The sequence below is a fragment of the Pan troglodytes genome, chromosome 10 (genome assembly GCF_028858775.2).
Source record: "Pan troglodytes isolate AG18354 chromosome 10, NHGRI_mPanTro3-v2.0_pri, whole genome shotgun sequence".
Lineage (NCBI taxonomy): Eukaryota > Metazoa > Chordata > Mammalia > Primates > Hominidae > Pan > Pan troglodytes.
Genome location: NC_072408.2, coordinates 10,981,033 through 11,125,211, shown reverse-complemented (window position 1 = coordinate 11,125,211; position 144,179 = coordinate 10,981,033). Strand labels below are relative to the sequence as shown.

Genomic DNA, 144,179 nt, shown 5'->3' with positions numbered 1-144,179 from the left:
TCGTTTAAAATCACGCTTAAGATACTCACAAAAGCAACTTCTCTAGGCCGCTTTGAAGGTCCTGGGACATTTCTGATCTAAAGAGGTGTTTTGTGGTTTTTTGTTTTTTGTTTTCCTATCTAGATAAAAGATAATCTGTTAGTCAATGCAGCTGGCACTTTTTATTCATTCGTTTCCCATCAATCTCTGTCTTTCTGAAATAGACACAGATCTTTATTTGGTGTGTCAGTGTGTGGGAGAATGGCATGCAGACACAGGATAACAGGCACAGAGACAGTGCCTGGTCTATGTTCATGTGCTGTCCTCTGTTCAGTTGTCTCTCCTGTTCAACTGTCTCTGTGAACTAACAATATGTAGAACACCCTCTAAGTAAATGGTGGTGGTGGTCGCGAGGAGAAGAGAAAGCAGAGAAAGACCAAGCGATGTAGAGCAAGAGACATTAAAGATAAAGAGAGGAAGAGACAGGGAGAATGGCAGGAAGTAGAGGAATGAGTGGGGCCATTTTCCACTGCTCTTAGCCAGCAGTTTCTGGGCTTTCAGTCTGCGTGTGGACAAGACATGTCCGTGTCTCTGAGAATGGACCTACCTGGTTTCCTGGGTCTGTTCCTATTTGGGGCCTTAGGGTTATGAGGGAGGAGTGGAAGGAAAAGGCGATGGCAGCTTTAGTTTCAATGGGTGCAGAGCTGGGATGGTGGAGGGAGGCTAATATCACTGCCCGCCTGGCACTGGGCACTTTTCTTACTCTACCAAGGGTCAGGAAGGGAAATTGGTGGGACTTGTACAGACTGGCTGAAATGTTTGTGGGCTGAAGTGATTGTTAGATTTCAACAGATTTCAACTTTAAGATGTTAGCCTATTTGAAATTTCTTTGCCTACAAAGATGAATTTCTTAGCACTCTTCCAGGAAAAACAAAGCTGTTACAATGAAAAATTTCTCTTTTATCCTGTGGAAGAATTCTTTATGAATACCTCCCTGTATATCATAGTACCTTATGTTTATTTAAGTTATTTTCACAGCTGCAATGTCGTCTGGTTCTGTAAGGAAGTTAAAGGTATACTTGTATCTCTCTTTCTAGCCCTAGGACATAGGTATGCTTCCTTCTTTCTGATGAGAAGAATTATGTAATTGGTCATCTCTTATTACTTTGGTTACCAGGAAGCTCAGAACCAAATTTGTAGCACAAACATCACTTATTCTATTTGTTCCTTGTGTTGATTTTTCCCTGGGTCTCTTTTTCATTTGTTTCAAAGTATACATTGCCATTCTATTCTGAGTTTAATAAGAAATTAATTGCATTCATTTAACAAATATTTATTTGTTACCGAAACACCAGGGGTTTGGTCTAGGTCCTGCTGCTTACCGCACAGAAAGCCAATGACCGAGACGATTATCGCCAAGGAAGAAGGCTTTCGTCAGGTGCTGCAGCCAAGGAGATGGGAGCTCAGTCTCAAATCCATCTCTCTGACCAATTAAAATTAGGGGTTTTTATAGCAGGGAAGAAATGTAACAATGTGTCAGAAAACAAGAATTAGGAAGGGGTAAGGAAACAAAATGGGGGACCTGGTGTCTCATTGTCTTGATGTAGTTCTTTGATCTGGTGAGTTTTAGTTCTTTGATACTTTGAGAGGCCTGGGGGTCCTTTCCTGAGGAAGGAACTCAGATAAAACAAATGCAAGTTTCAAGCTTTAAGATCAGAAGGGTCCATTTTTATGTTTATCCAAAAGAACTGTCTGTGGGGCTGCTAGGTTGGTTTCATACTGATTCCCTCATTCTCTATTCTTCTCGGTTTTATTTATCTCCACATCCCTCAATACCATCTAAGTTATATCTCTTATTTATTATTTATTGTATACCCTCTCACTTCCTACCACTGTCAATAGAAATTAAGCTCCAGGGAGGCTGGGTGCGGTGGCTCACACCTGTAATCCCAGCACTTTGGGAGGCCGAGGTGGGTGGATCACAGGGTCAGGAGATTGAGACTAGCCTGGCAACATGGTGAAACCCCGTCTCTACTAAAAATACAAAATTTAGCCAGGCATGGTGGTGGGCGCCTGTAGTCCCAGCTACTCAGGAGGCTGAGGCAGGGAAATCGCTTGAACCCGGGAGGTAGAGGTTGCAGTGAGCTGAGATTGCACCACTGCACTACAGCCTGGGTAACAGAGTGAGGCTCTGTCTCAAAAGAAAGAAAGAAAGAAATTAATTTAGCTCCGTGAAGGTAAGGACTCCACTGCACTCCAGCCTGGGTGACAGAGCAAGGCTCTGTCTCAAAAGGAAGGAAGGAGGGAGGGAGGGAGGGAGGGAAGGAAGGAAGGAAGGAAGGAAGGAAGGAAGGAAGGAAGGAAGGAAGGAAGGAAATGTAGCTCCGTGAAGGCAAGGACTTTTTCTCTTTTTTGTTCCATACTGTATTTCCAGAGTCTAGAGCAGAGCCTAGCATACTGCATGCAAAATACCTGTCGAGTGAAAGAATTACCTATTGTATGTCAAGTTCTGTGCTAAAAGATGGGAATCAGAGATGCAACCTGTGCAGTCTCACAGGGCCTCAAACTCAGTCCCCTCACTTAGCTTCACGCGCTGCTGTCACTATCATGAAATTCTTAATATGTTTTGAACAAGGAGCCCCACACTTCCATTTTGCACTGGGCTCAACAAATTCTGTGGCCAGTCCTAATGGAAACAGGGTTATTACTTTCAAGGAGGTTTTGATCTACTTGGAAAGGAATTATTAAAAAAGATACACATCCAGCCGCTCGTGCCTGTAATCCTAGCACTTTGGGAGGCCAAGGCAGGCGGATCAGTTGAGGTCAGGAGTTCGAGACCACCCTGGCCAATGTGACAAAACACTGTCTCTACTAATACAAAAATTAGCTGGGTGTGGTGGCAGGCGCCTGTAGTCCCAGCTACTCAAGGAGACTGAAGCACGAGAATCACTTGAACCTGGGAAGCAGAAGTTGAAGTGAACTAAGTTTGTGCCATGGCTCTCCAGCTTGGACGACAGAGTGAAACTGTGTCTCAAAAAGAAAAAATGTATCTATTTACCCTAAATATTTATTTTAACACAAACGATATATATGTATGTATTTATATCTACATATCTACATGAATCTTTTGATGCAGAGCCAATGCCTTTTTCTTTGTCATCTTTCTTGTTTAAACCACACCCTTAACGCATCATCTGTGATTTCCTGTTTTCATTTCTTTAAAGTGGAGAGAGAAGTTGAAGACACACTTGAAAAGTAATCTGACTGCAGAATTCTCCTTTAGTTTTATAATCCACTGCACAGTCTTTCGCAATTGTCTTACCCATTCCTAAATAAGTGGCAAGTTCTGATGCCTCACCTTTGTCGAGTCTGTCCAAATTATTCAATTTAGTTCTCATACAAATGAATACCATTTGCATTCACATTTCATTGGCTTACGTAATATTTAATTCTATTATGTAAGTTACAAAGATGTGTACAACTTTCAAGTTGATGGAAACAAATGCAAATGACTCTTGATAAACCAAAACTGAACAAGAAAGAAGCAGAAATATTCAGACATATTAAAGAGTGGCCTCCCAGCCACCAGCAATCAAGATAAGGCGGACATCAATCAGTATGCCTCACAGAGAGGTGGAAAATGCTGATGAATCTGGGAAGTTGCTTAAGTATAGATTGGTTAAGAGATGTTTTATGGTAATTAATGGTATGAGAGCAGATAACAGGAAGATTGAGCTAGGTCAAGGAAATCACAGAAGGCTTTCCTGAGGAAGTAATGGCTGAGATAAACTCCAAAAAATATAAAAGGTAGAAGTTTCCTGGGGGAAAGAAGAGGAGTATTCTAGGCTATAGGAATAACATGTACAAAGGGCCCGTGGAAGGGTGGAGACACGGCATATTCAGAGACCTAAAAGAAGGTGAGAATAACTGGAACTACAGGATGAGAAGAATCATGGGGCATGATGAGCTAGGGGAGTCAGGAGGGAAAACCTGACAGGCCTTGTGGGCCTGCTAAAGATTTTGAGTTTTATGATGGGAGCAAGGAAAGCTACTGTCTTAGTTCATTTTGTGTTGCTGTCGCAGAATACCCAATACAGGGTAATTTATAAAGAAAAGAGATTTATTTGGCTCATGGTTCTGCAGGATGGGAAGTTCAAGATTAGGCATCTGGTGAGGGCCTCAGGCTCTTTCAATTCATGGTGGACAGCAGAAGGGGAGCCAGCAAAGAAATCACATGGTGAGAGAGGAAGCAAGAGAGTGAAACCGAGGAAAATAGATTCGTTTTAACAACCTGCTGTCTTGGGAACTAATCGGCCTTGCCAGAGTGAGAATTTACTCACTACCATGAGAATGGCACCAAACCATTTATGAAAGATCCACCTCCATAGCCCCAAACACCTCCCACTAAGCCCCACCTCTCAACACTGTCACACCGGGGCTCAAATTTCAACATGATAGTTGATGGAGACAAACTCAAACTCAAGGGTGTTTGAATATCCAAACCATGGCAGCTACTAAAGATTTTGAGTAGGAGTATGACATTATCAGATTTGTGATTTCTAAAGAACACTCTGGCTACAATGTGGAGAACAGATTACAAGGGAACAAGGTGAATTTGGAAGAGCAGCCATGGTCCAGGTAAGAGATGCTGTTAGCTGGACAAGGGTTGTGAGGATAGAAATGAAGAGGATACTTAGAACTTGGTGATAGATTCAATCCTGCGAAAAGAGATGGTTAATCAAGAATGACATCTAGATTTCTGGCTTGTAAAACTGGGTGGATGATGTCACTGTTGATTGAAATAGGAAACACTGGAAAATAACTATGTTTTAGGAGGAAAAGTCCTGAGGTTTTGGAAATTTCAAGTTCTAAGTGCTCTTGAACATGTAAGTGGAAGAGTCAGGTTGGATTTAATTATGTAGGTATGGCAAAAGGAGAAAAGGTATTGACTAAAGATAAAAATTTACAAACTGTCTTTAAATGATAGAAACAGAAGTAAGGATTAGATTACCTACAATGAGAATCCAGAATGAGAAGATAATTTCTTAACCGAGTCTGATATTTAATTGATGGATAGAGGAAAAAGAGGCTGTAAATGGGAGAGGGAAGTAGCAGGCAAAAAGGTTGGAAGAGAACTAGGAGGCATTGGGTGGTGAGAGTCATGGAAATAGAGCATTCCAAGAAGGAAAGTCTCCCAAGAGTTTAAGTAAAATAAGGGCTGTAAATATCCTTTGGAATTAGCAACATGGAAGTTACTCATGACTTCAGTGAACGCTATTTCCTGGAGTGATGCAATGGTAGTCAAACTGGAGTGGGTTGATTAGAGAGTGGGGGAAAAAGGAGATGGAGCTCTGCAGATCCTTTCCCAGAGGAAAAAGGAAATAGATCTATTCTCTCTCTCTCTAATATATGTGCACTTCCTTATCTCTCCAGAAAGGACTTTCTGTATGACTTTCAGCAAGATATGTAATTTCTCTGAACCTCTTTTCTTAACAATAAAATAGGGATTTGTGAGTACACGAGTATACAGACACAAATATGGAGATATATGTCTCCATATGTGAACATATATATCTCTATCTGCCTATTATCTATCTGCATATATATGTATGTGTATGTGTGTATACACACACACAAATCCCTATCTTATTGTTGAGAAAATAAGTTCAGAAAAATTATATGATTTGCTGAAAGTCATTTTTAAAACCTGTAGCCAGGCGATGACTATAGACCAGTCTTTCTGACTTGTCACAGGCAGCTCAGTACGGGGAAAAAGGGGTTGAATTAAAGAGCTCTGGAAAATCACTCAGCTCCTCTGAGCCTTGGTTTCTTCAGCTTTGCCTCACTTGTTGTGAAAATTGCAGGAGATAACCATGTAAAGAACCTGACACTAGTAGCATTCAGGGAATGTTAGTTTCCACGTCCTCCTTCCCTCCTAACTTCCTTCTCTCCTTTTCCCCTTAATCCAAGAAGAGAGGAATAAAATGAAAGGAGAGAGAGGATATAGATATTGATTTTGAGAAAGGCTATGAGGGGAAAATCAGGCTAAAATCAGTTGGAGAGACGTAGGTTAGGTGAAACAAACAGCGTATTGGCTATCAGGGAACTGAGTGAATAGAATGGTGCATCAAGGAGAACTAGAAACTCTTTCCCTGGAAGTCTTTCAACTAAGGCAATCATTCCTTTTAGGGTACTTCAAGCCATTTGTTCAGTGCCATTGTCTCTGGCTTTCAGAGGGGGTGATACATTAACAAGTCTGAGAACTTTGTAAGCAATTCTGAAATAAACTCTTCATTAGCATTTCAGAGGAACATCTAAATGCCACCACTAAAGTGCAGGCTTCCATGGCCTCCTCAAAGCACATTGGGCAGATTCTTGTAATGCCAGGTCATTAAGCTGAGTTTCCAAGGGTGACTGAGTGGGAATGAGGCCGCTCCCAACCATGTGCCCCACCTCTTCATTCTGTCAGGAGGAGAGTGCAGAAAATGCAGGTTATCCCAAGCACCAATGCCCAGTTGGCCTCTGCCTCAGCCCAAAGATGTTAAACCAATTTAGATGGCTAGAGTTGGCAAGGGCATTAACTTTTTCCAAGCTATTTTTCAGGCATCCTGTTATTTCTCTAGGAGCCCAGTTAAAGAAGAGAACAGTTTCTTATCAGCCTGAACCAGCATATGTGTAGATTCATCTAAAGGTTGGGACTGGGGTGAGGGTGGAGGGTGAACGACTCTCAGATACTGCCCAACACAAGGGGCATAAAATTTGCAATTCTGTAGATTACATGTGGGTTCTTCTACGCAGTTGAGTTTTGTGGGCTTTTTTGTTTGTTTGTTTGTTTCCCATGAACCAGCCCCAGAAGTTGCAAATGCCATTCTACATGCTTGAAGAAACTATTTCCAAATAATTCATTCAGCATCACGGTGCTGGCCAGTAGGTCTATGTCCTGCTACTATAGTTAGGGGAGGGTGTATGTGTGTATGTTGGGGGGCACAGATCTGGAAGAAAAATAAAGCCAACTGGATATAGTCAGAATAAATTTGAGAGTGGAAGAGTTGTATGGCTGATCACACTCAGCTTGTGGAAAAGGTTAAATAAATAACCTTGAGATCTGAATAAAACAGAGGAAGCTCAAACCTCCCATCGTTTCAGGGGGGTTTCTACAATTCATGGACTTAGGTGTCTTCCAGGGTCCCCGTCTTCAAATAGCTGTTTTCTCTCTACCCTACACAAACACTTAGGTTAAAAGCATGTAATCCTTTTTTCCCCCAAAGATTGAATACTCAACCATAGCATCTCTTTCCTTGGTGAGTTTTAGGCATCATCAAGTTTTCTTGGTGATGTTTTAGGTTCAACATTTGGTTTATAATTTAAATATCACCATCAAAAGGTAATCTAGTGTGCTTACAAGCAGATAATGCTCAGCCTTCTTTTCTCATACAAGATTAGAGTTTAAAAACATCTTAGAGAATGTAGGACAATCTGAGCATCAAAATAAAAAAATACTAAAGGAATATAACCCATTAATAAGTCCACATTAATATAAATAGATAAATACTTTAGGGAGAAGGAATAACACTTTTTTTTGCCATGGAAAGTCAACTAATAAATGTAGAAGAAATGATGAAATTAGAAAATCACCATTTGGCAACCATCATAATAATAATTGGATTAGGCAAGAAACATCAATAGATCATAAAACTTTGAGGCATGCTTTTATATCATCTGAAAGTGTCTTCCCATAAGTCACTTGCTTACAGTGGGGGAAAATGTCACTTTACAGTGGGGAAACCTGGCAGACAACTTCTCAACTGAGCAATCAAAGTTACCATCACCAATAATGAGATATTCCTTGACTGTTGATATGAAGCACTAAGGAGAACATATCATTTCTTGAGGTGTTGCTGACAAAAACGTGTAATCTAAAATCACCAGGAAGTATAAGACAATGCCAACTTAAAGGACATTATACAAAAGAAGTGGGTTGAATTCCAAAAATATCTATGGCATCAAACACAAAGTTGGACTGGGCAACTGTTCCAGATTAAAGGAGACTAAATTAAAGACAGGATAAATTAATGTAATATGAACCTGGATTTTCTTTTGCAATAAAGGACATTATTGGGGCAACTGGTGAAATCTTTATAAACTCTGTAGTTAAGACAGTAGTATTGTTATTGATGCTCATTTCCTAATTTTTTTTTTTCCTTAAGACGAAGTCTCACTCTGTCACCCAGGCTGGAGTGCAGTGACGCGATCTCCGCTCACTGCAAGCTCCACCTCCCGGGTTCACACCATTCTCCTGCCTCAGCCTCCCGAGTAGCTGGGACTACAGGCGCCCGCCATCACTCCTGGCTAATTTTTTGTATTTTTAGTAGAGACGGGGTTTCACTGTGTTAGCCAGGATGGTCTCGATCTCCTGACCTCGTGATCCGCCCGCCTTGGCCTCCCAAAGCGCTGGGATTACAGGCGTGAGCCACCGTGCCCAGCCTCATTTCCTAATTTCTATAATTGTATTATGGTGATATTAGAGAATGCCTTTTTTTGTTTGTTTGTTCTTTGTTTCTTTTTTTTGAGACACGGTTTCGCTCTCGTTGCCCAGGCTGGAGTACAATGGTACAATCTTGGCTCACTGCAACCTCCGCCTCTCAGGTTTAAGTGATTCTCCTGCCTCAGCCTCCTGAGTAGCTGGGATTATAGGCGCCCACCACCATGCCCAGCTAATTTTTTTATTTTTAGTAGAGACGGGATTTTGCCATGTTGGCCAGGCTGGTCTTGAACTCCTGACTTCAGGTGATCCACTTGCCTTGGCCTCCCAAAATGTTGGGATTACAGGCGTGAGCCACTGCGCCTGGCCAAGAATGCCTTGTTTTTAAGAAAGGAAAGACACTCTGAACTGTGTAGGGTTGAAGGAGTGTCATGTTTGGAGTTTGCTCTCACACAGTTCATATACGCACACACAGAGAAAGAAAAGGATAAAGCAAACAGGATGAAAAGTTAACCATGAATTTTTTGTACTAGGTTTTGTTCGTTTGTTTGAGACAGGGTCTTGCTCTGTTGCCCAGGCTGGAGTGCAGTGGCACAATCACAGCTCATTGCAGCCTCAACCTCCTGGGCTCAAGCAATCCTCCTGTCTCAACCACCCAAGTCAGCGGGACTGCAAGTGTGGACCACTACAGCCAGCTAATTTTTGTGTTTTTTGTAGACATGGAGCTTCATCATTTGCCCAAGCTGGTCTTGAACTCCTGGGCTCAAGCCATCCTCTCACCTCAGCCATCCTCTCACCTCGGCCTCCCAAAGTGCTGGGATTATAGGAACCACCATGCCCAGCCAGAAGAACTCTGGCCTGGCAACTTTTTTGTATGTCTGAAATTACATCTTAAAAAAATTTAAAGGAGGTCTTAGAGATCTGCTGTCAAATTTTCTTATTCTATAATACAGATCACTCTTTTTGTTGTTGTTGAGATGGAGTCTCACTCTGTTGCCCAGGCTGAAGTGCAGTGGCGCGATCTCGGCTCACTGCAGACTCCGCCTCCTTGGTTCATGCCATTCTCCTGCCTCAGCCTCCCGAGTAGCTGGGACTACAGGCATCCGCCACCACGCCCAGCTAATTTTTTTGTATTTTTTAGTAGAGACAGGGTTTCTTGCAACTATATTCAAGGATGACAGCTTACAGGAGATTCAGAAAAGAGCTTCAGAAATGATCAAATTAATAGATCATAAAATTTTAGGAGCAAGATAACAAAATTACTTAGTTCAGAGTAGAGAAGATTGAGAAGTCTTTAAGGATATGAATGAACTTATTAACCACCAAGGCACTGCTGCTCCAGAATCCAGTATTGTTTTGAGGTTTCCTCAACAGACATGTAAGCAAGACATTTCTGACCAGAATTGGTGGTCAGATCCTGACCCAGGTTGATAAAGCAACTAAGAGCAAGATGATCGTCTGAATGATTAGTTACATCTTTGCTTAGAAGTAGGTATACAGAGAAACCACTTTTAGAGTGGTGGTTCTCAATTTTCCTGAAACAGGATTTCCCGCAGGATGGACTAATCCCATTCACTGGTTGGAAGAGTACAAAAGGCCTTCCAGCCAGCAAATAGCTGCCCATGATCCTGTCTGCCTGTCTGATACTCCACTCCCTTTAAACTTTTCTCTGGATGGACCTTTGAAGGCTCTGGGGAGATGGGATACACAACAAGTACATTTTGATGGGTAAGGAACAGAGAAGGTTCTGAGTCAGGACAATATTGAGAATGGTGGGCAGGGAAACTGTGGGCATTGGGTGTCCAGTATAATAATAAAGCTAACAGCCATGTCCCAGAAAGAAAGCTGGCAGAACCAAGGAACCACAGATGTGATGGCTTGTCTGTGAATCCTCAGAGCCTGTGGGGCAGAGTCCTTGCTGAGCTGCCACTAAGTCATAATTCCATGGCTCAGTTGACACCAATCAAAGCCACCTTCTTTGTCATTCTTAAGCACTTCTTGTCCTTTTGTGGGCATTTCTTTACAACAGAATCTAAAATAAATCCTTTTCCAGTTTGCAACCAACCATTTTGGTTTCTATCCTTTTATCGCTGCATTTCTATACAAGAAACATTCCTTGTGTGACTGCTAGATGTCAGAACCCATGGTTATGAAGATAAGTAGTGCACTGCTGAGCTGGAGGGACTTCCAGCACTGTGTGGCAAGGCCACACAGTGGAGGTGTGCGCTGGGTGCTATGGAAGCACAAAGATGAAAAATTGACTTTGGCCTTGAAAACTAGGAGAGCATCACAAAGGAGATATTTGAGATGGGTTTTGAAGGATGAGTAAGAATTTGACAGGCAGTGAAGGAAAGAGTGGGGACAAGGATTATTAGGTAGAGGAAATCACATATGCAAAATACAGATGCTCTAAACAACGTTATTTGTTCTAAAACTACTGTCTCAAAGTACTATATCAAAGGCTAATGTAAAAACATAAAGAGAAAAGAATATTTGCTGAGCACTTGCTAAGTACCAGGCACTAAGCTAAGTGCTTTAAGTTTATTAACTCAACTGATGATCACAATGGTCATGTGAGTTTTATTATCACCATTTTACAAAGGAGGAAACTGAGGTACAGGGATGTTCACATATGTGAAGGATTGGTCTAAGGATGGGAAGATGTAGCACAACAGGAGGCTGGAGATTTTAGATTGTGAAGGGCTTTTTGTGTCATGCTAAGGAGTTTGTATCATGTCCCTTGGACCAGTGTTTCTCCAGCTCCGTTCCGGGTAGGGGCCCAGGGGTCCTTTGGAGATGCCTCAGGGGCACCTGCTTGCATCAAGTGGTTGGTGGATCACGCTATGAGCTATTATTATTTTATTTAATGGGTTGCTTATTTGGGAACATTGTACTCCTTTCAAAGGAATGTCAAAAAAGCACTCCTTTTGGCCATGGAGAAGGATTACACAGTTTTAGACAGGAGAATAAAATGATTGTACTTTTTTATGTAGTTCAGTGTGGAACATGGATTAGATGGGGGGACACTGAGGACAGTGAATTTACTTCCTTTTCAAGAAAGAAAATGCCATGGTGTTTAGAACGTAAGAAGCTCCACTTAGATATTTGTCAACGTTTCTTACTGCCTCAAACTTCCAGGTAGCCTTCTAGGACTTTTACAATCTAGGCTTCATAACTTTGATAGATTTAAAAAATACATATGTAAGAGGGTGGATATGCATCTCTGTGTCACTTGGGACTGGGATAATTTGTGTATGTAAGTTGCCCATGAAAACGAGGACTTGTACTTCTTTAAATACAGTGACATTTCTCTTACTCAGACTTACTTACTGTACAACTTCAACAGCCTAGGAACAGGAAGGCTTCAGAGCAGTCAAAATAAACATCATACTACTCATGCACTAAAACTCATGAAGCTTACTCAGGGCCCACTTGTTCTCGGTTTTCTTCTTCAGATTTAGCTCCTTTTGGCTTTTATTATTATTTTTAATTAACACATAATTGTACGTATTTATGGGGTACAGAGTGATATTTTGATACATGTATACAAATGTGTAATGATCAAATCAGGGTAATTAGCATATTCATCACCTCAAACATTTATCATTTCCTTGTGTTGTAGCAAGCTAATTTTTATAGACGTTTGTTTTTTCCTGTGTTAAAGGATTTATGCCTCCACAGAACTGGTTCCTTGACCGAGAGTCAAATCCAGGCTGCAGCAGTACCCATTTATGAGTCCTAGCACAAATTCTTATAAATGATAATGCTTTATAAGCTGCTTTTGCATATATTATCTAACTTTAATCTTCACTCACTGTAATTTTTCAGTACTTCCTTACTTTCTGGCAATACAAGATGTTCCAGATTGATTTTGTAAATTTTCTGACCTAGTCCTAGAATCAGATATTTCTTCAAGGAGTCTGGGTTTTTGTTTGTCTGTTTGTTTGTTTGTTTGTTTTTTAATTGAAGAATGGTGTTAGAAATCAAGATCTGGGTGCTAGGTGTGCTCATTGCTATTGGAGACCCATTGGTTCTATGCCATTTCAGCTGGCATATCAAGGAAATGTATGCGTGTTCACTAACCTGTGGGTGTATAAGTCTATACGTATTTCTATGTGTAAACATCTATGTACGTAAATTCATACTAATGTCTTCAATTCAAAACCATTACCACATGGTTAATTTTAGCCTCCTCCCCTAGCAAACCTGTAATTCCCTAGTCCAGTAGTAACAATCTGGCTACCACCACCTACCATCCATTTACTTAATTGTTCATTTCCAGTATACATGTATGGTAGTGTAGTGTCAGGCTGTGTACTCATATCCCCACGGGAAACAACCTACGAGGGAGAGTTCGGTGTTTATGTATCATTTCTTTTGACTGTAGTCTTACAGATGCTATTCATTTCCAAAATTATTTAGGTCAGCTCTTTTCCCAACTCCCACAGTGAGGTTGTTTTATGTATTTATGATAGAGTTAGATTGCTTCATCACCTTTATCATTCCATTCTGATGTTTCTCAACCTCTTAAATGATTTTTTAAAAATTTGTGTGCATTAAGATTCATTCTTTGTGCTGGAAAGTGCAATGAATTTTGAATTTTGACAAATAGTATCCAATGTTACAGAATCATGCAGAATAGGTTCACTAAAAAATTTCTTGTACTTCACCTATTCAACCCTTCCTCTTGTCTCATGAGCCCTTGTCAGCCACTGATTTTTTTTTTTTTTTTTTTTACTCTGTTGCCCAGGCTAGAGTGCAGTGCCACAATCTCTGCTCATTGCAACCTCTGCCTCCCGGGTTCAGGCAATTCTCTGCCTCAGCCCCCCAGGTAGCTGGGATTACAGGCGTCCGCCACCATGCCCGCCTGATTTTTGTATTTTTAGTGGAGATGTGGTTTCACCATGTTGCCCAGGCTGATCTCGAACTCCTGACCTTGTGATCCACCTGCCTCAGCTTCCCAAAGTTGTGGGATTACACATGTGACCCACTGTGCCCGGCCAGCCACTGATTTTTAAAACCATTGCTATAGTTTTGCCTTTTAAGACTGGCTTCTTTCATTTATCAATATGCATTTAAGGTTCATCCATGTATTTTTGCCACTTTTTGTTCCATTTTTTAAATCACTGATTAGTATTTCACTGCTTGGATGTACCTATTTTGTTTAATCCATTCACTTATTAAAGGACATCTTGGTACTTTCAGTTTTTGGTGGTTATAAATCAAACTGTTGTAAATATTTGTGTGCAACTTTGTGTAGACATAAATTTCAAATCCAGTTGCATAAATACCCAGCAGCACAAATGGTACAGGCACTTTTGAAGACAATTTGGCAGTTTCTTAAACTGCCTTCAAAAGTGCCTGTACCACTTTGCATTTCCGCCACCAATGAATGAAACTTCCTGTTACTCCACATCCTCATCAACAATTTATATTGTCAGATTTGTGGATGTTGCAGATTGAAGCCGGTGTGTGGTGATATCTCATTATTGCTTTCATTTGCAATTTTCTAGCGACAAATGATGTTGAGCATTTTTTCGTATACTTATTTGCCATCTCTATGTCGTCCTTGATGAGGTATCTGTTCAAATTTTCCGTCTATTTTTAATTGAGTAATTGGGTTTTTTTACTGTTGCGTTTAAGAGTTTTTTTTTTTTTTGCATATTTTGAATACAAGTCATTTATCAGTTATGTGTTTTGAAGATATATTCTCCCACTCTGTGGTTTGTCTTGATTCTCTCAAAAGTGTCTTTTTAGAGCAGAACTTTTTTAATCTTAGTAAAGTCCAGCTTATCAATTTTTTTCAAAGGTGATTCTTTTGATCTCGGCTCACTGCAAGCTCCGCCTCCCAGGGTTCACGCCCTTCTCCTGCCTCAGCCTCCCGAGTAGCTGGGACTACAGGCGCCTGCCTCCGCGCCCGGCTAATTTTTATGTATTTTTAGTAGAGACGGGGTTTCACCGTATTAGCCAAGATGGCCTTGATCTCCTGACCTCGTGATCCCCCCGCCTCGGCCTCCCAAAATGCTGGGATTACAGGCGTGAGCCACCGCGCCCAGCCAGCTAGAACTTTTCAACTTGTATGGCTGAAACTCTATACCCATTGGACATCAACTCCCTACCCATTGGACAGTCCCCTCTGCCCACTCTGGGTAATCACCATACTACTTTCTGCTTCTATGAGTTTGACTATTTTAGATACTCATATAAGTGGGATCATGTAAGATTTGTCCTTACATGACAGGCTTATTTCACTTAAAATAATGTCCTTAAGATTCAGACATGTTATAGCATATAATGGGATTTTCTTCTTTTTTAAGACTTAATAATATTCCATTGCATGTACATATCACATTTTGCTTATCTATTCATCCATTGATAGACATTTAGATTGTTCCCACCCCTTGGCTGTTGTGAATTATGCTGCTATGCACATCAGAATGCAAATATCTACTCAAGACTCTGCTTTCAGTTCTTTGTGGTAAATATCTATATGTGAGATCACTAGATCTTATGGTAATTCTATTTGTGATTTTTTTGAGGAAACCTCAGTACTGTTTTCCATAACGGCTACATGATTTTAAATTCTCACCAACGGTGCGCAAGGGTTCCAATATCCTCATCAATCATCATCTCCATATCCTCATCAGTGCTTACTCTTTCCTGGTTTTTTGATCGTAGCCATCCTAATGGATGTGGGTGATATTTCATTGTCGTTTTGATTTGCATTTCCCTTGTCATTAGTGATGTCAAACAACTTTTAATATACCTGTTGACCATTTGTATGTCTTCTTTGGAGAAATGACTATTAAGTCCTCTGCCTATGTTTTTGTTTGTTTGTTTGTTTGTTTGTTTTGAGACGGAGTCTCGCTCTGTCCTCCAGGCTGGAGTGCAGTGGTGCGCTCTCGGCTCACTGCAAGCTCCGCCTCCTGGGTTCACACCATTCTCCCACCTCAGCCTCTCGAGTAGCTGGGACTACAGGCACCCACCACGACGCCCGGCTAATTTTTTTGTGCTTTTAATAGAGATGGGGTTTCACCGTATTAGCCAGGATGGTCTTGATCTCCTGACCTCGTGATCTGCCCCCTTCGGCCTCCCAAAGTGCTGGGATTGCAGGCGTGAGCCACCGCACCCGGCCCTTTGCCTGTGTTTTAATAGGTTGATTATTTTGTTTATTTTTTTCTCTTTTGGGTATAGAGTTGTAGACGTCTTATATTTTTAAAATATTAATCTCTTACTATATATATAATTTGCAAATATTTTATCCTATTCTTTGTGTTCCCTTTTCATTCTGTGATTGTTTTCTTTGCTGACAGGAGTGTTTTGGTTTGCTGTAGTCCCACTTGGCAATTTTTGCTTTTCTTGCCGTGCTTTTGGTTTCCTATTCATTGCCTTTTGTGGTTTTAATTGAGCATTTTACCTGATTCCATTTTATTCTTCTTCTTCGCCCAGTTTCTGATGAGAAGTTGGAGGTAATTCTTATCTTTGTTCCTCTATAGATAAGGTGCATTTTCCTCTGGCCTCTCTCAAGACTTTTTCTTACTTTTGAATTTTCTGCAGTTTCAATACGATATGTCTAAATATAGTTGGTTTTTGTTTTATGGTTTTTTGTTTTTGTATTTATCCTGCTTGTGTTCTCTGAGCTTCTTAGATCTGTGGATCTGTGGTTTAATGTCTGACCAAACACAAATTCGTGGAAATGTTCTGTCATTGTTGCTTCAAATATTTATTCTGTTCATTTCTTTCTTTTACTTCTGATATCCCCATTATATGAATGTTACACCTTTTGTAGTTGTCCCACAATTCGTGGATTTTTCTCTTTTTTTCCCCAGTCTATTTTGTGTGTGTGTTTTCATTTTGAAAGTTTCTATTGACATATTCTCAAGCTCAGGGAATTTTTTCCTTAGCTGTGTCCATTCTACTAATGAACCCATCAAAGACACTTTTTTTTTCAAATCTCTAACTTATTTATTTTATTTATTTATTTTTTTGAGACGGAGTCTCGCTCGGTCACCCAGGCTGGAGTGCAGTGGCGCGATCTTGGCTCACTGCAAGCTCTGCCTCCCGGGTTCACGCCATTCCCCCGCCTCAGCCTCCTGAGTAGCTGGGACTACAGGCGCCCACAACCGTGCCCAGCTAATTTTTTGTATTTTTAGTAGAGACGGGGTTTCACTGTGTTAGCCAGGATGGTCTCGATCTCCTGACCCCGTGATCCACCCTCCTCGGCCTCCCAAAGTGCTGGGATTACAGGCATGAGCCACTGCACCCAGCCATCTCTAGCTAATTTTTTTTTATCACTAGTGTTTTTTAACTCTAACCTTTTTTTGCTTTTTTCTTAGAATTTCCATCTCTGCTTACACTGCTCATCTTTTCCTTACACGCTGTCTACTTGATTTACTAGAGCTCTTACCACATTAATCATGATAGCTGTTTTAAATTCCCAGTTCGATAATTCCAACATCCCTGTTGTATGAGTCTGGTTCTAATGCTTTTTCTGTCTCTTCAAATTGTGATTTTTGCCTTTTAATATGTCTTATAATTTTCTTGATAGCTGGACATACTGGATAGAAGGAACTGCTGTAAATAGGCCGTTAGTGTGTGGTGGCAGGGCATGAGAGGAGAGTAAACATTCTACAGTCCTCTGGAGCAGGTCTCAATCTCTTAGTGAACCTGTGCCCCTGGGCTGTGAACCTCACAAGTGCATCTCAGTCCCCACACCCTGCCCTTGGGTGGGACAGAATGACTCTGGGGGCTGGAGTTTGGTATATTTCCCTTTCCCCAGTTTAGCTAGGTTCTGGTAAAACTCCAACATTTTAGGCTCTTTTAGAACAGTTTCTCTTGAGGGGAGACAGAGTACTCTGGTGTATTTCAGAATGGTTCTTTTCGCTCTTTACCTGCTAGGAATACAAGGGGACTTTCCTCTGATACTCACTGTAAGAACCTGGTGGAGCTCCTGCAGTAAAACTCACAAAAATGTGGTTACCCCTCTATGACTGGGTCTCACCGGAGTGTTTAACTCTCAAACTTGTCCACACTGAGCCTGCAGTAATTTGTCAGTTACAGTTTAGTTTTCCAAGGCGGGCGTTGCTTCCTGCAGTGGTTTCTGTGAGTAGGTTCCAACTCCAGTTAGGTTGTAACTCTCTGTATTCACCTGTCTGTCTCTCCAATTTTGGGGGCAGCAGTTTACCCTGTGATTTCACATGCCTGATAGTTTTAAGGACAATTATTGATTTTTTCAGTTTGTTCATCTTTTTACTTATTAGGACAGAGTGGCAACTTCCAAACCCCTTACATACTGGTCTGGAAACTTGAAGTCTGTAATAACTTTTTCATCAGTCTGGCTCACATCCTCCTTTGTCCTTCAGAGTAGTCCTTAAGCAAGTCATTGCTATTTCTGCCACAGTGTTAGGTAGCAGCTGAAATGTAAGCATCGCATAGCCACAGTCTACGGAGTTCACCAGATCGCGAATCAGCTTTCCTGGAGGAAATTACCTTAGATCAGTGGTAATTCTCAACTGGGGACACTCTGCCCTCTAGGGAACATTTGGAAATGTCTGGAGACATCTTTAGTTGTTACAGCTGAGGAAGGTACAACTGGCGTCTGGCAGGTAGAGGATGCTACTAACCATCTTACACGGCACAGGAAAGCCCTCCACAACCAAGACTTATCCTGTCCAAAATGTCAATAACTCTGAGATTAAAAATCCCTGTCCTAGACAAACCCTGAGGTTTTCTTCTCCTACTCCCACCCCACCCCTCATCTTCACTTCCACCAATGTTGAGCCAACTCAATGCCTTCAGTGCAATTTTACAACTTTGAAATCCAACTTTTCTCTTGATTATTTTTCAGTCTCATCACCATAATCAGCATGCCAACACTTTCCTGAGTGTCTACTGCCCACCAGGAAGCATGCTTGTTACCTCGTTATCTTGCTTCATTCATTCTCATCAAGTATTAATTGAGCCCTTACTAGGTACCAGGTAAACCACTGAGGGAATATGAGGGAAAGGTGGCTGTCCCTGTTTTTATAGATGAGGGAGCTGAAGCTCACAGAGGTTAAGTGAAGTGTCCCAAATCACACAGCTCGTAACTGGCTTGGCCTGCCGGACTTTGAGGTCACAGGTCTTTATAGTATGCCAAGCTAGTGCTGCACATGCTGAGAGAAGCCACCATAACTCTTCTGTCTTCTGGGATTCGTGGGTGCCCAGATGCTCTGTCTAATTGAGGCTAGCACTAAGTGTTTGCCAAAGTTGGGAAAACCAGGGCAGGATTGAGGAGGTGACACCATCAGGGCAGGGAGAGGAACAGAACCCCAATGTTCCAAGTCCCCACCCAGGTGCTCTGCAGGCCTCCCAGAGAGTGTGAATGGGTTTTGATGGGGATAATAGTCTCTCCAAATACACTCACTGCTAGTCTTTCCTATTGAGCAATTCAGCTTTCAAATGCTCGGTACATTAGACCAAAGGATGGGTGTTTTGTCTTCTTTTTTCCCTGCCTTTTTCTTTTTTAGGGAAAGCAATTTGCTCCTTTCTGATTTAGAATGAGATCTGGCAAGTAAGTGCTTGTTCTCCCTCCTTCCCTTGTTCCCCCACTCCCTCCCCACCCTTCAGTTAAAAAAAAAATCTTGGGGGGAGAGAGGGGGAATAAGAACACAGGATCCATGCTAAGCAAAACTATTTGCATAAGCTGTACACTTGGTCCTTAGAGCTTGAGCTGATCTAACCTATGACAAATTCCTCTGTCTCGGCTACCTGCCAGCTGCGTTTTCATCGGGGCTGGCAAGACAACTGAAGTCTACATTCTGTACTAATTAACGACCTTCAGGGGAGAAGACCACCAATTGCAATGCCAGCACACTTCGCTTGTTAAAGGGGACAGGGGGCCTTGTTGGACAAGGCCCAGGCTTTTTTCTTTGGGTGGTGGGCGGGTAAGCAGGCCAGGAAGGGTGAGGGGTGGGCTGGGGGTGGGGGGGTGCCGTAAACAGACCAGAAAGACAAACTCCAAGTTGTAGTAAGAGTTGGGAAGGCATCTGCACATGCCAGAACATTGTAGTGAACCCTGGGCTTCTGCAAGGTAACTCCACAGCAAGCAGAAAGGGGCCTGGGGGAGAGGGGTTCTCTTTTGGGGAAAGGAGTTCTGCTGACCTGAGAGCTGCAGGTGCAGCCCGCACTATCGTGGGTAGCCTTGTTTAAAAACATCAGGGCTGCCTTATCTGGCTGGCTTCGTGGTGGGAAGTGCCCTGGGGCCTGCCAGCCACACCCGCAGCACAGATAGTCATCAGCCTTGGTGGCATCATCTTCATCTGGTGAAAAGATCAGAGATTTGTTGTTACAAGCCACACAAGGAGGAAAAACCTCTGCTCTCCGGGATTCTGCTGATTTCATTTTTCTCTATTCTTGGGGGATGAGAGTAGGGATGGTGAGAGGACACTCTTAAAGAACATTTGGGGCCGGGGAAGAATTCTTCATGATCTCGCCCTGTAACCTGGCCGCTCATCTTGCATTCTGCTGCACGCTGCCCGGCCTTTGGCCATGTTATGTGAACTCCTGGAGCCATCCTTCTTTCTTCTTTACCTGGATGGAGAGGGCCTCCACCTACAACACATTAGGACCTGAAGGGACCCTCAGCTCTCATTTCACCAAGCCTCCTGGATCAAGGACTAACTTCTTAGACACTAACCCCAGGTGGACGGTGACACCATAAGCTTTTAAAGAATGGAAGGGGATGCCCCAGTGTCCTCTTCTTCCTAGTTGCATGTTGCATGATGTTTGGAGCCTCTCTGTGAAAAGGATGTGGGCAAAGTGCTCTTGCTAATGCTCCTTTTTCCAGGACCTCCCGCCCACCTGCTTAGCAGTGCCCTTTTTCCTGAAGAAGAAGCTGAGCTCTCTCTCTTCCATCACCCACTTGCCACCCCAGTCACCAAAGCCTCTCCCTTGAAACGAGTGAGTTCCTTTCTTGCAGGCACATCCATTTGGACCATGAGGAATAAAAGGGGGGCCAACTGTCCTTTCCCCCAGGAGGAGCCTGGAGTAGAAAGATGGGGTGCCCCTCTGCTCACCCCTTGCTCCTGCAGCCCGCCCCCCCCCCAGCCCTGTATCACCAGCCCTATGCTTCATTAAGGGAGCACAATGTGTCCCCGTGGTCGCCTGCCAGCCGGGATGTCCTGTGTGACAGCAGATGCAAAGAGAATGAACAGGCGGCTGAAAAGGCTGGAGACAAAAAGAGCACATTGTCCAGAGCTCTGAAAGGGCTGCCTGAGAGGGGACATATGCATCTGAAAAAAATACCCCAGTGAGTCTCCCCCCCGCCAGCCTCAGCCCGCCCTCACCCAAACCTTCAACTGATACTGCACAATGATGTCTCCAAGCCAGGCAGGGCCAGGCCAGCTCCAGGCTGACAGCAGGCATGGGGCGAGTGAGTGAGTGTGGAGGGAAGGGTCCCAGGCACAGGTTCCCTCAAGGAAAATTCACCACCCCTGTAACCTGTCTGCTCTTGAATCATAGAAGACTGTCATGGAATCGCAGCGTCACCTAATCACAGAAGACTGGAGCTGGGAGCGTCTACAGAAATCACTGGCTTAAACTCTTCATTTGACAGGTGAAAAGGGTACATGACTCACAGCAGTGGACAGTAGACGCAGAGGCTGCCTGGGTACCCAGATCTCCCACTTCCTGATCTAGTTTGGGTGCCACAGCTACACATCCAGAGGATGAAGATGGAATTTCCAAAAGAGATAGGTGTCCTCTCTGGACCTCTCCTTGCTTCTTTGTCAGGGGATGGGGCCAAAACCCAACCTGGAAAGTGATTGTGTCATACCCATAAGAATCCCAGGGCTTGGTTGGATTTCTGAGGCTGGGAGTCCAAGAAATGGGAGAAGAAGGAAAAGCTAGCTTGCAAACGAGCTGTTATTTTGTGAAAGATGACTTCATAGTTTAGCAAAAGGGGTTCACAGGTCAAATATAAGACTCTAAGTTCTCTGCTCTGCTTTGTGAACTTGGGCAATTCACGAAACTACCGTAAACCTCAGCTTCAACGCTAGAAATTCAGGACTAATTCGTCCTAATGCCAATGCCAATATGCTTATCAATACCAATTCTGGTGTCAACACTAATGCTAGCAATATCTTCCCTGTCTCTCCCAGAAAGCCACTTGAGGATCTAATACATTACTATGGGTAAAAGCTCTTTGGAGTCCACAGAGCACTGTAGAAACCAGAATATTACTTTCAACGTTAAAAAGCGTGGGGGAAGCTGTCATTGCCTGTGGCCCTAATCCTTTGTAGGATATTTTCTAAACCAGGAAATGCTTCTTGACTTTGGCTTTTTGGAGGAGGGGAGGAGGACTTGATGGGAGTCAAGATTCTTTTTAAAATCAGTTGTAAATTTGAAAAGACCTCTTTTTAAACATAATGAGCAAAGGGGCTTTCTAGAAAGCAAACTCTCCTAGGCAAGGAAGGAATCTGTGGGATCACCCTCCCTTTAATCTGTCTCCAGTGAATTTTCTGACATGAGAAAGTTCCCCCTCCACCTGGGGCCACTTCCTCTTTTCTCCTCAGCCCCTCCCAAGGTATCCTTAAGTGGACCCCACAGACTCAGACAGCATCTCCCCGGGAAATGAGCTCACTGGCTGTGTGCGAGCAGATGTGGGGAAGTCTGTGTGGTCTCTCACAACAGCTGTTCAAAATTCTTTTCCCCTGAAAGTTTCCATTCTGTATATGGGGAGGTGGGCAGGGGGGAGGGCAGGCAGACAGGCGAGGAAAGAATGTGAGCTCTCCACCCTGTTTTGGAGCTGTTTTGTTTCTTTGAGATCTCAATGTTTCAGAGACATTGTACATGCTGGAAGATGTCATAAATGAGTTTATTTTGTTCCAGATGTATGACACCAGGATCTCCGATTCGGATTATTCACATTGTGTTGCCATGACAACGCACACACATACACATGCACACACATGCTAGTGTCCCAAACTGTGCCTGGCCCTGGAGAGGAAACAAGGGGACTAAGAGAAATACTTTTTCTTTCAAAGGAATTTCCCATTATGAAGTCAAATAACATATTTCCAAACCAGTTAGAAGCCTGGTCTATGCCATACTGCCCAGAACCCAGAGCAGAGGGATTGCCCTTTGGACTGGGGTGGTCAGAAGAGGCTTTGTGGAAGAGGTGGGACTTGAGCTGCCTAGGGAGGAGGAACAACTTGGGCAGAAAGGCAAGAGGCATCCTCAACAAGGTGGGAAGGGTGAACACGATTGGGGAAGTGGGGACAAGCTGGTTCTTTTCATCCACATGCACCCTACATATATCCAGATGTTTACTTAATCATTCCTGGAACCAAGAAGGCCAATGGAGAGCCAACGGGTCTATGCTCCATCTCTGAACTAGGATTGTGACATCATCCTTTCTCGGTTGTAAAATTTATTCAAGAAAAGGGTTCCAGAATCTTCAGTAGGTTGTTCTGGAGTTTTATGTTATTGACAGATCTTCTGTCATATTTACTTTTGATCCCTTTGGCAGCCTGGTGTTCACAACCTAAAAGCAGATCTTAAACTTATGGATCCCAAGACCCCAAAGAGTTACTATAGGCTGAAAGGGCCTCACTCAGCAAACACTATTGAACACCTACTGTGTGCCAGGCTACGTCAGGCTGTAGGAATTGAGACGTAAATTAGGGCGCTCCTGCATTCAAGATGCAGTGTGGCAAATAATTAGGCATAATTTCAGAAAGTCGATGATAAAATGTAGGCCAAAAACTACACAAGAAAAAGTTACTAACTCTGCTTGGAGGTTGGGGATGTTAAGAAAGGTCTGACAAAGGAGGTTATATTTGTGCTGGGTTTTGAAGGATGAATAGGGGTTTGCCAGGTAGACAAGGGAGAAAATGGCATTCTGGGTGCAGGAGTCAGTAGGTGCAACTGGGTGAAGAGATGGATAAGGATCCTCTTCTTTCCTCTGGGGACTTGCTCTCACACTTAACATGTAGTCAATTAGCATACACCAAAAGAATAATTAATAAATGCAGAAATCACCTAGCACTTCACAGGGAATATGAAGACCTTCTAGGTGGACCCAAGACAGAATACCTGAGACTAATACCAAATGTGTGGGTTTCTAGCAGTGTGCCCAGGATATTGAGGGCACTGGATCATTCCATTATTCATAGACCACCCTGAGCAAAGGGACACCAAGCTGAGCTCATAGATGCTTTAGCCATTTCCATGAAAGCCAGACACCAAGAGGAGGGAATGCAGGCTTGATGTGATGAAAAAGAGTCACATCTGTCTACGTGTGTCCCTTGATCTGTTCTCAAGTGTTTTGGTTATAGCGTCTAAGTTTGTTTTCTCAAACTCACTGGGCTGAAGAGCAATACTATATGATGGTATTTGTTATTGCAATAGGAATAGTAATGATGGAAACTTACTAAACTCTGTTCAGAACACTTTGCATTTATGAGCTCACTTAATCCTCACAATTCTGTGAGGTAAGAGCGATGAGAGACAAGGACACTGAAGAGTCGGGTCAAGCAACCTGCCCGGGCCCGGGACACACGGCTGCTGATTACAGAGGCTGGAGTTGAACCTGGGCAGTGCCGTTGCAGAGCCTCTCTGTCTTCTTCCAAGGATAAAGGGCAAATCAGAACTCTTCCTCTACCGTCTTTATGCCCATTTACTGAGTTTCTTATAATAAAGATTGTTGTTATTATTATAACCACCTTTCAGTGTTTCTGTCTTACCCTCACATCTTCACTTTTCCCCTAATCTCAAGATAGAGTGGAGGGGAAGAAGGGTACAGAAAACATAGACATTGGAGCTAGGATAGAGTAGTAAGGATCCCATATTATTTGGTGAGTTTTTAAATATTCTTTTTTCTCAACTCTTATTTTAGAATCAGGGGGTACATGTGCAGGTTTGTTACAAAAGTATATTTCATGATGCTGAGGTCTGGAATATGAATGAAACCACCACCCAGGTACTGAGCATAGTACCCAGTAGCTAGGTTTTCAGCCCTTGCTCCTCTCATTCTCTCCCACCTCTAGTAGTCCTCAGTGTCTGTTGTTACCATGTTTATGTCTATGAGTACCCAGTGATTAGCTCCCTCTTATAAGTGAGAACATGCAATATTTGGTTTTCTGTTTCTGTGTTAACTTGCTTCGGATAATGGCCTCCAGCCGTATCCTTGTTGCAGCAAAGGACATTAATTTCATCCTCTTTTATCGCCGCATAGCATTCCATGATCTATATGTACCACATCACATTTTTATCCAATCCACTGTTGATGGGCACCTTGGGTTGACTCCTTATCTTTGGTATTGTGAATAGTGCTGCCATGAACATGTGTACACATGTGTCTTTTTGGTAGAATGATTTATTTTCCTTTGGGTATATACCCAGTAATGAGATTACTGGGTTGAATGGGAGTGCCACTCTTAGTTCTTTGAGAAATCTCCGTTGTTTGATGATTTGAAAGGGATCCTAGGCATCTTCATCTCCTACATGGTCTTTTTCTTTTACTGGGGGGAATACAAGCTCCCCTTTGATCTCTGCTTCACCCCTCCAAAACCCTAACAGAAAGATATCTCATTATGTAGATGAACATCTGAGGCACAGGGACAAAAATTCATGTACTGCTCATCGGACCCTGAGAACATGAGGGCAAGACAGGACAGGGACCACTATCATATAGTCCAGGCTTCCACATGGCTTGTGTGAGAAGTCCAGACCAAACCGGAGGGAGGCAGCCATGGGGCGGGCATGGCTCCATGCCCCAGTTCTGAACCACAGCAGACTGCACAGACCCATTAGGGTGTGCTTCCCCACCACATCTGAATGCTCCTCAGAAGATGTTTCATTTGAGTATTTCAGGCAGTTAACCACCTCATAACCTGATTTGTCCCATGACGTGACACCCCTTTGACACCCCTGGAGCAGCCATTGGCTGTTTGAAGGGGGACCAGAAGGATCTTCTTCAGTTCTCACCTTGATCTAGAACCAATGTCCTGTCTCCAAGGAGAACTGGATATTTTCTCACTGTAAGGTTGTTGAGCTAACTATTGTTTCTTCCCTGTGACCAGAACAGGAAGAGCAAAAATCTGAGCAATACTCCCACATTAATTTGAATAGCCTTTTATTATTTGCCAGATCCTATGTTAAAAAGTCTTACCTATCCCAAAAGCTGCTGCTTAGGGTTGTGCAGGGTGTATTTAGACTACAATGTGAATGGCACCCCATAGGGTTGGGCAGTACACAACCTGCACAACTGTCCCTCAAGGCCTTCATTATCACTGCCCTCAGGCAGCTCAGGGTCTGGTTGGAGAAATGGTATCTAAACAACCACAAGTCCATCTCATCAGCGTGATCACTGAGACACATCCAAAGAGCATAGAGAAGGAGGAAACCAGGACTTATTTTTTTGGGAACTGGGTAAGATTTCACAGCACGAATGTCCTTAAAGCTAAGCATTGAACAATGAATAGGAGTTCTCCAAGCAGAGCAGAAAGAAGGGGCATTCTAGGGGGAGGGACCAGAATGTGGAAAAGCATAAGTGCAAGAGGACAGTTCACGGGTGGGGAAGTGGGGTGGTGGGGAAGGGTGGGGTGTAGAGAGGGGGTGGTGCTGGTGAAAGTCAGCTCACCGTCTTTTCAACCACACTGGTAATGCCTAGGTGGCTGCAGTTCGGTCAGGCCCCTCCCAAGAATCCTCTTGTCCGTGTCACTCAGGGCTGTCTGGGAAGGAAAAGTCCCCAGAGACAAGCATGTCCAATGCAGAAAGGAGATGAAGAGATTTATTTTTTTTAAGGCAAAACCCCAAGCCTCAGCCCCACAGTACATCAGTGTGTAGAAGTGAGAGCAACAATTCACTGCCTGTTTGCACGGGCCAGGGCAGGGAGGCTTTCTGGGAGTGAGGTGAGAGCAAGGCTGTTCCCAGAGGCTCCAGTCTCTGTTTGTGCAGACAGCATGGAATCCTTTCAAGCCATGACCATGTGGCATCCACTGTTTCCCTCCAGGAAAATCCATGACATGTGAGGAATGGGCTGGCTTGGTCTTCCAGACGTGGGGGCTCCTTGCCCATTGGGTCGGGCAGTCCACTCAAGAGACCACAGAGGTACCAAGGATCTTTCAGTGCAGTCTCAAGCTGAATGTAAAGACAATCTCCAGGGTGAAGAGAGGGAAGGGAGAGAGGGTTTGCAGAGAGCACTCCTTTCTCAAGAAAGCACTCCAAAGACAAACCCACCTCTAAGCCAGATAGGTCCCCAGAGCACTAGGCTACAGAGGGAAGCGCCCAGCAAATCTGGCTAGAGTTCTTATTTCTCCTACAGCCTTGGGGGAAAAGTACACAAAGTACCAGTAACCTCGAGCCACGAGCCACGGGGCAAACCCTGGCTGGCCATCAGGGCCAGCACTCTCTTGTCAAAACTAGATGTCAGGTACATGTCACTGTTCCAGAAGCTTCAGTCACTATCCTTTGCCTGCGAGCAGAATCCACCGTCCTCACCGTGGCTTATTAAAATCTGTCCCTCGCTCCCTTCATATTGGCGCGGTTCATCTGCCAGCACCACGGCCACCCCCGTGGCTGCTCACCCTTGCTGGAGCTCACCACACCCTCAGTGCTGTGCTTCCAGCCTGCGAAGCCCTTCCCTCCCTTCTCCGTCTATTGAAAAGGCAGCTACCCACCCAGAGCTGACTTGCACACTGCCCCTTCTTGCACCAGTAAGGTGTGATCTCTTTTCCTCTCCCTCCACATGCCTGCACTGTGTTGTCTGAACCTTGTTTTACTCTAAAATAAGAAGCAAATCTATATAATACAATGATAGGGGAATTAGGTATCTTTCACTGGAGTTCAAGCTCTGCAAGGGCAGTAACCAATCGCCCATGGTGGCTTGTACAGTGCCCCAAGTGTTACTGTGTGCCTGTTGGACAAAGGGAAGGAGGAGGGACCGGACCGGGTGGGAGTAGAATAAAAGGAGGGAGGAAGAGAGGGAGGGAAGGAGGAAGCAGGAAGTCATATGGTTTTTTGAAAACAACTGTGTTTAATGAGGTGATTTCTTATTCTTGAAGGTGGACCTTACAAATACTGCCTTCTGATGTGGATATAATAAACTCTGTCTGAAAGGGAAACCCTGAAAGCCAGATGCTTTTACAAAGATATCTACATGTGAGGTGGCATTATGTATTTGAATACAAGAACAATATGAGATACTTTTAATAAAGTTTGTCTTTATTTTTTTCCCAATAAAGATTTCTCAAGCATGTACCCTGTGACAGTCACTTCACTAAAAATCAGAAACTCAAACGTGGAACTGGATGCTAGTTCTGTCCTCAAGAAGCTCAGAGTCTTTCAGAAAAAGAGGAGCCGTGAGACAAATTACCAAGTGCAAGCTCAGAAGCCTTGCGTTTGTGGTGAGAGATGAAGAGGGAGTTCGTAAAGATGTGAAAGCAGGGTCTTTCTCCTTGAAGTTCTGGGGAGGAATTGTAAATCTGTTTGTCTATTGCCAAAGAATACTTGCCTTGGAAACTAGAGAGAGCCTCAGATTCAGTCTCAGTGATAAAGTGCTTCTAAACTGGGTCAGGGACAAAAACAAAGGACAGACGATACCATAAATAATGAACTTATGGGGCAGAAAGTGTCAGCTTAAGTATTTAGAGGCTCTCTACAAGAAAAAGGAAACTAGGAATGTAATGATTTCATGAGAGGTTTTGGAAGCCTTCGAAATCAATAAATCAATTAATTATTTAGTTCAGTACTTTTCTCTCTTACTAGCATATTATGATTTCCCCAACTTCAATCTCTCCCTGGTCATATCTGTCCTCTACGATATTCCAAGGTTGATCTTTCTGGGATAATATTTTGATCTTGTTACTCTCCTTTTAAGAATAAAGGTAAAATTTAAATGGTCATTCGAGGTCATTTTAACTGTATTCTGTGTTTTAAGAAGCCCTCCAACTGATTCTGATGCATAGTAAGTTTTGGGAATTAATCACTATATGGCTTATCTCTTCCACAAAAGAAGTATATTCTCCCAGGACAAGAGTCTTCCCTAATGCACCCTTGTAGCCCCTCAGCTCAGTGGCTAAGCACATGGCAGGTGTTCAAGAAATTATGGAAAGGTAAGATGCATCTTCTGAGCAGAGGCTGCTTGTCAAGTGAAAGGCTGGGTGCTGCGAGGAATAGAGGAGAATTAGATGAATTACTGTGCATTAGTTTAGATTCTACTGGAGGCGACAAAACCAAGACATACAGCAAGTGAGAATAACTAAGTGCTGATCCATAGCGTGCAGTAACAACGCAACACAAGCACAGAAGAGGAAAAGAGGTGCTGGGGGGGGTTAATTGTAGGTCCTTATATGACTGAACCCTTCCTTCGTGGGTGCTTGATCTATTTCTTATCTGCTCAGGAATAAGCAACCAGCAAACTAGAGGTTAATAATAATGATGATGATGATGATGATGATGACAACAATCTACTGCTGTTTATGATAATACTAGCTAATATTTACTGAGGTTCCGCTACACGTTGGGAACTAGTCTGAGCACTTTATATATTAACTTATTTAATCCTCATGACAACCCAATGATAGAGAATTCTAGGCAGAGATTGAAGTCGGGGAAATCAGTTCAGGAGTTATTCCAATATGTTAGTTAACCCAATGAGATAATTATTAACCAATTTTACATAGTTGAAATTGAGACACAGAGAAATTAGATAGGTATGACTACTCTGAAGTGTCAGAGTCAGGTTTGAACCCCTCTTTGCACAAAGGGGGCTGAGAAAAGAGAGCTAGGGCCCTGTCTCCTTGATGGGATCTGCAAAGTGCAGAATATGGGATTTTAGATCAAACAGGGACATTCTTGGTGCCTTCAGCAATATCCTTCTTTCTGGATGCCTGCTGCTCCTTATCTGGCCCTCCATGAGCTTTTAGGCTTGTGATTAGCTTGCTTTCTCACCTACCTGGGAGAGTTCTCTTTCTCTTTATCCACTTATCTTTATTTAACATGTTTCCACCACCCTCCTGCCACACAGAGATCTCAGAGGCCCCTTGGAGTGGTTTACTAGTATCTCATCGCTCTCTTCCCTGACCCTGGCTTGGATGGTCTCTCCTATAATACTGAGGATCGTTGAGGTTTGTCCTCCACCCTTGAACATTCTTTTTATTTTCTCCTTCACCCTAGAAGGCATGAAACACGCAGATCATACCGCTCTTTTTAAGGCTAGATTTTAAAACCAGATGCACAGAGTTACAGTTCAGCGTGATCCCACGGGACTCATGCTTTCAGGGACTCACAACAACGAAATTGTGTACCGTCTCTGACTTACTGTGTGACCTTGGGGCCAGCCACTTGCCCTCTCTGTGTCTCAGTCCCCTGCAGTGGGATCATAATATCTACCGCCAAGCAGTGCGCAGAGCATGAATGAATTATTATCCCGAACGCCCTCTGAGCTTCTGGGACAAAGGTGCTATGTTAATACACAGTATCCCTCTTCTTCTTCTTCTCATTAGTATTATTCAAACCCAGATGGCATTATTATTGTTGTTGATTGACAGCCCCGCATAGCCCCATTCACGGGTGTCAGAGAGCCAGGCGGTAGTTAACACAAGCAAAAACCATGTTTAAAACAAAGCCCAAGGAACACTCCAATAGTGTGTGCCTTGGGTTGCTATTAAAGCCAGAGCAGCTGCGGTGGCAACACGGAGGGACAGGGCAAGGAAATGCATCCCAGAGCACAAAGAGGGGAAAGTGGGTCTTGACACTGATCATATAATCGTGCTGGGCTTTTATAGACACTGGGAGGCCTCAAACAGAATAAATGCTTGAACTTTATCCACGGTTTACAGGCAGCGGCTGTAAAGGTCTTTGTTGCTGTTGCTGCCATGTTAATGACCCAGCTTGGGGCGCTGCCGCCGCCGCCGGCCGCTTCTTCCAAAGAAAACAAATCAAAGTGAGTAACTCGATGTCCGGCAATGAGTTTTCCATTATATAAAAATAAGTATAAATCTTTCGCAGTTGGGCAGCCACACTGCGATGTCGGAGGCTGGTGAAGGGGTCAAGGTAGCCAGACACTTTGAACCTCTGAACCAGCACATCAGAAAGGGGCCCCTTCTCTTTGTTAATTGCAAAATAAACAGATAAAAATAAACCGTGGTGCTCCGGCTCTGGGGATGGTATTTGCACCAAAGGAGAGGGGATCAGGAGGCAGCTGGGGAGGGAGAAGGGGGGCCCTTGATCCTGTTCTCCATTACCTTTTCCAGTCTGCCCACACTGATAAAACTCCGCGAGTCATTGACCCTCAATAAGCAGAGACAGAGACATTAATCTTCAGCTACAAGGTATGCCTTGCAACCTTAGAGGAGATCAGTCAAAGCAGTATCTCGGGTAGATGCAATTTAGTGCCTTGGAGGTTTTAAAAAATGAGTATCCATAAATTCTCTGATTGTCTTAACAGAGCTTGAGAGTCCTTGGGAGTGTTAGGAAATGACAAAGTGGAGGCAGCACATGTTTGGTGGGGGGTTTGGACAAATGGATGAATAATAGCATGAGGTCTTAAGATATGGAAAAATGCATGAATTGGGCGGTTGGGGTACGGATGGGTGGACATGTGAGATAAGTCAAGGTGGGAGTGGAAGAAGAAAGTGAGGACACTGGAGTGAGAAAAAAGACTGGGCGCTTGTTCCTGGTCTTGGGTGATGATTTAGGGATGCATTCAGGGTTGTGTTTGGAACAGAGTTAGCATCAAGGGAGGAAGCTAGACATCCAGAGGTCCAGGAGGGGAGGTCTAGCAGGAGAGGCCCTGCAGATGATTCCTGAGTGGTGTCAGTTGTAGGCTCTGAGGACCCTACCCCTTCCCACCCCCATTTCTCCTTCAGATGCAGCAAAAACAAACAAACAAACAAACAAAAAAACGCAAACAAACAAACAAACAAAACCCAATATTCTGCTTGGATGTGGAGCTTTTTCCCACTGAAATGGAAGTTACTACCCCCAGCAAAAGTAAATGTTCCCTCTACCCAAACACTTTGTTTTCTTCTTTATATTTTCTCATACTTTTCCTCCTCATCAGACCTCTTTCCTTCGCTGGATCTCTTGTGACTGCCTCTTCTTGGCCACCAAGTGAGCATTCATTCATCCATTCATTCACTTGACCAACATTACATAACTCCTCTTACATCTACATTCTAGAAACCAAACAAGGCATTCTAGATGCTAATAATTAGGGCCTCTGTCCTGGAGCAGTTCTCTTCCTAGTGCCAGAGACAGAAAAATGGGTGTCGAGATAAGTGCTGAGACAGAAGTGAGCCCAGGTGTGGCTGGGTCAGCTTTGGTGAGAGAAAGGGATGAGAGTGGGAGTAAGAGCTTGTCGGGGTGTGTGTGTTGGTGGGGTGGGGCAGCAGGGAAGGACTGCAGGAGAAAGAGAGTGGTTGAGAGGAAACATGGAAACTAAATGAGAATTAGACAAAGAAGAAGAGGGAAGGATCTGATAAAAAGAGGAAATATGGTGGCCAAAGGCACAGAAGTTGGATTGATGAAAGAGAAAGGACAGAGAGAAAGCCAGAGCAAAAGCAAACAGGTGAGGAAGCAAGGCCAGCTCTGGGAGGGACGAGCTGCCTAGAGAGGGGGAGCAGAGAGAGAGAGAGAGATGAGGCTAGGAGGGAAGAAACGTACCACCATTATGAGGGCAGACTTGACCCGAAGGCACAGGGATCTACCTGTACCTGGGTTTAAACTTGGGGGTGGGTCAGGAGCAAGGTCAAACTAAAGAGAGGCCACTTGGGCTATGGAACAAAGAACAGATTGGTGGATCGGGGCTGTGGGGCATGGGGTGGGAGGACCAGTTGGATCAGAGGCCATTGCCCTCTCTAGTGCAAGAGACAACATAGCCTGAGCTAAGCTGGAAGGGAGCGAAGGAGATAGAAACAACTATCTAAAAAGGTAGGATCATGTAAAGAGGCGGTGTGGAAAGAGCAAGAAGAGAAAGTTGTGGAGAATTCCAGCAGGTCTCATTAACTCCGTCCTCTCGACTCACTCTTTCCACAGCCCTTTTCCGTGAAGCATCCTTCAAACTCTTCTCCTTCAGCCCCTGTCCCTTTGTATCTCTGCTTTCACTCAAGTCTTCTCCATACCTTCCTCTCACATCCACACGCCTCATTGCATTTCCTCTCTGATATCCTAAAACTTACTCTCCTCCAAATCTCCGCTTCATCTTCATTCTGTCCTTCATCTAATTCCATGTCTTCTTCCAGCTTGACACCACATGGGAGTTGGGGCATGTTTCTTGAGGCAGAGGAAGAACTGGCCCTACATTCTTGCAAGGGCTGCTTGGGAGAAAGAGTTGAAGAATTGAAGCTGGATGAGGGAGATTTGGGCTGGGAAAAAGAGAAACCTAGACAGATTAGATCAAGTGTGGATTTATGGCAGAAATAAAATGAAGCTGATATTGTTTCTTCACTGAAATAGGCAGTTGAGAAAAGACTTAATGGGACCCTGGAGAGTTGCACATTCCGTAGTCCTAAATGTTTTTTTTTTTTTATGGGAGGGAATCTAATTCCTAAGAGGGCAAGAGGGAAGCTGCCCTTCCTCCTTCTCCTTCGTGACCACCACATCCTCCCCAGGGAGTTGGAGAATAGACTTCTGATTCCAAAACCTTCTGAAAAGCCAAATGGAGGCGTCTAGGAAAATACGAGGATTCGTTAGTATGGTTTCCCTGTTAGTGAGTCCAGGATAATTTAGTAATCATATGCTAGATGCTGTGCTTGGCTATTTCACATACATTTCACCTCCTCCAATCCTCACAGTAGCCTTGTGAGGTAGTTATCATGACCACGTCCCACCTTGGGGATGAGAAAGCAGGGCCTCATGGTGATTAAGAAACTTGCCTGGGCTCACCGTCTAGGTCTGCATGAGCCCTCGGCTCCTGGCCTTTCCCATTTTGCCGTGCATGTCTTCCACTGTCGAGGTAGCAGTGTTTTAAAATAAAACTGGGCCAGGCCCAGTGGCTGACCCCTGTAATCCCAGCACTTTGGGAGGCCAAGGCAGGCAGATCACTTGAGGTCAGGAGTTTGAGACCAGCCTGGCCAACATGGTGAAACTCCGTCTGTATTAAAAATACAAAAATTAGCCAGGTGTGGTGGCAGGTGCCTGTAATCCCAGCTACTCAAGAGGCTGAAGCAGGAGACTCTCTTGAACCCTGGAGGTGGAGTTTTCAGTGAGCCGAGATCACGCCACTGCGCTGCAGCCTGGGTGAAAGTGTGAGACTCCATCTTACAATAAATAAATAAATAAAAGCTCACGTTAGCCTAACATAAATTTAATCTCACATTTTTTTCCTCTTTTTAAAAATATTTCTTGTTAGAAATAGATTTAATTCTCTGGATCTTGCCCTCAAACAGCAAGTTGAAAATATTTCCCAGAGAATTTTGATACTTTTCTCTGGAGAAAACATTTGGTGTCCTGAAACATTGTTTGTTTGTTTATTTGTTTTTGAAGACAGCATCATTAACTTCTTTCTATAACCCTATCTGTTAGCCCTTTACCAAGACAGCTCCTCTGGGGAACCCATCTTCAGGAGGATATATTCGAATTATTTTCTGGGACCTTTGGAAGGGGCAGAAGTTTTAGAGAAAATTGCTTACCCTCTGCCTTGATGGGACCAGAGTGGGCCTGGTGGGCTATAGCTGGAGGTGTATATGGGCAGGGGGGTCTAAAGTGGGGGTGCAGAAGGCAAGAGGTGAGTGAGTTGCTGCTGTAACAGAGACCCCAAAATATGCAAGTGGCTTTGGGACTGTGGTGGGCAGATGCCAGAAGGTCCTTCAGAAGAGTATTTAGTAAAAATCTATCAAGTATCTCGTAGAGACTATTAGCAGAAGACTGATGTCCCTCAAGAAGGCTGTTTGTCAAGGATTAAAGAAAAGTGAGGAAATCAGAGAAAAGAGGCTCCATGAAAAGGCAGAAAGTTTAGCAAGACTCTTGCCTGCCGTATTAGTCTGTTTTCATGCTGCTGATAAGGACGTACCTGAGACTGGGTAATTTATAAAGAAAAGAGTTTAATTGACTCACAGTTCCACATGGCTGGGGATGCCTCACAATCATGGCAGAAGACGAAGGAAGGGATATCTTACATGGCAACTAGCAAAGAGAGAATGAGAGCTCAGTGAAAGGGGTTTCCCCTTAAAAAACCATCAGATCTCATGAGCCTTATTCACTACCACAAGAACTGTACGGGGGAAACTGCCCCTATGATTCAATTATCTCCCCTGGGACCCTCCCACAACACATGGGAATTATGGGAGCTACAATTCAAGATGAGATTTGGGTGGGGACACAGCCAAACCACATCACCTGCGGTAACATGGAAAACAGATGTATCTAATGGACAGGTTGCTCCAGCTAAGGAAATTTCCAGGCAGTGTTAAAGATGCCCCTGGCTTTGTCTTTATGCTTATATTAAAATTGGAGGGGACAGGGATAAGCTCAAGGAAAAAAAAATTCATTCAATATGAAAGAGGCAGAATTTGCTGAGTTGGAAAATCCCCTGCCTCTCCAGAAAGAAGCAGTGTTTAATAAGGAAATTACTCTGTGCAAAAATAAAATTTCGGGAATAGTCAGGAGAACATGATCTAAAGAGGGAATTAAGAATGTGACCATAGGCAGGGCATGATGGCTCATGCCTGTAATCCCAGCACTTTGGGAGGCTGAGGTGGGCAGATCACTTGAGGCCAGGAGTTGGAGACCAGCCTGGCCAACATGATGAAACCCCGTCTCTACTGAAAATACAAAAATTAGCTGGGTGTGGTGGTGCAGGCCTGTAATCCCAACTACTTGGAAGGCTGAGGCACGAGAATTGCTTGAATCCAGGAGGCGGAGATTGCAGTAAGCCGAGATGGCACCACTGCACTCCAGCCTGGGTGGCAGAGCAAGACTGTCTCATAAAAAAAAAAGAAAAGAAAAACAAAAAATGAATGTGACCATAACAAAAAATGAATGTGACCATAACATCCTTTGTTAAAATCTTGGAAAGACTTAAGGCAATGCCTTGGAGAACTCTTTAGTCAAAACAAAAATAACACCACCAACAGAAACCCAGGGCTTTTAGGATTCCTTGGCAGCTTCAACAGAAGCTCAGGGTAGAGTGTGGCTTACCTTGAAGAGATGTGTGGGATGTCCCCTCCCTTGTGAACCTTATTGTCATTTGTGCCATTAAGAAAAACCTCACAAACTTTTTAAATGATGACACACACCCCAATAAGATTCACAGGAGACTCCCAAAGGTTTTAAGACAATTTTACAAGAAGAAACACCATCAGCTTGGACTAAAAGAGGCAGAGAAAGTACAGAGTAAAAATAAAAAGGCTTTGGATTCCCAAACTTTTATAGGCTGAGAATAGTCTGAGAAATACACTCAGTGCAAATGTAAACAATCTTTTACAGAAAAAGAAGGATGACACAGAGGGAAAAACCAACAGCCACTGGGAATAATTCCCAGGGCTTGATCCCTAATCAAGGAGCTGACCACATGTGCCCTGCCAGATCTCAGAAGTGCTATAGGCTGGTAACTCCTCTATGCCTTCTGTTTCCCCCTTTTTGAATGGGAAAGTCTATAGCTGTGATCCTAAGCCTGTCCCATTACCATATATTGGGCGTGTGGATGTGTGGGGTAGAGGCTCAGGGGGAACAGAAGACTTCTTTCCTTAATTCACAGGTTTTCAGATAGAGAGGAAGTGCATTTGAGGGATGCTGTCTATCTCTCTATAGGATCCCCAGTACACCGTCCTTGGGACTTTGCACATGCTGTTCCCTCTGCCTGGAGTTGTCTTGCTTCATTTCTCTGCCTGGTTAATTCCTATTCACTCTCTAAGACTCAGGTCAAAAACTGCCTCCTGCATGAAGCCGCCTCAATTTCATTTCATCAGCTAAAGTTGGCGGCTATGTTCTCTGTCTTTCTGTCGTACTTACCACCCTGAACTGAAATGGTTTACATATTTGTCTGTCTCCCACTGCCCAGTCAGTTCAAAAGTGTCTTATCACTTTTATTTATTTTTTAATTTTTGCTTATCCAAACTCATTGAAAATGAATACAGGTACTCAATAAATACCTGATGGTAAACAGATGAATGTATACATTTTTATATAGATAGTACAAAAACCTTCAGAGGGGAGAGTGAATTAAGAAAATCTGGCTGGGCATGGTGGCTCACGCCTGTAATCCCAGCACTTTGGGAGGCCGAGATGGGCGGATCATGAGGTCAGGAGATCGAGACCATCCTGGCTAACACTGTGAAACCCCGTCTCTACTAAAAATACAAAAAATTAGCTGGGCGTGGTGGCGGACGCCTGTAGTCCCAGCTACTCAGGAGCCTGAGGCAGGAGAATGGAGTGAATCTGGGAGGCGGAGCTTGCAGTGAGCTGAGATTGCACCACTGCACTTCAGCCTGGGCGACAGAGCGAGACTCCGTTTTTTGTTTGTTTGTTTGTTTTTTGGTGTTTGGGAAATCCAGATGTATTTGTCTAGTGAAAAGAGAACACGGGAAAGAAACAGCTTCATTTCTTTTGAGGAGGACTGGGCACTTTTTTCTCCTTGATATATAATTAGTGACCTTAGCACTAAGTCTCTTCAGCATTTAAGGACATATTACAGAACATGCCGAGGAAACCAGTGATTTCTGAGAACCTGAACATCAAATTCCTAGAGACCATCTCAGACCTCACCTTTTCTATTGAGAGAAATTCACCTAGAAACCCGTGATAAGCTCTATGAGAGCACAGACTCTCTTCCTTTGTCACTGCTGGCACAGAGAAAGCACTAAAAAAAAAAATGGTTGATTATTGGCATATGGTAAGGAGGAGAAAGGGAGGGGAGAAGAGTAGGGGATATTCTGGATTTTATAAGGGTATTTAATGAGTTTCTCTTTTAATTAACAGTGTGTTTATAGAGTGGGAGTAATATTGTGAGGAAGCTTTTATAGCACGAGGACAGCAGTCTGCAATGGCCGTGTCCCTCAGACCTTTCTACAGAAGGCCTCCTACATCTGGACATGACTCTGTTCTCCCCCAGTCCTTAGTAAGGATCACCCCTGAGATAGCATGAGACAGATGCCCGAGCCTCCTGCTGTCATGAAAAACTCCCATCTGAATGCCAGCAAACCAGAGTCCAGACCTCCTGCTGTCATGAAAAACTCCCACCTGAATGCCAGCAAACCGGAGTCCTGATCTCCTGCTGTCATGAAAAACTCCCACCTGAATGTCAGCAAACCAGAGTCCTGAGGAGAGGTGATTCACATTGGGCCCAAAAGAAGATTTATTGAAATGATTGATGTTTCTGTTCTTTTTCGGTTTCTTTGTGAGAATCTCATAGTCAGGCCTAAAACGATGACAAATTGTGCACATTCCAGACTAAAAGATGTGTTTTGTTTTGTTTTGTTTTGTTTAGAGATAGGGCCTTGCTCTGTTGCCCAGGCTGGAGGGCAGTGGCACGATCACGGCTCACTGCAGCTCCAAACTCCTGGGCTCAAAAGATCTTCCCGCTTCAGCCTCTGATTATCTGGGGCTACAAGTGCAGACCACCACAACTGGCTAAGTTTTTGTTTTTTGCTTTTTTTTAGAGTTGGGGGTCTTGCTATGTTGCCCTGTCTGGTCTTGAATTCCTGGTTTCAAGAGATCCTCCTACCTCAGCCTTCTGAGTGGCTGGGATTACAGGCATGAGCTTGTAAAATGTGTTTTAAAAGGTCAAGTCTTCTTCTACCCAAAGCCCCCTTAAGCATTAAGTAGTACTAGAGTAATTTTGTGAAAATCAGCAAAGGGTACCCTTTCCTTCAGGGGGACACAGTTCTGTGTCAGGGTGTGCGGCTTGGTGAGTAGAGTGCATGCTGACCACCTCACTCACTTCCTAGGCTTCAAGTCCTGTGTAGAGAACGATCTACACCAGGGATGTCCAATCTTTTGGCTTCCCTGGGTCACAGAAGAAGAATTGTCTTGGGCCACACATAAAATACACTAATGATAGCTGATCGATAGCTGATGGGCCACATTCAAAGCTGTCCTGGGTTGCATGTGGCCTGTGGGCTGTGGGTTGAACAAGCTTGATTTACACAATTGTAGATGACAGTCCTTTTGTCCGGGGGTCTGGCATTTCACCATTTGGATCTCATTCCATATGATTGGATGGAAATATAATATTATTCCCTATTTCACCAAGTGCAAGCACTCTTGGTTATTGAGTACACATCCAGCTCCCACCAGGCATCAGCGCATTGCTCTTTACCACATGACAGCTATCAGACATCAAGCAAAGAGGGAGACAGACGGAGGTGAGGCCTGGCAGAGTGGTGGCATGGCCCCACGAGGGCAGGCTGGCAGGTTTAGCTAGAGGGCGACAGGATGACACAGGGCAGATAAGGATGCTCAAAGTAGAGGAGAAGAGTAAGCCTCACTTATTTGCCAGTTCTCCTCAGATCCAGCCTTAGGTATGGGGAAGGAAGCCCAGGCATCCAGCCTTCAGAGCATTAGGTTCACGGTGCCCATCCAATAAAGCACCTGACCTCTCAGGGGTATTTTTGCCTAACTGTCATGTTTCCTCCCCTGCCTGGGCTCTCAAGCTTCTGCACATGGGGTTTCTGGAACTCCCAGCCTGGTAGCAGGTGTCAAAGGGGAAGAGAGACGGAAAGGAGCAGAGGAAATATAAGAACAATGGCTGAAGACCAATAACCCAAATACTACTGAAAGGGTGCTCAGCTGGGAGCCTAACTTTGAAAATATTGCTGTGTTAGTCCATCTTCATACTGCTATGAAGACCTACCTGAGACTGGGTAATTTATAAAGAAAAAGAAGTTAGTGGACTCACAGTTCCACATGGCTGGGGAGGCCTTACAATCCTGGCAGAAGGTGAAGGAGGAGCAAAGGCATGTCTTACATGGCAGCAGGCAAGAGAGCATGTGCAGGGGAACTGCCCCTTATAAGACCATCAGATCTTGTGAGACTTATTCACTTTCGCAAGAACAGCATGGGAAAAACCCACCCCCATGATTCAATTACCTCTTACTAGGTCCTTCCCATGACACATAGGGATTGTGGGAACTAAACTGCAATTCAAGATAAGATTTGAGTGGGGACACAGCCAAACCATATCAGTTGTCTTCTTAAACTTGAGAGAACTATAATATGTGAAAGTTGTGTGGGCTCCAGGTCAAAAGTTAAGCCACAGTCCTTACTGGAGACATGGTATGGATTTAACCTGTGGTGGGAAGGGGGATATACCATATGTGGACTGGAGTAGTCATTTTGTTGTTTGGGTTATTTGTACGGTGGCCCTAGTATAGATGTCAAGGACACCCTCCACCCTGTGCTGACTCCCACCTAGTAGAACAGGGTCAAGGAAGGGGAAAGGATGAGGGATTTACTACTTGATACTATCTGAAAATGGATGTTCAGTGGTTTGTTCATAAGACATTTTCTGCTGCTGTCAAAAATATCTTAGTTATATTCTTTTTGCATTCTGCATATCAAATTGTCCTTGAGATCAAAATGGTCCTGACAAGATGGAAAGATGAGCATCCTGTACCTCTGATGACGGCCTCTCTTTCTGTTCCTGCAGCAAGACATAAGGGACTGGGACCTGCACATCTTTACTCTCCCACTCTTAAGCTTTGCCCTCACAAATTCTGCCCACCCTTGCGTCAACATCATTATCTTAGGATTTGCTTATTATATACATACAGTAATTTTAAATACTTAATATATTTTAGCTCTGTGTTTAACATTTCTTGTCACCAGCGTGCATAAGCTATGCCCATAGATGCCTCAACAGGCCCCAGGCCCCAGGCAAAGGTCTTTTTTTTTTTTTTTTACACGGAGTCTCACTCTGTTGCCCAGGCTGGAGTACAGTGGTGCAGTCTCGGCTCACTGCAAGCTCTGCCTCCCGGGTTCATGCCATTCTCCTGCCTCAGCCTCCCGAGTAGCTGGGACTACAGGCACCCGCCACCACGCCCGGCTAATTTTTTGTATTTTTAGTAGAGATGGGGTTTCACCATGTTAGCCAGGATGGTCTCAATCTCCTGACCTTGTGATCTGCCCGCCTCGGGCTCCCAAAGTGCTGGGATTACAGGTGTCAGCCACCGCACCTGGCCTTTTTTTTTTTTTTTTTTAACTTGAACAAGATAAAAGAGTTAGATAAGCAGGAAAAAAACATTGAAGAAATGATAGTAACAGAGATACCAAAATAAACTAGACAAAGAGAAAGTTAAAAAAGACAAAAAGCCTGGTGAGGAAGAGTTTAGTTATTATTTTCCAGAAAGGCAATGAAAGGCACAGACTGCATATCCAAAACCTGGTGGACTGTATAAGACAATATCCTCCAGGGCCCAGTGAAGTGTATTAGCTCCGAGACAGCTACTGATAATTCAAATGACAAAAGCCATAGCATGAAATACGGGCCTTGGGCAGCAGCATCTAAAAACAGGAGGTCCTCATGCATCTCGGGCAAGATGGCCACACTTCTGTTGGCGGTGGTCACTCCCCATCTACATTCCCATAACATGGGCACATGCGGGTACTACACCCACACTGCTACCTTGTGGAGTTCTGTTTCTTCCCCTGGGGCGCTGGTTCTTACAAGGGGACATAGATCGCTCAGCAACTCTGTTACTAGCACTGTCCTCATTAATATTTGCATCTCTGGATGTATGCTGCTCCACGTAGGAACCACTGCACACGTGGCCGTCGAGCACTTGATAGGGGGTGAGTCCAAGTTAAGCTGCGCTGTGAGTGAAAAACACACAACAGATTTTGAAGATGCAGTATTAAAAAAATAAAACACCTCATTCATTTTTGTATTGATTACATGTCGAAATGATACAAATATTTAATTTCGCCCATTTCTCTTTAATGGCTTTCGTGTGTCCACTAGAAACTTTAAAGTTACATAGGTGGCTGGAGTCTATTTCTATTGAACAAGGGTGTTCTAGAATTTGGTACAGTACCTAGCTCATAGTAGATGCTCATAGTGTGACTGGAAATGAAATGAAATGCAATGTACCACAATTAGTGTCTAGGAGTTGTCATTGATAACATTTTCTTCAGATAATATTTCTTTTTTTTTTTTTTGAGACGGAGTCTCGCCCTGTTGCCCAGGCTGGAGTGCAGTGGCGCGATCTCGGCTCACTGCAAGCTCAGCCTCCCGGGTTCACGCCATTCCCCGGCCTCAGCCTCCGAGTAGCTGGGACTACAGCCACCTGCCACCACGCCCGGTTAATTTTTTTTTTTTTTTTTTTTTTTTTTAGTAGAGACGGGGTTTCACCGTGTTAGCCAGGACGGTCTCAATCTCCTGACCTCGTGATCCGCCCGCCTCGGCCTCCCAAAGTGCTGGGATTACAGGCGTGAGCCACCGCGCCCGGCCTTCTTCAGGTAATAGTTCCTTCTCTTAGTGGCGATTTTTTGTTCTCCCATTCAAACATTCGTAGTTGCTTAACATAAAAGATCAAGATAGTAAACCAAAGGGCACTTCCAGATACTATTTCTGTAAATAAAAAATCTCTGTGTCCCTCTGTGTTATCCCCTTCTCCAGGATGTAGCAGTCTCTTGAGCACAGTGAGATGGCTCACCATACGGGGAGAAGCGGCAAGCTATCAACTTTGGATCTTTGCTGGAGACACTGAAATTGGTTCCAAATTCTAAATTGTCTAAACTCTAAATTCTTTTCGAGGTCATACAATGGATTCAAAGTCTATATCCATAAGAAATACTGCATCAATCAGAGCACATAACTAAAAATTATGTGTTAAACGTGGTTAAATTAAATAAAGCTTTGAGCTTGAATTAGGAATGTGGGGGAAAATGGCGATTTGGCGAAGAATTTCAGGCTTTTGTTTGCTGAATCACTAGGGAGAAGCAACGTCACATACGTTACATTTCAGGTTTTCAGAAAACTGTGACGACTATTGGAATCAGAGAGCAAAGTTGGAGGTTAAACACAGTGATAACTTCATATTCATTTTCTAGTTCTCTTACCCACATTTTCCACATATAGCTTTTATCCAACACATTCCCTGTGTGGGAGAGAGTGAGCCCCACCACGTTGATCCCTGGACCAGGTGGGACTGGGCTAGTGAGGAAGGAGATGGGGGAAGGGGTCTGGGGAGGAGTGGGTGTAGACAGGCGCCAGGAGAAGACTGTGGTTTTAGGGTATTTGTTTGTTTGTTTAATTAGTTGTTAGAATGGATTTCGTTTCTCTCCCCAGAAAAGATACAGATTTGAGATGAATTTTAGATGTTTTTGGAACAGAAATTCTACTCAGTTGAATTTCTGTTTTTGCCGTAGCCATGCAATCGAGCTGGAGGAAATGAAAGCACAAGTAACTCCCACCAGAATGAAAACCTTTTTGTTTCTTCCATGTCACAGAGCCTTCATTCTGTTTCTCAGGAAGAAATAGTATCCTGAAGGATTCCAGAAAAGTTGGACAATTAGACAAATATTTTTGCTCACACAGCATGCCATTTGGTACCAAAATTATATCCTCTTTGTAAAAAAAGGAACAAAAAATGTAACCCTTCTCCTGAGATAGAATTATAATTGATAGAAAGATAGAACTGAGTTGTTATAACTGTAAAGCATTTACACATATTAGAGCTTTTTCCCTCGTATTTTTACTTTGCTCGAAAGATAACGGGCCGGGTGTGGGGGCTCACGCCTGTAATCCCAGCACTTTGGGAGGCCGAGGCAGGCGGATCACGAGGTCAGGAGTTCGAGACCATCCTGCCTAACACAGTGAAACCCCGTCTCTACTAAAAATACAAAAAAATTAGCCGGGTGTGGTGGCGGGCTCCTGTAGTCCCAGCTACTCGGGAGGCTGAGGCAGGAGAATGGTGTGAACCCGGGAGGCGGAGCTTGCAGTGAGCCAAGATTGCGCCACTGCACTCCAGCCTGGGCGAAAGAGCAAGACTCCCGTCTCAAAAAAAAAAAAAGAAAGAAAGATAACAACTCGTGCTAACATCCTGCTCCACTCTTTTTTGAAGAATGCCATGAAATTGAGGAAGGAAATGAGACTGTTTGTCTCATGTTGCCTTAAGAGTTGTAAAAACCACACTTTTACAAAAGGTGTATTGGAGTATGTCAATTGTCTTCCGCACAGAGTTAGCTTAATGGTAGTTATATAAGGCAAACTTCAGGATAAAAATTTGTTCGCTGCCTTCTCTTTATTTCTAAGTGCAGTGGATAAATATAGCACATTCATGTTGCCCAAAGCAGACACTTAGATAAACAGCAATTGTTATGGACATAACAATATGGCAATAAACCACATGTACTACATGCTTACTTTATCTTGCACATCATATGAATCATTCATTCATTTACTCAGTACGTGTGTACTGAGTGCATACTTTGTGCCAGGCCCTTTGCTAACTTCCAAGAATATGGATATGGAAAAGACAGTGTCTGTCTTCAGGAAGCTCTCAGCCTAGCTGGAGGAGATTATAAGTACTAAAATTCACAATTCGATGACATTAAGTAGTATATAGAAATAGAATATAGAGGAATACAGAAAGCACTACATAAAGGTATGTAACAATACCAGCTGCACAGAGAAGGAAGAAGTAACTTAATCTGTGAGATCTAGAGCCAGCTTCCCAGTTGAAATGAGTTTTCATGAAGGTCTTGAAGATGAAAGGTGTGGCAGGAGGGCTGTTCTGGATATGAACATGCCCCAAAGAATAAAAGCACATGCTGTGTTCAGGAAACAGGAGGCAATTTGGTGTGAGTGAAGTGCGGGGTGCCTAGCAGTGGGAGTGGGAAGCGGATCTGAATTGTGAAAGATCTTGCATGCCAGCTTAAGTTTATATTTAATTTTTAGATAAAATTATATGAAATGGACCTCCGGTCAAACGGGCTCCCCTTAATTTCACACTTCTTCACATTCCCTGTGTTCTAAGTAAAAGACCATGAAAGACAAAGTATAGACAAGGAAAAAACAAACCTAATAAAATATACCCAAACATGGCCGGGCGCGGTGGTTCACGCCTACAGTCCCAGCACTTTGGGAGGCCAAGGTGGGTGGATCATGAAGTCAGGAGTTCAAGACCAGCCTGACCAGTATGGTGAAACCCTGTCTCTACTAAAAATACAAAACTTAGCAGGGCGCAGTGGCTCACGCCTGCAATCCCAGCACTTTGGGAGGCCAAGGTGGGCAGATCACAAGGTCAGGAGATCAAGACCATTCTGGATAACACGGTGAAACCCCATCTCTACTAAAAATACAAAAATTAGCTGGATGTGGTGGCGGGTGCCTGTAGTCTCAGCTACTCGGGAGTCTGAGGCAGAAGAATCGCTTGAACCTGGGCAGCAGAGGTTGCAGTGAGCTGAGATCACGCCACTGCCCTCAAGTCTGGGTGACAGAGTGATACTCTGTCTAAAATAATAATAATAATAATAATAATAATAATAATATTAATAATAATAAAAATACCCAAACTTGAAACCAAGAAGAAAGCATCTTTATGGATCACTGCAAGCATGAGGGGGGATAAAGCCGTGGGCTTGCAGGGCTCTGGACCCCAAACCAGGCAGCGATGGGAAGGAGTGTGGCTTGGATAGGATAATAGAAACTAAGTGTCTACTCAAGAAACGATACAACCAGGCTAACTGCTGAAAGCCAGGCGTTCTCAGAAGCTGTGGAACTACAGCGATCCAAGACCCGGCCTTCTAAACAGGAACTGATTAGAAATTTAAAGCTGATATGAAGCCAGCTGATTCAAAGCCAGCTCTGTGACTGGCTCTGTAATATTCTCAATATCACTGTGGGGCAGGAGCCCCAGAAAACTATCTTGAGACTCAGCTGTGGACCAAGAGTACAGCATGCTGGGTGAAAGCATCTGCAAAACTTCTCAACTGGGTACAAGAAAAAGCAAAACAAGTGAAACAAAACAAAATGCCTTCCATTCAAAATAAGCCTGCAGACTTTCCAAAATATATGTAGAAAATAAGCGCTAAGAAAAACAGTCAAGAAAGTCAATAGTTCACTCCAGTTGAAAATAATTTTATGAAACAGTATGTCAAGGACTTAAATGGTAAATTAAACAGTGAGACTTGAACAGTAACACTTAAGGTGACTAAAGACATGGAAAAGGAATTAGATGCCTTAAAAGTGAACAAATATTGGGAAACAAAACAGGGAGAAATGGAACAACACAGTATATCAATTACCTTCGGCTGCATCACAAACCACCCCCACAACTTAGTCACTTAAAAAACCAACCTGCATTATTTCTTATGATTCTGTGAGTTGTCTGGACAGTTCTTCTGATGCAAGCTGGCTTGGCTGGAGCTCAGTGGTCTAGGATGGCCACACTTGCATGTCTGGGGACTTAGCTCAGATCATTCAGACAGCTAGGGTCTTTCTTTTTGTGATTCTTTAGGAGGCTAACCTAGGCTTGCTTCCATGGTGATAGCAGGGTTTCCTGCAGCCAAAAAAGGGCAAACTCCAATGCACAAGAACTTCTCAAGCCTCTGTTGAATTATATATATTTGCCAATGGCCACTGCTCAAAACAAGTCACATAGACAAGACCAGATTTGAGGCTGCAGAGATATACCCCACTTATTGATAGTCAGAGTGTCAAAGTCACATTGCAAAGGGGCATGTATGAAGGGATGGGGCAAATCTGGGGCAAATCACCACATGTAGACAGGGAAAGCAATCAACTGAAAATTTTTGAACTTAAAAATATATTCTGGAAATAAGAAAGCCAATATTTAGGATAAACTCTAGACTAGGCACAGTTTAAGAGATAATTGGTAAATTGAGAGTACTGACAAATTCACCCAGATCTAGTACAAAGAAACAAAGAAATATAAAATTCAAAAGAGCAGAATAGTTATGAGCCCTGGAGGACAGACTGAGAGACTCCAACACATCTCCAATTTGAGTACCAGAGAAAGGAAAAGAGACTGGAAGAAATAAGAGAGAAGTCATTATTTGAAAAGATTGTAGCTTAGAATTTTCCAGAGTTAGAGAAAAATATGAGAACTCAGATCAAAAGTGCACTTTGATGCAGGTCCACATCACAATGAAACTGCAGAGCATCATTAATAAAAGGAAAAGCTGCCAGTGGGGAAAAATAGATTACTTAAAAAAGATTAACACTTAGACTGAAGTTACATCTTACATTTTTCTATGAAAAATTTAAGGTGTAATAGAATAGAAACCAAGAAGGTAATTGAACCCGAGAAGATAATGAAGCCATACCTACAAACTGCTGAGGGAAATTTCTATCTAGCTAATTCTCTTTCAGCAATGAGGGATGGGCCAGGTGCGGTGGCTCTCACCTGTAATCCTAGCACTTTGGGAGGCCGAGGCGGGTGGATCATGAGGTCAGGAGTTCAAGACCAGCCTGGTCAAGATGGTGAAACCCCGTCTCTACTAAAAATACAAAAATTAGGCAGGCTTGGTGGCGGGCACCTGTAATCCCAGCTACTCGGGAGGCTGAGGCAGAGAATTGCCTAAACCCAGGAGGCAGAGGCTGCAGTGAGCTGAGATTGTGCCACTGCACTCCAGCCTGGGTGACAGAGCCAGACTCCATAAAAAAAAAAAAAAGGAATGAGGTGTGAAGTTAAAATTAAAGAAAATAGTAATAAAACAGAGGAGAGAAGACTTTAACAGATACAGAATATGTATGACCACCAAGAAGAGAATAACATTACCAAAAAAGTTTAGATTTGTTCATACAAATAAGTGTATAACTGTTAAATATTTAAAGATAGGGATAATCTTTTTTTTTTTTTTGAGGTGGAGTCTCGCTCTGTCACCCAGGCTGGAGTGCAGTGGCGCAATCTCAGCTCACTGCAAGCTCCACCTCCCGGGTTCACACCATTCTCCTGCCTCAGCCTCCTGAGTAGCTGGGGCTACAGGCGCCCACCACAACGCCCAGCTAATTTTTTGTATTTTTAGTAGAGACGGAGTTTCACCATGGTCTCGATCTCCTGACCTCGTGATCTGCCCGCCTTGGCCTCCCAAAGTGCTGGGATTACAGGCGTGAGCCACCGTGCCCGACTCTAAGATAGGCATAATCATTTAATGAGTAGAAGTGCACAATATAGATTTCAATCCAGGCAGAGAAAAAAGTAATTATAAAAACTTTATCACTCCAAAAGCGCAGAGGAAAACAGGGAGAAAAAAGTAGCAAAGAAAAACATAATAAATAGAAAGTATAAAAGAAGATAATGTAGTCAGTCCTCCATATCCACAGCTTCCGCATCTTTGGATTCAACCAACGTGAGATTAAACTTTTTTTTTAGTTAAAAATAAGAATACAGCAATAAAAATAACACAAATTTAAAACATACAGTATAGTAAATCTTTACATAGCATTTACATTGTATTAGGCATTATGAGTAATCTGGAGATGGTTTAAAGTATACAGGAGGATGTGCATGGATTATATGCAAACACTATGCCATTTTATATAAGGAACTTGAGCATCTGTGGATTCTGGCACCCACAGGGAGTCCTGGAACCAATCCCCTGTGGATACCAAGGAATGACTGTAATAACTCACAATACTTGCCAGTGGATTAAAACCAACCACTAAAAGCAGAGATTATGAAAACGAATGAAAGAGAAAGACCCAACAATATGCAATTGAGAAGAAAGACACACAAAACAATATCAGTTTGAAGGTTTGAAATTGAAGGGTGAGAAAAAAAGATCATGTAAATTCCAAATGAATGTTGAGCAGCAAGATTAATATATGACAAGATAAAATTTGTGGCAAAAAGAACAAATAGAGAAAAAGATAGATACTATACAATAATAAAATGAATCATTCTCCAAGATGATGTAGCAATCATGACCTTGCATGCACCTAACAACATAGTTTTAAGTTATATAAAAGGCCAAAACAGATCATTTTATACACATAGTAGATTTTTTAATATTCTTCTAACAGCAAATGAGAAATCTAACAAAAAAACTCTGTAAGAATATTTGAAGAAAATATCTATAAATTTATCTGTTTTATATAGAACTCTGTATCCAATAAAAATTATAAATTTTTCTTCTTAGAAAATTTACAAAATTGGCCATATTGTGAAGACTTTAGCAATTTTCAAAGAATTTATATTATGCATATTTGTATCAATATGCAATTAAATTAGACACCTGCAAGCAAAGAGGAGAGGTGTTTTTTTGTTTCTGTTTTTGTTTTGAGACAGTCTCACTCTGTCGCCCAGGTAGGATTACAGTTCACTGCAATCTCTGCCTCCTGGGTTCAAGTGATTCTTGTGCCTCAGCCTCCCAAGTAGCTGGGATTACAGGCATGTGCCACAGTGCCTGGCTGAGAGTTTTTTTTTAAAGAAGTTAAAAAAAAATTTAAAAACTGCATGTTTGGAAATTTAAAAATATCTTTCTAGTTAACTTTTAGATTCAACAGGAAATAATAATGAAAAGTTGAAAATATTCTAAACGAAGTGAAAATAAAATAATCACATAAAATGTGTGATGCAGTAAGGTAGTATTAAAAGATGTGATTAGAACCTAAAATTTATCTGTAAAATAAAAGAAAGATAAAAAGTAAATGAGTTTGCAGTCAATTCAAGAAGGGAGAAAATAAACAAACAAACCAGTAGGTGCCACAAAGGGTAGAAAAAAGGAAATAATAAAGGTAAAGTAAAAATCAATAAATTAAGAAAAAATTACAAAAAGTTAATATAGTTAAAATTTGAGTTTTTGAATGAAAGAAAAATTTCTAGTGAGGCAAATCAAGGAAAAGGACACAAATAAATAAAATATTAAGAACAAAAATGGGAACAGAAACAAAACACATTAGAATAGAGATTAAACAAACCATAAGAGAAAATGGAAAAATTTATGCAAATAAATTTGAAAATTCAGAATAAAAGATTAAGGTTTCTTTTGCAAGGATACAGGAAGAATAGATACTGGGATGAAATTAGCAATCTTGGCCACACCTCTAGTCCTACTTTATTGAATTTTTTAAAATCATAATTTGATAAATTATAAATTGAATGTGCTTTCTTTATCTTTCGAGGAAAGTGTATGTTTTCCCACCTGAAGGTGGGAAACGATTAGGATGGTGGATCAACATGGTAATAGGATTCTGGATCTCTGAGACTGCAGCACACTAATTGTGTCCTGAACTGAATACCTCTGGATATCTTGGGCATGAAAAACAAGTTTCCATCTTGTATAATCTACTGCTATTCAGTCTTTTTATGTTGCCTGCAACCAAGCCTAATCCTAACTGGTACATAAACACTTTAACAGAGACTATTTATAAAAATATATTACAAAACCACTCATAATGTCAAAGTACTATGAATGATGCCCCCTAGAGTTGTGATATGGAAAGGTCCTGAAAGCTGAAACTTGATAATTATTCCTATCAGAGTCAGGAGGAAACAGCTGCTTACCATATCTACTCCTTTTCAATATTGTATCTGAAGTATAAGTTAATGTAATAAGACAAGAAAAATACATAATATAAGAATTTAAAAGCAGAAAGAAAGCTGTTCTTATTTTCAGATGATATAATAGTCTGTAGGACACTTTATAAACTATTAGAATTAATGAGTGATCACTAAGCTGGATATAAGACCAACAAACAAATCAATAGCCTACTTAATCACCAGTAATAGACAATTAGAAATGTAATCTTCAAAAATGTCATATTCGCAAAAATGTGTAAGATGCCTGTGAAGAAAATAATAAAATTTTATTGAAGGAAATAGAACAAGACATGGTATATTAATTAAGGTGTTTTTACATGCAAGTAACATATATCCAACAGGAAGTGTCTTGAAGTAATATTTATTACTTCACATTACATGAAGCCCAGCATGGGCAGGTTCAGGGTTGCTTAATCCTGCAACTCAAGGATGTCATCAAACACTCAGGATCTTTCCATCTTTCTGCTGAAGCATCTCCAACAAGGCTTTTATCTCAGGTTTGTCCTCTCCCAGTTTCAGGATTGATGTCATAGTTAGAGTCTATGTGTAAAGACCTCTTCACATGACTATTCCAGAGGAAGTAAAAGAAGTATCTCTTTACACATCTATTTTTTTTATCAAACTTTTCCCATAAACCTTTATCTCATGTCCCCCAGGATTGAGTCATGAGGCCATGCCTATGGAAGGATAGGAAAATCTCTCATATTTTCAGTCTCTAATATGGGAAGCATTCTCTGTAGATAAGAAAGGAAGTGGAGTGGGCTAGTACTGATGAGTAGGCAACCAAGAGGTCCTGCCACATCCAAATAAATGGATGGGACGACTCAATATCATTAGGTTGTCAGCTGTCCTTCAATTTTAATATATTAATCAAGTGCAATTACAATCAAAATCAAAATACTTTTTTTTATGGAACTGGAAATGCTCATATTAAAATTAATGTAACAGAACAAAGGTTCAAAAACAATTTTGGAGGAAAAGAAGTGGAGGCAGCTGTCCGACTAGAGAGCAAAACATTTTATAAAGCCATAATAATTAGATGGCATGACTGTGGCACAGAAGCCACAAACTAACAGAAGACGAAAGAGAGTCCAGACACAAGCCCATACATGTATGGAAATCTGAGATATGAGAGATGGCATGTTTTCACTTTTGAGATTGTGGTTCCACAAACAACAACAAAATTCATGGCTTCTTTGATGAAAATGAAAGTCTCATGCACCCTCAAAATAATGTGCTCTCCTAAAAGTGTCGAGAATTATAGTATTGCCTATATATAGCTCTGGTAAGCAAAACAAACGTATTCATGAACAAATTGCTTTGATTTTTCTTTTCAAATAATTATTGTATTGCTTCTATATGCTATAAATCGTACTTCAATTCCTCCCAAGATTCTGAAATGTGCACCACTCTTGGATCTGCCGTCCCTCCCAAATGGGTTGGCATCTCTGTGCCAAGCAAGAAGAAGCCTAAGAGGAATTCAAAACGGGGGGCTGGCATGATCGGATGTGCATTTCAGAAAGATCACTGGGCTGTGGGAGGATGGGATGCAAAAGAAAAATAACATGCCCTTAAACCCTTGCCCTAAAGTGTTTAAAACTGTAGCTGAAGAGACACCAAATACACAGAGTGTAAAGGACAAAGAACCTTCACAGCCCATCAAAGAGTGCCCATCAAAGAGTGCACTAGGAACTCACACAGAGAACAGCAGCATTGCATCCTGGGAAGTGGCAAGGAACTAGAGGTGGATGGCTGGGTTTTGTCACTCCAGCACTTTGGGCCTCAATTTTCTCACCTTTAATAGTGGGATGATGTCAATATCTACTTCCCAAAGCTGTTACAAGAATTAAACTATAAGTTCTATCTGCAAAGTGCTTTGCTGACTGTAAAAAACTACCTAGATATGAGCCAATGCCAAGTACACAGGCGTGTGTTCTAGTTCTGAGCTACAGTGCTTACTCTAGCAGTGAAATTAATGTCATTGACTTCTTTCCTCCTTACCTGACTTGGATTTCTGCATGTGAGCAAGGTCAAAGGAAGGCAGTTTGATAACTCAGAAAGAATCACCAAATCTTCTGATTGGAAGGCATCTTTGAGGTTATTATTTCAGTCTCCCACTCCATGTAGGAATCCTCTCTACAAGTTCCTGACCCAGGTGGTTGTCTTATCTCTGCTTGCACCTTGCTGTCATGGAGATGTTACTCCCTCACAAAGCAGCTCAGCCTGTCTGTGGACAGTGGGCATTGTTAGAAATAGAGCTGAAATCAGACTCCCTTCAGCCTCTGTCCACTTGTCTTAGTTCAGCCCTCTGGAACAACACAAAACTAATTCACTCCCTTTCTCATTTGACAGCTTTTCAAGGGTTTGAAGACAGCTATCAGAGTTGTCTATGTGTGCCCTTCTCTGGAATAAACGTTCCCGGTTTTCTGAACTGCCCCTCTCAGGTCGTGGTTTCTAAGATGCTTCACTAGTCCAGTTATCCTCCCTGGACTGATCACTGCTTTGTCAGTATCCCCTTTTAAAATCTAGTGCCACCTTCCTGCCACCACGTCTAAGTGGAAACAGCCTAAATGTCCAAGAGCAAGTCAATTCAAACAAATTATGGCATATCTACACAATAGTATGTTGTATAACTATTAAAACTGGGTTTCAAAGAATATGTAAGTTGAGGAAATAATTCAGGACATAATGTTAGTTTTTTAATGTAGAATATAAACACTACCTAACCCACATTTTTAGTACTTCCATGTGCCTCATGGAACACAAGTCTCCAGAAGAGACTTGAAGGACATATACCAAAATGATAACAGTAGTGATCTCCAAATGATGAGAGCTAATTTTCGTTTTCTTCTTCAAACATTTCTGTACTTCTAAGTTTTCTACTATGAATATATTTTGCTTTCATGATTTACAAAATACAAAGACCACAAAGTTGAATGTGAAGAAGAAACATGGTACCAGGAATAAGCCCTGATGCTCTGAGGCAGATGGGCCAATGGCACCCTCATCACCCTTGCTCTGCCTGTTACACTTCCCCTTATGCTACCTGGCAAACACTAGTTGTTTTGTAGCCATGTCAGAATTTTTTGGCTCATGTTGGGCTTTTTGTTAACTACAATCTTCAAGACTTTTTCCCATTAACTATTGTCAATAATTTGAATAACCGAGTTTTTTTTTTTTAATCAATATGAAGAACTTGCATTTTCTCCATTAAATTCCATCATGCTTATTTTGGCTCCTTGTTCAGGCAAACCACCATATCCTGTTTCTGTCATGCGGCATATTACTTAGACTTCTTCATTTTGTGTCAACTCATATTTATATGTTGGCATCTCTTTCATGTCATTGAAAGGATTTTCACAGAACCGGGCACCAAACAAGGACTAGCGGCATCTTGTGCTACACCTCTCTCTGAGTTGACTTGGCCCCGCCTGTCCAGTGCTTTTTGGATACAATGGTTTGCCCAGCTGTGCCTTCACCAAGCCATAGATCACCCAGGCCCTATCCATTCATTGTACCATAAAATGTGTTGTCGGAAGCCCTGTTGAAAGATTCACTACCTCTGGGACAATGTTGAGAGTTTCGGTAATCTTTCAAAAAAGAAAAAAATGTGAAGTGATGTTAGTATGACATGGTTTGTTCTACATAACCTGTGCTGGCTTCTTGAGATTACCACTTCCTTTTCAAAGCGATTATAATCTAACTCCTTAATAATGCAGCTTACAGTTTGCTGGGGATCAAAGTTAAACTCAACAGTGCAAAGTTCCCCAAACCTACATATTTCCCCTTTTGACAACTCGGACAGTTGCCCATCACTAATCTTCTAGCATCACTCCTGAGATTCCTGAAAGATTACTGACAATCATTCTATGATTAAATCTACAAATTCTTTCAGTCCCCAGGGATGCAATTTGTCAGGGCCTGGAGATCTAAGCTTATTTAGAGAGCCCAGGTATTCATTTTCTAAAGAGCTTCATAACTAGGGCTGCAATTGCTTCTTTGCAGTGTTTATATTGTTCTTTCCAGTTTGAAGATCATTCTGAGAGATAGAGATGATGGAAGCTAAGTAGGAGTTGCATAATTCTGCTTTGTATCTGTCATCTGCTAGCATTACACCATCTGCCCCAAGCACAGGATCTGGCCCTTCCCTATTCTTCCTGCTCAGAATATACTTGCACAAAGCTCTTTTTGCTGTTCCTGAGCATTTTTTGCAAGTCTCAGCTCATTCTGAGCCCCAGCCTTGCTAACACTATGGCTACAAGCCTGTGACACTCTTTGCTTTTCTTCTCCGGTGATGTGCCCTGCTTAGTGCTTTTGTAAAGGCTCTTTGAAAACCTGAGAGTGCTGGAGGGCTTCCCCTGCTGGCTCGGGGTCTTCCCTTTGCTTCCTAGTCAGGATCACTGGAGACTGTATTGCCAGAATTTAATTTTGGAAAGAATGTTGCTTTAATGCTTCTTCTGTCCTCTCATTCTTTGAAAACAAAACAACAAAACAAAACAAAATAGTACAACAACAACAACAACCACAAAAATCACAGCTGCAAATGAGGTCTGATTAGCAACCAGTACAGTGTATTTAGGCTCATCATGGTAAAAAAAAATCTGACAAATGATAAAAAGCGTTGCTTAATTTGCTTTAAATAAGAATGTGGAGGAACTGTTTTTTCTAGTTCATTGTGCAATGAGAAAAAAGGGAGGGAGCAGAGATCCAAAAAACAAGGACAATTAATATTGAGTAGCAACTACGTTCTTTCATTTAATCTTCATGTCAGTCCTGGAAGCACTGTCCTGATTTAGAGATGGAGAAAAATGAAGCTTAAGTTAAGTGACTTAGAGCAACTTTGTAAACCAGTGGGTAGAACCAAGGGTCAAACTCAGGCAGTGTGATTGGACTGCTCATGTGCTTTTTCCTACATTACAGGTATAGGTAAGCAGCTCACAAAACCATTCCACCCAAAGGTGTGTTTTTTGGACCCTATGGCATTTAAAAAAATGTTTAGATTTATTGCCGACATTTATAACTTAGGAGATTTTACGTTCACTTCTAGAATCCTAGCTACTTTTGAGAATCTCTGGCCCTACATTTCCCCCATGGAAACCACTGGCCAAGTGGAGTAGTGGCGATCTGCCCTCTCTAGGTTGCCCTAATCCCCACCTTCCCCCTCATTTATATTCCCCACTTGGTCCTGTTAGATGTTTGAGTTTGCACTGCCTTAGGCTATGCTGTTACTCCATTGTTTTTCCTGGTTTCTGAGAGAAAGCCTTCTGCCATATGGAAAAGAAGGGAGCAAAGGTTATGAAAATCAAAGATATGTCTCTTGCACTCAATTCAGCCTTATTATTCCCCTGGAAAGGGCCTCCCAGAATCTTAAGAGGTTCCGAAAAAGAGTGTGCTTGTTTCACTCAGCTTGTCCCAGGATCCTCCATTCCCAATAATGGACTCCCTTTTGCACTGTGTTTCTTAAATCACAGAGTCTAACAAGAACATCATTCAACTTTTTAAAGCCTGTATGTATGGGCAAGAGAGCCTGTTCCTATGACCTTCTAAATAGGACTCTTGGGCACGATCAGAATGTCTGGCTAAGCCTGCCTTCATGGTTAGGCACTACTAACAGACCATTGAAAATATGCACGTCGTAGATCATAGAGTGGACAGAACCTAGGCTGAGGATCAGGAAATCTGTTTTTTCATCTTGGTTCTGGTGTTAGAGGGATACCCAGTGCACAGAACATCACAGAAACACAGACCTCAAGGGGTAAGTCCATAATGGGGGCTGGTAGTTAGAATGAAGACTATAGAGGGAATCTGAATATCATTTTGAAGGGAGAGATCCATCCATTCATTCAGTCACTCTGTGAATATGTATTTATTATGCACACACTACATGTCGGACACAGTTTAGGCAATGAGAATTCAGAATTGAACCAGACAGACAAAAATCCCTGCCATCATGGAACTTACATTTCAGTAAGGAGAGATAGACAAGTGAAAAAACCAAATAAGTAAATATCTTTGGTCAACTGGTAATAAGACTGTGGGAAAAATCAAGCAGGGTAACTGATGGTTATGAAGCTTTGAGGCTGGGAGAGGGGAGTTATTTAAAGAAGGTAATCAAGGCCTCTTCACAGGGAAAGTGAAATTTCAATTCAGGCCTGAAGGAAGTAAGAAAGCAAGCCATGGGGATTTTTTGAAGAAAAGCATTCCAGGCGAAGGGAAGAACAAGTGCATAGACCCCGAGGTGGACTGTGCCCAGCATGTTTTAGGGCGAGCAGAGGCCAGGATGGCTGGAGCAGAGTATGCAAAAGAGACAGCCATTAGACATGGAGTCTGACAGGTGACAAGCGCCCATACTGTGGAGGGACTTGCAGGACATCGTGTTGAATACTGATTTTTGCTCTTATTATCCTGGGAGGCAGGGAAGTGACATGATCAAGCTTATAGTTGAACAGGATAACACTGAGAATTCTGTTGAGAATAGTATGTAGGCAGCTAGGGCAGAAGCGGGAGAGCAGTTAGGGGGCTGTCACATAGTGGCTGGGCTAGGGAGTAGCCTTGGAAACAGCAGAACATGGTTCTATTCTGCACATAATTTGAAGGTAAAGTGAACAGGATTTGCAGAGGCATCAAAAGAGAGAGAGCACATGTGAGAGGAAGCTCTAAGGGTTTAAGCTTGAGCAACCAGACTCATGGCCATTAACTGAGCTGGGAAAGGCTGTGGAAGGAGCAGGTTTGGCATCCAGACCAGGAGTTCCATTTTTTGATACATTCGGATACTGATTAAACATTCAAATAGAGATTGTGAATAGGCAATTGGGCATGTGCATGTGTAATTATAAACATGGGCATCAAAACCATATTGATTATGTTTAAAACTCATAGACCAAATGAGATCACCAAAGAAGAGAGTAGAATTAGAAAAAAGAAGAGATCGGAGTACTGGGCTCTGGTCATTCTAACATTACAAGGTGGGGACCTGAGATGGAATCAGCAAAGGAAACTGGAAAGGAGTATCCAGGAAAGCTGGAGGAAGACCTGAGGAGGAAAGCTTCTCAGAAGCCAAGTGAGGAAAATGTATTCCAGAAGAATGGAGAGATCAACTGTGCCATGTGTTACCTGAGGTGTCCAGGATGATGAGGACTTAGAAATGACCATAGGATGTCATGGTGAAGAGATGATTGGTGACCTTGATAAGAACAGTTTTGGTGCTGGTGGTTTGTGCGTCAGAGAGAGAGTAGGAGGGCCTGGGTGCTGTGAAGTCCTAATTAGAATGACTCCAACAGAGGATGTGGGAGAAGAGAGGTCTGACATGGTGAGCAAGAACAACTATTTAGAGGAGTTTTGCTGTGTAGAGAAGGAGAGAAACGGGAGGAAGTGGGGTTAAGAGTGGTGTCCTGTGTGTGTGTGTGCATGCGTGTGTAAGATGGGAGCAGGTCTGAAGGCTCATGGGATTCATCCCGTATAGAGGGGAGAGCTGATGATTCAGAAGAGAGGGGAGAATGCTAGGATAGTGGTGGGATCTGGCGCGCACATGGACAGGGTGGTCTTTGTCAGGAAGAGAGCTACCTCATCCATGGTAATGGTATAAAAGCGAGATACAGAAGCCGATAGCAATAGCTGGTCTCCTCAACAAGCCAAAAATGGGGTGTGGCAGGATAGAACTCAAAGGGCCAGGTCCGAAGGCTCATGGAGCTTTTGGTTGGTAAGGAGTGTATTTATCCCTCCTAGTAACTGAATCTGAAAGACATCAAGTGGAGGAATGCTTTAAACCATGAGACAGGGCCAGGTGCAGTGGCTCACACCTATAATCCCAGCATTCTGGGAGGCGGAGGTGGGAGGATAGCTTGAGCTTAGGAATTCGAGACCATCCTGGGCAACATCTTGAGACTCCATCTCTACAAAATATTTAAAAAATTAGCCAGGTATGGTGGCACATGCCTGTGGTACCAGCTACTTGGGAGGCTGAGATGGGAGGATCGCCTGACCCTGGGAGATCCAAACTGTAGTGAGCTATGATTGAGCCACTGTACTCCAGCCTGGGGGCAGAGTAAGACCTTGTCTCAAAAATAAATAAATAAATAAACAAACCATGAGACAGAGTACACCTGAGAGTCACAGTTAGGAGCAAAGACTGGGAGTTGCCATCAGGGCTGAAGGCTAAAATCATGAGACTGGATGAGCCTATTGAGAATGAGGAGAGCACAGGCCAGGGAGTGAGACTTGCAGGACACTGACACTCAGGGACTTAGGGAGCAGTGACAGAGAGAGAGAGAGAGAGAGAGAGAGAGAGAGAGAGAGAGAGAGAGTATGTGTAAGGGTGGAGCAGGAAGCAGCGAAGGCAGAAATAGGGCATTGCTTTGCTAGTTCATAGCCTACTTTCTTCCCTAAAGAAGGGAATACAACTGAGCATGCAAGAGAGGACCAGATGTAGACAATTTCCTGAAGGAAGGAGACATCAGCTGGGCCACCTGCTTCAGGGAGGCCTGGGAAGAGGGGAGGCTTGGAAATACCACCAGATTTGGGAAGAAGGTCACTGGCTATTGAGGGAGCAGGTACAGAAGAGGAGTTTGGGCAGATGCCCAATTGCAGGGGCTTAAGATGTGATTAAAGGAAATGGAGACAGGAGGAGGGTGTGAGGCCATACCCATTGAAATAGTGCTCCTATGGAATGAAAGAAAAACATACGGAGGCTCTAAGGACCAAGCACACAATCTTACGGGAGTTCTAGCATGACATCAGAAGGACCCATGGAGTGGACGAGATCATGGAGAGAAAGGGCCAAGAGACTCTGGAGGTGATGGTGCACCCACGTGGTTCTCAAGAGTGTCTGTCTAGGTTATCCTTGTAGCTCAGCTGGAAGCTTCACATGGCAGGTGGAAGGACATTTCCAGACCCTTCATTACTGCCATAGCCTTTTGGAAAGATTGTATACAACAAGGGACAGGGAAGTGTGATGTATTGTGTCCTAAAAACCCCTCAGAAAAGACAATTTGAAGCAGAACATATAAATGATATCTTGTGTTGCTTTCCTCATTCCCTTTCTTATTTACTTTTCCCACATGCCTCTGGATCCAGACTGGAAAAGTCTGGATGCAATTGTGTGTCTCTAGGAGGTGTTCTAAGGCTTCTAGTCACCATGAGAAATCTTAGAGTCTCCTCTTGGAGCTGATGACTTCGGGTCTAGACCCTGAAACATAATATTCTACTATTCACAGTAGAATGAAACGGCTTCAAGTCCCTGCATGTCCCATGTATTACATATTTAGTATGTAATACTTACGAGAAATGTGGCCCTGGACAAGGGGCGAGGCTTCCCTGGGCCCGGGTTTTCTCAGGTAGAAGGAGAGCATGGTCGTACCTCTGCTGCCCAGCCTCTCGGGGAGCAGGCTTTCTTCCCGAGCGATGCAGCAGGAGAGCGAGGAGGAAAGGAGGTGACAAGGCAGAGCAGAAGAGGAGAAACTGGGTGGGGAAGCCAGAGTCCAGGCGATGGGCTGGCCTGGGATTTGTAACTGGACGGAGGCTGAGGTGGGTTGAGGGTCTGGGGTTCAGGCATGGCAGGGATAAGGGTGGCTTCACAGGAAGGACTTCCCAGGGCAAGTGCTTTCCTTGACTCAAAGTGACGAGCTTAGACAGGGCTTTGGGAAAAGGGGGAGATGTGGCTTAGGTGATATGCTTTCTGGATGACTGTCGATCACGAGGGAGCTAAGGTGCAGGAGTTTACGTTCCCGGGCCTGATGATGGGGACAGCCCAGCACGTGGCCGGGCAGCTTCTTCACACACTTTTAGTTTTGCTTTCTTGTAAAGAGTTCCAGTGTTATCATTATGTTTAGCAGTTATAAACACTCCCGTTTATTACAAGCTTACTAAACACTAGCTTTACGTATATTTGCCTGGGAAATTTGTACTTATCACCCCCAACCAAGCCTATGAAAGCACCGTACAAACACTGCTTTGTAAGCCTTGGACTGACTTGTCAGTTTGCAGCTTTGCTTATAATGGTACACGGTTTGGCCTTTCAACTCCTGACTTTTTCTTGGTGATTGAAGACTAGAGGTAGTGACCACAAAGGAAGCTAGAGCCTCTTCTCATGTGTGTGAGGAAGACTCTGGAATAGGAAGAAGGGTGTTTGTGAGTGCTGGACTGGGCATGCCGCCCAGGAAATAAGATCCTCACTTTGTCCTGCATTTCTCCTTTGGTATCAGCCCCTGGCCACAGTGGAGACACAAATCACTATTGTAGCACCTGTCATCCCACGGAGTGTGATCTGTTTATTTGATTGTCTCTCCCTTAAGATGGCATGTGACCTTTTTGTGAGCAAGGTCTCTCTCTCTCTCTCTCTCTCTCTCCCTCTCTCTCTCTCTCTCTATATATATATATATATTTTTTTTTTTTCTTGAAGTGGAGTCTTGCTCTGTCCCCCAGGCTGGAGTGCAGTGGCACAATCTCAGCTCACTGCAAGCTCCGCCTCCCGGGTTCACGCCATTCTGCCTCAGCCTCCCGAGTAATTGGGACTACAGGCACCCACCACCACACCCAGCTAATTTTTTTTTTTTTGTATTTCTAGTAGAGACGGGGTTTCACCGTGTTTGCCAGGATGGTCTCGATCTCCTGACCTCGTGATCCACCCACCTCGGCCTCCCAAAGTGCTGGGATTATAGGCGTGAGCCACTGTGCCTGGCCTATATATCTTTTATATAACTCCACGTCCCTAATGCCCATGTTCTCAACAGGGTTTGGTACACAGTAGATGCTCAGTAGCACATGTTGAACAATTGAATGACTTCTTGTCTCTGCTTTGTTTCTGGCATGCTTTGTGAGCTTGTGCACTGTTGATTTTTGGAAAGGCATTATTTTTCCTATGTTACAATCTTATCACAAGTCTTTTCTCACAGCTATTTTACTATTAGGACAATGGTGTGATTCTACGGTGTTAACTGACTTATTGCAACTTATAATTTACTAGGAACAAGCATTTCACAGTGTTGGGGGTCAGGGAGGCCAATCCTCCCTTTCCACGCACTCACATATTTAAACAATCCATGTCTGCTGGGATGTATCTCTGGTATGATATCGAACACACAAAAATAGTTTCTCTATTATTAAAAACTGTAACTATGCCACTTTTTAGATAAAATGTAAACCTGGCCTCCAACCCAAAGATTTAGGCTGTCTTGGCCAATATAGGGAAAGTTAGATTAGGATAGGGTTGGCATCGATGAGTTCAATTAGTAATTGTGTGTATTCTGCAACTTTTCTCAAATCCCTTATCTATGGTGACAGGGGAGGAAAGTGAGCTAGTTTAAGAACTTCATTATCAATTGTATAATAAATCCTTTTATTCAGATAAAGGATTATTATACGTTTTAAAATAACATGCTTTCTAGTATTAAGCTACCCGAGCAATGGCTCACCTTTCTGTTACTCCTAAATTGAAAGAGAAACTACCATGTATTACATAGTTACCCAAATGCTCTGATCAGAAAAATTATATATAATGGCTTCAAATTCATTCAGTATTTCTCCATGTTTATTAAGCATCCCCAGAACAGTACTCAATGTGGGAAAGGCAAGGAGGGCTGGGAGAGGGGACCCCCCAAGACATGCAGATCAATAACAATACAATTCAACATTTCCACACCCAGATGCCACAGATATTATTTTTTAGTATCAGATGATCTGCACTGAATGCATTAGAAATTTAGAGAAAGGAGGGCTGGGCGCAGTGGCTCATGCCTGTAATCCCCGCACTTTGGGAGGCCGAGGCGGGCAGATCACGAGGTCAGGAGATCGAGACCATCCTGGCTAACACGGTGAAACCCCATCTCTGCTAAAAATACAAAAAATTAGCCAGGCGTGGTGGAGGGCGCCTGTAGTCCCAGCTACTTGGGAGGCTGATGCAGGAGAATGGCAGGAACCTGGGAGGCAGAGCTTGCAGTGAGCCGAGACTGCGCCACTGCACTGCAGCCTGGGTGAAAGTGTGAGACTCTGTCTTACAATAAATAAATAAGTAAAAGCTCATGTTAGCCTAACATAAATTTAAACTCACACTCCAGCCTGGGGGACAGAGCGAGACTCTGTCACAAAGAAATTTAAAAAAAGAAAAAGAAAGAAAGAAATTTAGAGAAAGGAGTGTATCATGATGTGGAGTAGTTAGGAAACACTTCCCAAAAGAGAATTGGTAAGTAAACGGGGCTTTAAAGGAGGGGTAGAATCTGACTGAGAGACGTGGCCGGGAGATATTCTACTTTAGGGAAGTAACCTTAGCAGAAGGACTGGGAGGGACACGCACGTGCATATTCAGAAAGAGTGGCTGAGTCCATCTGCATGGAGAGCAGGTTTGAACCTGGGAGCAGTAGGAGATAAAATTGGACTAACAAGTGGGGACCAAGAGTGTTGCACCCTGAGCGTCACACTGAGGTATCGGAATTCTAAGCCAAAATGCATTTCAAAATAAAAAAAGGGTAGGACACATTTTATTCAGGGGAAACTAAAAGCCAGGATAAATGAGAAAACTTAGTAAGAAAATGTCAGATTACTTGAGACATAGAACATAGGCCGTTAGACCTTGAAGGGACCTTCAACTTCATCTGATACAAATGCTTGCTTTCACAGATGGGGATATTTAGGCTAAAACAAAATCAAAACCTGCCCACGCTCACTCAGCTAGTAAATGGCAAAGCCAGAGCTAGAAACGAGTGTGGTGTTCTTTTCACCCCCCTTAATAAATTCAAATCTCCAGACTTAGACAAATCACGTCCCAGGTTACTCAAAGAACTCCCAGAACCATTGTCAATAATCCTTGAAAAAGCATGGAGAATAGGAGAACTGTTAACAGACAAGAGAAGGACAGAGTTGTCCCCATTTTCAAAAAGGGGGAAAGGGGCATATTATAAAAACTATAAGCCAGTCAGCTTGACAATTATCCCTGGCAGAATTCTAGAACAGAATTTTAAAAGGCTATTTACTCCACAAACATTATTATAATAATAGAAAGAAGGGGGAAATAACCCACAATTTCACCACTTTAACCCATCAACTGAACAGATTATTAAATAGACTCTTTGTAAGTCTTTAGAAAAGCAGAGATCACTCAGAGCCAACCCAAAACCTCAGAAACAAAACATGTCTTCATTTATTCCTTTTTTGATAAGGATATTAGATTGGTAGAAAGAAGAGGCATCAAAACCATACTTTCTTTCAGCATGGCCTTTGACAAGAACTTTTATAATTACCTTGCCATAAGACATGAACTGGCTGATAGCCAGTGGGTGCAACCATGGCTAGGGCAGGAATTATACCTACATGGTGCTGATTAGTTCGTAGACCAGCCTGAGGGAAACTATGGTGGCGAGTCATGCAGATTCTGTCTTTTAAATTTCCCTAACAGTAATATTTTTATCTGCCTTAGAGGACATGCTTGTCAGATATTCCTATGACATGGACAAGGAGGGATAGTTGATTTGAAGGATGATGGGCTAATACTAATAATAGTAACAATAAACACTTATTGAGAACTTACTTCGTGCCATGAATTGTGCTAAATATACTTTTTGCACGAAATCATCACATATAAATTGTACCACCCTATGAGAAAAGTAGCAATATTATCTGCATTTTAGAGATAAGAAAGCTGACGTTTTAAGAGATCAAGTCAATTGCCCAAGATGACATAGCTTATGAGGGAGGAACAAACTTTTGGATCCAGGTATGTCTGGCACCAGAGTCTGAATGAAATTACTCTAAGTAATTTTAACAGCCCACAGCTATGAACTGAAATCCTCATGGTATCACAGGGCGTAACGTCTGCATTTTAATTCTAAACGTCAACTGTTTATGTAAGGGCGGGTAGATTTTGCTACATCCACATTAGTGGCTTGGGAGTTTTAGTTGACCGGGGGCTTTAAAGGGAAAACGGTGTGACATAACTGTGCAGAAAATTAACCAAATTTCAGCTGCATTCATAGAAGCATAGTACTTAAATCCAGGCAACTAACATAGGCCCATGGCTGTGAGATCAGAACACATTTTAAGATAAATCAAAGAAAGATATCCAAGATAGAGCTAGAAAAGATGTCATATGAAAAATTACTGCAGAAACGGATGCTGTTTTTGACTGAGAAGGCCCAAATCATCACAAATTTGAGGAGCAGTCATATTACAAAAGAAGGTTATACTGCATTCCTCTAAAAGGAAGAATGGAGATATATGAGCACAAATTATAAAGAGCCATGCTTTGGCTTAATCTAAAGAAGACTATTCTAACCTTAGAACCGTCTAGAGATAGAATGGGCTGCTTCTCCTGAGTGGTCAGTTTGCTGTTACTACAAGATTCTAAACAGACTGGCCAACCACTTGTTCATGTGGAGGAGATTATTGTGGGGGTCAGGAGGAAGACAGATAATAAGTTCCTTTCCCAATAAATTCTCACTTTGGGAGGATGAGGCAGGTGGATCGCTTGAGCCCAGGAGATTGATACTAGCTTGGGTAACACAAGGATACCCCATCTCTGCAAAAAATAAAAAATTAGCTGGGCATGGTGATGCACACCTATAGTCCCAGCTACTCGGGAGGCTAAGGCAGGAGGATCACTTGAACACAGACGTTGAGGCTGCAGTGAGCCATGCCACTGCACTCCAGCCTTGGTGATACAACCATACTCTGTCTCAAAAACAAAACAAAACAAAAGAACAACAACAAAAAACAACGCTAAAACTCAACTTAGGTGTTAGCTTAACAGAACTTGTTTGGTGGTTATAGTTCAAATTGTGAATTATTCCTCAATTGCTTCATCAAATAATCCTCAAATAAGTGCAAACAAGTTAAAACAATCTGCTCTATTATGAAGTAGAAGAGCTCATTTAATTTTAAATGAGGCTGGGCATGGTGGCTTACACCTGTAATCCCAGCACTATGGGAGGCCAGGAGTTTGAGACCGGCCTGGGTAACATAGTGAGACCTTGTCTCTAAGAAAAAAAAAAAAAAAAAAAAAAAAAGATAATTTTATTAAGGCAACTGAATTCATATCAGAATTATTCAACTGGTAAAGACCCCATCCCATATCAGAATAAGAATTTAAGACATCACTTTTGATGATAGTGTTCAACTAAGTCCCCTGACCACTTATCTCTGGTTTTGACCCTGCGTAGTTAAGGGATTTAGAGTTCTTTTTAAATACTTTATTCCTAAGGATACATTGTACTACTTTAATTCAGTCCTGACCATTTGGTTGATTTAGGGTAAAGCAGCTCAATTAGATTATTGCTACTCCAGAAAGCTGTTCTAAAATGTGCTCGACAAAAGCTGGTCTTGTCCAGAAACAAAATAATTCTCTGGCTTATTAGAACTTTTGTGCTCATGGATTGTTTTGCTTTGTGTTTTGTTTTGTTTCATTTTGTTTTGTTTTAATCAGAAATGTTCTTGCCTGTGTCCCAGCGCCATCTTGTGTTAGAAATGAGCATATTTTCCAATTAGGGTGGAAAAAATCCATTTTGGGCGATCTGTGAGGGACCACTACTCCTTTCTGCACCCTAGAATATCTGGATTGGAGGAAACCCCAAAGGTCAAATGTCATCTAGGCAAGACTTCCCCAAGATGCCTGCCAGAGGTAGAGGTTTTTAGTCTACTCCCCAGAATAAGCGTAAATCCAGGAGGCTAGAGCTGGAAGAAATTCTCCTAGAACAAATGAAAATGAAATAGTTGGATGAGAGAGATCACAAGCAGTTTTTCCTTTCTATTTCCTTTTAGTTTCACTTTCATAGATCTCCTGGTATGTTCAGAAAAGCAAAGACATGTGACTGGAGACCTACGGAAATGCTCTGCCGTAGCTTCGGGAGCAGGAAAGGATCCGAAATGATGACATAAGAAAACGCATAAATACCCTACAATGAAGGGTAGAAGTTAATTTTTTTCAGAGCAATGCTTTTCAATAAGTGGCTGCCAGGCAGATCTTGTTCAACCCTATGTCATAATAAGACTTGTCTTAAAATCATTCCATATTTAATTTATCGGGCTTTGAAGAGAAGGATATATTTCTCTTCCAATTTTAGGATTATTTAAGATTTGAGTTAATGTTAAGAACCTTCTATCGAATAAAAATACTCTAAGTGCGATGCGAGCATTATCCCAAATCCTGAATGTAGATGGAGGGTTTTGGATTTGTTCATAGCTAACATCCCTTTCCTGCTCTGAGAGTTTCTTACGCTGTGATTTGGGGCCACGCACAAGATCAACAGCAAGTGCCTTTGTGTCAAGTTGTCCTGGCCCAAAGGGCGCAGGGGTTGGCCGGGTAAGAGTCTCCTTGTCGTTTAGGTGCACAGTTGATTCAAAGCGAGTGATCTGCACCAGATTTCTGATCATTCATGATTCTCAGCTGCTTCTTGCCTCTTGTGTCCTTTGGATGGTTTGTAAATTCACTTCATAGTCTCCCTCAGTAGATGAAAAATTCCACAAAGACAGGCACTGTATCTTTTGCTTCCTACATCTCTGGGCATCTTGGTGCTGATGAATCTGAGCCCAGAATCTGATTTGTGTCAGTATGACACCAAATCATGGACTTTGAGAGATGGCAGCAACCTTGGAGATCACCTGGTTCAATCATCTCATTTTTTAGTTGGGAAACTGAGGCCCCAAAATGGGATGTTATGCACAATATCACATAATATAGCGGTACTGAGCTTGGATCAGTTCCTGAGTCTCCTGTTTTAGCCACTGACAGTGTATCTCAATCTCTCTGTCTCCACAACTGGCAGAGGACATACACTGTTCCCACTCCAGCTTAAAGCAGCTAACCACACACAAGAACCTACTTCAAACCCAGGAGGTGGAGGTTGCAGTGAGCCGAGATCACGCCATTGCACTCCAGCCTGGGTGACAGAGGGAGGCTCTGTCTCAAAAATTTTTAAAAAGCCCTATGTAAGTGAATATTGCCTTCTGCTTCATAATATACACATTTGCTTTAACATTAAAAATAATGTTAGAAGCTGGGCGCGGTGGCTCACGCCTGTAATCCCAGCACTTTGGGAGGCTGAGGCGGGTGGATCACGAGATCAGGAGATCGAAGCCATCCTGGCTAACACAGTGAAACCCCGTCTCTACTAAAAATACAAAAAAGTTAGCCAGGCATGGTGGTGGGTGCCTGTAGTCCCAGCTACTCGGGAGGCTGAGGCAGAAGAATGGCGTGAACCCGGGAGGTGGAGGTTGCAGTGAGCCGAGCCGAGATCGGGCCACTGCACTCCAGCCTGGGCGACAGAGCAAGACTCCATCTCAAAAAAAAAAAAAAAAAAAAGTTAGATTTTTTTTTTCTAATAAAGAAAATTGGTACTGAAGATCTAATGGTAAAGAGTCATTTATTTTCCTTGGCATACTGCTGTAATCCCTGGAGTTAAAACAAAGTTGTAATGTTGGATGGAGTGCTTGGGGTTCTGGAATGGTGATCCTCTTTCTGAGTATGGTTCCGTGCCCCATGAAGGTATGTGAGGGAGGATGGAAGTCAGGCAGGGAGGTCAACAGGGGAGGTAAAAGCCAAGATCTTGTCATTTACAAAAATTATGTAATTATTTTAACAGCTTTGTTGAGGTGTAATTCACGTATAACTCATCCATTTAAAGTTCAATGGCTTTACATTTCAATGGTTTTCAGCATAAAAGTGCTGTGTCTTGAGAAAACAGGACAGAGATCTTGAGAAGCTGGAGCTGGTGATGGTTGTGTTAAAACACACCCCTCCACACAGTGCCTTTTGGAGTATAAGAAATAGTGACACCTAGCTTTTAACTCAGTGTATGCTCTGTTCTGCCTCTTAGTTATCTGTAGGGCGTTATTAAACCAGAGAAGCACCACCCCTACTCCCTCACAAACTGAACTGAAGTTCTATCCATAGACATTTGCTTTATTTGCTGGGCAGAAATAATGGACTTCAGGGATAAACTAGCAGAAAATAGCGGCTCCTGAATTGGTAGGGGAAAGGAACAAAGGGCCAGGAACGGTCATGAGTGATAAAGCAGTGAGCCACGCTGCTTTTTTTTTTTTTTTTTTAAGAGAAACATAAATTTATCCTAGGGAGTACACTGAAATCCAATCGAGGTTAAGTAATCAGAACTGGAATCAGAAGTAGATGGCTTAAAACCACATTGAGAGATGGCATGAGGCAGCAACTAGGAGTGTGGGCTCTAAATCCACGCACCAAGCCTCCAGTGCTTGACCTTGGACAGGCTAACTGATCTCTTTGTGTCTCAGATCCCTTAGAGGTAAAATGAGGGTAATAAGAGTAGCTACTTCCGTGGGGTGCTTGTGCAAATTATATTTGTTAACAGAGCTTATAACAGCGTCAGGCACATACTAACTGCCTGACATTGTTGTAAGTGTCACTTATAACACTGCTTACTAAATGTAAGTATTTGTTAATTATTATACCACGCCCTGTTCAATCTGCATATCATCCCCCCACTCCTAATTTTCCAAATACACATAGACACACGTAGACACACACACACTCACTCTCTCTCCCCTCACTCTTCCTTAGCACGTGAGGCATATTGCTGCTTGGGAAGCTTGTACCAGCTGCTCCCTCTGCATGGAATACCTTTTGTCTAGATATCTATTACTTTCACTGCCTTACCTCCTCCAAGTTTTTCCTTAAATGTTCTCTTCTCAACCAGGGGCATCCTGAGTACTCCCAACATTCCTTATCCTGATCTATGTTTTTTTCTATAGTTCTTATCACCTTAGAACACGCTATACAATGTACTTATTTATTATCTATTATTGTCTATCTCCACATGTCCCTACCCCAAGGCCTGCCCACCCACTAGCATGTAAATCCCATAAAGGCAGAGGCTTTTAAAATCTATTTTGTTCCCTGATCTATTCAAGAGGCTACAGACAGTGCCTGGAACATGGAGGGTGCTTGCTAAATATTTATTGAATGAAGAATTGAAGGCTAATTCATATTAGATAATCTGTTGTAATTTCTTGACACCCCTGGGTGTGCTCATTAGAAACAGGCTAAACCCTCACATGTCTGGAGTGACCTAAGTCCAGGCAGTATACCTTTTGGCTGCCCTTCCCACCACCCGAGGCTTTTACTTACCTCCCTCTCTCCTAATTTTAAAAATTATTTCTTATGGAAGTCTTTTCCTGTTTTCTGTTCTGAACCTCAAAGCTTCTCACGCTCTTTTTAAAGTCATTTCTGTTGTCCCTTTCCGGATCATTCCTATTAAGTCCTTTTTTTTTTTTTTTTTTTAAACGTGATGACCAAAACCCTAATGTGGCATTCCTGGAAGGAAAGCCCCAGCCAGGAATGTCACAGCTCCAGAGTCTTTTCAGAATTCTCCATCCTCTAATTAGGATGGCCACACATCTCAGCTGCTGCTTTTGACTGCCGCTGTGAGCTGAATGCTGATGTCCATCATTGTGCGTAGATAATTTCCCGGAGCAGCGAAAACTAATAATCAGTGGTATTCTCAATAGAGCCTTTCCATTTAGCGTGGGTGAGTTATTTAGCACTTCATTTTTTTTTAGGTTGAATTTAATTCCTTGTCATGTTTCCTAATTAGGAAGATTTGTGAAATTCATTTTGATTTTTTGAAAAATTCCTTTCCAGGAATGCTTATCTCGGCTTCGGTGAATGTTTCATCTGCTTATTTCACCTCTTAATTCCTGCTGGGGTTGTTAACGTGTCAGACTTCAACAGCAGGGCTGATTCTGGGGCTGCCTCATTGTTGGCTCTTTTTCAGACGGAGGCTGGGTCTTTATGTTCAAGGCGGATGGGCACAAATGCAGCTTTTTCTCCCCTTCCTCCCTCACCCTCTCCTGGCCCCCTCGGCTTTCCTTTTGCGCCTTCTTCCTTTCTGTCGAATCCAGCCTGTCTCCCATATCCTTTCCTACAGCTCCCCAAATTCTGGTTGTAAATGTGGCCTTTATGGATAAAAACAGTTATGATAATAACAATAAAGTGATAGGTAATACTGTATCCTGCATCTCACCACTTACTCCGTTCTCTTTCCTCCTTCTATTGTCTTAGAAGAGATCGATTTTTTTTTCTCGCAAATTCACCTTGCTGCTCTCTTCATCCATCTACCTGTTTTCTCCGTCTGATGATTTTCCTTTCCCCTTGGGAATTTCCTCCTAACTCTCTCAGCATTTGAAAATCTAACAAACTTCATGGGGTTCCAGGGAGGGCTGCCATCACTCATGATTCCTGGGCCGGGTTTAGCATGGCTTAAGACATTTCCACCCAGAACACATGTAGAAAATATGAAAGATAAAGTAAAATGTTTAGTTTTCCTGAGAAAACTGGTGACCCTGGTCAGTATGCGTAGTTTCTACTGCAGTGGCTCTTTGCCTGGAACTATGAAGCAGAAGGAACTATGATGATACATACCCTGCGTTAGGCTACGTATCAGGGGAAATTGCAGGCCTTGTACAGTCATCTGTTGATATCCATGGGGAGTTGCTTCCAGAACCTTCCTCGGATACCAAAATCCTGGGATGCTCAAGTCCCTGATATACAATGATGCATATAACTAACACATATTTGCATATAACCTACACATACCTTCCTGTATAGTTTAAATTACCTAACAACAGTACAGATGCTATGTAAACAGTTGTTATACTGTATTGTTCAGGGAATAATGACAAGAAAAAAAATGTCTGTCCATGGTCAGTACAGACACAACCATCTATTTTTTTTCTCAATATTTCTGATCCATGGTTGGTTGAATGCATGATTGTGTAACCCACGGGTATGGAGAGCCAACTATACAATGGTATTCCCCCAGCCCCAATTTCACTTCCTGCGATTTCAGTTTTCCGCCGTCAACCATCACCTGAAAATATTAAGTATAAGATTCAAGAGATAAATAATTCATGTTTAAAATTGCATGCCATTCTGAGTAGCATAATGAAATCTCATGCCATTCCCTTCCTGTTTTCCCCAAGATGTGAATCCTCCCTTTAGTCACTATTTCCATGGTGTCTGCAGGCGCACCTTCTTTTATTTATTGCACTTTGCTTTATCATGTTTCACAGATGTTGCTTTTTTTTTTCTTTTCCTTTTTCTTTTTTTTAACAAACTGAAAGTCTGTGGCACCCTGCTCAAGCAAGTCTATCAGTTCCGATTTTCTAACAGCATGTGCTCTCTTTATGTTTCTGTGTCACATTTTGGTAATTCTCACAATAATCCAATTTTTTCATTATCATTCTATCTGTCATGGTAATCTGGGATCAGTGATTTTTGGTGTTACTATTAGAATTGTTTCAAGATGTTATGAACCGCACTCATATAAGATAGCAAACTTAACTGATAAATGTGTGTGTGTTCTGACTGCTCCATCAACCAGCCCTTTCCCTGTGTCTCTCCCTCTCCTCGGGCCTCCTTATTCCCTGAGACACAACAATATTGAAAGTAGGCCAATTAATAACCCTACAATGGCCTCTAAGTGTTTAAGCAAAGGGAAGAACACACGTCTCTCACTTTAAATCAAAACTAGAAATGATTAAGCTTAGTGAGGAAAGTGTGTCAAAAGCCAAGATAGGCCAACATCTAGGTCTGTTGTACCAAACAGCCAAGTTGTGAATGCAAAGGGAAAATTCTTAAAAGTGCTACTCCAGTAAACACACAATGATAAGAAAGTGAAAAAAACTGTATTGCTGCTATGGAGAAAGTTTCAGTGGTCTGGATAGAAGATCAAACCAGCCACAACACAGCCTAATCCAGAGCAAGGCCCTAACTCTCTTCAATTCTATTAAGGCTTAGAGAAGTGAAGAAGCTGCAGAAGATGCTTGAAGCTATCAGAGGTTGGTTAATGAGGTTTAAGAAAGAAGAGATCTCCATGGGCCGGGCGCAGTGGCTCATGCCTGCAATGCCAGCACTTTGAGGGGCTGAGGCGAGTGGATCACGAGGTCAGGAGATCGAGACCATCCTGGCCAACACGGTGAAACCCTGTCTCTACTAAAAAAATACAAAAAAATTAGCTGGGTGTGGTGGCGGGCACCTGTAGTCCCAGCTACTTGGGAGGCTGAGGCAGGAGAATGGCGTAGACCCGGGAGGCAGAGCTTGCAGTGAGCCGAGATGGCACCACTGCACTCCAACCTGGGCGACAGAGTGAGACTCCGTCTCAAAACAGAAAAAAAAAAGAAAGAAGCCATCTCCATAACATAAAAGTGCAAGGTGAAGCAACAGGGCTGGTGGGGAAGCTACAGCATGTGATCCAAAAGATCTAGTTGAAATTATTGATGAAGGTGGCTCCACTGAACAACAGATTTTCAATGTAAGCAAAACAGCCTTCTATTGGAAGAACATGCCATCTAGCACTTTCATAGCTAGAGAGTAAAAGTCAATGCCTGGCCTCAAAGCTTCAAAGAAAAAGCTGACTCTCTTTTTAGGAGCAAATGCAGCTGATGACTAAGTTGAAGGCAGTGTTCATTTACCATTTCTGAAAACCTTAGAGCCCTTAAGAATGATGTTAAATCTACTCTGTCTGTGCTCTCGAAATGGAACAACAAAGCCTAGATGACAGCACCTCTGTTGACAGCATGGTTTACTGAATATTTTTAGCCCATTGTTGAGACCTACTCATCGGAAAAAAAGATTTATTTCAAAATATTATTGCTCATTAACAATGTGCCTGGTTACCCAAGAGCTCAGATAAGGATGTACAAGGAAATTAATGTTGTTTTCATGCCTGCTAACACACCATCCATTCTGTAGCCCATAGATCAAGGAGTTATTTTGACTATCGAGTCTTATTATTTAAGGAATACATTTTGTAAAGGTATAGCTGCCATATATAGTGATTCCTTTGATGGATTTGAACAAATAATTTGAAAACCTTTTGAATATAATTTACCATTGTAAATAATATTAAGAATATTCATGATTCATGGGAGAAGATTAAAATACCAACATTAACAGGAGTTTGAAAGAAGTTGATTGCAGTCCTTATGGATGACTTTTAGGGATTTAAGACTTCAGTGGAGGGCAGTCACTACAGATGTGATGGAAATAGCAAGAGAACTAGAATTAGAAGTGGAGCCTGAAGATGTGACTGAATTGCTGCAATCTCATGATGAAACTTGAACCAATGAGGAGTTGCTTCTTACGGATGAGCAAAGAAAGTTTCCTGAGATAGAATCTACTTCTGGCGATGATGCTGTGAACATTGCTGAAATGTCAGCATAGGACTGAAAATATTTCACAAACTTAGTTGATATAGTAGCAACTTAGTTGATATAGTAGCAACAGAGTTTGAGAGGAGAGGATTGAGTTCAATTTTGAAAGATGTTTACTGTGGGTAAAATGCTATCAAACCAAATCACATGCTACGGAGAAATCTTTCATGAAAGAAAGAGTCAGTTGATGGTGGCAAACTTTGCTGTTGTCTTATTTTAAGAAATTACTGTAGCCACCCCAGCCTTCAGCAACCACCATCCTGATCAGTTAGCAGCCATCAAGATCAAGGCAAGAAACTCCACCAGCAAAAAGATTATCACTTGCTGAAGGCTCAGATGATTGTTAGCATTTTTTTTTTTGAGAAGGAGTCTCACTCTGTTGCCCAGGCTGGAGTGCAGTGGCGTGATCTTGGCTCACTGCAACCTTCACCTCCCAGGTTCAAGCGATTCTTGTGCCTCAGCCTCTCAAGTAGCTAGGATTACAGGTGCCTGCCACCACGCCTGGCTAGTTTTTGTATTTTTAGTAGAGATGGAGTTTCACCATATTGGCCAGGCTGGTCTCGAACTCCTGACATCAGGTGATCTGCCCACCTTGGCCTCCCAAAGTGCTGGGATTACAGGCGTGAGCCACCATGTCCAGCCGATTGTTAGCATTTTTTAGCAATAAAGTATTTTTAAATTAAGGTATGAGCATTTTTTATAGACATAATGGTATTGCACACTTACTGGACTATAGTATAGTATAAACATAAGATTTATATGCATCGGGAAAGCAAAAAATTTATATGACTTGGTTTATAATAATATTTGGTTTATTGTGATAGTCTGGAAGTGGACTGGAAATATCTCTGAGCTATGCCTGTATGTTACCTGCCCATTAGTTTCTTGGTAGCTGTCTTGGTTATCAGGTTGGAAAAAAAAGTGTATACTAAGTTTGGTACTTTCTGTGGTTTCATGCAGCCACCGAGGGTCTTGGAATGTATCCCCTGCAGATAAGGGGGAACTGCCATCATCTGCTAAAGACCACAAGAGTTTGGGCTACAATGATGGAGCTCACTCTTGAGTAAGTTATGGGAGAGTTCGGTAAAGTTGTTTTCTGTGAGGATATTTTAGAAAGTCCTAGATCTATTATGTTGCCTCAGCAAGATAAGAGGTGTCTCATTGGGTATAAGCCCAAATACCTAAAAGGGCCTAGGGAGGTAATTTAAACGAGACTGACAGCCCATTCCCAGTCTAAAGGAGTCAACATGGCTTCAGTCAGTTGTTGACATATGGGAATACAGTGTGAAAGCAAAACTGGAGGCCCATGTTATTAAATTTGAAATTTCCCAGTTTTAAAATAGTGGCCATTTATTTTAAAAAGTTTAAATACTTTGTGTGTGCTAAATAATCATTAAGGACGCTTCCAATACTTGCTGTTTAACTCAGTGGTCCTAAAGCAGTAAAAATAAGCAAAAAAAATCACTAAAATTCATATAGCCGTTTTCACTTCCCTTCATGTTACTTAGGTATAGAGCACTATATTTTAAGGAATTGTTCACTCAATATGTACTCAAACCAGTTGTGTTCTCTCCATCCCACTCTCCTACCACCAGCTCAGGCAACTCCACATCTTCAAGAAAACAAAGTATAGCTCCAGCCTCACAAAAGATTGAGGACCTGGCTCTAACCTTTCTAGTTAAACCTGCTTTGTAAAAATTCACTTCCAACTTCAAGGAAGAGCTAGTTCCTAAATCACTTAAACTGCTACTGTTCATTCTTCAAGGCTAGCATTACTCTGATACCAAAACTTGTTACAGACAAGCACAAAAATCAGTAACAATGGACCAATTTTATTAATTATAAATACATTTTAATCCTAAATAAAAGATTAACAAATCAAACCCAGCATGGCTTTCATTTGATCAAAAAATAATAGAACATGACAAAGCAGAGTTTATTTCAGAAATGTAAGAATGTGTTGAACACTAGGAAATCAATGAGCATAATTCATTATATAAAAGAGTCAGAGTAAAAAACGAATATAGTGATAGAGGCTAAGAGACAGTTGGTAAAATTTTGCACTCTTTCCTGATTTAACAGCATGTAGTAAAACAGGATAGAAGAAAATTTCTTTAAAGATGATAGTGTATTTTCAGAACACCAACTAGCAGGCGCAGTGGCTCACGTCTGTAATCCCAGCACTTTGGGAGGCTGAGGCGGGTGGATCACCTGAGGTCAGGAGTTCGAGACCAACCTGGCCAACATGGTGAAACTCCATCTCTACTAAAAATACAAAATTAGCCAGGCATGATGGCATGTGCCTGTAGTCCCAGCTACCCGGGAGGCTGAGGCAGGAGAATTGCTGGAACCCAGGAGGCAGAGGTGGCAGTAAGTCCAGATTGTGCCACTGTATTCCAGCCTGGGCGACACAGTGAGACTCTATCTCAAAAAAAAAAAAAAAAAAAAAAAAAAGAATACCAACTAGCACTAGCACCAAATGGGCACATGCTTGCCTTACTGCATTAAAGCTGGATATCCATTATCTTGTCCTGTAGTCTTAAACATTTTTCTGATGTTTTGACCAATGCAATAGGAAGAAATAAATGCATTATTTGCAGGTGATAATGATTGTCTGTGTACAAATTCATAGAGATGAGCTGTCAAGCTATTAGAACTAACAAGACATTTTTTCATAGTGTGGTAGGATACAAAGTAAATAAACAAAAATCAATAGCTTTCCTAAATTACAGCAATAAGAAATATCTCACTTACAAAAAAACTATAAAATATCTAGGAACAAACTTCCCAAGGATTATGCAAACCTATGTGATTTTTTTTTTTTTTTTTTACAGATGCTGATGCAGATCTGAAAAAAATTGTTAATGCAACTAAAGATACAGAAAACAAGTATTTCTGAATGGAAAGACCCATGATATTGAAAATTTTGAAAAAGAAGAGAATTAGGAGAGGTTCCTTTATGAAAAGGCAAATATATTAAATATGTAATAACTGTGGCATATTTTAGGAATAAGCAGATAATTAATAGAGGAGAATGTTCAGAAACAGATATATATGTGTATGTATACCTATGTATATGTATATGCAAATTTAGGTTGTAATTAACAGTGGCACTTCAAAGTAGTGAGGAAAGAATATTCACTAAATGACATGGGGGCAACTGGTCAACCATTTGGCAAAAACAATCTCTTATTAAACTATTTTATTTCCAAGAATTAATTCCAAGAAGTAAATGGACAAATGTGAAGAAATGCCTGTTGAAGGATTTTTTTGGGATAGTGAAAAATAGAAAACCACTCAAATGTCTATTCAGTAGATTATTTCAAATGTGTGTGTCTATTTGTGTGTACGTAGTATACACATAAGTTATGGAATGCCATGAGTCTACTTTAAAATATGGCCGGGTGCAAGATGGCTCACACCTGTAATCCCAGCACTTTGGGAGGCCAAGGCAGGTGGATCACCTGGGGTCAGGAGTTCGAGACTGGCGTGGCCAACACGGCGAAAACCTGTCTCTACTAAAAATACAAAAATTAGCTGGACGTGGTGGCGCACATCTGTAATCCCAGCTACTCAGGAGCCTGAGGCACGGGAATCGCTTGAACTCGGGAGGCGGAGGTTGCAGTGAGCCAAAATGGCGCCACTGCACTCCAGCCTGGGCGACAGAGTGAGGTTCTGCCTAAATAAATAAATAAAATGATGAAACAGATTTAAACTTAATGGAATGGAAGGATAGCCACATAATCTTTAAAGTGAAAAAAAAAATCAGGTTCTAAATCTATAGGTATTCTTTGATTACATTTTTTTCAATGTGTAGAGGCATAGAAAAGTCCAGAAGGATCTATAATGAGCTGTTTAATTTTCATTTCCTATGGGGTAGATCCTTTGTTGCATGGAAGATTATTTCACTCTGTCAGCTCTCTTTACATCAGTAGGAATACATCCTCATGGTTTTAAACATCTTGAGGGAGCTTTCCTGACACTCTACTCTAGGTAAATATGCTCGCATAGCACTCTCTATTCACCATATTACCTATAAATCATATTGCACTTTTTAACTTTTCTAAACTACTTTTTGCTTTCTTTTCTAGATTATAAAATCTTGAGGGCAGGGATAGTATGTAAAGGTTCCCTTGTGAGCAAATAACCGTCACTTATTGAACTCTGTGTGCCAAATACTGTGCTAAATGCTTTCAATAATCTCACTCTTAGGGAGATATTACTACCATCTCCATTTTGAGGATGAAGATATTGAAAGATTATGAAGTTTCTCCCAAATGCCATTGCCAGGCCTGTGTGACTCTTGGCCGTTACACGGTGATCAATAAAAATTTGTTTCATAGGAAAGAAATACAGCCAGCCGTGGCTTTAAGATCACTGGGTGATACAGTTGGACCAGAAACCCTTTAAACTCCTTCGTCAGACACAGACTCGCAAGCCCCGCCCAGGACGACCGCCCGCGCGCGTACGGATAAGCGTGCAGGGGCGGGGCGAGCTTGTGGGAGTGGGGCGGAGACAGATCTGACTGGCCAACGTCGGGCGGAAGTCGGGAGGTTGGGTGGTCTGTAAACGCTGGCTTGTGACAGGGAGGGGGAGAAGGAAGGCCTTCGTAAAGGTTGCATCTCCGTCCCTTCGCTCCCGGGGACCCGCGGGAAAAAAAAAATCCAACACCCAGGCCCCGCGGCTAGCCCCTTCCCACAGGCTCTCTCCGCTCGATTTTGTCACCGTTATGTGGGAAGCGAATCCAGTGAGTAGCCGGGCGGGACGGGGCGGGCCCAGGGGGCGGGGTTGATGAGAGAGGGGCGGGAGGGGGTCACCGGAACTGCTTCCCCGCGCTCGCTTCAGTCTGGGTGTTGAGTTCCGGGACCGGAGTTCCTGGGCCTTTTGGCTTCTGCAGTCTGTACCTTTTTAAGCAGTGGAAGTGCCTGGGTGGATTCTCCAATGCTTTGTTGTTTTCTTGTTACAATTATTTATTTTACTTCCCGTGATGTTTCAGCCTCATCCCTTCACCATTTGTTGTTGTTGTTGTTGTTTTTGAGACGGAGTCTCGCACTGTTGTCCAGGCTGGAGTGCAGTGGCGTGATCTCGGCCCACCGCAACCTCCGTCTCCCGGGTTAAAGCGATTGTCGTGCCTCAGCCTCCCGACTGCCTTCACTGTTTTTTGAAACTTTGTGTTTTGCTTTCTAATTGGAGTAACTGGCCTTGGAACCTGTAGTCAGTCATTTGCCTCAGGTTTACCTGCCAGTCCCACCAGTCTAAAGCAAGGGAATTGGGACCCCCTTGTCTTGAATGGGCCTAAGAGGAGCCATCAGTTCTCCTTTTCCCTTCTTGGTGGACAGTCGTTTAAAACTTGGAGTATGGACTGTATGTTCTTAGATGTTTTCGTTCGGTGGACAAAGTGATCTGGAGCATTTCAACTGCAAGTCTGCCTTCTTCCTTGGCTGACTCTGGTATTTTCATTATGACTTCATGTGTCTTTGTCTACTTTGCTTTTATACATTTATTTATTTAAAGTGCAACGCAGGGGCAGAAAAGTTTAGTACCTTTCCTCACCACCCATTGTAAGGATCACAGCCACCACTCCTTAAAACAGAAGATAGGTTAACAAGGTAAAAGCAGAGCAAATCTAATCAAAGTTTTACACCACCAGGCACTTCAGAGACCAGGGAGATCTCTGTTTTTAGGCGTAGGACCCATGAAGAATAGACAACTGTGTAAAAATGTGATTGGACAAAGGATATACTCTAATGTTAATAAACTGAGGAAGGAAACCCAGCAAGGTCTGTTTGTTCAGATTCTTCTTGGCCTCTCTGTGTATCATTTCTTCCTCCTACGGAGGAGGAAGGACCCTTCTGGAATGAGGGTCTTAGCGACCTACTATCAGGCAAGGTAGGTTAGAGAATTTCTTTATGGCCAGTTCCTACAGAGAATGGCAGGGAAGCTTAATAGTTCCAGTTTTTATGGTTTGCTTTGTAGGAGAGGGATCCTAGTTTCTATCACTCACCTTGGGGAAGAATTCTGGTTTCTGTAACTCACTTCTGGGACGAAAGATGGGCAGGAGACAGAAGGGCAAGAGATCAGAGGGAGAGGCTGCTTCCGAGGCTGCTTCTGAGGCCTTCCAGTCTCTTTTAGTTCAAAGTATTCAGCATGCCAAAGTGTCATACTTCGGGGTAGTATTTTCTGAGCCCCAACACAACCCTCAGAGAGTGGGATCTATTTGCCCAGAGTATTCTTCTGTTGTTATGGTTGAAACTGCCTGGTAAGGTGGCAGATGTATGGTATTTAAAACTTAGGAGTTGACTGGAAAAATGGCAGAATCACATTTCAGCAAGTTGTTGGACTAAATACAGTCGTGCGCCTCTTAACAATGGGGATATGTTCTGAGAAGTTCGTTGCTGGGTGATTTTTTTCAATGTGCCAACATCATAGAGTGTACTTTCATAAGCCTGCTACACACCTAAGGCTATATGGAATAGCCTATTGCTCTTAACCTAGAAATCTGTACAGCATAGTATTGTACTGAATACTGTAGGCATTTGTAACACAATGGAAAGTATTTATGTATCTAAACATAGAAAAGATACAGTAAAATAAAGTATTACAATCTTTGGGACCACTGTTGTATATGCGATCCATGGTTGACTGAAACCTTTTATGCAATGCATAATTGTATATGAAACATCAGAAACTACTCCTATGCTGAGATAACTGCGTAAATTTACTTTAATAACCCCTAATGTCCATATTTGCAATAATTTCCTATAATCAGTATTCTTCCCCTCTCATTTCTGGAATATATTTCCAGATAAGTTAGAAAGTTTATCAGTACATCTCCCTATGTTTTTAAGTGAAGTTTTTATCCAGTAGAAACTAGTCTGTTGGTCTGGATTTGGTAGTTGCACATTATGGTTCCTTCTTGTGCATCATATAACAATAGTCATCATCTTAGTATTTTCGATTCATACGTATAATACTCTCTTCAAGCTGCATTAGAGGAAAGTAATTACTTGTATTTGATTTTAGCAAAAATAATTTAGAATAATGAGAATGTGCTCTCTGCTTATATATTCAGTTTCACTATCTGTCATCAACAACCTTCATTTTGTATTTATATCTTTATGTAGCTATTATTCCATTTTTGTTATCAGTCCTTCTTAATTTTTCCATAACAAACCCTTTAGCCACCCAAGTCATATGTCTTACTCAAGGTTTTAAATCTTTCACTATATTGTAAGATCCACAAGGACAGGGGGTTTTCTCTGTTATTTTTCCTATAGTATCTTCAACTAGAGAACAGAACCTGACACATAGTAGGCACTCAATAAATATTTGTTGAATTCATGGTGGTGGTTGTACCAGCAAGGACTAAAGATAATTCTTTGCTCCTACTATGAATTTTCCCTCCTGCTTCACACATACATCAGAATTTGCTGTTGGATTATTTGTGTGTTTGTGAGAATTATAAAGGCATTAATGAATGTCTTCTATACTTGATTTGTTATATCATTATCTCATTTCTTTGTAAGCAATGGGTTTTCTTTGAAATCACCTGTGTGATTTTGCTAATTTCAGCAGAGCAGGCTGACTTTTGTTAAAAGTGGGGAATCCTCCACAGATCATCTCACATTCTTCTTTTGCCACCCAAATAAGACATATTTGTCTTATTGCTACTGTATTTTATTATTACTAATAGTTTTTCTTCCTATAAGCATATGAATGATCAGTAAGCGCAATTTGGTTTTAAAAATCAACATTCTACGTGTGGGTTTCTCTAGTAATTTGTTAGTTTATTTTAGTTTCGCTTTCCTGGTTTCACTTACCACAATTTCACTTACCGGAAGTCAGCTGCGGTCTGAAAATATGAAATGGAAAATTCCAGAAATGAACAATTAATAACTTTTAAGTTGCATACTGTACTGTGTAGTGTGATAAAATCTCATGCCATTGTGCTCCATCCTGCCTGGGGCCACGAATCATCCCTTTGTCCAGCATATCCACACTGCATATACTCTACCTGCCTGCTGGTCATATAATAACATGTAATGTCACTCACTTATTTATTGAGCACCTATTATAAGCTAGTTAGTGCGAAGTCCCAGGGTTTACAGTGGTGAACAGAACAGACTAGGCTCCAGCCTTTATGGGTTTGCATTCTGGTGCAGGCAGGCAGATATTAAACAAATAATTATGCAAATACATTTAATTTAAATTGTGATAAAAAGATATGAAAGAAAAAGAGTACTATGACAGTGTAGGGGGAGCTAATACTAGACTGGGCAATCAGGAAAGGCCACCCTGTGAAAGTAACTTTTATAGAGATCTGAAGGAATGAGCAAGCGTTAGCCAGGTAAAGGTTGGCTGGAAGGTGGGGAGAGCTGTTCAGACAGCAGAGATAGTGTGAGCAAAGATCCTGAGACAGAAAGGAGCTTGGTGCTTGAGAAAAAGAGAGAAGCCTATGTGGCTGGGACACAGTGCACCAGAAGACAAGCCTAGGAGGTAGGAACCAGGCCATGCATGGATTTGTGGCACATGTTTAGGATTTTGAACTTTATCCTTAGAGGAGTGGTAACACATTGAAGGAAGTGTCATGAACATATTTATGTTTTTAAAAAGATTTCTCTGGCTGCTGTGTGGAAAATGAGTTTATGTATTAGAAAATATGGTAGACATAATAATGGCCTCCTAAAGATATCCACATTTTAATACCCAGAATCTGTAAATATGTTGTTACATGGCAAAAGGGAGGTAATTAGCTAATCGGCTGACCTTAAGATAAAGAGATTACCTTGGATTATCCAGGGGGTAATCGCAAGGGTCCTTAAAAGTAGAACATGGGGACAAAAGACATGGAGTGACTATGGAAGAATGGTCAAAGAGATACAACATGGCTGACTTTGGAGATGAAGGAAGGAGGTCACAAGCCAAGGTATGTGGGTAGCTTCTAGAAGCTTGAAAAACCACGGAAATAGATTCTCTCATACAACCTTTAGAAGGGAATCAAACTCACCTTGATTTTAGCCCATTGAGACGCATGTAAGATTTCTTCAGAAATGTAAGAAAATAAATTAGTGTTGTTTTTAAGCCACTGCGTTTGTGGTAATTTGTTCTAGCAGCAAAAGAAAATACTGAGGGGGATAAGGGGCTGTAGGAAGACTAATTAGGAGGTTATAGTGTAGTCCAGGGTAGAGACGAAGGTGACTTGGACTATGTGGAGAAACTATGAAGTCACCTATGAAGGTGACTACTAAGTGGGGAGAGAGAAGATCAATTCAAGCTGCATCTTAGATGATGACTTCGCTTTCTGGCATGGGCAGCCAGGAATAAGATGTTTTCACTGAGCCATATGGGAGGTAACAGGAGTTCGGTTCTGGACTCACTATGTTTAATGTGCCTATGCAGCATCAGGTAGTAAAGTGTGGAAGGCAGTTGATTAGGGAGGTAAGTCTGGAGCTCAGAGAAGAAGGCTGGGCTGGAAATTGAAATTTGAGCCTCAGTGTCTATAGATAGTCTGTCACCGAAGCTGGAGTGCAGTGGCATGATCTCGGGAAAGATATTATCAAGGATAATATCTTATAATATCAAGGATAAAGAATGTCATTTCTTAATGATAAAGAGATCAGTTAACCAGAAACAATCCTAGATATTTTAGACATCCAATATTAGAGCTTTAAAATACATGAAACAAAAGTAATAGAATAGCAATAAGAAATAGAAAGATACCCAGTTAACTGGAGATTTTAGTAGTTTTCTCCAAATAGTTGATGGAATGAGCAGATAGAAAATGAGCAACAGTATAACAAACTTGAACACCACTGTCAACTAACTTGATCTGCTTGGCATTTATGGAACAATTCACCCATCAACAGCTGAATACATGGGTTTTATTTTTTTCCAACTACATAGAGAACGTGTAAAAATATATGCCATATTCTGGCCCATAAAACATATCTCAGTACATTTGAAAGAATTGAAGTCAAGCAAGATGTACTTTCTGACCTAAATGGAATTAAGTTAGAAACCAGTAACAGAAAGCTTGTAAAATTCCCAAACATTTGGTAAATAAATAACACTTTAAGGTAACCCATGGGTTAAAGAAATGAAAAGAGAAAATAGAAAGTATGAAAACAACATATCAAATTTGTAGGATGGTCCCAAAGCAGTACTTAGAGGGAAATTTGTAGCTAAATTAATGGCTGTATTGGAAAAGAAGAAATGTTACAAATCAATAATCACAGCTTTCTAAGAAACTGGAAAAAGAAGAAGTTAAACAGGAGCAAGGAAATAAAGGTTAGAGTGGAAATCACTACAATAGAAAACAACAGTGAAGATCAATGAAACTGAAAGCTAGTTCTTTGAGAACATCAAGACTATTAATAAATTTCTAGCCCAGCAGATCAGGAGAAAAAGAAGACACAAATTACCAATATTAAGAATGAGAGAGGTAACATCACTACATATTCTAAAGACATTAAAAGGATAATAAAGGAATGTTATGAACAACTTTATATCAAGCAGTATGACAACTTAGATCAAATGGACATATTCCTAGAGAGATACAAACTGCTAAAGCTCACTGAAGAAACAGATAACACAAATAGTCTAACATCTGTTAAATAATTTGAATTTGCAGAAAAAAATCATTCTAAAAGAAAATTCTAGGTCCAGATGGTTTCAGTGGTGAATTCTACCAAATATTTAAGGAAGAAATAATACTAATTAACACAGTTTTAGAAAATGGAAGAGGAGGTAATACTTCACAACTCATTTCATAAGGCTGTCAGACCCTTATTTCAAAACCCATCATAGAAAAGTGCAGACCAATATCCTGCATGAACATACATGCACAATTTTAAACAGAATTTTAGCAACTCAAATCTAACATATATAAAAGGATTAATACATCATGACCAACTGATGTTTATTCCAAGAATGCAAGGTTTAATATTTGAACAGCAATCAATGTAATTCACCAGGTAAACAAACTAAAATGAAAAACTATGTGGTGATTCCAGTACATGCAGAAAAAGCCTTTGACAAAATCGAATATCGATTCCTGATTAAAATTCTCAGCAACCTAGGAATAGAAAGGAACTTGCTCAACCTGATGGACGGTATGTGGAAGGGGGTTAACGCAACAGGCTGGGGTTGTTGAAACCTTGCCCATTCTTAAGCTTGTTTCCATGACTGTCCTTTGCTCACCTCCAGGGAACTAAGCTCTTGAAATTTTTTGTCTTAATAGTGTATTTGCATGCCTGAGTCTTTGAGCCGTGCTATGCCAGTTTGTCCAGATTGTTTATACTAGCAATGCAGTTTACGGCGAAGACCTGCCTTCCCTCTGGGAATCTGGAGCTTCAGTAACAGGTCAGTCACACAGGTGCTGTTATGTTTACATGACTGATACCCAGTAAAAGCCCTGTACACTTTGGCTCAAATGAACTTCCTTGGTTGGTAACACTTTGCACATATTGTCATACATAGTTGGGAGAATGAAGTGTGTTCCATGTGACTGCACTGGGAAGGGACGCTTGGAACCTTGTATGTGGTTTCTTCTAGACTTCACCCCATGTGCGTTTCCCCTTTGCTGATTTTACTCTATGTTCTTTCACTGTAATAAAGTGTAACCATGAGTAGAGCAACTTTTGAGTCTTGTGAGTCCTAGCAAATCATCAACCCTGAGGGTTGTCTTAGGGACCCCTGACACAAAGGGCATCTTCAGAATGCCTTTATCTAACAACTTAATGGTGAAAGACTGACTACTTTCTCCCTAAGATCAAGAACAAGGCAATGATGTCCATTCTTTATTCAGTATTCTACTAGAGGTTCTAAGGAAAAAGGCAAGAAAGGAAAAAAGAGGCATCTAAATCTTAGAAGCAAGAAGTAAAGCTGTCTTTATTCAGATGACATGATGCCTATGTAAAAATCTAATGGAATCTTTAAAAAGCTCTTAGAACTAATAAATGAGTTTCATAAGGTTGCTAGATACGGAATTCATATACAAAAATCAATGTATCTCTATACAGTAGCAACATATAATCAGAAATTGACTTTTAAAATGCAATTCCACTTACAGTACTATCAAAAATATGAAATAAGCCTGAAAGTAGCATAAAAGATTTGCAAGATCTGTACATTGAAACCTACAAAACATTCTTGAAAAAATTAAGACCTAAATAAGTCGAAAGATATAATTTATTCATGGGTTGGAATACTCAATATTGTTAAGATGCCAATTTTCTCCAGACAGATTGATAATTCAGTGCAATCCCAGTAAAAGAAATCAAAGGACCTAGAATAGCCAAAGCAATTCTGAAAAAGAAGAACAAGTTTGGAGAGCTAATGCTACCTGATTTAATGATTCAGTGTGAAGCAACAATAATCAAAACAGTGTAGTATTGGCATCAAGTTAGGGAAGTTAATTAATGGAATGGAATAGAATAAAAAATAGGGCCACAAACAAATGATTTTTTAATAAAGGTACGATTCAGTGGGAAAAGGACAGTTGTTTTAACTAATGATGCTGAAACAATTGGATACCCATATGCAGAAAAATGAACGTCACTCCATACTTTGCTATACTATAAAAATTATATATAGTATATAAAATATACTAATAAAATATATAGTATAGAAAAATTTATAAACTATAAAATTTACTAAAAGTGGATCATAGACCTAAATGCAGAATCTAAAACTACAAATTTCCAGGCGGAAAAAATAGAAAAAAAAAACATATATTTATTTTTTTGAGACAGAGTCATGCCTGGTTGCCTAGGCTATAGTGCAGTGGTGTGATCATAGCTCATTGTAACATTGAACTCCTGGGCTCAAGCAATCCTCTTGCCTGTCTCCCAAGTAGCTGGGACTACAGGTGCATGCTACCATGCCCAGCTAATTTTTAAATTTTTTGTAGAGATGGGGTTTTGCTATGTTCCCCAGGCTAGTCTCAAACTACTGACTTCAAGTGATCTAGTCTAAAATTCCTGATCTCAATCTTCTGGGTGCAGCCTCCCAAAGTGCTGTGATTACAGGGATGAGCCACTACGCCTGGCTGAGAAAAATCTTTTTCAAATTTTAAAATTTGTATTTCTCTAATGACTAATGATGTTGAACATCTTTTCATGTATTTTCCATCTGCTTGTTTTTTTGGTGTGGTTTCTGCTAGCATTGGTTAGGTACGGAGTCTCGCTCCATCACCCAGGTTGGAGTGCAGTGGTGCTATCTCATCTTACTGCAAGCTCCGCCTCCTGGGTTCACGCCATTCTCCTGTCTCAGCCTCCCGAGTAGCTGGGACTATAGGCACCCTCCACCACGCCTGGCTAATTTTTTTGTATTTTTGGTAGAGACGGGGTTTCACTGTGTTAGATGGTCTCAATCTCCTGACCTTGTGATCCGCCCGCCTCGGCCTCCCAAAGTACTGGGATTACAGGCGTGAGCCACCACGCCTGGCCACAAAGATTCTTTTTAGCTACAATACCAGAACTATGATCGATGAAAAAAAAAAGTGATAAAACAGACTTTATCAAAATTAAAAACTTCTGCTGTTGAAAACATGCTTCTAGGAGAATGAAAAGATAAGCCACAGATGGGAGAAAGTATTTAAAAAGCATATATCTGATAAATGACTTGTACATAGAATATATTAAGAACTCTGAAATCTCAAGAGAAGGAACTCAATTTTTTAAAGTGAGCTAAAGATATGAATAGACACTGCACCAAAGAAGATAAGCAGATGGAAAATAACAACATGAAAAGATGTTCAACATCATTATTCTTTAGGGAAATGGAAAATAGAACGACAATACTGCCCATCTATCAGATTGGCAAAAATTAATGCCATTTATGAGGACTTTGCCTTCATGATCTAATCACCTCCCAAAGGCCCCATTTTCATATCACATTAGGAGTTAGAATTTCAACATAATAATTTGGCAAGGACACAAACGTTTAGTCTGTAACATTCTGGCCCTGGCCCTTCCCTCCACAAAAAATTTGTGTCTTCCTTGCATGCAAATTACATTCATTTTATCCCAATCACCCCAGAGTCTTAACTGATACCAGCATCAACTTTAAAGTCCAACATCTCATCTAAATATTATCTAAATCAGATGCAGTTGAGCCCAAGGTATGATTCATCCTGAGGCAAATTCTCCTCCAGCTGTGACCCTGTGAAACCAAATATGTGCTTCCAAAATGCAATGGTGGTCTGAGTTTGGTGGCTTGTGCCTGTAATCCCAGCTACCTGGCAGGCTGAGGTGGGAGGATCACTTGAGGCCAGGAGTTGAAGACCAGCCTGAGCAACATGGCAAGACTCTGTCTCTGAAAAAATTGAAAAATTAATTAGCCAGGCGTGGTGTCATGTGCTTGTAGTCCCAGCTCCTCAGGAAGCTGAAGCACAAGGATCACTTGATACTAGGAGTTCGAGGTTGCAGTGAGCTATGGTGTGTCACTGCACTTTAGCCTGGACAAGACTAAAGTGCAAGACAACAGAGCAAGACCCTGTCTCTAAAAAAATTAAAAAGTTAAAAAATATAGTGGTGTGCTAGTCATAGGGTAGACATTCCATTCTGAAAGGGAGAAAAAGGAAGGAAGAAAGGGGTGACAGGTCCCGAGCAAGTTCCATAAAATCTTAAGGCTACAAAATGAACGATTGGCTTGATGCTCTGCCTTCCAGAGAAGTGGAAGTGCTGCCTTCTGGACCCTCTGATGGGGTTGGTCACAATCCCTGGGCTTTGAGAGGTCCAGGCCTCATGAGCCATCTGGCCTATTGAAAGCAAGGCAGTGGTCCCTTCTTTTGTTGAACCAAGGAAGCATCCCGGATGATCTCTGAATTGCTTTTAGGGTCCTTCCTTGTCTTAAAGAAGAGCACACATTTGCAGCTGAATTGCTCTATGGTCCCATCCTGAAAAATCCAAGAAGTCTACCAACCCTCCTTCATTTCTTCCCATCTACTATTTTTTCATTTCAAATTGGCAGTTGTCCTGCTGGGGCGGTCCACATCCATACTAATCTTATCAAATGATCATTTGGCCACAACCTTAGTGTTGTCCTCTGAACAGACTTTCTCATTCTTTTCAATATGGGTAGGTTGAGAATTTTCTGCATCTTTTAAGTACTGGTTCTTTTTTGCTTAACAATTCTGTCTTTAAGTCATTCTCTCTTCTCGCGTTCTATTTAAGCAGTCAGGAGGACCCAGGCCACTCCTTCAGCAAATTGTTTAGAGGTTTCCTCAGCCAAATATCCAATTTCATCACTTGCAAATGCATGTTATCTTTATAACTGTTACATCTTTATGTTGGAGTAACCCTTTTATCATGATAAAATGACCCTACTTTTTATAGTAACACTTTTTGGTTTGAAGTCTATTTTGCCTGGCATTAGTATAGCCACTCCAGCTTTTTTATGACTGTTGTTTGCATGGTATTTTTTATTTATCCTTCTACTTTCCACCTATTTGTATCTTTGAATCTAAAGTGTATTTCTGTGGACAGCATATAGCTGGATTTCAAAAAAATCTAACCTGAAAAATCTACGTTTTGATTGGATTAGTTTACTCACATTTAATACTATTATTTAATTGCATGTTATATTATTATTTACATCTGCCTTTTTTTTTTTTTTTTAGCAGAGTCTCACTCTGTCACCCAGGCTGGAGGGCAGTGTTGCAATCTCAGCTCACTGCAACCTCTGCCTCCTGGTTCAAGTGATTCCCCTGCCTCAGCCTCCCAAGTAGCTGGGACTACAGGCGTGTGCCACCACGCCTGGCTAATTTTTTGTATTTTAGTAGAGACGGGGTTTCACCGTGTTGGTCAAGATGGTCTCGATCTCCTGACCTTGTGATCCACCCGCCTCGGCCTCGCAAAGTGCTAGGATTACAGACGTGAGCCACTGCACCGGCCTACATCTGCCATTTTACTTTTTGTTTTCTATTTAATTATTTTCAAATGTTGGAATATTCACATCTATCTAATAATGTATGTTGGAGATAGTACCCAAGTCTAAACATGAATTTATTTGTTTCATATATGCCTTTTACCCACAGTTCAAAGGTAATTTTATACAATATTTTTCTTTTTTTTTTTTTGAGATGGAGTCTTGCTCTGTCGCCCAGGCTCGAGTGCAATGACATGATCTCAGCTCACTGTGACCCCCCACCTCCTGGGTTCAAATGATCCTCCTGCCTCAGCCTCCCAAGTAACTGGGATTACAGGCGCCTACCACCACACCTGGCTAATTTTTGTATTTTTTTTTTTAAATAGAGATGGAGTTTCACCATGTTGGCCAGGCTGGTCTTGAACTCCTGACCTCAAGTGATCCACACACCTGGGCCTCCCAGGGTGCTGGGATTACAGGTGTGAGCCACCACACCCAGCCTGAATATTCATACATAAATTCTTAACAGTAAAAAGTATGACATACATTTAATACAGTGAAAAAATAATGTGTTCAGGATAACTAAGCAGTGCAATAGCATCACCAAAATACCTTTATCAGATGTTAAACAACAGCAACAGCAAGCAGTGGCAAGCTTTGTCTCCACCTATGATGCTGTGTTTTGATTAAAATGTTCCTATACACTGTATTTTTTGACTTTAGGTAAAACATCAGAAGCGATTGAGGGACCAAGTAGTGGCTCCTATAGGGGCGAGGAAGCATTTTGCTGGATGGCTTTTAAAAATGTTTCCTTTAGAGTCATCTACCTTATTAACAATGGTTTTTGTCTTAGAAATCTTTCTTTGATGTTATAAATTGACATGAATTCTTGTTTGGTATGAATGCACACTGCTCCAGACCTTTAGTAATCTCATCACATGTTTTCATCATGTTATCTACAGCCACTTTCTCTGCATTGCTAATGTTATCTTTATCACTGTTATCAAATCACCTTGATTCAGAACCATTTTAATTATTTCACCATTGATACTGAATGAACAACTGGAGCCTCATTATCAATATTAGAAACATCTTTGATATTCACTTCTTCCAGCATACTGATAGACTCTGGAGGTACATTTTTTGCATATGTCAGGAGGTTATATATCTTTTTTTTCCCTCGGATGATATACAGAGTCCTTCGAAATCACCAATTGTTCATCATCAACACTGAACATAGTCTTAGGCCAGGTTGTGTCAGGCACGACTATGTCTTCAGTCATTGTTTTCCGAGTGTTGGCAACTGCATTTGTGGCATCCTCCATGCTAAACTACTTTTGAAAACTTTCTACACCCTTATCTCTGTTCACTGTTGCTAGCATGCTATTCAAGAATATATTTTTATATTTACCCTTTATTGATCTAAGGATATCCTGGTCACATGGCTTAATTAATGAAGTCACATTTCGGGGAAAGTACATGTTATAAACATTATTTTTTATGGGAATTTCAGCTGGAGGATGAGCAGAACAGTTGTCAAGGAATAACAAAATCTTACAGTCTAGCTTCACTGCAGTAAGCATGAGCCACTAGTACAAAATGTATGTGAAACTAGTCAGAAAAGAGGTTTCCGGTGATACATGCCTTTTCTTTTCCTTTTTTTTTTTTTTTTTTTAGCATAATAATGGACTGGTAAGAAATTCACTCCTTGAATACAGTGAGGACATGAGGTTTTGCCTGTCAAAGCAAGTTTACACTTATATGTGTATTAGCACATCCCAGCACAGTTATTCTGTCTTTGGCATCCTTAATTCCTGTAAAGGCTGTCTCAGCAGCTGTAATTGGTGTCTTTCTAGGATAATAATGTCAAAACAGTGATGTTTCATTGGCATTATAGACTTGTTCTAGTGTCAGATGTTTATCAGCAATGACCTTGGCAAACTCATCAATGAATTTCTCTGTTGCTTCATGATCACCGTGTTTTATCCCTACATGTCTTTAAAAATTTAATGCTGTATCTTTTTTTTTTTTTTTTTTTTTATACTTTAAGTTCCAGGGTACATGTGCACAACGTACAGGTTTGTTTCATATGTATACATGTGCCATGTTGGTTTGCTGCCCCCATTAACTCGTCATTTACATTAGGTATTTCTCCTAATGCTATCCCTCCCCCAGCCCCCCACCCCCCGACAGGCCCTGGTGTGTGATGTTCCCTGCCCTGTGTCCAGGTATTTTCATTGTTCAATCCCACTTATGAGTGAGAATGTGCGGTGTTTGGTTTTCTGTCCTTGCAATAGTTTGCTCAGAATGATGGTTTCCAGCTTCATCCATATCCCTGCAAAGGACTTGAACTCATCCTTTTTTATGGCTGCATAGTATTCCGTGGTGTATATGTGCCACATTTTCTTAATCCAGTCTATCATTGATGGACATTTGGGTTGGTTCCAAGTCTTTGCTATTGGGAATATTGCCACAGTAAACATATGTGTGCATGTGTCTTTATAGTAGCATGATTTATAATCCTTTGGGTATATACCCAGTAATGCAATCCCTGGGTCAAATAGTATTTCTAGTTCTAGATCCTTGAGGAATCACCACACTGTCTTCCATCTTCCACAATGGTTGAACTAGTTTACACTCCCACCAATAGTATAAAAGCGTTCCTGTTTCTCCACATCCTCTCCAGCACCTGTTGTTTCCTGACTTTTTAATGATTGCCATTCTAACTGGTGTGAGATGGTAGCTCATTGTGGTTTTGTTTTGGATTTCTCTGATGACCAGTGATGATGAGCATTTTTTCATGTGTCTATTGGCTGCATAAATGTCTTCTTTTGAAAAGTGTCTATTCATATCCTTTGCCCACTTTTGGATGGGGTTGTTTGATTTTTTTCTTGTAAACTTGTTTAAGTTCTTTGTAGATTCTGGATATTCACCCTTTGTCAGATGGGTAGATTGCAAAAATTTTTTCCCATTCTGTAGGTTGCCTGTTCACTCTGATGGTAGTTTCTTGTGCTGTGCAGAAACTCTTTAATTAGATCCCATTTGCCTATTTTGGCTTTTGTTGCCACTGCTTTTGGTGTTTTAGTCATGAAGTCCTTGCCCATGCCTATGTCCTGAATGGTATTGCCTAGGTTTTCTTCTAGAGTTTTTATGGTTTTAGGTCTAACATTTAAGTCTTGAGTCCATCTCAAAAATTAATTTTTGTATAAGGTGTAAGGAAGGGATCCAGTTTCAGCTTTCTAGCCAGTTTTACCAGCACCATTTATTAAATAGGGAATCCTTTCCCCATTTCTTGTTTTTGTCAGGTTTGTCAAAGATCAGGTGTGGTTGTAGATGTGTGGTGTTATTTCTGAGGCCTCTGTTCTGTTCCATTCCATTGGTCTATATCTCTGTTTTGGTACCAGTACCATGCTGTTTTGGTTACTGTAGGCTTTTAGTATAGTTTGAAATCAGGTAGCATGATGCCTCTAGCTTTGTTCTTTTTGCTTAGGATTGTCTTGGCAATGCGGGCTCTTTTTTGGTTCCATATCAACTTTAAAGTAGTTTTTTTCCAATTCTGTGAAGAAAGTCATTGGTAGCTTGATGGGGATGGCATTGAATCTATAAATTACCTTGGGCAGTGTGGCCATTTTCACGATATTGATTCTTCCTATCCATGAGCATGGAATGTTCTTCCATTCGTTTGTGTCCTCTTTTATTTCGTTGAGCAGTGGTTTGTAGTTCTCCTTGAAGAGGTCCTTCACATCCCTTGTAAGCTGGATTCCTAGGTATTTTATTCTCTTTGTAGCAATTGTGAATGGGAGTTCACTCATGATTTGGCTCTCTGTTATTGGTGTGTAGGAATGCTTGTGATTTTTGCACATTGATTTTGTATCCTGAGACTTTGCTGAAGTTGCTTATCAGCTTAAGGAGATTTTGGGCTGAGACGATGGGATTTTCTAAATATACAATCATGTCATCTGCAAACAGGGACAATTTGACTTCCTCTTTTCCTAATTGGATACCCTTTATTTTTTTCTCTTGCCTGATTGCCCTGGCCAGAACTTTCAACACTATGTTGAATAGGAGTGGTGAGAGAGGGCATCCCTGTGTTGTGCCAGTTTTCAAAGGGAATGCTTCCAGTTTTTGCTCATTCAGTTTGATATTGGCTGTGGGTTTGTGATAAATAGCTCTTATTTTGAGATATGTTCCACCAATACCTAGTTTATTGAGAGTTTTTAGCATGAAGGGCTGTTGAATTTTGTCGAAGGCCTTTTCTGCATCTATTGAGATAATCATGTGGTTTTTGTGTTTGGTTCTGTTTATGTGATGGATTACGTTTATTGATTTGCATATGTTGAACCAGCCTTGCATCCCAGGGATGAAGCCAACTTGATTGTGGTGGATAAGCTTTTTGATGTGCTACTGGATTCGGTTTGCCAGTATTTTATTGAGGATTTTTGCATCGATGTTCATCAGGGATATTGGTCTAAAATTCTCTTTTCTTTTGTTGTTTCTCTGCCAGGCTTTGGTATCAGGGTGATGCTGGCCTCATAAAATGAGTTAGGGGGGATTCCCTTTTTTTCTATTGATTGGAATAGTTTCAGAAGGAATGGTACCAGCTCCTCTTTGTACCTCCAGTAGAATTCAGGACTGTCTGGTCCTGGACTTTTTTTGGTTGGTAGGCTATTAATTATTGCCTGAATTTCAGATCCTGTTACTGGTCTATTCAGGGATTCAACTTCTTCCTGGTTTAGTCTTGGGAGGGTGTATATGTCCAGGAATTTATCTATTTCTTCTAGATTTTCTAGTTTATTTGCATAGAGGTGTTTATAGTATTCTCTGATGGTAGTTTGTATTTCTGTGGGATCAGTGGTGATATCCCCTTTATCATTTTTTATTGTGTCTATTTGATTCTTCTCTCTTTTCTTCTTTGTTCGTCTTGCTAGCGGTCTATCAATTTTGTTGATCTTTTCAAAAACCAGCTCCTGGAGTCATTTATTTTTTTGAAGAGTTTTTTGTGTCTCTTATCTCCTTCAGTTCTGCTCTGATCTTAGTTATTTCTTGCCTTCTGCTAGCTTTTGAATTTGTTTGCTCTTGCTTCTCTAGTTCTTTTAATTGTGATGTTAGGATGTCGATTTTAGATCTTTCCTGCTTTCTCTTGTGGGCATTTAGTGCTATAAATTTCCCTCTACACACTACTTTAAATGTGTCCCAGAGATTCTGGTACGTTGTGTCTTTGTTCTCATTGGTTTCAAAGAACATCTTTATTTCTACCTTCATTTAGTTATTTACCTAGTAGTCATTTAGGAGCAGATTGTTCAGTTTCCATGCAGTTGTGTGGTTTTGAGTGAGTTTCTTAATCCTGAGTTCTAATTTGATTACACTGTGGTCTGAGAGACAGTTTGTTATGATTTCTGTTCTTTTACGTTTGCTGAGGAGTGCTTTATTTCCAACTATGTGGTCAATTTTGGAATAAGTACAATGTGATGCTGAGAAGAATGTGTATTCTGTTGATTTAGGGTGGAGAGTTCTGTAGATGTCTATTAGGTGTGCTTGGCGCAGAGCTGAGTGCAAGTCCTGGATATCCTTGTTAACTTTCTGTCTCGTTGATCTAATATTGACAGTGGGGTGTTAAAGTCTCCCATTATTATTGTGTGGGAATCTAAGTCTCTTTGTAGGTCTCTAAGGACTTGCTTTATGAATCTGGGTGCTCCTGTATTGGGTGCATATATATTTAGGATAGTTAGCTCTCCTTGTTGAATTGATCCCTTTACCATTATGTAATGGCCATGTTTGTCTCTTTTGATCTTTGTTGGTTTAAAGTCTGTTTTATCAGAGACTAGGATTGCATCCCCTGCTCTTTTTTGCTTTCCATTTGCTTGGTAGATCTTCCTCCATCCCTTTATTTTGAGCCTGTGTGTGTCTCTGCATGTGAGATGGGTCTCCTGAATGCAGCACACTGATGGGTCTTGACTCTTTATCCAATTTGCCAGTCTGTGTCTTTCAATTGGGGTATTTAGCTCATTTATATTTAAGGTTAATATTGTTATGTGTGAATCTGATTCTGTCATTATGATGTTAGTTGGTTATTTTGCCCATTAGTTGATGCAGTTTCTTCCTAGCATCGCTGGTCTTTACAGTTTGGCATGTTTTTGCAGTGGCCGATACAGGTTGTTCCTTTCCATGTTTAGTGCTTCCTTCAGGAGCTCTTGTAAGGCAGGCCTGGTGATGACAAAAATCCCTCAGCATTTGCTTGTCTGTAAACGATTTTATTTCTCCTTCACTTATGAAGCTTAGTTTGGCTGGATATGAAATTCTGGGTTGGAAATTCTTTTCTTTAAGAATGCTGAATATTGGCCCCCACCCTCTTCTGGCTTGTAGAGTTTCTGCCGAGAGATCCACTGTTAGTCTGATGGGCTTCCCTTTGTGGGTAACCCGACCTTTCTCTCTGGCTGCCCTTAACATTTTTTTCCTCATTTCAACCTTGGTGAATCTGGCAATTATGTATCTTGGGGTTGCTCGTCTCAAGGAGTATCTTTGTGGTGTTCTCTGTATTTCCTGAATTTGAATGTTGGCCTGCCTTGCTAGGTTGGGGAAGTTCTCCTGGATAATATCCTGAAGAGTGTTTCCAGCTTGGTTCCATTCGCCCCGTCACTTTCAGGTACACCAATCAAACATAGATTTGGTCTTTTCACATAGTCCCATATTTCTTGGAGGCTTTGTTCATTTCTTTTTACTCTTTTTTCTTTAAACTTCTTGCTTCATTTCATTCATTTGATCTTCAGTCACTGATACCCTTTCTTCCACTTGATTGAATCAGCTACTGAAGCTTTTGCATGCGTCACATAGTTCTTGTGCCATGGTTTTCAGCTCCATCAGGTCATTTAAGGTCTTCTCTTACACTGTTTATTCTAGTTAGCCATTCGTCTAATCTTTTTTCAAGGTTTTTAGCTTCCTTGCGATGGGTTCAAACATCCTCCTTTAGCTCAGAGAAGTTTGTTATTACCAACCTTCTGAAGCCAACTTCTGTCAACTCGTCAAAGTCATTCTCCATCCAGCTTTGTTCCGTTGCTTGCAAGGAGCTGCGTTCCTTTGGAGGAGAAGAGGTGCTCTGGTTTTTAGAAGTTTCAGCTTTTCTGCTCTGGTTTTTCCCCATCTTTGTGGTTTTATCTACCTTTGGTCTTTGATGACGGTGACCTATAGATGGGGTTTTGGTGTGAATATCCTTTTTGTTGGTGTTGATGCTATTCCTTTCTGTTTGTTAGTTTTCCTTCTAACAGTCAGGTTCCTCTGCTGCACGTCTGTTGGAGTTTGCTGGAGGTCCACTTCAGAACCTGTTTGCCTGGGTATCCCAGCGGAGGCTGCAGAACAGCAAATATTGCAGAACAGCAAATATTGCTGCCTGATCCTTCCTCAGGAAGCTTCTTCTCAGAGGAGCATCCGACTGTATGAGGTGTCAGTCGGCCCCTACTGGGAGGTGTCTCCCAGTTAAGCTACACGGGGGTCAGGGACCCACTTGAGGAGGCAGTCTGTCCATTCTTGGAGCTCAAACACTGTGCTGGGAGAACCACTGCTCTCTTCTGAGCTGTCAGACAGGGACATTTAAGTCTGCAGAAGTTTCTGCTGCCTTTTGTTCAGCTATGCCCTGCCCCCAGAGGTGGAGTCTACAGAGGTAGGCAGGCCTCATTGAGCTGCAGTGGGCTCCACCCAGTTCAAGCTTCCTGGCCACTTTCTTTACCTACTCAAGCCTCAGCAATGGCGGAAACCCCTCCCCAAGCCAGGCTGCTGCCTTGCAGTTTGATCTCGGACTGCTGCGCTAGCAGTGAGCAAGGCTCTGTGGGCATGGGACCCCCTGAGCCATGTGCGGGATATAATCTCCTGGTGTGCCATTTGCTAAGACTGGTGGTAAAGGGCAGTATTTGGGTAGCAGTGTCCCAGTTTTCCTGGTACAATCTGTCACGGCTTCCCTTGGCTAGGAAAGGGAAATCCCCCAATCCCTTGTGCTTCCTGGGTGAGGCGATGCCCTGCCCTTCTTCGGCTTGCCCTCTGTGGGCTGCACCCACTGCCCAACCAGTCCCAATGACATGAACCAGGTACCTCAGTTGGAAATGCAGAAATCACCTGTCTTCTGTGTCAGTCACGCTGGGAGCTGTGGACCAGAGCTGTTCCTATTTGGCCATCTTGGAATGGACCCCCAATGCTGTATCTTTTCTTAAATTTCTGTAACATGCCTGTTGAATATTCAGTATTCTTTTCGATTTTCAGTTCATCACGATCTTTGATTATTTCATGATCAGCATACTATTAAGTGGCATGGATTCTCTGTGATGCTGATGGACTATCCGTTCAATACATGAACAAGATTTCGTTTTTAGCTTTATGCAGGATTTTTCCATTTTCATTAACTTCTGTTCATTACTTTCAACATAGAACTTTCATAGTTGGTCCTTCTCTTTCTTCAGATCATATATATAGTGGTCATTTCAACACCATACTCTTCTGTAAGATATTTCAGACTTAACATTGCTGCCCAGTTGCTATAACAGCTTGACTTTCTGTTCTGTAGATAAATATAAATGCTTTCCTTTTTTTCTTATCACTGTTATCCACAGTGATATCTGCAGGCCTTTCTGACCTTGTCAACAGTATCTTTATACTGCAGAGCAGAGAATAAGAAAAAAACACAGTAATGCACATAGATATTGGCCTCTTGTGGGGCATTGTGAGGAACCTGCCATTGGCATATCCAGCCTGTACATATACCATTTTATTACCCTTTGTGGACATGCTCGCGTGGGGGAATCTGGACATGTGAGGAAAATATATATTACAGCTGAAAGGGCCTGGGAAAGTCTTTTTTCCCTTGAATAAACTGTATATTATACTCTCTCATTTTGACTGTGACCCATCACATGAAGTCAGGAGTAGAATTTTCCACTTGTGGCCTTATGTAAAGTCTCAAAAAGTTTTGGATTTTGGAGGAATTCTGATTTCAGATTTTTGGATTAGGGGTGTTCAACTGATATATATTATGCTATATATATTATGTCTATATATGTTACCAACCCAACTATACATTTTTATTATTACTTTACATAATTATATGTCTTTTAAGGAAGCTGATAGATAAAAGGGGAGAACAAGTATGTAGCATCTATATTTAATTTATTACATTTACCATCTTATTTACTGTGATTGTTCTTGTGGATTTGAGTTACCATATGGTGTTATTTCCTTCTCCAATATAGCTTTGTTCCCACCTGCCTTCTTGATGCTGCTATTGTATATTTAACAGTTCTGTATATTATAGGCATAATGATATGTATTTAATTAAATACATATTTAAAATTACATATTTAAAAAGTTGATACGTAATCGATATACATATTTTCAGGACGTGATAATTTAATAAATTCACATAAAATTTACATATGAAATCAGGGTAATGGGATATCTGTCACCTTAAATACTTGTCTTCTTTATGCTAGAAACCATTCAAACTATTCCCTTCTAGCTATTTTGAAATGTACAATAGATTATTGTAAACTACAGTCACCCTACTGATCTATTGAACACTAGGTCTTATCACTTCTAGGTCTTATTTCTTATATCTAACTGTATATTTATACCCATTAATCAACCTCTTTTAATCAGTCTCTCCCCCTGCCCTTCCCAGCCTCTGGTAACCACCAATCTACTTTGTCTCTTCATGAGTTCCACTTATTTAGCTCCTACATATGAATGAGAACAGGTGATATTTATCTTTCTGTGCTCGGCTTATTTTACTTGACATAATGAATTCTCATTTCATCCATGTTGCCGCCAATGTCATGACTCCATTCTTTTTTACAGCTCGATAATCCATTGTGTATATAAACCACATTTTCTTTATCCATTCATCCATGGATGGATACTTAGGTTGATTCCCTATCTTGGCTATTATGAATCATTCTGCAATAAACATAGGAGTGCAGATATCCCTTCAGTGTACTGATTTTTTTTCTTTTAGGTATATACTCAGTAGTGGAGTTGCTGGATAATATGGTAGTTCTATTTTTTTTTTAGGTACCTCCATAATTTTCCATGGTGACTGTTCTTATTTACATTCCCACCAACAGTGAACGAGGGTTCCATTTTCTCCACATCCTTGCTAGCATTCGTTATTCTTTGTCTTTTTATAAAAGCTATTTTAACTGAGGTGAGATGATGTCTCATTGTGGTTTTGGTTTGCATTTCTCTGAAAATTAGTGATTTTGAGCATTTTCTCATATACCTGTTGGCAATTTGTATGTCTTTTGAGAAATATCTATTCAGGTCTTTTGCCCATTTTCAAATTGGATTATTTGTGTTTTTTTTTCTTTTGCTGTTGAATTGTTTGAGCTCCTTATATATTATTATTATTATTAATCCATTGTCACATTGATAGTTTGCACATATTTTCTCCCATTCTGTGACTTGTTTCTTCACTTTGTTGATTGTTTCCTTTGTTGTGTAGACTCTTTTTACACAACAATTCCAGTGTAAATTACCTTTACACAAGGTAATTCCAGTGATCCATTTTTGCTTTGGTTGCAGTGCTTTTGAGGTCTCACACAAAAAATCTTGCCCAGACCAATGTTCTGATTTCCCCAGTGTTTTCTTCTGGTAGTTTCATAGTTTCAGATCTTACATTTAAGTCTTTAATTCATTTTGATTTGATTTTTTAATGTGGTTAGAGATAGTGGTATAGTTTTATTCTTCTGCGAATTAGATAGTCTTTATTCAGTTTTCCCAGCACCATTTATTGAAGAGACTGTTCCCATTCTATGTTCGTGGTGACTTTGTTGAAATGAGTTAGCTGTAAATGTGTGGATTTATATCTGAGTTCTCTATTCTGTTCCATTGGTCTATGTGTCTTTTTATGCAAGTATCGTGCTGATTTGATTACTATAGCTTTGTAGTATATTTTGAAGTCAGGTAATGTGAGGCCTCCAGCCTTATTTTTGCTCAAGATTGCTTTGGCTATTCAGGATCTTTTGTGGTTCTGTATAAATTTTAGGATTTTTTGTTTGTTTATTTCTGTGAAGAATGTCATGGTATTTTGATAGGGATTATGTTGAACCTGTAAATTGCTTTGGGCAGTATTGTCATTTTAACAATATTAATTGTTTCAATTCATGAGCATGGAATATCTTTCCATTTTTTATGTCTTTAATTTCTTTCATAAGCATTTTATAGTTTTTCCTGTATAGATCTTTCATTTTAGTTAAAATTGACTCGTATGTATTTTATATTCTTTGTAGCTATTGTAAATTGAATTGCTTTCTTGATTTCTTTTTTAGATTGTTTGCTCTTGGCATGTATAAATGCTACTAATTTTTGTATGTTGATTTTGTATCCTGCAGTTTTACTGAATTTATCAGTTCTAATAATTTTTGGTGGAGTTTTTAGGTTTCTTTAAGAATAGGATTATGTCTTCTGTCAACAAAGGAAATTTAACTTCTTTCTCTCCAATTTGGTTGCCATTTATTTCTCTTTCTTGCCTAACTCTTGCCAGGACTTCCAATATCATGTTGAGTAACAGTAGTGAAACTGGACATCTTTGTCTTGTTCAAGATCTTAGAGGAAAGGCTTTTAATTTTTTCCCATTTAGTGTGATACTAGCTGTGGGTTTGTCATCTGGCCTTTATTATTTTGAGATATGTTTCTTCTATATCCAGTTTGTTGAGGGTTTTTATTATAAGAAGATGTTGAATTTTATCAAATGCTTTTAAAGCATCTATTAAAATGATTATATGGTTTTTCTTCTTGGTTCTCTGTTGTTGTGATCTGTCATGTTGATTGATTTGCATATGTTGAACCATCCCTGCATCCTTGGGATGTGAATCCCACTTGATCATGGTGAATGATTTTTTTAATGTGTTGTTGAATTCAGTTTTCTAGTATTTTATTGAGGATTTTTGCATCTATGTACATGGGTGATATTGGCCTATGGTTTTCTTTGTTTGTTGTATCCTTATTGGGTTTTGATATCAGGATAATGCTGTCTCGTAGAATTGAGTTTGAAGTATTTCCTCCTTTTCAATTTTTTTGAAGAGTTTAAGTAGAATTAGCATTAGTTCTTTAAATGTTTGGTAGAATTCAGCAGTGAAGCCATCAGGTCCTGAGCTTTTCTTTGATGGGAGACATAATTACAGCTTCAATCTTGTTACTTATTGTTGGTTTGTTTAGGTTTAATTTTCTTTATTTTTCCTCTTCTTTTCTTTCTTTTCTTCTGTTTTCTTTTTCTTTCTTCCTACAGGATCTCTCTCTGTTGACCAGGCTGGAGTGCAATGGTGCAGTCATAGCTCACTGTAGCTTTAACTGCCAGAGCTCAAGTGATACTCCCACCTCAGCCTCCCAAGTATTTGGGACCACAGGCACATGCCCAGCTAATTTTTAAATTTTGTGCAGAGACAGAGTTTTGCTATGTTGCCTAGACTGGTCTTGAACTCCTGGCCACAAATGATCCTCCTACCTCAGCCTCCCAAAGTGCTGGGATTACAGGCATGAGCCACTGCACCCATCCTATTCAAGTTTTCTATTTCTTTTTTTTTCTTTTTCTTTTCTTTTTTTTTTTTTTTTTTTTTTAAGACGGAGTCTCGCTCTGTTGCCCAGGCTGGAGTGCAGTGGCGCAATCTTGGCTCACTGCAAGCTCTGCCTCCTGGGTTCACGCCATTTTCCTGATTCAGCCTCCCGAGTAGCTGGGACTACAGGCGCCTGCCACCACACCTGGCTAATTTTTTTGTATTTTCAGTAGAGACAGGGTTTCACCGTGTTAGCCAGCATGGTCTCGATCTCCTGACCTCACGATCCACCCACCTCGGCCTCCCAAAGTGCTGGGATTACAGGCATGAGCTACTGCGCCCAATCCAAGTTTTCTATTTCTTTATGATTTAATCATAGTAGATTCTATATGTCCAGGAATTTATCCATTTCTTCTAAGTTTTCCAATTTGTTGGCATGTTGTCCATAATAGTCTCTAATAATTCTTTGTATTTCTTGTGGTCTCAGTTGTCACCTTTTTCATTTCTGATTTTACTTATTTGGATGTTCTCTGTTTTTCTTTTTCTTTTTTAAATATATGCACACAGTTTTATATATAATGCAGCATCACACCATGTAGGGCATTTACTCTTATTTTATACATTCAGGTATGTTTGAAACACTTCTTAAGGCTACAAAACAGAACATAGAAAAATAAACAGGAATATATTCAACACTTACAAAAAGTGATATGATAAAGAATATAAAGTACTAGTTTCCTTTTAGCACTTCAAAAGATACGTATATATACTTTTTTTACAAGTAACATCACAAATGATCACATCTTCACATGCTCTTAAAGTATGATTTGTACTCAGTGTAAGGCTATTATCGTTTTTCATACACAAAATTTTCTAGTTCTGTAACACAATGCAATTTTTAATCCATTCAAGTAAGTTCAACCCCAAAGTTGCTGCTTCCCAGCATTAAGACATGCACCCACTCCTCTTCTAAGATTTTCTGAAACTTGTATTTCGGGGAGAAAGACCTCTTTAACAAATAATCCCAATTAGTGGGAGAGTAAATGGCTGACACTAGTAGCAAAACCTTAGTTATGTGAAAATAACATATTGGAAATGAGACATTATTAGGATTTTAAACAAAAACAATAGCATTTAGACATAAAGTAGGAAGCAAAACAGTACACAGAAATAGTGTAGCCAAATACGCATTCTCTTCAGCTACACTAGAGTGGACCTTGCTTAGTACCCTTAAGTAAAAGACAAAACATTTACCTCATCTAAAAATGAAGGGTAAAACAAAAGAGGCCAAAATAAATAGTGCTAGTTTCTAGGATGGCTGAATGTTTTCTAAACCAGAAATGGTTAGAAAGGAACTTTATTGCACCAAGTCCATCATAAGCAAGTTTGCAGTTCACAGGCATTTTAATTCAACCTTGAGTCACAAAGGAAACAACACACTGCAAGAATACAGTCTGCATTAAATAAGATATATCGGCATTGTGGTCTGGGAAAACCTACTCTTGCCAGGATAAGGCAGGGTCTGAGCTTAGGTCTGCCATGAAAATGAATTTATGGGTTATCAGTAAACAGTATGAGGACTATACAGATGCCAGCATCCTGCTGCCAAGGAGACATGGGGCAAGAGTTGAAGATTTATTTGAGAGGAAATGAAGAGACATACACAACACCAAAGGGAAAAGGGGGCTGGAATAAAGTTCAGCCAAAGCACCTAACACAAAAAACAGGTGAGCTTTGGTCAGTCTGTTCTTCAAAATATGTATGATCATAATATGGTGAAGTTTCATAATTTCCAACTCAAAAATACAAATGATCCTCAGTTCTATACTTTTGCCTCTATTCTCTTATAAAGAAATATGTCAACATACAGTATGACATAAACAGTTAAAATGAAGGACAAAAGCTTGCTTAGCCTTAGTTTGACCTCAGCATAAGGCAAAATCCCCTGGACTAATTAATACATTTAAAAACAAACTTAAAGGAAAAAAGCGAAACCAACCTTCATGCAAAGATTAATTTTAAAACTATCAAAAGTCAGTTCTTTTATTCCGGAGGTCACTGAGAAAAGTACCATCTGCTAAAATTCTCTTTCAAGCACTTCTTCCATCATATCCTAGAGGTGAGATACGGGAAACAGAAAGCAAATCAGTGTTTCCTTCAGAAGCTATATATTCTGTTACTCAATTGAGATAAGACAAAGTGACAGTGAAGATATGAATAGTATTTCCTTCCAATTTTTAAACATTTTCAGAAGCTGAGATAAAACCCCAGTCAATAAAATGCAGGACACTAGAAGCAACAACTTATTTTGGACTCCTGAGATCAAACACATTGAACTTTCAAATCTGGTGTTTCTATCAAAATGTGATTTTCATTAAAATCAGGTAAGCTAGTCCTACAAAAAAACGCATAAGCTGAAAGTGGAGGACCCTCTATCTTCTCATTCCTTAACTGAGCCACCAATGTTAAGAAAAAAATGGCTTAAGCGGTACCTTCAACAACTATTCTAGTTTAGAAGGTGACAACAAATTCCTTTCAATAGATTCTCTCAAAAAATGTTTTCCACACAACCATCCCAGTCTTTACAATTTTTTACCTAGCACCATCATAATAAAATGTTATCTTTCAAAGTGCTCTCTAAAATCCTGTTACATTATCTAAATGCTAATCACTACTCAAATCAGCAGTTACACGGACGTTAGGTAATTAAAACAGCACAGAGGTAAATAACCATTATTACAGTACAGTGGCGATTCACTGAGCCCAGCGGGCATCCAAACATTCCCTTAGGTTATCAGAGAACCCAGAAAACTCATCTGTTTCAGTTTGTCAAATTCAAGTGAATTGTATTTTCTTAAGTAATTTGCTTTACAAAAAAAGAAAGTCACTGCATCTGGTTTTGGCTAGGTATATTACACATGGTATGCAAAGAGAAATTACTACTATGTTATTTGCATAGCACTCAAACTTCCTGATCAGAAGATAATCTCAACATAATAAAAGAGTGGATTTTCACATTGGTATGTACAAACAAGGAATATAAGCTACAGTTATTTTTACAAAATAACACAGATGAATGAATACTGTGTTAATTCAGAGTTCAATCTCCAAATGAGGACAGAGTACAACATGCAAAGGGAACCTCTAGTGAATACTGCAAAGACTGGAAGAAAGCAGAATGGAAGATGTTACCTACCTAAGGGTAACAAGCTATAAAATACAAAGCAAAACCATTTTCTAGCAGCATCCTCTAGAAAAGAACTAGAAGTCACAATCATATTATCTTCTGTACGATAGTTCCAGCCCTGACAAGGAGAACATGCAAGTGTAAAGTGAAAGTGATACATAACCAGTGGTGCAAGGGGAAAAAAAATACACACACACACAGTAACTCTAGAAACCTGTCAAGCTAAAAATTTTTAACATTTCTTCTCACAAAATATTTAGAATCTGTCAGTGCATTAGTGTTAAAGTGGCATTTAAAAAACTTCTGCAGTTCTGACTGATGCAGATTATTTTCAAAATGCGTAGCATCTACATTTCTTTCGAGTAGGCACCATGATATTTACACCAGTGCTAAGAATTCTTGGTGGAAACAGCCATTTCATTGGATTTCCTACTATACTTCTATGCAATCTCAACAAATAACAAAATTCAAAAATATACCTTATGAATATTAAAAGAACTATATACAACATTGCTAAGACACAGTTAATAGGCTGCCTTATGTGAATATTAAAGAGAAGACATTATTCAAGTTTGACAGATATTGAGATGAAAGGCCTTTGGGCTGGAAGCATTTTAAAAGACAACTGTTTTAGGCTGAGAATTGTTTGAGCCCAGTTTATGACTAAGGCATTGCATAATAAAATAGACATTTCTATTTGGTGCAACGTTATGTTTGGAATCTATAGTGTGTCAAATGGTGTATTTTCTTGTCACTTTAGTAAGCACTATAAAGCACACATTTCCAACATTTGAAATCAGACTTATAAACTTATAAGGAAAAAAGCCAAACACTAAATCTATAATGTTTTATATTAAGCTGTTTATAAAAAATACTTTAACAAACATCTGCTTTTTACGGGGACAGTCACTTGATAAATAAACAGATTCTGAATGAAGAAAACTGGGAATGCCAGGAATTAACCTGCCCCCTTGTACTCATGTCCAAAATGTCTTGTCGAGTATGGGAGGGAAGGTAAGGAGGCTGGGGAGAGGAAAGAGTTCCAACTGGGGTTTTTACTTTATTGTAGTTTTTTAAAGCCTTCAGAAACATTCCACCTAAGAGTTTCTGTTAGAAAATACTTCGGCAACAACCGTCAAGTGTGCTGTCCCCTATGGCCATCTCCCATCCCTGATCTCCTCCTATCTCCCCTAAATGGTCGTCCTCTGACATTTCGATGGTACTGATAACCTTCATCCCGACTTCTGCTTGGCTGTCCTTTCCAGGACTCCTCACTTCTCACATGTTGATATCCGCCCCTACCAGAATAGCCCCAATCACTTTTGTACTGCCTGCTTCCATAAGTTTGATTATAGAACTGCTTGGATCTACCACTTCTCAAAATATGACACTTCATTTTCATTTTCTGAACTCTCTTCTTTTGGTCTTTGCACTCTGCTATCCACAGAGTTGGACCCAGGGCTGACCACATCAGCAGCAGTCTTAGGATCTTTTACTTTTTCTGTTTTTTTCTTTCAGACTTTGAATGGTCCTTTTAGGTTCAAGTTCAACAGGCACAGTTTCTCTCTCTCTCTGTTTAGAATCTGAGTGGGAGGGTGAGCCTTTCCCTCTGCTACAGGAGGGATGGAAGCCAATGCCATATCTGCCTTTCGTGTCTCGGAAGATTGCTCTGTCTGGCCTTCGTCTGGCTTACTGCTCACACTTGCTTCAGGGAGAGAATGTACATGTTCACTCCTGGCTTCTGGAAACTCATCTACTGTTGAAACTGAACCACAATCTTCAGACAGATCCAGATTTTCCAGAGACAGATCCAATTCTCCTTTCTCATCAGAGGGCAGGACAATATTCTGCCTCATTACTGGATTTTCTATGAATCCCTGAAAAGGGTACCCATGCCAAACATGAGGAAAGAAAGAAGGTGCAATAGGAACTGGGCCTAAGAATGGATTGGGTCAAAAGATGGCTGGGGGAACATATTCTTGCCACTTAGTGGCTCTTCATAATCAGCATGCAGAAGCTGCCCAGGGCTCTCAGATTCAAGATCAGCCTGGTAAGACAATTGTCATTGACTTTTGGACACTTGAGATGGAGGGATAACCAGAGGTGAAGAAAATGGCGGCGGTCCAATCACTGGCTGTGGCATTTGACCATTAACACTGGCCTCAGTCTGCATAGGAAAGTGGGCATCAGTACAGGTACAATCACTTTCATTCTGAGCGGCAGGAGCCTCTTTGAACCAGGGATTATGAGGATAAACAGGGACAGGGACCTTTGGGTACATCCTGCAGGCTGCCAGGTAGGCCTGGTGCAGAGGGTACAGGTAAGAATGTGGAGCCCACACAGGACAACTGTATGCCTTCACACCAAGATTGAAGAAGAATCGAAGAATATTCTTATCTTTAGGTAGGTCCTCCCCAGTCTGACACAGTGAAGAAGGTGGTACAATGGCTCGATCTCCCTTTTCATTACAAGGAAACCCAGGATAGAGTGGGTCTTGATAAAGGCTCAATGTCTGAGGCAAAGGCATCAAGGGCTGGTTAACTGCCTGTATTGACAGAGGAACTGGAGAGGGTGTTAAATGAGCTTAGGATACAGCAGAATCAGGTCCAGTGGTCGAAGTCTGTGTCACTGACAGAACAGGAATTGGAGCAGGGACACCTGTTGGTCCAAAAGTTGTAGGTTCACTTGGCCAGGCTGGCACAGTGGCTGGTAAAGAAGGCACCGCAGGAGTTAGATGTACCTCTGGAGAAACTAGAAGGGGAGCTGGATTTGACAAAGACACATGTTCTGCTGGCTTTTGTTCTGCAGGAGAAGGGCACTCTAACTTCTTTGACTTTGACGGTGATGAAACTGTTACATATTTATCATCAGTAATATTCTCCAATATGCTTGGTTTGGGTCTTTTATCCAACTATGTCCATGAATAGAGTCTTTGTCTTTTCGTTCTTCTGTATCCATTCTCCGCCTGCTTCCTTTTCTATCACTTACATGTGATGATTTTCTCTGGACACATGGATTGCTACTCTGAGAAGTAGCAATAGTTAGATTCTCGACTTGTGTGATCAAAATCCTCAACGCTTTCACGATCAGGTTTTCTTATGATCTGTGAAGGTGTCCGGCTAAGATTTTTGTGCTCACTGGAGAATTTCTGAGACTGTGACCCTGAAGAATGACTAGAGAACTCACGTTGTCTTACTCCTGAAGGATGCTGCAGTCGAGGAGGTAGTGCTAATGGGGCTTTTATTGGCTTGCTTGGATTCTTTGGCCCTCTGTAATCCATATCAGAATGGAAATTTTGTCCAGAAGTGGAAGGTTTTTTCATCTTCTTCCCTGACACTGTGTTCCAGCTTTCTGGGAGAGGTGCCTTGAGGTTCTTTGATGTGTACTCTTTCCCAGTTCTTCAACCAAAACTGGTCCATTCTCAGAATGAACTCCTTGAACATCTGCATTCAAAAATTTTCCATTGTGATCCAACCTAACTTGACATTTGTCTCCAACTTCATATTGTAAGCCAGCAGCAATGGAATAATCACGTTTTTGCTGAGCTTGTTTAGACTTCAGCCAAATTTCATATTCCACATTTCTATAGACTGCAGGATTGAGTGACTTAAGAACCTTTCTAGCCAAAGGCAGGCTAGTAGAGTTCTCATTGTTCTTCAGCTGCTCGTTGCCTGACGAAGGTTTAAATCCATTCACCTCAGCAGCAGCAACAGCAGTTTTACTCTTGCAGCTGTCATCCTCTGAATCTGATATTTCACTGTTGTCTTCATCAGCTACTTCCAACGTGTCTAGTTCCATCACAATTTTACTAACATCAGTTTTAAATACCTTCTCATACAGCAATTCATAAAGGAGAGACTGACACATAGCAGAGCTTTCTTTATACTTTATGGGATACACAATATCATAATGATTTCCATTTGAAAAACACGGTAACACCTTTTCAGGAAAATTATTTTCAGTTACTTGTGAAGGAGAAACATTAGGTTCCAGATTAGTTATAAAATCTTTCCTGTACATAAGAGAAAGGGCACTTATTTCCATTTGTCCTACCCATTCCTGTGGATTTTCCAAGCGCTTTAAATATTCTTCAAATGATCCTTCTATAATCGCTTCAAATTTCTCTCTGTTCTCTCGAAGACAGTGAATACAGGCCATTCTGACTTCAACATGGCGAGACTGAGAGTGCAATACCTGCTCCGCCACGGCCCGGAACAGGCACGACCCGTCCTTGGCGACCAGTTTCCGATACAAGCCCAGTTTCCGCAGATAGGCGTCCATGGGCGTCGCGTCCTCGCGGGGCCCCGCGCCGCCCTGGTCCTCGCCGTCGGGGACGCCGACGGCCGCCTCCATGTTGCTGGTCCTGCTGCAGGCCAGGCGCGAGGGCTAGCCCCACATGGCCAGGCCGCCGGCTGCTCGACGCCCCGGCCTGGGGCAGGCGGCGGCTCGGGCTGGGGCTCGGGCTCCGCGAGCGGCGGCAGGCGGCAGGCGGCAGGCGGCAGGCGGCAGGCGGCAGGCGGCGGCGGCCCGAGGCAGCGGTCCGCGCTCTCCGGGCGCATAGGGGAGCCCTGCCTAATGCATGGCTGTCCGTACGCGGCCGCCGCCTCGGAGCGAACACGCGCCCACGACAAACGGGGGGAGCGGGATTAAGGAAAACCCCGAGAGTGAGTAGTCACTTCCCGACGGCCTCGCTGCCTGACTCAGGACCCAGGCCGGGGGTCGCCGCCCCCACAGGTTTCCTCGTCTGTACCGGTGTGAAGCGAGAAAACCCCCGCCCCAGGCGCGCACGCTGGGCCGGCTCAGGTGAAGCGGGGCCTGCGTCCGCCGCGCGCTCCCCACGCCGGGAGCCGAGGAAACCAAAAAAGAGAGACGCGGCCTTTCGTTTCCCCACCACGCTGGAGGGCGCCGGAGGGGCGGGGAGCGGGTGGGGGCTCCCCCTGGATCTTCTCTTTTTTTCTTAGTCTTGCTAAGACTAAGAATTGTCCATTTTTGTTTATCTTTTGAAAAATGTGGCTTTTTGCACCATTGATCTTTTATATTGCTTTTTAAGTCTCAATTTTATTTATTTATGCTCTGGTATTTATTATTTCCTTCCGTTAATTTTGGATTTGGTTTATTTTTGCTTTTCTAGTTCCTTAAGGTGTGCATTGTTAGATTGTTGTTTTCTTTTTTTAGAAGTGTACTTTTTTGATACAGCTGTTTATTGCTATAAACTTCTCTTTTAGTACTGCTTTTGTTGTATCCCATAGATTTTGGTATTTTGTATCTCCACTTTCATTTGCTTTAAGAAATTTTAAATTTCCTTCTTAATTTCTTCATTGGCTAGTTGGTCATTTTGGAGCATGTTGTTTAATTTCCATGTTTTTGTGTAGTTTCCAAAGTTCCTCCTTTCTTTGGTTTCTAGTTTCATTGTGGTCAGAAAAGATAAGTGATATGATTTCTGCTTTTTTGAAATTGTTGAGACTTTTTGTGGCCTAAGATATGGCCTATTCTGAAGAATATTTCATGTGTTGATGAAAAGAATGTGTATTCTCCAGCAATTGAGTGAAATGTTCTGTAAATGACAGGCCTATTTGATCTAGTATGTAGTTTAAATCTGATGTGTTTTTTGTTTTTGTTGTTGTTGTTGATTTTCTGGCTGGAAGTCCCTTTTTATTTTTTTTTAAGTTTCTTTCTTTTGCTGTATTGCAGTCTACCCCTCACTTTAAGTCTATTAATGTTTGTTTTATATACTTAAGATCTTGGGTGTTGAGTGCATAGATATTTATAATTATTATGTCCACTTGCTTCGTTGACCCCATTATCATTATTTATTGACCTTCTTTATCTCTTTTTACAGGACTTGTTCATAGTCTATTTTATCTCTTTATAAATATAGCTACTCTTTGCTCTTCTTTGTTTTCCAATTGCGTGGAACATCTTTGTCCCTTCACTTTCATCCTCATGTGTGTCTTTATAGGTGAGGTCGGTTTCTTGTAGGTAGTATATATTTGGATCTTGGTTTTTTTTTTTTTTTTTTTTTTTTTCTTCCCCATTCAGCCACTCTGTGCTCTTTAATTCGAGAAGCGAGTCCATTTGCATTCAGGGTTATTATTTATAAAGTCGTCCTTACTAGTTCATTTTGTTGCTTATTTTCTGGTTGTTTTGTAACTGCTCTCTTCCTTTCTTACATCTTCCTTTCTGGTTAAGTGATTTTCTCTGGTCGTATGTTTTAACTCATTGGTTTTTATTTTTAGTGGGTCTATTATAGGTTTTTGCATTATGGTTACCGCAAGACTTACAAACACATCTTGTGGATTCAACAAGTTGTACTATAGAGAGATTAGAGATCTTTGTAATTTAGCTGTTGAGTATCTTTTTTTACCCACTAGGCCTGCCTCCTTTTAAGCACTAGATGGTGCCTTACGCTCAGGTTTTTCTCAGCTCTAGTAAATAATTAGGACACTGCCCATGCTGAGTGGGAGAGGTACCAGAGAGGTTATCCTGGCAGTGCGGGAAGGCTGACTTGGAGTTTGTGCCTGGGAAACCTGTGGAGTGAAGCTCCTACAATGTGGTGTTGCTGAATCGCCACTCTGATTTGGTGTCGTCTCCTTTGATTGAGTTACAGAGCAGTTTCCAGGGTTAGGGATTGTAGTCCTACTTGACTCCTTTGTCTCTGGCTGTTTTCAGGGATAGTTCTCCCTTCAGGTACTCCCAGTGCTTCCTGTAGATTGAGGTAGGGACAGGTCTTCTGTCAGGGAACCCAAGATGGTGGGAAAGCTGGTTGGCCACCTTTATCTCACTTTTTCCAGTGTAGAAATCATGAATCAGGGGAAAGTTTTCTGTATGCTTGATGCTGGGCTGATTTTGTGGTGAGGCATCGTGGGTGAGGAAATCCAATTCCGTTACTGTCTGCTCAGAGTTTTTTCATTCCTTTGTGTCCCTGGGAACTGTCTCTCCCTACATAATATTTGCATTCTGGGATATTGCTGGCGATAATCTTGGTGCTGTGTATTTGTTTTTGGTTTTCTGTGGGGGCAGGGAGCAAAGCCAGCTTCTGTGCCACCATCTTGGAACTGGCAGTTCATGTATTGGTTTATGTAGTTACTTTTAAATCAGTCAAGAGAGGAAAGGAGAAATCAGCAATTATACCTTTTACCAGCGCTCTTTTCTTTTTTATCCCCCATGGATTATTACTAATGCCTAGTATCATTTCAGCCTGATAAACTTCCTTTATTATTTCTCGTAAAGCAGGTTTGCTAGCAGTGAATTCTCTCAGTTTTTGTAATTGTGGCAATATCTTTATTTCACCTTCATTTTTGAAAGATAGTTTTGCTAGTATAAGATTCTTGGTTGATAGGTGCTTTTTTGTTTGTTTGTTTTTTACTTTATGTATTTTGAGAATGTTGTCTCCTAACTTTTGGCCTCTAGGGTTTCTGATGAGAAAAGTCAGCTGTTAATCTCATTAGGATTCTCTTATATGTGATCAGTTGTTTTTCTCTTGCTGATTTTAAGATTTTCTGTTTGTCTTTGGCTTTCGAAATTTTGACTTTGATGTGTCTGCATTTGGATCTCTGTGTTTTTCCCTTTTGGAATTTATTGAGCTTCTTGGATGTGTAGATTTATATCTATACACACACACATATATATGTGTGTGAGTGTGTGTATATATGTGTGTGTGAGTGTGTGTATGTGTGTGTGTGTGTGTATATATATATATATAATTTACAAATTTGGATAGTTTTACTTTCTTTAAAGTTTTTCCTGTGCCTTTTTCTCTCTCCTCCGCTTCTGATACTGTAGTTATTTATATGTTGGTGCACTTAATGGTATCCCACATTTCTCTAATGCTCTGTTTATTTTTCTGCAATTTTTTCTTTCCTTTCTTGCATTTCATCTGTTACATAATGTCTATTAATTTATGTTCAAGTTTGCTGATGTTTTCTTGTTCACAAATCTACCACTGAGCCTTTCTAGAGTGTTTCATTTTACTTACTATACTTTTCAACTCCAGAATTTCCATTTGATTATTTTAAATTATTTCTCTCTTTATTGATATTATTTGTTTGATGAGACATTGTCATCATAATTTCCCTTAACCTGTTAAGCAAAGTTTCATTTATGTCTTTGAGCATATTTGTAATAATTGCTTTGAAGTGTTTGTTTGCCCAGTCTACCACCTGTGCCTCATCTAGAGGCAGCTTCTTTTGGTTTTCTATGTGTATTGATCACATCTTCATGAAGTTTTTTTATGTCTCATAATTTTTTTGTTGAAAACTGGATATTTTAAGTAACATAGCAACTCTGGATACTGATCTCTATTGTGGTTGTTTGTTTGCTTATTGGTTTATGTGTTTAGTGATATAGCTGAACAAATTCTGTAAAGTCCATTTTCCTCACAGTGTGTAGCTTCTGATATCCCAGCTCAGACTTTTCCCCATTGTTCTTAATCTCTTAACCTGACTACTTATGTGGCATTTCTGGATTGGCATAGACTATGTACTGGTCACAGGTTGTGCTTACATTCCCTTAGGTAGGTAGATTTTTACCCTTAAGTGTTAAATGTGTGTGTGGCTTGGTGGCTGCTATTATAGTTCAGGGAGTTTACTTTTTTTTTTGTCCTGCATTTAGCCAGGTGCTAGAAGCTTGGAAGTTAGTTCCTGAGAGGGCCCAACCTTGAGCATGTACACAGTGTTCCAGACTGTCAGGGATGATAGTGCTGTTTCATTTAACCCTGGCTTCATAGGAATTACCCCTGGGTCAGAGTAGCTTCTGTTAAGTCGTGTTTGGCCAGAGGTGGTGATTAAGACCCTTGTGCCAGTGAAGTTTCTCCCCTCTGTCAATGGGTACGTGTATAGCTTAGAGAACGTTTTCAAGACTGCCCCGTGTTCTGCCCTGATCATTCCTGGGTGTATACAGCCTAGTGTTTTTATACTGCCTTTCTGACTCCTCTCTGATCTAAGAGGGCTCTTCTTGGCTGTCTCTGGTTCTCTGCATTAAACTTCTGCCTGCTCTGCCTTTCTGCTTATATTGGAGCTCCTAGCCTTTCTTAATTGTTTTTCATTAAGATTTCCACTGTTTTCTTTCTTTCTTTTTTTTTTTTTTTTGAGATGGAGTGTCGCTCTTGTCGCCCAGGCTGGAGTGCAATGGTGTGGTCTTGGCTCACTGAAACCTTTGCCTCCTGGGTTCAATCAGTTCTCTTCTCTCAGCCTCCTGAGTAGCTGGAACTACAGGTGCACGCCACCACACCTGGCTAATGTTTTGTATTTTTTGTAGAGTTGGGGTTTCACCATGTTGGCCAGGCTGGTCTCAACCTCCTGGCCTCAGGTGATCTGCCCATCTTGGCCTCCCAAAGTGCTGGGATTACAGGCATGAACCACCTCACCTGGCCCACTGTTTTTGATAATGCCCTTAGGCATGGGGTTCTGCTCTCTGTTCCAAATAAAGTCAGTCCTCTCAGATGGAAATGTAGAGCTCTTTGTCCTTATGGCTCGTCTTTACCCCTGAGCAAAGTCTCCATGCCACTGCTCTTGGGGCTGAAGGTGAGAGTCTTTTTTCCCCAGAGTAACACTCCATTCTTAGAGTGGGCAGTGGAGTGCTGGTAGCAGCCCTTGGTCTTCTTAGCTGACTGCTCCTGGCACGAAACCTCTACTCTGGGAGGAAGTTGGGGCGGTGGCAGTCAGGGCCCAGTATTTGCAGCCTGCTGTACCTGGAATGGAAATTCTACCTTTTGAATGGGGGCTGTGTAGGGAAAGAGAGACGGGTCCTCTGTGTCACCTCTCCAGAACAGAGCTTCTACACCTCTGGGCTGAAGGAGAGGAGAAACACCAGCAGCCTGCCCTTCCTGGGGTAAAACTAGCCACAGTCTGGAAGCCTGAGGGAGAGGGAGCCCTCTGCCTGTCTTTCGGCTACATATACCGCAGGTAGAGGCTTCATAATACAGACCTGGTAGGATGTGGGGAATGGTGCAGTTTGTAACTCAAACGCCACAGACTCTGACTTGTTCTGAGATTGAGTACATTTTCTTGAATGAATGTTTCTCCACTTTTTGTATGCCCTTAGTACAGTTTCCAGAGACTTTAAATGTTTGTTTTTTAAAAAAATTTTCAGCAGTTTTTAATTTTTAATTAATTAATTTTTGTGAGGCAGGGTTCTGCTGTGTCAAGCTGGAGTGCAGTGGCGTGATGTTAGCTCACTGCAGCCTCAAACTCCTAGGCTCAAGTAATCCTTCCATCTCAGCCTCTCAAGGGGCTAGGACTATAAGCATGCATCAGCATGCCTGAGTAATTTTTATTTTATTTTTTTGTAGAGATGGAGTCTCACTATGTTGCCAGGCTTGCCTCAAACTCCTGGCCTCATGCAAACCTCCCTTCTCAGCCTCACCAAAGCCCTGGGATAACAGGTGTGAGCTACCACGCCTGGCCTACTAGTTTTTAAAATGTAGTTTTGCCAGTTCCACTGAGCTCCTTATTCTGTCATTCTGGAAGTTCTCGTTCATTTTTAAGCTTTTAAGATCAGGTTTGAGATCTTCTTTATATGTAGAGGCAAGGAAGTTATTATTACCAAATATGATTTCCTGAAGATACTATACTCATGCTAACAAAATAAATTATACTTTGTTGTAGTAAACTAAAATTTATATCAGAAAACTTGAAACCAGTCTGGAAGGCAGCCTTATTTTCCTTATATAGACCAGGATTTTGACTTTAAACTCATTTTCCACACAGCTTTTCAATTTGATGATTCAGACTGACTGTTCCCAGCCTCTGTAAATAAAGATTCTCTTTGTAACAGATAACATTACAGACAGGCTCTACCAGCATACCCATTGCCCTTGAAACTTTACAAAATGCTTTGCCGCTTTGTACTAGCTTTTTCTTCTTCCTAGCCTGCTTCTAATTACAAACAGGAAAATCAGACAGGATATGGCATTGTGACTGAACAAGTTCATTCATCTAACATTATTAAATACCTGCTTCATAACTGATAACTGGTGAATATTCTTTTTATTACCTATAAATGTGTCCTAGCCTAGAGCCATTCTTACTATGGTTGTGATATTTTAAAGTTATTAATTTAAATTTGACTTAACTCTTTGAGCATAATTATGCAAAATAGTCATTTCTTTGGAGAGAAAACTTACTGTAGAAAATTGAAATGTTTAATCTTATAAAATGCATCTTTTTAAAGAAACCCAGAGCATCTGTGAAGCAAAGCAATTAAACTAAATGTTAGCAACATAGGAGAGGAGAAATAACTGTCCATGTGTGAAAAGGAGACAGTGGGGCTTGGTAACTTAGGGGAAGAAGTGATGTTCAGGAGGCCTTAGGTGTTTCTTTAATATTCTCTGTACTGCTAGCTGTGAATCTAGACAAAAAATTGTATTATTCTCTGCTTCGGTTTTTTTCCTGACTTTAATTGGAAAATAATCACTTATCTCTCCTGCACATTGGATTGTGGACGAAAAAAATAGTGTAATTTGATAAGGAATTTTATAAGATTTGAAGTGCTTTAGGAATGTTCAATACAATGGTACCTGTCCCACCCAAAGCGATTTATAACAGAAAGCTCTGAAAGGATGTTGCTGAAACACTTTCATTTATAACCTGGCCTAAAGCGAAGTCTTAGGTAAGGTGTTTTATAGCGGAGCACACATGTTATATGTATGCTGTATAAAGGGAACTTTCCTATTTTCTATTCTCTTTTCTAATAGAGAAAAGATAGAACTCGTAAGGCAAATATTTTTCTTAACTATTAGCTCCAATCTCATTCTTCCAAATTTTTCTGGTTATTTTCAGAAGAAAAACTAAATTTAGGTCACACTTTCTTTCCTTCTCTCTTTCTCACAGTTAAATGGCCCAATGAAATGAACATTAATAAAAAAAAGCAGTAGGAATTGTGAATAGTTTACTGGACAGTTTGGTCTTAAACTTTAAATCATTGTCTTTATTATGTGGTTAAAATATATAAGGTAAATAGTGGGTCCTAAACCAGAAGGCTTTGATCCTAGGGTGTTCTATTTTTCATTTCTTAGAAGCCAACCAGATTTAAAACATGAAGAAAAAAATGGGAAATAATCATAAAGCATTGCTTGAGTTTCCAAACATATATAAAAAATAACAAACCCCCTTCATTGAGGTCAGGCACTGTACTTGTCTCATTCATTTATAACATTGTCTCATTCATTTATAACAACATCCCAATGAGGAAGGAGTCTATCATTTTTCATTTTGTGAAGCGCCAACTGTGGCCTAGACAAGGTAATAGAAACTTATTCCAGGTTGCTACAGCTTCTAAAAATAGGATGGACATTTTAAATGATGAAATTAAAACGCAAATATTTTCTAAATTACCCAGTAGTACATATTCTTTGTTAAAAAAATCAATGATACAGGAAATCAAATTTTTAACAAATCATCAATAACTCTATATGTTTTTATGTGTGTATAATTATACACACACAAACAGAGTGAGAGAGAGAGAGAGAGATCTGAAAGATATGCAGTGAAATTATAGCATTGGCTAACCCTGGAGAAGAAAGGTGAGAAGGTACCAGGAATGGAAGTGATGGTTAAAAAAGTCTTTAGCTTTATTTTGAAAGTTCTGATTTTTTGCAAGAAGAATATTTTTTATGTAGTAGTTGTATAAACTTAATAATTTAAAAACCCTCAAAGAATGAGGACAGGAAGCCAAATTCCAGATTGAGTTTAATTTTCTTTGACCAGCCTCTTTGTCTCCTTTCTAGAGACTTCTTCATTACAATACCCAACCAAGAATGTTTAAAACTTTTCAAAGATAATACATATGTGAGTTAATTGGTATAGCTAAAATTATGAAATCATTGATAATGAAGTATAAGACAGTATATGACGGCGGCTAAGTGCATAGACCCTGAAGCCAGGATGTTGGGTTTGAATCTTGACTTCCTCATTGTATGACCTCTCTATGCCTTAGTTTCCTCATTTATAAATTTGGGGTACTGATAGTACCTGTCTCTAGGTTGTTGTGAGACCTAAATGAATTATCATCTGTGTAGTCCTTAGAACAGTAGCTGGCACGTAGTAAGTCATATAAAGTTTACTATTATTGTTATTGTATCCTGACACTTAGAAAAACTGGTGGTAGATTGTTATATATACATCCAGACTTTTTTCTACATATGTGTGTAAACATTTACATACACTTACACAGATACAGACACACACATTCACAGGAGTAAGTATATTTTTATTAAAATTGGATTATACTATTTCTTTTTTTTTGTAATCTTTTACACTCAACACCATATAAATATCTTTCTATGCCATTAAATGAAATGACTGTTTAAAATAAAAATTAGATGCATTTGATCTTAACCAGCATGATAGCATGGGTCCTTTTGACCAAATACACGAGCATAAGATAAAATTGAAAATGCTTGGGTCTATGCTGAAACCTGAAGTGCTTATTGATGTTGATATAGCTTACTTAAATGGTTGAATAGACACTGGCATATTCTACCTAAGATTATTATTACTTGCCTAAATTGTTAAGCAATGATGTCCAACATTTTTAATGTTTATCTTCAGAGCCAATATGAAAGATAGAAAGCTGTTTTTAAAGTGTCATGGGAGGAAAGACACTTGAATACCACTCTTTGTAAAGAAGTAAAATGATCTGTAAAAAGTATACTTGTTATTAATAGAATTATTTCTTCCTCCACCTCCTTCTGGCTTTTCAGGAGATGTTTCACAAAGCAGAAAAATTATTTTCTAAAACAACAAACAATGAAGTGGATGACATGGACACGTCAGATACCCAGTGGGGCTGGTTTTACTTGGCAGAATGTGGGAAGTGGCACATGTTTCAGGTACCTCCTTTCCTTTAATTTAGCAGAAGTGTTTTCGATTCACTTAGCATCACCTTGCTGATGTATGTAAAATGAGTATAAATATAGAACTTGAAGTCAAACCTTAAGGAAATAAAATTGTTTAACTAAAAGAAAAGTTAGAAATTCTTCTAGTGCTTTTCCTTTTCTTTTCCCCAAGTTTTCACACTCATTTATTTAGAAGAAACAATAGAGGGTGAATGTGACTGAGAGTTGCATGGTGTCAGTACATCTGAGCAACTCCAAGTTTGGTTTGGTGGACAAAGAGAAAGGGAAGAACAAATCCGTATTAAACACTTCTGTATGCCAGGTATTATGTTAGGTGCTGTACATTGATTTTCTCCCTTATCCTCACAGTAACTTGGAAGCAGATGTTAACATTCTGTCTTACAGTCAAGGAAAGTGAAACTCACAAAAGTTGACATAATTTGTCAAGGGTCACACAGCTAGTTAAACTGAGATTTGAATCCGCACTCAAAACCTGTAGTCTTTTTTTTACTCTACTAAGCTATATAAAGAAGATTTAACTTGAGCCACTTAGAAAGTATAATTATTGGAATAATCTGTAAAAATTGTAATTATCTGGAAAAATAACTATATTTCTGTATATATCTGTTATTGAAGGGGACTATAACCAGTTGTGTCTTCACTGGAGATCCTTAAACCATTTTCAATATGCTGGCTTAGTTGTGATTCTCCCTGTGTGTTGGGAACTAGAACAGGTGATTAGTAAGTTTCCCCCGTCCCTCCATTCCCTGTCTCTATGACCACAGTACCACCTCTGTGGCCAAGTCATTAATGTGAACAGCTGGTAAATGAAACTTTCTGGTTTGTCTTAAAGCCGGATACCAACAGTCAGTGTTCAGTTAGCAGTGAAGATATCGAAAAAAGCTTCAAAACAAACCCTTGTGGCTCCATTTCTTTTACTACTTCCAAATTCAGCTACAAGATAGACTTTGCAGGTATGTTTTTTTCCCTAATAGTTGTGTGTTTTTAGTATATTGATATGATAAAATCTACAGCTCTGAAGGTCAGGATTAGTTGATATATTTGCAAACAGTGAAGTATATATTTTTTGTTATATACAAAAATACCTCTATAAAAATTCAAGTTTTAAAATCTTGAGCAACATTGCCTTTTATAAAAGGTGTGTTTATATGTTTGTATATATTAATGTATGTGAAGATTGTCTTATATATTAAGTGCATTTAATACTTGTCTTCTAAGGAACACAAAATACCGTATCAGTTGTTTTATTCATCCCATCAGTCTTTTGAAATAGATAAGAACATTTTTACTTTTTTTTTTTTTTTTTTTTTTGAGACGTCTCACTGTGTTGCCCAGGCTGGTGTGCAGTGGCATGATCTCGGCTCACTGCAGCCTCCGCCTCCCAGGTTCAAGCAATTCTCTGCCTCAGCCTCCTGAGTAGCTGGGATTACAGGCACCCGCCCCCACACCCGGCTAATTTTTTTGTATTTTTAGTAGAGACAGCGTTTCATCATGTTGACCAGGCTGGTCTTGAACTCCTGACCTCCTGATCCACCCGCCTCCACCTCCCAAAGTGCTGGGATTACAGGCGTGAGCCACCTTGCCTGGCCAGAACTTTTTTACTTTAAGGATCAAACAGATGTTAAGTGAGAAAGTCATAGGTAGCTGGCAGTAGTTTCAAGAACAACTTTTAGCTGAGTGATCTTTCTCTTGATGTCTTTGTCAGAAAACAATTTCTTTAATGGACATTGCCTTCTGTCATTTTCTGATTGATTTGGCTCTTCCACAAATTGGCCAGATAATCTGGAAATCAGCCCCACTTTGGATTTCATCTGTGTTATATGGGCATGTTTTGGGGTATCCCATGAAAAACCTGATGAACTGAGCTCCTCAAGTTTCAGGCTGTTAGTTTCAGCTATTTATTGCTTAGAGGCAAACAAGACCTGGATGGGAGGCTTTCTTAATAAAAGTACATTTTGTTTGCTACACAGCTTGGTCCTTTAGCTGTTCTTTCTCAATTCCTGGGAGTAGTGTCTTTATGACAGTGTTAGTAGTGTATTGTGGCTGGGTAGGGTGGTGAAACGTTAGGAAATCCCCTTGGATGAACCAAGGCCCAGAAACAGTGAAGGGGATTTGTCCAGTAAGGGATTGATGGAACCAAATATGCAATAATTATTATCCCACCAAAGTTGTTTTTCTTGCTTTTTTTTTTAATTATCAAGAGTTAAAAACCATTAGATCCTTGCTCGTGACAAGCCATTTTTTTTTAATGCCATTAGGAAAATAAGCAGGATTTAAGAGGCCCCGACATTTGTCCCTCTGTTGCAGTCTAGGCAGAAGGTATCTGGTAGGCATTTTTAGTCATGTGTACAAGTATTTTTGAGGAAGAACTGAAACCGAATGATATGCACAGACACCAGACCTCATGTAGAGGATGAACTGTATCAAAGCATTTGATAGGTAATTCAGCAAGCCACATGTTTCTGAAAGAATATTTTTTAGTAGACTACACTTTTTGGAAACTTGCTCTCAGAAAAAAGAGTTTATTAAAAATATCATTATTAAGGAATAGGAGTTACATATACTAATAACTGGAGTTCCCCAACCCTCTGTGTAATGATCCTGTTTCAGAGGCATGGATATTAGCATTTCACATGTACTCTTTGCAGTTATCAGCTCCAACCATTCTGCCACTAGCCAGCTCAGGTTTTCTCTGTAAAAATGGTGAAAAGTAAACTAAAAAATGAGATGGTCCAAGAAGATGGCATCACAGGTCTTGCTCCACATGCTGAGATGATCTTGCTTTTTCCCTGAACAGTGGTAAATCCAGTATGTGTAGAGTAGGAGAACACAGAAAGGACAGAACACACTTTATACTAGCCTTAGCCTGGGTGGGTAAACATAATCATTTTGAAATGGAATGATGTCAATTAGATGAGATAAACTGGCTAGAATCTTACATTAAGAATCACTACTTAACTTTGAGGAATGAAGAAATGGACCTGGTAAATATTGGTATGACTGAGGCATGGATGAAAGCAGAAAATGATACCTTTAAGTACTTAGTCTCTTATCACTAGAATCTTTTTATGTAAGTTTGTACTGGGTCTAGCCAGGTTTTCTATTTTTTAGGTTTAGTTATATAATTAAAGAGAAATCAGGAAATGTAGAAATTTTTGAAATTCTGTGAGTTGTACAAGTTTTATAATCATTTCCAAAATTTTTGGAGAGATGAAAGTACATTTTTCTTCTTAATAAACCAACCACATTTAATACTGTAATTTCTCTCTTTCTAGTACTCTTAGCTTTCCTAAGTTTAGAACTCTCCTAGTTTAGTGTCTGTTTAACCTAAGTGTGATACAGAAGGGGAATAGACCGTGCATACTGAGCAGTGGATGAAATGAGCATCTTTATGTGTGAGCTTACGTCAAGCAATGAAGCTGTGCTTCCTTGAATAACACCTCCACAACGTGGTACATAGCTAGCTGCATGGTAAAGTACCCATAATACACTATGCTTGCCAGCTACTCCCGAAGCTCCATGATTCCTGATCATCGCGTAGCGTGGCTATTAATCTTCATGACACTTTATAGTACAGTGTGCTTTTATGACTTATCTAATATCTTGTCTTTGTATACAGAAATGAAGCAAAGGAATCTCACCACTGGAAAGCAGCGCTTAATAAAAAGAGCCCCCTTTTCTATCAGTGCTTTCAGGTATGGTAAAGAGAATAGGGGTGGAAAGAGTGGGGTTTTTTTTTTGTTACTATTGGACAGAAAAACAAATAGACTGGAAATATTTTGGTAGGTCATTTAATAATATTGATCTTTTAAATATCAAATCTTGGGCCAGGCGCAGTGGCTCACACCTGTAATCCTAGCACTTTGGGAGGCCGAGGCGGCCTGATCACGAGTCAGGAGATCGAGACCATCTTGGCTAACACACGGTGAAACCCCATCTCTACTAAAAATACAAAAAAAATTAGCTGGATGTGGTGGCAGGTGCCTGTGGTCCCAGCTACTCGGGAGGCTGAGTCAGGAGAATGGTGTGAACCCGTGAGGCGGAGCTTGAAGTGAGCCGAGATGGCACCACTGCGCCACTCCAACCTGGGCGACAGAGTGAGACTCCATCTCAAAAAAATTAATTAATTAATTAAAAAAAATCAAATCTGTCATTTGTTGACAAAATAGCAACATTATTATTTACTCTAAGTGCTTCCTTTCATGTTATCCTTTTCCTTCTTGTATATTTACATTTTTTAATTCTTTAGAACAGTTTGCAGTTACAAAATGCCTTATGGTCTCTGCTCTAAACTCATAAAATAACTCACTGAGGTAAGTTTAAATTGTTAACTTGGAAGTACTCTCTCAGAGCCATACAATTACTGGGGCCGTAAGAATTAGGTAGTTGTTCACTTTGTTTCCACCTACATTGATCTCCATTGGTCAACTCCTAGAAGTAATTTCAAATTTGTAGAGACTAAGGGAGCCATAAGGAAGATGGTAGAACAGTGGACAACAGTATTGCTTTCTGTTCCCTGGAACTTGGTTACAAATTTTCTTTTTTGCTTGCTCTGGCCATAAGAAGTCTGAAAAAGGAGGTATAAATGTCAGAAGACAATACATATTTATTATTCATGTGAATGAATGGACTTGAAGGAAAAAATCTTAAAGCATGTCTCCTATTTTCTAAAATGACTCTTCAAGCAAGTATTGAAATTCTTTTTTGTTCAAATAATTTAAAATGAAACTGGAAAAAAAAAAAGGTAGCATGTTAATTGCAGGGAATGCCTATTTGCTCCTTCCAAGGAGATTTTTGAAAGGATTAAAGAAAGAAATATTTTAAGTTTCTGTCAGTTTGTTTCTCAAGACTTTTGGTGTTATTTTAGCATTTATTTTGGTTTTATTTTAGCATCACGATATAAAAGTTATTCCAAGTACTTATAAAATGAATGCTCTAGTACTTCTGTGGAATATAGAGAATAGTATTTCCTTACTAGCTACATCATATCCACATTCTTTAGTACAAATAATAAAAGAATTACTTATCTTCAGAAAGCATTTAATCTGGGAGAAAAATGAAAAATGAGACATAATAATGGAAGATGTTATTGTAATTGTACATTGTATCTGCTATGCTTTGGTGGAGACAAGAAGCACTGTGATGGGATCAAACACTTTGTTCTGTCACAGACTGTACAAACCATAGAACAAAGACAGCACAAGGAGAGAACTAAGCAGAATGGAGGACAATAAGCAAGATAATAATAAAAGGAGAGGACTGTTTAGGTAAGATAAAATAGGGTGTTGAAGGTCAGTAGGTGCTGATATAGAAATATTTATTTACTGTGGGAATACATTGAGCATTTATCACATGCAAGGTAGGTAATACATGCTTCCTGTTGGCAAGGAGTTCTTTAAGGCTGTTGATTACATAAAAACTAAAAAAATTTTTTGGTCATAGCTAAAAGATACTTTAGGCCAAGTGTGTTTTAGGAATTTTTTTCCCTCACAGAAAATTGGGGAAATATTTTTATTCATTGTTGTAGTTGAAGGGATATTCTCCATATTATATGAAGTACTTTTAGGACTCTCTAAATAGAAGATCAACATGGGCAAACAATTTGAACAGTTCATACAACCTCACTCATAATAGGAGAAAAACAAATTAATACCAGACTAATTTTTACTACCAGATTGACTAAAATTCAAAAGTTTGATCACACACCTTTTTGGAGTGGTTGTGGGAAAACAGACGATTTCTATATTTCTGGTGAGAATGTCAGTAGGTACATTCAAAGACAGCATTTGGTTGGTGTCTGTTAAAATCATGAAAAAATATATTCTTTGACTCAGAAATTCTGTTTCAAATATGTTATTTTACAGATAAACAAGTGGACATGTAACACGACAGATGAACAAATGTGTTCCTGTAGCTTTTTTTTTGGTTTTTTTTTTGAGACAGAGTCTTACTCTGTTGCCCAGGCTGGAGTGCAGTGGTGCCATCTTGGCTCACTGCAGCCTCCGCCTCCCAGGTTCAAGTGATTCTCCTGTCTCAGCCTCCCGAGTAGCTGAGATTACAGCCGCACGCCGCCATGCCTGGCTACTTTTTTGTATTTTAGTAGAGATGGGGTTTCACTCTGTTGCCCAGGCTGGTCTCGAACTCCTAAGCTCAGGCAGTCCATCTGCCTCTGCCTCCCAAAGTGTTGGGATTATAGGCATGAGCCACCGCGCCCAGCCAGCTTTCTTAATGCAGTAGCAAAAAGTTGGAGACAAGCTAAACATTATTATGGTATATCCATACAGTGGAATTCTGTGCATCTGTAAAATAGAATGCATTCATTCATTCTTCCAGTACTTATTGAGTGTGTACTATGTGCCAGGTTCTGTTGTAAGCACTAGGAATAATGATACTCTCTATGCACTGTTACAGAAAGATCTCTAAGAAGCTATGAAGTAAAAACCAAAAAAACAGGTGCAATAAATGTATGCTTTATGCTACCATCTGTGTGAGCAAAAAGCTTGGCTTGTATTAACCTAAAGAAGCTCTGGAAGAATACCCAAGAAACTAAAATAATTACCAGGAGATGGGGCAAAAAGTGAGACTTGGACATACCAGGGACTGGAGTGGGAGGAAAACTTCTCACTGTATATTTCTTTATACATATTAATTTTTAAATCACATATTTGATTTTTTTCATTAAAATAAGTTTGAAAAAAGTAAACTAAAGATCGGTTTGAAATTTATTAATTTATTTAGTAACCTCCAATCACTGGAGGCGATTGGTGTGTCATGTTCAGCCTTTTGCTATTAAATCCCTCAACATCACTGTTTTTCTGTATTCACATCTGGTGGCTTGAACATGTCTGATAGTTTTTAAGATTTACTGACTGACTGTGCTAATAACCCTTAAAGTTAGTGGACTGTTGGAGAGAATAGTGGGCAATTAACAGAGAAGGGTTTAGGTTTGAGTTAGATCTTGGAGAACATCGAATGAATGGTTGAGGAGTTTTGATTTTATTCAATAGACAATATAAATACGAGTTTCAGCCTTTTGTTTTCATCAGGAGCTTGATTTTGTTTTTAATTTCTTTGCCTAAAATCTTCTTTACATTTTAAAGAAATTTTGGAAATTTCAAAAAAAACAAGACAGAACTAAGCAACTGTTTTTGAAATTTTTATGATATATAGGGTTGGATATTTTCCATCAAAAGTTCACTATTGAACACCTAAAAAGTAGCACACATAGACAGTCAATAATTTTTAAATGAAGAAACGGAAGGCTGTATTTAATTGCATTTGTCACAATACCCTGAAAATGAAAATTAAGCTTTGAAGAAGGGCTAAATTCTTGACAGTAATTGTAATCGGCTTCTGATATTTTGTTTTCTCTTTTGCTGTTTCAAGTTACATCTGTGAAAACGAGGCCATCCCTATGCCACCACACTGGGAGAATGTGAATACTCAAGTACCATATCAGGTAAGAGCAGAATTGACTGAATATACCCATGAAAGAAACCGGAAATGACTGCAGTAAATCTATGCAAATTTATTTCTCCAGCTTATTCCTCTGCACAATCAAACACATGAATATAATGAAGTTGCTAATCTCTTTGGGAAGACGATGGATCGCAACCGAATTAAAAGAATTCAGAGAATTCAAAACCTAGATTTGTGGGAGTTCTTTTGCAGGTGAGATGATTTCTAATCTGAAACTTCTTACCACTATGTCTTTTATGGTTAAAACATAAATATTGAATTGTATTAATCTTCAGTGGTGTAGACATGCTGTTTTTCTCTTGCCGTGTTTTGACCTGGTCTCAAGGCTCTTCAGCATTCTCAGGGAGTGAAAGAGGTGCTCTGTAAACTTTGCTTGTAGCGTTGCAATGTGAGAAGCTCCTTCCTTTCAAGGTTTAGAGCTATGCGTCTTGGCTGAAATCAGCATTACAGAGGAGTGTCAGAGCTGTTTAGCTTTGTTGATAGGACTTCCTTGGCTAAGCCTTTTATTAGAAGTCTCTGCAAAGACTGTTTTGTTTTTAAATCATACTATCTTGCCAATAGTCTTTTGTCTGTTTTATTTTAAAGAACACTTTAAAACATACCTTCAAATTTCCTGCTTAGCCTGAAGTTTATTTTGTAGATTTAAAATCTCAATTCCTTACTGGATTTAAGTGGGAAATGACCCATTAAGTTGGGTGACTTAACCAAAGTAAAGTCCATTACAGAAAACTTTAAGCTATTAAAGGTATTATCCAAATTAGCCTGTTCTGCCATATTTTTTATGACATGTAAAAAATTAAAATAAGCGGTTCTCTGAAATATTTTCAATTAACATTTGTAGATGAGATTTGGTGTCTAATATTTTTAAATATGTAAGCTGACTTTTAACTTTGTATTCAGAGAAATTGCAAATAAACACAAAAGTAGAGTCTAATATAATGAACCTCATGTATTCGTCATCCTGATTCAACATCTATCAAGATTTACCACACATAAACTATCTCCTTTTTTGTTATTATTATTGTTGCTGAAGTATTTTTAAGCAAATCCCAGACCATAACTCATTTCATTTCTATATACCTGAGAATTAGGCTGACTTTTGTTTGGTAAAGATACATGGAATTCTTTCATGATTCTGACTAGTTAATATGGCCTGTGTACATTTCAGGTTTTATTCTTATAATAGTTTATGGTAATAAGGGGCTTTCAGCTTGTGTTCTTTATAGTCTTGGGTCTATTGGCCAAACCAACTTTTATTTCTGACAATAACTGAGTTTAACTGAGTTTAGACAGTTTAATTTAGTTCTTGTTTAGATGATTCTTTTATAGAGGAAGACAGAAGCCTCTGCCTCCTTTGACTTTATTCTCTCACTGAATAAAGTAAGTTTTTCTGAAATAGTCTGATGAAAATTTAATTCATTATTCTTCATCAGCCCTCTGAAGTGGAGATCAAATTGGTCTCCCCCATAACTTGAGTCCCCAGTTAAATCATAGTGGTAAAATGTACCAGTGACTCCCTAGAACATTTTATACTAAGAATTCCACTGGGAACAGTTTTACTCTGGTGATGCCCTTCACGGTTTTATGTAATGACATAAATTACATAATGACATAGAAATCTGTGATGGTAAGTGAACCTGCCACCTGCCATGACAGTACAAAATACTGAGTCTCATTATAAGGGCAACGTGTCATTTTGACATCATCCTGAAGAACTAAAATAACTTTGTCTGTCTCACTGTCACATAACCTATGACTCACCATATAGGTAGTCAGGCCCACGTGAGTCCATCCAGCAATAGTTTTCACATTGCCTAGGCCTCTCTTACTTCCCCCACTTCTTCTAACAAAAATGTCTTAGTACCTACTTTATGACAAGCACTGTTCTGGGCACTTGGGATATAATGGTACAGAGAACCATAGCTTGGAGAGCCAGACCATTGTAACACAGAAATGTAGGGGTCAGCACAGGGAGTCATGGGAGCACAAAGTGAGGGGACCCATCCACCTTTGCCAACAAAAGTAGGGGATGTGGAGTGGAGTGGGTAGAATTAGGGAGCCCCAGACACCAGTTGGATAGGAGAAGGGCATCAGAGGCATCAGGGGCAGTAACAGCCAAAGTCTGGATATAAGAGGGAGCACAGAAAATTGAAGCAGCTTCAGATTGAACAGAAATTAGGTAGAATGGTGAGAGAGGAGGCTAGAATGGTATCAAGAGGCAGAGCATGCAGGAGTTTGTAGTAGCACCACTGGGGTGGTTGTGCGATCGTCTTTAGTAGCCTTAGTTGAGTTGGATTGAACCAGAGTGGAAGTCAGAGAGTTAGCAGGGGCTAGACCATGTGGGGCCTTATAAGCTAAACTAAGAGGTTTGGATTTTTTCCTGGGACAGTAGAATGCCATTGTAGAACTTTAAGCAAGAGAGTGATGGATCTGATCTGCATTTTAGAAAAATAATTAGGCTGTGTGGTGGAGAAGGGATTTAAAGCAGTAGTTCTCAACTGGGAGTGATTTTACCTGCTGGGGGACATTTGGTAATGACTGGAGTCATTTTTGATTGTTAATATGGCAGGGTGGGGGTGCTCCTGGCATCTACTGGATAGAAGCCAGGATGCTAAACATCCTACAATGCATGACACAACAAAGAAGAAGCCTTTCACAACAAAGAAGTGTCCAACACAAAATCTCAGTAATTGAAATCCCAGTTCATAGCAGAGAGACCAGTTTAGGAAATTGTTTCAGTAATTAAACTGAGACACGTTGGGTTGCCTGACCCAAAGTGGTATCTGCTGTGTTGGAGCAAAGAAGAGAGTTTTGAGGTATTAAGGTTATAGAATGGTAGCTAGCTTGGTGCCTCACTTACTGTATGCGATGGAGTGAATAAGGGAGATGAGAAAGACAACTCCCAAGTTTTTGGCTTGTTTTACTTGACTAAGGGAATATCAGTAGGGACATCTTTAGGGATGATGGAAAGGGAGTATTAGTTGATATACAGCAGTTGACATATGGGTCAGGAGTTCAGAAGAGTGGTGTAGACTAGAGACAAAGGTTTTGGAGTTGTTAGAAAATGTGGGGTAATAGAAACTATAGGAATGAAGAAGATGACCAGGGAGCGTATGTACATTAAGAAAAGAAGAGGGCCAAGGGTCAAATTCTGGAAGGGACGAACAGAGGAAGAGAAAACCCAAGGAGGAAACTGACAACCACAGAAAGCGGGAGAAAACCAATAGAAGATGTAATCACAGAAGCTGGAGGGAGAATGTGGTTTACACAAGTAGGTGCCATCTGTACGATTACATACTGAAAAGATGTCAAGTAAGATAAATTTGAAAAGTTCCTTTGCATTTTTCAATAAGAAGGCCATTGGTAACTTAGATGAAGGCAAGGTTGGTAGACATCATATTGTGTATACAGCAAATGTTGACAACTTTTTCAAGAAGCTTGGCAGTGAGGAGGGTGAGAGATGTGAGAAGACAGCTAATGTGGGATTATTGTTATGTTATGTTTTTAAAATGTAATCATGGGAGAGAACTGAACATTGTAATTGGAAAGGACCTATGGAGAAGGAGAATTTAAAAGACTTAGAGAAAGAGTGGAAGGGCAGTTGATGGATTCTAGCTCCTGAAGAAGTGTGGTGAGATGAAATTCTGAGAACATATGTCAGAAAGGAGATAGAGAAGGGTGGTCCAGTTATGTTTACAGATAAGTAGAGGCAGAGGATGAAAAGAGGAGTTAGGTTAAGGAGTTCTTTTCTGATACCTTCCGTTTCTTTTGTGAAGGAAGAAGGGAGGTCACCTACAGCGAATGAAGTGTAGGGAGGTGTTGATAAGAGGGAAAGAAAAGGGGAAAGAGGAGATTTGAAATGGCCACTGTGGAAAATGGGGTAGAACGAGCTGTCTTGGGAACCACAGGATTTCTGTCAGCGTTGAGGGCTTAGCTAAAGTATGTGAATTTATAGGGCAAACCATGTTATGTAATGTACTTCAGCAGTACAAATGTAAGGGCAGATAGTGGAAATGGTTGGATTGATCCAGAGCTGGGAAGTATAAGGCAGCAAGGAAATAAGAGCATCTTGTTAATAATGTGAATTTAGATCAGAGATTCTCAAAGCTAGTTGCAGGTCAGAATCGCCAGTGGAATTTACTAGCAAGTAGAGATACCTGTCACCCGCCACAGATCTACTGAATCAGAACCTCTGGGTTCTGACATTTTTACCTTAAAAAATTCCATAAGTGGCTCTGATGTTCAGCAGGATGACAGGTGTTCTAAATCTAGGCAAATTTATTTTAATCCAGAGCATGAAAGTATTCTTGCTCCAGTGCAGAGCATGTGGCATACACACTTTAGCCAGTTTGGCACTCTAGTCCCTAAGAGGTGGATAATTTTGAGACATCTTTGAGAAGTGGGTGTGACAGTACTTTCAGTAAGTTCAGGAATGATTGTGGATCTGGGCAAAGGTGGGCAGGGTTGTGAAGAACTTAGTGTAGTTCTGTGACTTTCCTTGCAGATGTAACTAAAGTTCATGAGGCCCTGGAAATCACCTTTAGCCTTTCTGGAACACCAAGGTCATAGTCTGTGAATGTCCGCATTTCGTGGCTGCCTTAGTAGTGGGAGTAGTGGGCACTAGAACAAACTGTGCTGTGGGGATACAAAGCTTTAACCACCATGCCCCTGCCCTCTGCCTTCAACTGGTATATATGCACCATCTAATCTAGTAAGTAAGCGTTGTTTTCCATGCCTGCCTATGCCCATACTCCATGCCCTTTAACCCACAGTTTATTTATAATATCTAAAAGAAACTCCAGTGAATTTTCAAACCGAGATTCAATCGAATTTGTGCCCGAAAAGTAGTGATAAATGAATTTTTTTTTTTTTTTTTTTGAGGCAGAATCTCTTTCTGACACCCAAGCTGGAGTGCAATGGTGCGATCTCAGCTCACTGCAAGTTCCGCCTCCGGGGTTCATGCCATTCTCCTGCCTCAGCCTCCTGAGTAGCTGGGACTACAGGCGCCTGCCACCACGCCCGGCTAATTTTTTGTATTTTTAGTAGAGACAGGGTTTCACCATGTTAGCTAGGATGGTCTGGATCTTCTGACCTCGTGATCCGCCCACCTCAGCCTCCCAAAGTGCTGGGATTACAGGCGTGAGCCTCTGCGCCTGGCCTTCTTTTTGAGATGGAGTCTTGCTCTATTGCCCAGGCTGCAGTGCAGTGGCGCAATCTCAGCTCATTACAACCTCCGCCTCCTGGATTCAAGTAATTCTCCTGCCTCAGCCTCCCAAGTAGCTGGGATTACAGGTGTGTGCCACCACACCCAGCTAATTTTTGTATTTTTTAGTAGAGACAGAATTTCCTTAGAGTGGATTCTAGTCATTGCAGATCATGAAGCACAACATTGACAAGTTTGACATTACAGACCATGAAGCCTGGCATTGTGTATGATACTAATGTTTCTTTGAGAAAACCAGTATGGATTCACTAATGCCAAACTAACTAATAGGATTACCATAGTGGTAGATGGATAGGCCCCTTAGACAGTCTAGCTTGGTTTCTCACTTTATAGTGGTTGAGAAAGTTTCTTTTCAGGAAGACAAGATGGAGAAATATGTGCTGGTGGGTATTTCAAAGAGAAAAACTAGTAGACAAAAAGTCTTACGCAAAGAGTAACTCAAAGGCATGCATGCTTTCTTCTTGGATCCTTCAAAATTTTTATCAGAAATGGATGAAAATGTAGAGGGCTTGCTTATCACACTTGTGAGGATTCAAAACTAGAAGGGGTAGCTTATTTGTTGAGTGAGTGAATCAGCAGTCAGAAAGACCTTGGAAGACTGAAACAGTGGGTAAAAACAAGTATTATCTTCTTTTTTTAATTTAAAAAACTTTTTTCCTTTGTTTTTATAAAGGGAACAAATGCGCGTTGTTTAAAAAAAGTGAGAACATAAAGTTCTGAAAAAGGAAGTTCTTAGTGAAAGCATGCTGACTTTTTGTAAAGTAAACATTTGCTAAATGCACGACCTTCTGATGTCATGCTTAATGGTCTGGAAAGACTGTCACAAATAGATCAAAGCATATACATTTAAATTTTGATACATACTGCCAAGTGACTGTTGAGAAAGACCGTATGCATTTTCATCCCTGTCGCCATTTAAATGCAAGTATCCGTTCCCGAACATATTCATCGAGCTGCCTATCATTTACAGAACTCAGTCTGAGATATGGATATTTTACTGTTATTTAATTTTTACTTTTTAAATTACTATATCAAGTAAAGCTTGACTGAAATCTATTGCATTCAGTTTATAAATCAGTTGTACAGATTTAGCAAGCTAAGAGAGGTCTGGTTTGAAAAAGTCCTGGGAGTTTTAACCGACTACACACTTGATTATGGATGCAGTTTGCTGCCCTGTTACCAAAATACATTCAGTGGTGTCGGTGGAGTCAGTGCTGTCTGATGATATCTGGACTGTTGCTATTTCATGCCAACATTTATAAACTAGAAAGTATCCGGCAGATTCTTGTTAACTAAAGACTGTTGGGATAAAGAAAGACCTAGAAGCTATGCTGTGTCAGGAGTGGTTGAAGGAATGGTGTATATTTAACCAAGAAAAGAAAGCCTAAGTAGGTGTTCATAGTTATTTTTGGATATTTGCAATGTTGTTTTGTGTAAGAGTGATTTGAGTTGTTAGTGTTCATAAGAGAATAACTAAGACCAATCAGTAGAAGTAACGGAAGGCAGATTTGGTTTGGCATTGGGATGGATGTACTTTCCAACTATTACAGCTGATCACAAATAAATTGGGCTGTTTTGCAAAGTGAGCACGTGATGCTGTGAGTACTTGACACTGGATGAATTGAAGCAGGCATTAAAGAGCTATCAGAAGTCGGGGGAGGGGATTCTTTTTAATTTTTAAAATATGATTTTTATGAAATGTTTCAAGAATGAAAATGCAGCAAATAGTTTACAGACTCCCATGTATCTACCAATCAGATTTAACATTTTGATACTTGTCACATTTCCTTCCTCTTCACACAGATACAGGTGAAGTGTTTACTCCATCCCTGTCCTACTCTCCTTCTTTCCTCCTGAGATTGGTATGGTGCCTTATTGTTTGTATTTTGTATTTTTTACTACCTGTGTATGTATACCTACATAATACACAGTATTATTTTGAGTTCTCTCTTTTTGCAAAATTCTTTTTACATTCAATATTATTTTTTAAGATTTACTATGTTAATGCACATAGATCTACTTCATTACTTTTAACTTTTATATGTAAATACATGACTATATATTCATTTCTCTGTGAAATAATTTTAGGCTGTTTTCAGTTTTTGTTTTCTGTTACAATCAGTCCTACATTAAATATGCTTTTATGTGATAGGATAGATTTATCCTTGGGAAGAGGATTAAACTGGATGGCTTAATGTCCCTCCCAACCCTATGGTGCAAAATTTAGTCAATTGAACCAACATTTTCTAGTTTCTGAGGATAAAAAGCATATGACATGATCCCTGCTCAAGGAATTCACTGTCTAAAGTCTCTGCAAACTTTGTATTACTTGTTTGTTGTCTCATTTTTAGGCATCTATAAAGCTTAGCTGGTTTAGACAATCAATTACCTTTATGATATTGGGGCATAGCATGGGATAACTATAGTTTTTGGCATAATTTTCAACCTTAAGTTTCAGTGTTAACTAATAATTTTTGATGAGATGATTTATGTGTCCAAGAACGTTTGAAATTATTTCTTTTCTAGACTTGCTTTGTCCACTTGTTATTTATATTAAAGTATTTCCTGTTTTACGCTTTCTATTGAACCTTGCTCATTAAGATTAATAAATGCTACTTATGGTATATTTCTGTGTGCTTTTGTGTCTGTGTATATTGTGTTTTTAGGAAAAAGGCTCAGCTCAAGAAAAAAAGAGGTGTGCCTCAGATTAATGAACAAATGCTGTTTCATGGTACCAGCAGTGAATTTGTGGAAGCAATCTGCATTCATAACTTTGATTGGAGAATAAATGGTATACATGGTGCTGTCTTTGGAAAAGGTAATTATCAGAATACCAGGTCCAATTTGAGTCCCAGGAGAGAGTTTCCTCTTTTTAGAGGAATATAAATATAAATATGAACTGCTTTATGGCAAATATATAGAGAATGATAAAACAAATGGATTATAATTGCATTGTGTACCAGAATAGGTACTCGTGTTTTTGTTTTATTTTGTTTTTAAGAAAATCATAGGTAAGAATATTAGTGAGCAATAAGGAATAGTGGGGGAAAACTTCACGTTATTTATAATGTTGTGAAAATCCTGGTTTTTCAATTTATGTCTGGTACTCAGGCAAATTAAGGAGAGAGGTGAGGGGAAAAGGTATGGGATGTACATTTAATTTTCTGGTCCTTACGTTGTACCTTACCTCCAGCAAGAGAACTGACTACTGTTTAGGATCAGGATATGCTGCATTTTGAAAATGTAAATTAATTTTAAAAATAACTACTAAAAAGGCCATTCCACTTATTTAACTGTAAGGAGGTCAGAAGGTGTTACATAAATCCCATCAGTGTTAGGTAAATATGAGACTTTGCAATTCATTTCCACATTTTTTTAGAGTAAGAATGCCCTTAATGATGTCTATCTCTTGTGTCTACCATTTCAGAAGAGTTGGCTGCTTTATCGAGTTTTCATGTGTAGGCAGTGAGCCAGTAAAATCATTTTTGTTTTGGAATGCTCAGATATGAATAGCATTATACTCTCTCAGAAATCTTTTCATGGATATGGGATTCTATTGTTTCCAGAAATATTACTGAATTGTTATCCCATATCATAGAAATACGGTTTCTTGGGGTTTAAAAGAATCCCTGTAGGCCATCGGTTTCCACTGTGCTCTCTAGAGCTTTGCTGGATGTTGACAAGGGAACAGGGTGAGGAAGTGGTGAAAGGAAATAGAAACGGGAGGGAGGGCCAAGCAGTAAAACTCAGGGCTGGGCACGGTGGCTCACGCCTGTAATCCCAGCAGTTTGGGAGGTCGAGGCAGGTGGATCACCTGAGGTCAAGAGTTCAAGATTAGCCTGGCCAACATGGTGAAACCCTGTCTCTGCTAAAAAAATATAAAAATTAGTTGGGTGTGGTGGCACGCGCCTGTAATCCCAGCTACTCCGGAGGCTGAGGGAGGAGAATCGCTTGAACCTGGGAGGGGGAGGTTGCAGTGAGCTGAGATCGCGCCACTGCACTCCAGCTTGGGAGACAGAGCAAGACTCTGTCTCAAAAAAACAGAACAAAACAAAACTCAGGTCCAACCATACTTTTAATCATTAAACCAGTTTTATCTGTTTTATGAATTGTTTTCTTTGTAAGATTTATTTTAAAAACAGAAGTCTGATAGCTATATTTTGGTGGGGGCAGGGGATGGTGTTGGTGGTGAGGACTGGTCTGTACCAACAAATCTATTCCTATGGCAGTCTATACTACAGCTGTCCATAACAGATGGATTTCTATTCTTCTCTTAAAGATCTGCAGATGAGGAAATTCCACATCTATTTTTATTATACAATTCTATGCATCTATTCTTCTGACAAAATGTTTTTGCTTGTTTTTAATATATTCTTCGGAGTAATCTTGGCTTTTCTTGGTCCTCTTTGTTTAAGGAACCTATTTTGCTAGAGATGCTGCTTATTCCAGTCGTTTCTGCAAAGATGACATAAAGCATGGGAACACATTCCAAATTCATGGTGTCAGCTTGCAACAGCGGCATCTGTTTAGAACATATAAATCTATGTTTCTTGCTCGAGTGCTAATTGGAGATTACATAAACGGAGACTCCAAATACATGCGACCTCCTTCCAAAGACGGGAGCTATGTGAATTTATATGACAGCTGTGTGGATGATACCTGGAACCCAAAGATCTTTGTGGTTTTTGATGCCAACCAAATCTATCCTGAGTACTTGATAGACTTTCATTGATTTCACTTCCAAATCTCGGTGGTCAAGGAAGCTTTATCCTTTTTTGCAGGAAGGTTTGCTCTTCAGTCATCTAGCCACTAAATGTTAATTATCTGATACTTTTGAAACAGATATGAAAAAAAGTGGCCTCCATATAAAAAGACATACTGACTTCAAGGTTGGTTTTTGTTGTTTTGTTTTTGCCTGTTTCTTGTAGTCTTGTTTGTTAAAAGTTGATATCATTGATGTTTTAACACATAGGGGTGAAAGATACCATTCAAAATGGAATCAGCTGAGTCTCAACTAATGTGGTCATTGAGATCTTTAAAGTTTACGTGTGTGTTATCAGGATAAATTATTTTAGTTTAAATAGACTTATTCGTATAAATGTTGAAAAAAAATACAGACATAAATGTGTCCCTTTAGAGGAATTGATCCTTTGTAAATTGAATTCAGGTAGTAGTATCATCCACCAATCCATCTGTTGCTTTGTTGGTCTTCTGAAGGGGGGATTTAAAACTCTGAAACAGTCTGAGCACCTTGAGAGAAATCAGAAACAAGACAATTATTTGCAGTGCTGTCAAACAAGCCAGAAGGAGAAAATCAAGGTAGAATGCCCCACTTTCCAGTTGCCTTAGGATAGCAGGCTGCAGCCTCAGACTTGATCCTGTCATTCTCCTCTGTCTCCTACATTTGAATTGATAATTGCTGCAAAATGTCATTAGCCTACACTTCATCCATCAGGGCTCTTGGATTCTTACACCACGACTTGCTGTGCAAGGTGTTTATTGCATCTTCAAAGTGAAACTTTAAATTATTATTCAAACATTTATTTTCCTTTTGTTTTAAAAAGAGTCCCTACAATGATCACTTCTAAGATTTTTTCTTACCTTCCCCTCTGCAGCACACACAGCTATTCAACAATGATTTCTAAAATTCATATTTCAAATTTGTATCTCTCCATTTTGAAACATTATAGAAAGCATGGGATGCTTGAGACAAATCTGGTTTCTCCTTTGAAGTAGCTATTGACAACCTACTCTCTTGAAAAGTTAGATGTAATTCTTAATCATGTTTAGTGGAAATTTGTTTACCTGTTCCATCTGTTTTGCTGTTTCATTGTAAGGAAGATGAGAAGTGTTGGAACAGCTTCCCTCCCCTAAAGGTATTCTAGCAGAGGCGAGACAGCAACTTGGCAGGCATGTTGCATAGGAGTTAAGTACCAGATGGGGAATTGCCCATGTGATGGTGAAGAGTCTCTCACATTGATTTTCTTCCTTTTCTCCTCTTCTCTCCTCCTTCTCTTCTCTCCTCTTTCTCTTCTCTTCTCTTCTTTCTCTTCTCTTCTGTCTTCCTCTTCCTCTTCTCTTCCTCTCCTCTTCCTCTTCCTCTTTCTCTCTCTTCCTTTTTCTCTTCCTCTTTCTCTTCTCTTCTCTCTCCCTCCCTTCCTTCCTTCCTTCCTTCCTTCCTTCCTTCCTTCCTTCCTTCCTTCCTTCCTTCTTTCCCTCCCTCCCTCCCTCCCTCCTCCCTTTTTCTTTTTCTTTCTTTTTTTTTTGTTTGGCAGAGTCTTGCTCTGTTGCCCAGGCTGCAGTGCAGTGGTGTGATCTCGGCCTTCCTGCAACCTCCACCTCCCGGGTTCAAGCAATTCTCTTGCCTCAGCTTCTCCAGTTACTGGGACTACAGGTGCATACCACCATGCACGGCTAATTTTTGTATTTTTAGTAGAGACGGGGTTTTGTTATGTTGGCCAGGCTGATCTCAAACTCCTGACCTCAGGTGATCCGCCTGCCTCAGTCTTCCAAAGTGCTGAGATTACAGGCAAGAGCCACTGTACCCGGCCTGATTTTATATGATTCTGCCTTTAAAAGACAGCACGTATACCAAGCCTTTTTCAGAAAGCTTTTCTCTTAACTCCTTCTAATGCTGAATTTTCTCTCTATTATCCTCACCCAATTTTGGCTGAGAGTTAGTGTACACAATTTAACTTCTTAGAAAAATTCCAGTGTCTATGCTTATATTGCTCACTTGAATCATTTGAATTAGAAAGGGATCTACAAATAATAAAAGCAAAGAGTGCAGACAGATTAGGGATAGTAATTCTTAAAGTGCCATCTATCCCAGATTTCCGTTATAGACCAGCATATGTGTAATTGTGCAGTGGGAGGTAAGTAGTACCCAGGACATTGCATGTACAATACTTTGAAACAAAGTGGCAACAAAGATTTCCTGGCTCAGGTATGCACCCCAACTGCTGGTTTAGATGAAGTGCTGAGAATATTTAGAAAAAGCGCTTTAAAAAGCATCTAGAGATTATCATGAAAATAATTGGAGACAAAGTCACTAGGCTGCCTTGTGAGAGGCAGCATACCATGGCTCTAAACCCGTTCACAAAAAACAATGTTAGAGACATTAGGAATTCAGGTTTTGAAAAGCTTTTTTTCTATTTATTTGTAATTTACATACCAAAAAACCACATTAAAATAGTCCTCCCTTCAACATGGCTATCTTTTTTCAAGTTTTATATGCATAGCTCTCCCAGCACTTGAATGGAAAAACTGTTACAGCATTTGGGAGTTATTTTTCTTTTAGACATTTGCAGATCTTATCTCAAGGTGACTAGGAGCCCAGAGCTAAGTATTTGTGAGGCAATGTCTGCGAACGCTGAGCTTACCTAGTTGGTTTCTATGAAATATGTAGAGTGCACTGCAGTAGCCATTGTAAGAAGGTACTGTACCGGTTTTTTGGGGCCTGTTGTTATTGTTTGGTCTGAGAATGTACTGCCAACCCCTCTTTTATAAGAGAGAACTGATTTTGATACATATTTTAAAATATGATAGTATAGAGTTAATGGATGTTAAAATTTTATTTCTTTGTTTTGGTAAGTAGATTAAATAAAGAATCATATGATCAGTACATTTGAGAATTATATAACCAGTATATAATAATACTGGACACAACCATTTGCCATCTTTTCCTGTTATCATCCCATAGAGTGGGTGGGGAGAATGAATAGAAATAAACCTAGAATAATGATAAATGGTTTTTAAAACTCTATATTGAATACATTCCAGCTGATAATGACTTTTCTTTTTCACTTTGGTGATATCAGCCTCAGGGTAAAAAAAATGTGTTTATAAAAAAAGTTTCATAAATCTTTTAGTTATAAACAGGAAAGTTTTATATTAGTGTGTCATTTCATTTCTAGACTGTTGATGGTGATGATGATAAAGAATTTGGAGCCAATTTTGATATATGAATGTATTGCTTTTACATGTGATGATTAAAGCTCTCCATTAGCAGTTCTTGGTTGTCTGTGTATATCATATATTTGTTTCTGTGATTTATGTATCTCATCTCCACCTTGTATTATTTAAACCTAAGTTTTCAGCTCAATCTTAGTGGACCCAAGGAGTTTGTTGCCTGTAACTCATATGTACCCCACTTGCAGATGGGGGAAGTCTCTTGTTCTTAGTTTGAATCATCATGAGCAATAGCTAAGCAAATAACCTATGGGAAAAATCATTTACCGTGTGCTATTATAAAAAAAAAATCCCCAAACAGGCCAAGAGTTGGCATCTGCAGCATTTTTTATTCTTGATGTGCTCCCCTGGCTCAGCGGAACAGCTCTGTAGGGTGTGTCTGCCTTCACCCAAGGAGTATCCTTCCTACAGCCCATCTAACCTCCAGCCACTCGCACTTTGTCTACCATCATTCCTGTTGAACTGAGTTAAACATTCCGTTCAACCTTTGGCAAGAAAGGATGGTATCAAAGGCTCTCCTTACGTTAGAACTGAGAGAAATGAGGGGCAGAATGATTGACTCATTGTGATAAAAATTCAATTGAGCTTTGATTGTTGATCTAGAAGTGCCACATCCTTCCAAATTCTGTTCCCTAGCCATTCGAGTGTTTGTGATTACCTCCCAAATTGCTAGGAATAACACGAGAAACAATCTTATGGTGATCCTAGTTGTGTCGCCTCCAGATTTTCCACTCTCCTTAAGGATTATTTGTTTATTTTAAAATATTTTCTTTTGCTTAAAACAACGAGACAGTCAATTTCTAGATGAAATTATACACTCTGTACTTGTAAAAGAGATAAAAGGTAATGAAAAATAGCACGGAAAGGAAAAAAAAGACCCTTGTCAAAAATTAGTGTTGATTAGAAACTTTAACAAAGTGATTTTAGTTATTTTTATCCCTTTGCACTCTATGCAGGAAGAGTTTTGGTGATTCGAGATAGTCTGCCACACTTTCTTATGAATCATTTCATGATGTTACTTGGGGCAACACAGATGGAAGAAATGAACATTTCAAAGAACTATGAAATACATAATTATTTGCGGGCTGCCTGATTAGTGTGAGTAATATATGCCGGGAGAGGTGAGCCCTGAATATCCAGGAGAGAAGTTGAAAGTTCATGTTTTAACCTTGACTTTTTAGCAGTGGTAGTTTACTTCTCATGTCTTCAGAAACTCTAGGATGGAAGGTGGTTTGGGAACTCACATCTCTCTCTTTCCTCCTGTCTCCTTCCTATATTGAGCTCTACTTGATCCATCTCAGGTAAAAGGATGTCTCAGTTATTTCTAAACCCAAACAGTAAATTCCTCGTAACTGATCTGAGTCTCCTGCTGTAAGATTTTGTAACCCATTTTCTCAGCTTTAATTGCTTGGCTTCCATTTTTCAGCACTACAGGCCAAGCACCTGGCTATTTGAGTTCTCTCACTGTGTGGCCGCGTATCTAAGAATTTAGACACTGTCTTACTTATTTTTAAGTGGCTTTTCATAAGATTGGAGCATAGGTTTTATGCCAAAGACATTTGTGTTTTCTGCAGCTTCTTAGCATTGCTGGACCCTCTACCAAGAGGTTATACGGTAAGCTAATTCTGATTCTGTGGCTTATGCTGACTTCATGATTGTAAACCAACTTAAGGAGAGTCACCATCCAGAATTTAATTAAATCATCTTTGCAATATTGATTATACATCCAGACTGCACTTGTGTTTTCCTTTTTAAAAATACCTTTTCCTGAAGGGCTCATTATGCTTTAATGTCTCCTAGATAACATGTGGAAGCTGTAGGCATTATAAGCCCACGTTTGATGAACAGTCTCAGAGAATCAGCGTGCAAGCTCATTTCCTCCACTTTATTCCTATAAGAAGAAGATCAAGCCTCAACTTGGGAGCCAGCTGATCTGAATTTTATTCCTGGCTTTGCTGTTTGATTCAGTGTGACCTTGGATAACTCACCAGAGAGGGAAGGTTCACTTTTCAGAAGGTGAAGTTTATGATAGACCAATCAGACTCTCGTTGAGAGAAAAAGACCTGATGGAGCACAGCTAGATTTTTCTAGGCAACATCTGACCTGACTGAAGATGATTTTTGAGTTTGGGTCGGGAAAATACAATAGCAGGGATCATGATGCATTGAGAAGAAGCAAGGGCTTGCAGTAGGAAGGAAAAAGAATGGACCTGGTTGTCCCTGAAACTCTGCCACTGATTAGTTTCCCCACTCCCTTTCTAGTTCACAGCTCTGAATTCTTGTGGCGTGCCAGGGACTGAACAAGTCAGACATGGCCTCTGCTCTCATGGAACTTAAAGTCTAGCAGGGAAGACATATGAACTGTAATGACAAGAGTGATGAACTTTCCTGAAGGGGAAGTTCGGGCCACTGTGAGGCTCTGACAGAGGGATTTCACCTGTCCTCAGGAATTAGGGAAGGCTTTCCTGGGGAGTGACATTTGAATGTGAAGATAGAAAGATAAGTAGATGTTAATTAAGGGAAGGAGTATTTTATGTCCCCCAGCCACACCCATCTGTGCCATATCAGGCTTTGGAGAGATGAGAAAAACCAGATATGGGTAGAAGCAAAGTTGGAACATTGTTTTTATCATTAAAACAAAGATGACAGAATCAAAACCATTCAAATTGTATTGCCCCAAACCCCTGCACCTGGTCCTGGGGTCAGCCTTAAGGGAATCAGGACCCAGCAGTAAGGGGTATGTGGAGAAGGGATTGTGAAGATTTTATACAGTTTAAGGGAATCAAGAAGCTTGTTGGGTAAAGGAGTTCCTTCTTGGCCCCCATGCCTTTGCTTATGCCTTTTTGCCTCTCCCTAGAACACACACTCATATTCCTCCCTCTTGAAAACTCTATCTGAAGCATGGGCTCTGGAGTCAGACATCCAGGTTGATTCCCGGCGCCACCATTTATCACCTGTTTCACTTGAGCAGGTTGCTTAAGCTGTCTGTGCTGCTGTTTCCTCATCTATAAAGTGGGGATAATAATAGTGTCTACCCTAGAGGGTTGTCGTGAGAACTGGATGAAGTAATACTTGTGAAGTGTTTGGGATGATGCCCGGCACGAAGCCTCAGTAAATGCTGGTGGGTATTAATACGTAAGGCCCCTCGTCTTTCAAGAAGTCTTCTATACCTAATACAACCCTCACAAGCTAGGATTCATACAGTATTTATAGTGTACTTGGAGGTAGGGACGTAACTTTTTTTTTCTTAGCATTTACTTGGTCAGTGCCCTTTGGCCAAAGACCACCAGGAGCAACCCTGTCAGTTAAACAAATCAGGTTTATTACTCATGGCAGCCAGAGAGCACACATACCCTGAGGAACTATGGGGTGTCCCAGTAGGAGGGTGCAAGAAAAGCTTTTGTAGGGTTTGGGCTTTGGGGATTTGGGGAAGGGTCTGAGGAGTTAGGATTTCGCTCTAATTGGATGCCGTCAGAAAGCAGGGGCAATTCTATGATTTGGCATGTTCATAAATCTTATCTATAGAGAGGGAAGTCTAGCTGAGGATAAGCTGTAATTAGCAAAGCAGAAGCAGTTGCTCATCTGGCTGAGAGAAGTGGTTGGTATTCTGTGGGTGGCACAGTGACCTTATTTTTGTCTGTTCTTAGACACAATTATGAAATGACCTTGTTTTGTCTCATTTTATTGTGGTCTCAGAATAACCTTGTCAGAGGTTGGTTTTCTGTGAGATAGTTTAGGTTCATCAGAATAACATGCCTTAGCTGTGAGTACCAGGCCAGTTTCTAAATGTCAGAGGCTGTTCTTTTTGTTCTCAACTTGTCTAACTTTTGTTTGGGCTACTTTTCTTCCTCCTGGGAAATTGTAAGAGAATGTATTTACTCATTCAACAAACCAGCAAGTGAGTACCTGTGCTCCATACCAGGCACGATCCTAAACACAGGACACAGTAGTGAAATCTCTGCCTTGAAGGTTCTCCAAGTCTTGGATAAGAAGTCTTGGATAAAATAGCGTTTCAGTTAACCGTTTTGCTAGTTTAAATGCCTTCTTCAGCTTTCCCACAAGTATTCCAGCTTGTACTGGATACTTTCAATGATTAGGAAATACTACATACTGTAGACAATTCTGAATGCTAGAAAATTGGTTCTTACCTTGATCTATACTTTCTTTTTCTTTTCTTTTCTTTTTTGTTTTTTTTGTGAAACGGAGTCTCGCTCTGTCATCCAGGCTGGAGTGCAGTGGTGCGATCTCGGCTCACTGCAACCTTCGCCTCCTGGGTTCACGCCATTCTCCTGCCTCAGCCTCCCGAGTAGCTGGGACTACAGGCGCCTGTCACCACCCGGCTAATTTTTTTGTATTTTTAGTAGAGATGGGGTTTCACCGTGTTAGCCAGGATGGTCTCTATCTCCTGACCTCATGATCCGCCCACCTTGGCCTCCCAAAGTGCTGGGATTACAGGCTTGAGCCACCGCGCCCGGCCTTGATCTATAATTTCTTTCCTCGTATATTCCACTGCTTGGGTCTATATCTATACATTAAAGACACTCAGAACGAGTTCCCTGCATGTTCTCTAGCTGTTTACATAGTCGACCCACGGGCAATGTAGGTGAACTCTGGATTTTCATGATTCCGTGCTATGCTGACTGCTCTTACATTCTTCTCAAAAGAATATTTTAGTTTAACAAATAATTTAATGTTGATTCCATTTTCCACATGGATTTAGTGTTTAGGCCTATTTTGTCCGACTGAAGGACAGACTACATTATCAGGGCTTTTCTAATGAAAGTGTATGTAGGCAGTTAGGTGCTACTGCGTGTGAGAACAGCAGACGCTAGGTGGCAGCATCTTGCTTTGGAACTGGCACAACAAACTGGGCGCTGAGTTCATAGCTGCATTTTAGAGAGCAGGGTCAAAGGACCTTCCAGAAGTTACCTAGTCCCTGCCACCAGGTGGGACAACCCCTGGTCAAATCCACCGACATAGGTATTTATCCCGTTTATAGTAACTGCTAGGA

The 144,179-nt window shown here is 40.7% G+C and overlaps 1 protein-coding gene, 2 long non-coding RNA genes and 1 pseudogene across 14 annotated transcripts; 1 reads left to right on the top strand and 3 right to left on the bottom strand.

Annotated features, from left to right (window-relative positions):
• Positions 1 to 40,695: 40,695 nt before the first annotated feature.
• Positions 40,696 to 79,151, bottom strand: LOC134807542 (uncharacterized). The gene is made up of 2 exons (XR_010148242.1): positions 79,061 to 79,151; positions 40,696 to 41,194 (listed from the first exon to the last, which is right to left on the bottom strand). It is a non-coding gene; the product is annotated as an uncharacterized LOC134807542 (long non-coding RNA).
• LOC107967410 (uncharacterized) lies at positions 50,236 to 52,079 on the bottom strand. The gene is made up of 2 exons (XR_001707782.3): positions 51,892 to 52,079; positions 50,236 to 50,456 (listed from the first exon to the last, which is right to left on the bottom strand). It is a non-coding gene; the product is annotated as an uncharacterized LOC107967410 (long non-coding RNA).
• On the top strand, positions 77,492 to 139,211 carry PARP11 (poly(ADP-ribose) polymerase family member 11). Of its 12 annotated transcripts, none has more exons than XM_016922812.4 (9): positions 77,492 to 77,803; positions 84,296 to 84,417; positions 118,340 to 118,468; positions 119,328 to 119,448; positions 122,115 to 122,190; positions 125,882 to 125,954; positions 126,036 to 126,166; positions 133,865 to 134,016; positions 135,614 to 139,211. In XM_016922812.4, the coding sequence occupies exons 3-9, from the start codon at positions 118,343 to 118,345 to the stop codon at positions 135,928 to 135,930; spliced, it is 996 nt and encodes a 331-aa protein (XP_016778301.1). In that variant the 5' UTR covers positions 77,492 to 77,803; positions 84,296 to 84,417; positions 118,340 to 118,342; the 3' UTR covers positions 135,931 to 139,211. The 12 variants fall into 12 exon arrangements, with proteins under 12 accessions (XP_016778301.1, XP_016778305.1, XP_001156627.2 ...); XM_016922815.4 differs by lacking the exon at positions 77,492 to 77,803 and adding an exon at positions 77,898 to 78,506; XM_016922813.4 differs by lacking the exon at positions 77,492 to 77,803 and adding an exon at positions 77,900 to 81,982.
• On the bottom strand, positions 105,687 to 109,031 carry LOC104001412 (OTU domain-containing protein 4-like; annotated as a pseudogene).
• Positions 139,212 to 144,179: the final 4,968 nt, after the last annotated feature.

Bases quoted from the DNA above. Each gene is read 5' to 3' on its own strand.
- PARP11 (XM_001156627.8), top strand. The intron at 118,469-119,327 runs GTACCTCCTTTC...TTTGTCTTAAAG, and splicing joins GGAAGTGGCACATGTTTCAG to CCGGATACCAACAGTCAGTG. The intron at 134,017-135,613 runs GTAATTATCAGA...TCTTTGTTTAAG, and splicing joins TGGTGCTGTCTTTGGAAAAG to GAACCTATTTTGCTAGAGAT.